This window comes from Ctenopharyngodon idella, chromosome 7 (genome assembly GCF_019924925.1).
Source record: "Ctenopharyngodon idella isolate HZGC_01 chromosome 7, HZGC01, whole genome shotgun sequence".
Lineage (NCBI taxonomy): Eukaryota > Metazoa > Chordata > Actinopteri > Cypriniformes > Xenocyprididae > Ctenopharyngodon > Ctenopharyngodon idella.
Genome location: NC_067226.1, coordinates 13,587,004 through 13,731,182, shown reverse-complemented (window position 1 = coordinate 13,731,182; position 144,179 = coordinate 13,587,004). Strand labels below are relative to the sequence as shown.

Here is a 144,179-nt window from a genome sequence, read left to right as displayed (position 1 = left end):
AATCACTGGTCACTGGTGATTTTGGTTAGACATGTACACATAATCCGTACATATCAAACGATCTGTAATAAAGCAATAGTGACACAATAAAAACTTTTTTACTCACATAAATTTTGTGCCGTTCCTGTCGGATCCAATCTAGAAGGCACAGCATTGTTTTTTGATTGCAGAAATCCAATGCAGCTACTGCGTTTTTCCACAACCTTGCACTGCACAACATTTTGCACTCTTCAAAGGCATGTTTGTCGCTTAGTTGCTCGATCCAGTGTTAGCATCTGTTATTTACATACTACTACTTGTCATGCTGGACTACTGAACTTTAGAGTTTGTGATGTCACCAACCCGGGAAGAAGCTCACTGTAGTCCCTACCAGCCGTTTATTGTAATCCTTAAAAAAGCAATTTCTGTAAAAGAAAATATCTCCCTTTGCATTGAATTTTGAGCGTCGTGACTTTGCAGATGTTGTTTATGCTCAAACAGCAACACACTAACTAAAGTAAAAAAAACAAACAAAAAAAGAGGGTAAAATCATAATCAAGGAGCCCTTTTATTAAAGCATTAAACTACCTTATAAGGACATTTAGAGCATTTCAAACATAGGTCTATCTATATTTATAATAAAATAGACTGTTCCATTCAATTAAATAAATGCAGTTCTGAATAAAGCCAAAAAAGGCAGATGCCCATTTTTTGCTTCAGCAACATTTAGTCTGAGTGACAAAACTACTGATGACGTCTGCAGATGTGGTTAATATGCTAGAAATTGAAAAGTCAATTGGAATTGGGAAAAGTATGCACCATGATAGGATTAGAGATACACAACTGATAGGCTGTGCCTCAAGGATAAGCTCCTCTCAGAGCTGAAAAAGTGTGCGTGATTATTGGTTTTCAGTGATTTTCAGATGGATCCATTTGGTGGTTTTCAGATGGATAGCATGTGACTAAAAACTACTACTGAGAATAAATGAATGTTTGAATTAGATTGGACCCTAAATTTGTTCAAAATAGAAGGCTTAGAATGAATGCTTGTTCAATTGTCTTTGTACTGTATCAAAACGATTTTTCTCTGACGCAATGCAAAGATCACAGCAGTTAATTCAGTCATATGACCCAACACACATTCAACTGCTCTGAGAGAGCACATATTTTATTTAAGCCCCTGATGATTAGGCTCTGACTGTACCAGAGGCTCATTAAAACACCTTTAATGCCTCAGTGTGTCCAGGCCTTTTTTATATAACAAGAGTAGGTGGTCAGTCTAACATGATTTTCCCTTTCAAATCCTCTCTCTTGTTCTGCAGGGGGTCTCTTTGTGGCCCAAATCAGTGTTCTGATTAAACAACTAAGAGTTTAGAGGAGCCTACAGATAAAGAAGCGTCCTATCCATCAGATACTTATTTAGATCTAATCTTTATATAAATGGAGAAAAATGAACCATTTCACCATTTTGCTTATTATATTCTCAGCTGCCCAGCTCTCTCTCGCTTTCTCTTTTTCTCAGAAGTCTCAAAGGAGGGAATGCAGCTGTCTGCCCTTTTGTTCCCTCGCTCAGATGATTTTAGAGAGAGGGAGAGAGTGAGTTGTATTCCCCAGATCTTAGTGACTCAAATATGTGAGATTGACATAAACATGTTCAAATGCTGCTGTCCATATCATGCATGTCTGAACCTGCTGTTTTTTGGTGAAACCCAATTATGTACACACACGTTCTCCAGCTCTCTCCCCCTAACCTGCTTGTTCCATCTTCCAGCTGTTGCTGCTTATTGTGTTTCAACTCTCCATCTGTCACAATATACACTTTGCTCGTAATTCTGGAACACACTTGCATGGACTCCTCTGACAGAATGTCATCATGAGATGAGATTAAATTCTAATATCAATTGTGTCAAATTTTAATTTTGAATTATTATACCCAAACATCTTTCTTTTAATGCTATGTTTGAAGTAGTGAAAATGATATTTAGATGTTCTGTTGGGTTTTAATGTGCATGTATTATGTATTGTACAGTGATGTGTAGTAGTGTTATGGAACGAGGATGTTTTTTAATGCTTTATTTTAACTTTATTTTAATGTACATTAATGTTCCGTTTACACTTAATGTTAACAAAAAAAACAAAAACATTCCTAACAGTTTTTTTTTTTTTTTTATGTTTTTTACATTTTCAGTGTAATTAATGTTTTATTTATTAAAACTAAACATATCATCAAGTTTGTAATTTTAAGTATTTTCATCAAACTTTGACTTTGAAACAGAATATGAATGATTTGGCTATAAATGGAATAGGAAATATCATAAAGCTCCTTTAGGTATTTTTACTGGCCATAAAGAGCATTTCTCCTACTGATTAGCAGCATGACAGAATTCAACACTTCATAAATTTATATTGAAAGTTATAACCGATTTACCACAGTGTGAAAATCCAAAGCTGAGGCAAAGGAACAAGGTGTTGAGTCTGTTATCTACACAGGTGCAAGTCACACAATCTTATTTGTGTTGCCCAAGGTGAGTAAGATGACTTAATTGGACATGGTGAGATGAGACGTCTGGCATTTTGTCCTCTGAGATCATGTGGATGAGTGCGATGCAGCTTGTGATGGAGGAGCAAATACAACTACATATCCTTCAGAGGAAATATTCTCATTGTTTGTGCCTATGTATTTAGCAATTTTCTGGGCTTATTCCCATGTATTTTCTCTAGCCTGAAAGGTGTGTATTTGAGAATTCAGAAGAACTATTGTTGCTTTAAATACTCAGCTATTACTGTGCTTCAAATTACACTGTAAGATCTCTGATGAAAAAACATGTTTGAACATAAGTCTATAAGCTTATTTGTAAGGTTTATAAACTAATTTTGGCCACTAGAGGCCCTCATTGTGTTTCATTTCAGTTTCCCGCCATTGTATCTTGTTATTGCTCTCACCTGTGCCTGGTTTTCTGTGAGTGTATTTAATGCCGAGTTCACGCTGCTTGATTTTAGGCCCGATATTCACTCGACAACAGATTTTGCAAATGCCCGAAAGATGCTATCTGTCTCGCGCGTGACCTTGTGTTATTTCCTTATCACTTTTCGAGTGTGTTTGGTTGAGAAACATAATTTGCAGACAAGACAGAGTTGTCGGCGATTCTTCCTATTGTAAAGTCATGCAATGTGAAACCCTCTGTCACAATCCATCGTGCAATGTGCTCACAGCAGCGACTGAATGCTACCCCAGATAGTCGTGCAGTGTGAAAAGAACAGTGATATGACGACTTTGAAAATCATGCAGTGTGAACTCGGCATAAGTTGCTCTGTTTCTCTTTTTGTTGCTCGGTGTTTGATATGTTGAGACCAACCTCTCCAGTCTTTTGGTAAATCCCTCTTGTGATTTTCTCTGGATTTATTTGCTCTGTTTGATTATCTGACATTTTGTTGTCCTTATTTTTGCCTTGGAAGTTTTCGGATGTTTTTTTTTATTTACCTTTTTGGAAACATCATTTACCCTTTGATGTTTCTAGACCCTCTTTTGGCTTTTTGTATTGACTCCTTGGAACAATTTGGAGTTACAGTTTTGGAATTTATCATTTTTTGTAGAGGGTAAGTTTTGTACAATATGTTAATGTATGTAGCATGTAGAGAAGGGTGTGTTAAAATGTGCCACTTTTTTATTAAAGTGGTTCTCGTGCTTGTGGTGACATTTCTGTAAAATTATATTACAGTCGCTGTGATTTTGCCAAGTAAGACATGTTCCTGGATCAACATATTTTGTTCTCTTTGTGTTCACTGTTATATGTTGGCAAAACCACAAATGCATTACGCACAAGAATCATTGAACACATTAGAAGAAAGAATGACACATCTCCAATGTTTCGTCACTTTAAGTTTGCCAAACATTCTTTGTCTGACATTAAGTTCCTGGGCATCAAAAGGATTTTACCTTACAGAAGAGATTGAGCTAGAGATAACAAATTGTTGCAAAGGGAGGCTTTCTGAAACTTTGAACTCAAGTCTTTATTCCCTGACGCATGCGTGTGATGCTGACGCAGGAGCCGGCCAATAATGAGTCGGCGTTCTGACGTAGAACCTGGAAGTGCTGGACGTAAACAATGTATGAGAATGACAGGGAAGAGAAGATATTGTTGAATAAAGTCATTATTTTTTTTGTTTTTGCGCACAAAAAGTATTCTCGTCGCTTCATAAAATTAAGGTTGAACCACTGCAGTCACGTCACCTGTTTTAACGATGTCTTTAGTACCTTTCTGGACCTTGAAAGTGGTGATTATATTGCTGTCTATGGACGAGTCATATACCTCTCGGATTTCATCAAAAATATCTTAATTTGTGTTCTGAAGATGAATGAAGGTCTTACGGGTGTGGAACGACATGAGGGTGAATAATTATTGACAGAATTTTCATTTTTGGGTGAACTAACCCTTTAATTGCTAATCTTCCAAGAAAAGGGTGAATGTCTGTTGCAAAGTGAGCACTAAAGATAGCAATGTGCTGAAATGTCTGCTTGCTCATGTCTACCTGTTTTTAATTCACATGCACTTTGCACTTTTTGCACAATGCAACTTATAAAATAAAAATGTTTTGCTAGACTTCTTCAGTCTGTATTGAATTCAGTGTGCGGCCAGCAACCTTCTTGCTCGTTTTCAAGTATTCCCTTGGCTCTGCGCACCTGAAATAAAATGATTTCTTGTCTATATGGAGCGAAACAATTTTTTCTAGTTTAATATTGTGACAATAAATTTTGTTAGTTTAAATTTTCCAAATAACCAGAGGTGAAATGTAACGAAATGCATTTACTCTGTATTAATACTTACATTTTAAATTCATACTTAAATACTCAACTCCACTTCCACTCCACTTTTTATGAAAAACTGACTTTTTACACATGGATATTATATTTTGACTTACATATTAGATATTGTTTAAAAAAAATGAACACTATATAATAGAAACACTAAAAATATGGTCTTATAGATCAGGGATAGGCAACGTCAGTCCTGGAAACCTCTGCTGAGTTTAGCTCTGCAGTCATAGAACGGTTTTGCATGTTAAAATATTTTATGGTTTGATTTTTGAGAATGCGAGTTAATTTAATTTATTCTTCCCTCTTTCTGAGAACATCTTAGAGACATGGCAGCCGTTGACTGAGTCAGCGCTGCAAACCTGTTGGTAGACAACACAGTGGAAAGTGGAAATATGCACTCATCCCAGATGATGTCCCACTGGCAGAGGCCTTATCAGGGTCTCAATTGTGGCAGCCCATCCAGGTCCAGCAGCACAACTAGGGTCTCCCTGCTCAGCTCAATAAATGCCTGCATAAAAATGTTTTCTTCCAATCTGTTTTATGGAATGTTAATTTAAAATTGTATTTTTTCTGATCTTAAACATAAGTTATGTTATGTAAATAGTTGTAAAAAGTACTGTAAGTAAACATGTATAGAACAATATATGCATGCGTCGTGCTGCTCACGTGTTCATTGTCGGCCAATACTGAGCCGGTGTTCTGACGTAGAACCTGGAAGTGCTGCACTGCGTTCACTACGACAACAGCGTAGGAGAATGACAGGGAAGAGAAGAAATTGTTGAGTAAATTCATTATTTTTGTTTTGTTTTTGCGCACAAAAAGTATTCAAAACGTATTCTCGTTGCTTCATTAAAATCAAGTTTGAACCACTGTAGTCACATGGACTATTTTAACAATGTCTTGACTCTTTACTACCCTTCTGGGCCTTGAAATTGGTAATTAAATTGCTGTCTATGGAGGAGTCAGACAACTCTCGGATTTCATCAAAAATATCTTAATTTGTGTTCTGAAGATGAACGAAGGTCTTATGGGTTTGGAACAACATGAGGGTGAGTAATTAATGACAGAATTTTCATTTTTGGGTGAACTAACCCTTTAAATGTTAATTATTATGTCTAAAAATAAATAGCAACTGAATTCAATAATTTGGGCTCTGCTGTTAATTGTAACCTTTAATATTATAGTAATGTGCAAGTAAGGGGTCCCTCTATACTTTACAGCATTAGCTAAGAAAATTTTAATTATAGTTGAATATATTTAAACACAGATACACATTTGTTCAAAAGTTTAATAATAATAATAATAATAAAAAGCAATTTTATGTTTACTTTTCTCCCCCCTGCTGTACCGAACCGTGACTTCAGTACCAAGGTACGTACTGAACCGCCATGTCTGTTACAACCCTACCAGCTACACTCCTGGAATACACTTCATATCTGCTTTTACATGTCCACCTAAGAGCATTGAATGGAGGAACAGCTATAAAAATGTGGAAAAATACATAGAATTGTATGTAAACAGAGCCCTACTTAATAATAGTACTGTACAGGGAACCTTCAGAATGGCAGTAACATGGAAAACAATTCAGTGTATTTTATTTGGCACATACACATAGTGTATTGAAACATCCCAGTTTCACAATCTAGATTGAATTGTACTGGTACAAATCATTCTCTTGCATGCAAAATATATGTAGGTGGAAACGAAACACCTTGGATCTCCTCCTGAGTGAAAAATTACAGGATGGAAATTCAGCAGGTGGTTTATGTATTTTGGAAGATTGCTGTTATTTTTACTGAAAGGCACAATGGATGTTTTCAGCATTCCTCTGTTATTTATCCTAACTGAATCTTTGAGCTTTTTTCTAAACAGTATATGAGTGAAAGAACTACAGAAAATTTAGGTGCACAGATCCATCTTGGAGGATGATGAAATATGATAGTGGTTAGTTTTTATTAACTCATCCAAACCAGTGTTACCAAGGGTTTGATTTTGTTTTACTGAAACCAGAAGCATCATGTCCATTCAAACTAAGACATGACAGATTTTTGAGCTTATTTTATAGAACGTCCAAAAACAAAAAAAACTAGACAACAAAAAATATATACATTTTTACCTTTGACAATAAAGTTTAATGATTAGTCTATTGCAGACAAAATATTATTGCAAACCTTGCCTACTCACGAAATTTGGATGGAGGGGAAAAAGTGTGTGAAAGTAAGAAAGACCTTTATATTGTGAAGAGGCGGCTCACCATCTGAGAACACAAATAGCTCAAAATCAAGAGTCTCTCTCTCACACACACACACACACACACACACACACACACACACACACACACACACACACACACACACACACACAAAACTCACAATGCAATTGAATAGCGAAACTCTGATCATGTCCACAAAAAAAAAAAAAACTGAAAAAGCCTGCAATTCACACATACAAATACATGAATGGAAAAATGGCAAGGAAGCGTTTTTTATTTTGCTGGTATCTATGACAACCTCTTGTTATGAATGCTCAGAGAACATAAAGCGTGTGTGTGTGTGTGTGCGTGTGTGTGTGTGTGTGTGTGTGTGTGTGTGAATCAGTATTTGTGTCTTTGGGAGAGTGCTGGACGGTAAAAGAGGCTGATTTAAATTCATGCATCCGAGGAAAGTGTTTGATGTCATTGATTGTAGAGCAATTACAGGTCTTGAGACTTAGTGTGTGTGTACATGTAAGTGAGAGAGAGGGAGAATGAGAAAGACCTCCGCACTAATACTGAGGTCATATCAATCACCTGGTAGGAAATACAGTCCCCAATAAACAAAAAAAAAAAAAAAAAAAGAAAACTACACAAGCACCCAGTTGATAGAGAGAAGTGGATGTACATTAATCCCTAGGGATGGGTATCGTTAAGGTATTAAAGATATTACTCTTGCCGATACTGCTTATCGATCCGGTACTTAACGGTATTCCTATCTTCTTTTTGTTATGTTTTTTTATATATAAAAACGAAACAAATTAAGAACATAATTAGCATTGCTTTATATTCTGAAATGTAAAATAAATATCTATAGCAAAAGAAACAGCAATGTTTGAACAAAACGAATATAAAACATCTATTTGTAAATGTACCGGTGTGCAGTATTTTTTTGTGCTTTATAAACATAAGATAAGATACACTAAGAATAAGAACAAAGAAACAGCACACAAACAAATGGTCAAATAAATGCAATAAATATACAATAAAACAAAGATACAAATGAAGTAAACAGTGCTTTAATTTCAGGAAGGTCTACTAACATTACTTTTCAGGTAATATGGCCTACAAAAGAAATCTAATAAAGTACTCAAATGTAAAATAACACTTTAGTTTTCACTGTATACATTAATAGATTAATACTTAATAAAGCTAAAGTTATTCATTCAAGAGCTGTGAATAATTTTCTCTTTGCCTTCTGTTGTTTGATTCACATTAATGACTCAATCAGTAGGTTTATTAGACTGCTGCCACTTTAAGACCGAATGCAGATCTAATAGGCTAATACACATATTTTCTCCCAAGTCTCATCTATTTACGGCCATTTAAGACATAAACTGTTTAAGTGAATACTCTCCAAGCCAGTTATTTTGACATATTTTTGTGTGTATTTGATCGTTTAGACATGCACACAAAGCCCAGTGTATAATTTGCTTGTCTAGTTGCGGTCCGTTTCGGAGCACACACCGCCTTGAAGTTGGAAACACCGTCTCTTGCACGGATTATTGTGCTTTCCCGCAACAGATTGTGCTTTTAGCAACAGTAGAGACTGCGTTTTACAACAATCACTGATTGTGCTGATTCTGATGTTAAAGAGTCATGAAACCCTAAAACACATTTTTTGAGATATGAACATATGTATAGGCTGCACATCACTGAAAACACTAAAGGTACTCATTAATTTTATTCATAAGTGGAAATTAGTTATTTTTGCATTTTTCAGAGCGATTTCTGTCTTCCGGTTTGAAAAGCAAAGTCGGAGCAAGGTCACGGATTTTGACGTCATTGCGTAATACAGACAAGATCCGGAGTGGTGATTGGCTGCCAGGGCTCCAGTAGGGGCTGGTCGAACGAGCTGATGTCAACCGTTTCTGAGTGCTTCTCTGCATTTATTCATGACAAAAAGCTCATTCAATCCAATCACTGCGCTGTAGTATGCATAAAAAATAATTAAGCATGAGACAGCATTATGTATGAGACAGTATCACTTCTATCACATTTGTCTTCCATCTTGTTTTGTTTTTTTGTTTTTTTGAGACATGTAAGTAAGTGCTCGTAAGTGCTTGTTTCCTCTGTGCGACAACACAAAAGTGATGTTTTTGTGTCCCTGTGGGCTTTTGGGGAGGAACGAATGTACACCGCTGTGAAGGGAAGGAAGTTGCGCTCGATGGAATGCAGCTAGTTTTCAATAGTTTTACCTCAGATATCTTATTTTTATCATCCTTGGAAACCAAAATCGAAATATAATAAATAAAATTAGATTACCACAGGCCTAAAGTGTAACCAAAAAAGTTTTGTTTTCTCCTTCATCTTCACTCATTAAGCAGGGCTTTCATGTTGTGTGCGCTGTAGCTCCACGTGAGAGAGCTCTCTTCTGGATTGCGAATAGCAATAAATGCATCACAGACAAATTGTTTAATATTATCGCATATAGAAATGGCTGGCAAGATAGAATTTGCAAGATAACGTCTATATAGCTATAATAAATGGCAGGCCTACCATAAGAATTAATCCCAATTTTTCCCTCGTTATCTTGAAAAAAAAGGGGGAAAAAATGAGAAAGAAAAAGTTTATAATTTTATGCATTTACATTAATTCATCTGTTAAAACATGCATTATTTGAGCTGTAAAGCTGTTTAAATCATCATTTTTCATTTTATGGTCACACTGTCGTGGCAATTAAGTTGCGAAATTGGATATAAGTTTACACTTAAAAGGTAAGCAAGTCATTTTTTTCACACTAAAATCATGTTAACACACTTATTGTTTATGTCTTGTGGCTATATACTGTTAAAACAGTGGGTATTTTAATGTTTTATAGATTGCCCCCCTTGACTTCTATTGCAAGTGCCTCATTGTAACCCTGTTTTTTTTTGCTTGTTTTGCAATTTTTTGCATTAATAAACATTATGCCACAAATGCTGTCACTTTGCTTGTACTGAACCCAGAATATTATATATATATTAAGTCTTTTAAATTCGGTGATTTGAGAATTATATATGGCAAATATTAGAAACATGTTGTTTGCTCAATTTATCCTTCCTACAATTCAAGAAAATGCATAAAACTTGCATAGATACTGACATTCTTGTATCTGAAAGTTATGTGGTCATAGCTCTTTGTTTGCTTTGGCTGGCTATTGTTTTACAGTGGTACATAGAAAGATACAATCCAAACACTGTGATATCAATCAGGTTTTAATTCATACTCATAGTGGTCAACATTACTATCCGTACAGAAATTGCAGGAATCCACAGATTTCCCATATGGAGTTTTTATGACAATTACTATATATGCTACATCAGGTCAGACAAAAGATGTTGAGTCATTTTAGCACATGCTGTTTTAACATTGTGAATGGACCTGCATGCTGTGGAAAAAGAGAGAATGGGGAAGAGATGATAGAGTGTTAAAAAGGATGACGCTGACAAAAGAACAGAAACCTTTATGTGTATTTGTCTGTGGGTCTGTGTGTATGGTGTGCAATGATGGTGTTATGGGACGTGGCTCGGTGCAAGATCAAAAGGGCGTAACAGCTGCACCTGTTCATACTAGAGCTGTTCTGTCTCCATCTCTTGCTCTTTCTTTCTTTATGTCACACACTCATATAACACGCTTTTTATTTCTGAATACCTTTCCACTGCTTCTTTGTCCCAGTGTCTTCCTGTCAAAATCAGCCTCTCTTCCATATGCCCGCCTGTTGGAGAAAAAAAAAAAAAAGCCTTACTCTGGTGCTGTTATCAATGTTTCAGATGATGTTACTGAAGCTTTATGTTAACATCATTTCTGTCAGCCCTAGCCTATTTCTTTAGGTATTTTTCCAGTAACAAATGCTTTAAACAATTTAAACAGGTTTATTTAGAAAATTAGAAACCTAATATTACCAGTTTTAGTGGTATTACACTAGATGCCTCATTAATGATAACTATGTGCAATATCACTTATATTTGACAATATCCTACATCTTCTTATTCCATTCTCTGTCTATTCTATTCTATTTGTGTACACCGATCAGGCATAACATTACAACCACCTTCTTAAAATTGTGTTAGTCCCCCTTTTGCTGCCAAAACAGCCCTGACCCATCGAGGAATGGACTCCACTATAGACCCCTGAAGGTGTGCTGTGTGTGTGTCTTATTCACATATATCTTTATTTTTTATTATACTATCTGTGTACTGTTGTTGTCTCTGTGTACTGGAAGCTTCTTCTGTCAAATTCCTTGTGTGTGCAAACATACTTAGCAATAAAGCTCTTTCTGATTCGGATTAAACGTTTGGTATTAAATGATGTTCAAAATCATAAAAGCTTATTAATTTTCACAAAACCTGTCCTGAAATGGAAACTCCCTTCTGATTTATTTTATTAATTTTTCAATTACCCCTCTAACATACATTAAATTGAGTCTTTTTTTTAATAACTTCAGTTGATTAAAAAGGAAAACAATCTTCATTCCATTTTTAATCAATTACATGGACCTAATTGATTTTACTTTTATATTGTGATATTATCTATATTACCTAGCAGTTAGTCATTAGAGCAAATATATGGACATCATATATATATATATATATATATATATATATATATATACACACACACACAGTATATATATATATATAACTGATCATGATTTACCTCTCTGCAGAATCCAGTATTCAAACCAACGAGCCTATATTTCTAGATTTTTCTTTGTGAAATTTTAGATTGCAATGATATAATGAGAAAATAACCAATAACCAGTACTAATCAGTAAAGGCACCAACAAACATCCACTGCTAAGTAAGATTAATAACTCGCATGTTTATGTTTGTCACATTTAATTCAAGTACTCATTCATCCATATTAGCCAGTCCAAATATTATCTCATATATTGCATAGCTGTTGTGGCTAAAACAGAACCTATTTATTTTGGATGCACTTTTCTACCAACCCGGGCCCGTCCGCATGGGAGTCGGATGCTCTAACAAGGAGGCTAAAGGCTGCAACCCCTAGTGTCAGTTGCTAGAGCATCTCTTGAGATCAGGAGAATGAGGTTTACACGCACAGCTCTTACTAGCCTACGTCTGTTACACTCACCCCCCTAAACCTCACTCCCATCCGGGTCACGGCACCAATGTAGTCCCCCCAGTTTGTACCTGCCTACTCCAAGCGGGACGCGAACCCCGAGCCCATCCAAATGGGAGTCGGACGCTCTAACAAGGAGGCTAAAGGCTGCAAACACTAGCGTCAGTTACTAGAGCATCTCTTGAGATCAGGGGAATGAGGTTTACACACACAGCTCTTACTAGCCTACGTCTGTTACATTAACACATTTAAACTTTAATTAATTTGATACGAAGAACAGACATGCCATCTAGTTAGACTGAAATTGTTATTAAAAATGTTACCTTGCAAGAAGCTTTGAATCCAAATTGTCTGTGTGCTAATTTGCAGCGAAAAGGAGAAAAAGGGAAAAAGATTATGGAGGACGAAATGGTTGGGGAGACATGGGTCTATATCACCTCTCCGAACTTCCCGCTGCCCTCTCTTATTGACTGTAGGTCATCGCCAATGTCATTTTCAGTCAGAACACATTTCACACAGCAGGATTTTGAATCGCAGAAAGGTCCAGATATTTAGCATGCCAAATATCTCAAGGGCATCGTCGATTCTCTCAGATCGTGTCTTTGATCATTCACACTGTGTAATTGTCACTAGCGTTAATGAGCACCAGTTTACCTCCAATTTCGGGTATTTGTCGGCGATTTCGCAAAATCTGTCGGCAAGTGAAAATCGTGCAGTGTGAACTCAGCATTAGGTAACATGAAAATAAGCGGAGCAGTCTGAAATCTGCTCCAATGGCTCTCAAGTAGAGCGCGCTGCAGTTCCATTTTCACCACAGATTTACAATGGGAAAATTGTGGGGCGCTGCAGAGCTGGGGAGGGCTCTGGCCCCCACTGCCACGCTGAGCATCATAATAGGCTACATGCCTGCCAAAGTCATGCGCTGAATTTTAATATATTATATCATGCTTACTTTATGACTTAAAATATTCTAGAAATCCGAAAATATTTGTTACATCATGCTGAACACATTTACAATTTATCATTGATTCAGTTTATATAGAGATCTATGTTTTGGATGAATATTTTGCCCTTACAGACGAGCCGTGGCTGTCCGAGGATATAGTTACTTGAGATGACTGAGCGAGGATAGGCCTCCCTTTTTTTTCTTTAATATTTATGAATCTCCATCAAAGAAGAAAGCCCTAAGGTCTTACTTTATTTCAAACAGGCGTTCAATTTCTCAGTCACAATGGAATCTCCTTTCCAACATATTCAGCTCTTAAATTAATTGGGTAACTGGAAATTGATTAAAACAGCTTTCTTATTTCATTTATGTAAATACAACAGCCTAATGATTTCAATCATATCAAGCTGTTCAAAGACTGTCATTTTCTATTAGTGCATTTAAGTAATTTATATGAATGCATTGTAAATAGCTATCCCGCCCCATTCTATTGTCTATAAAGGTCGTGATTCTACAACAAGCCTCAATTATTGCCCAAGAGAACTTTAGAAATAATTGCTGTAATTATCTTCAAATGTTATCAATTAGCATCTCTGTTGTTCTTTGCTGAGGAAGCGTTGGGCCATAAAAGGACAGATGTTGCTGCTTGTGGGTCTGTACATTCGTGTTTAAGCAAGAAAGAAAGATTCTATTTGAGGAAGCCTGAAAGTCCAAATCATGTATTACTTAATAACCCCTGAAGAAATTCAACTGACAAGAAAACAGATGAACTGAAAAAAAAAGCCTTAATAGTAGGCTACATATTTTCCCTTTTTCACGGACTCCTCAGTTTGATCAAAGTATAAGCTTTTGTGCTCATGCCCCCTCCTGGCTGATACATGAACTGCAGCCAACCTTCACCTGCCTCCCTCATCAAGGCTATTGTTTGATCAAATCCAAGAGCAGTCATCGTGGAGTCAAAACTTTACACATTTAAATTTTTCAACATTAATTCAAAACAGTCTTTCCTTTCCTCTCCTTCTGATTAAAATGAATTAGCATTGCAAAAACCAATAAACCCTGTAGAGTCACAGAAACAAGTCGCAATGAGATCACAAGATGCATACAGCAGCTTTGTTTTCCACATGCTTTATATAACAGAGTGTTCAGAAGTCATAAAGTCACGTGTGGCTCATTTGTGAGTTTAGGCTTTACTCATCTTTTTGAGAGTCAATTTATTCATACACGGGTTAATAGATTCCAAATCCTAATCGCTGTCTAGTGCCCGACTCATGCCTGTTTGCTCAGCAGGACATTAAAATAATAAACAATATTAATTTGGGACTCTGGTCAGCATACATAATTAAGTAGTGGTATTTATTTATAAAGATAATTGAAGTGTTTTAAGTGCAAAAAAGGTGAACTAATCATGAATTATGTTAAATGGCATTAGCTTTAAAATAAGAAACATGCAGGTGCAATAGGTGATTCTATACAGAAACACTTTTACTGTTTGAAAGTCTCCTCATATCCTGATAGAAATCCCTATGTTAAATGGCCTAAATGTATTTTTATAAATATATATCATCTGTGGAAGGCGTTGGACCAAAACATTCATCCAATTATTATATTCGGTCAGAATTAAATAATAGGCTTGTTCGAGATGAATCGGCGCGGCGCAGACCGATTGCCGTATGACATCAAATTACAGTGAGTGTCACGATCACTGTCTGTTCCTGTCAGTTCCTGGACTCCATTTCCCATAATCCTCCTTGCCAATCACATGCACACTCCACACCAATCACCAGTTGCCACATACAGCTTAGCACACTACCTGGACTATAAAGGACTTACACACACACCACCTCAGGGCGAAGTCTTGATTTGCTGTGGTGATCATTACTGAGCGTTTTCTTGTGGACTGTTTCCTGGTTTCCGTTTGGATTGTTTATTCTTTGTGATTCTCTGCTGCCTGCCCTGAACCTTGCCTGTGTACTGGACTGTGTTTGTTTGCCGCCTGCCCTGATCTCTGCCTGTGACCCGATACTGTTTGTCTGCCGCCTGCCTCGACCATTGCCTGTCCCTGTTTATGTTCCTGCCTTTGCCCCTGTCTACCTGTGTAAATACTGTTCTTAATAAAGCTTGCAAATGGATCCCCGCTCTGCCGACCCATCATTACAGAAGACTTTGCCGACACATGGATCCAGCGGCTTTCCTGAAGAACAATGGCCCGGTAGGAACATTGCACAATTGTTATTAGGACTCACGCAGGGCACACGATCGATAAAGGATTATATCACGGAATATTTGAACATTGCTTATTGGTCAGATCTGCCGGACTGCGTGCTCATAGACTTTTTCTGTGAGGGTGTTAACCAGCCACTTAAAAAACAACTCATTCGTGAGGGACCCCGTTCATCTCTAAGTCAGTTTCTGGATTATGCTTTATTGAATGTGGGCTCTCCCTTTACTGTGGGTGTCGCGGAGGAATGCGACACCTCGTCTGGTCGTGTAATGGCTGCCGCGCCAGATGACACTCACAAAATGGCGGCCACCACTACTACAATGCCAAGTCAAGACCAAGTTAAACTTCCCGAGTCACGTCCCATCTCCACTGATCTTCTAGATCTACATCACGTCTCTGGATCTGTTTGGGAGCGGTGTGGGTTGCGTTCCAGTGTGGCTGATCCACCGCTGACTTCAGCACGAGCGGCTGGCATTCCTAAGCCTCCGCCGGCCGCTTCGCACTCAAGCCCGCTGGCCGCTACGCCCTCAAGCTCGTCGGTTGCGACGCCCTCAAGCTCGTCTGTTGCGACGCCCTCAAGCTCGCCGGTTGCGACGCCCTCAAGCTCGCCGGTTGCGACGCCCTCAAGCACGCCGGTTGCGACGCCCTCAAGCTCGCCGGTTGCGACGCCCTCAAGCTCGCCGGTTGCGACGCCCTCAAGCTCGCCGGTTGCTACGCACTCAAGCTCGCCGGTTGCTACGCACTCAAACTCTCTGGATGCTATGGACAAGATGGCCGCTTTGCCAGTGCCCACGGGCAAGATAGCCACCCATCCAGTGTCTGTGAACATAGGGGTCGTCCCAGCCAGTGAGTCCGCTCCAGAGCCCGCTCCAGCCCGGGAGTCCGCTCCAACCCTGCATGCTCTTCCTGTCAGTCCTGTCATGGCCAAGAGGGCTGTCTTCACCTTCTACGTGTTGGCGGTCCTGCGTGCCTGGAGGTCGCACTCAAGCTCTTTCGACCCTGGACCAGTCTGTCAGCCCGCTGCCGTCCCAGAGCAGCCCGCTGCCGTCCCAGAGCAGCCCGCTGCCGTCCCAGAGCAGCCTGCTCTCCCTGATTCACCCGCGAAGGCCGTCACCAAGCAGCCCGCTCTCCCTGATATGGTCACGGAGCCCCCTTGGTCTGCCCTGCCGGCGCCACCCAAGCTTTCTGCCCTACCGGCGTCGCTTGAGCTCCTTACCCACGAAACCGCCACGGCCTCCGTTGAATTCCCCAAGAACTTTTTTTGGGGGGGCCATATACCTGAGGGTGGGGAGCTTGTGGGTGGGGACCCTGCACGGCCGCGATCATCAGCGGCCTCCGAATTGCTTGAGCTTGCGGGGCCTGACCTACCGTGGCCGCCTAAGCCACCTGACCTGCCGTGGTTGCCCAAGCCACCTGACCTGCCGTGGTTGCCCAAGCCACCTGACCCGCCGTGGTTGCCCAAGCCACCTGACCCGCCGTGGTTGCCCAAGCCACCTGACCCGCCGTGGTTGCCCAAGCCACCTGACCCGCCGTGGGCGCCCAAGCCACCTGACCCGCCGTGGCCTCCCGACACTCCTGACCCACCGTGGCCTCCCGACACTCCTGACCCGCCGTGGCCTCCCGACACTCCTGACCCGCCGTGGCCTCCCGACACTCCTGACCCGCCGTGGCCTCCCGTGGCTCCTGACCCGCCGTGGCCTCCCGACACTCCTGATCCGCCGTGGCTGCCCGTGGCTCCTGACCCGCCGTGGCTGCCCGTGGCACCTGACCCGCCGTGGCTGCCCGTGGCACCTGACCCGCCGTGGCTGCCCGTGGCACCTGACCCGCCGTGGCTGCCCGTGGCACCTGACCCGCCGTGGCTGCCCGAGTTCCTGGACCTGCATTGGAGACCCCGTTCCCGTCTGCCAACAGGTCTCCAATGTACCCACCCCCCCTCCCTATCTGTGCCATTTACGCCACGAGGACGCGCCTTCCGGAAGGGGGGCGTTATGTCACGATCACTGTCTGTTCCTGTCAGTTCCTGGACTCCATTTCCCATAATCCTCCTTGCCAATCACATGCACACTCCACACCAATCACCAGTTGCCACATACAGCTTAGCACACTACCTGGACTATAAAGGACTTACACACACACCACCTCAGGGCGAAGTCTTGATTTGCTGTGGTGATCATTACTGAGCGTTTTCTTGTGGACTGTTTCCTGGTTTCCGTTTGGATTGTTTATTCTTTGTGATTCTCTGCTGCCTGCCCTGAACCTTGCCTGTGTACTGGACTGTGTTTGTTTGCCGCCTGCCCTGATCTCTGCCTGTGACCCGATACTGTTTGTCTGCCGCCTGCCTCGACCATTGCCTGACCTTGTTTATGTTCCTGCCTTTGCCCCTGTCTACCTGTGTAAATACTGTTCTTAATAAAGCTTGCAAATGGATCCCCGCTCTGCCGACCCATCATTACAGTGAGAGTGACTGGAGAGCATTCGACTCCTTATGCTTTTGAATCGCTCTTGCTCTTAACCGATCGGTCTGTGCAGCACCGATGCATCTCAAACAAGCCTAATGTGATATCCTACCTGTCTGTCAATGTACACTTTATTGCCAAAAGTATTGGGACACCCCTCCAAATCATTGAACTCAGGTGTTCCAATCACTTCCATGGCCACAGGTGTATAAAATCAAGCACCTAGGCATGCAGACTGCTTCTACAAACATTTGTGACAGAATGGGTCGCTCTCAGGAGCTCAGTGAATTCAAGCGTGGTACCGTGATAGGTTGCCACCTGTGCAGTAAGTCCATTCGTGAAATTTCCTCACTACTAAATATTCCACGGTCAACTGTTAGTGGTATCATAAAGTGGAAGCAATTGGGAACAACAGCAACAGCCATGAAGTGGTAGGCCACGTAAAATCACAGAGCGGGGTCAGCGCATGCTGAGGTGCACAGTGCGCAGAAGTCGCCAACTTTCTGCAGAGTCAATAGCTACAGACCTCCAAACTTTGTGTGGCCTTCAGATTAGCTCAAGAACAGTGCGTAGAGAGCTTCATGAAATGGGTTTCCATGGCCGAGCAGCTGCATCCAAGCCTTACATCACCAAGTGCAATGCAAAGTGTCAGATGCAGTGGTGTAAAGCACGCCGCCACTGGACTCTAGAGCAGTGGAGACGTGTTCTCTGGAGTGACGAATCACGCTTCTCTGTCTGGCAATCAGTTGCCAGGAGAACGGTACTTGCCTGACTGCATTGTGCCAAGTGTAAAGTTTGGTGGAGTGGGGATTATGGTGTGGGGTTGTTTTTCAGGGGTTGGGCTTGGCCCCTTAGTTCCAGTGAAAGGAACGGAATTTCATGCTCCCAACTTTGTGGGAACAATTTGGGGATGGCCCCTTCCTGTTCCAACATGACTGCGCACCAGTGCATAAAGCAAGGTCCATAAAGACATGGACGAGCGAGTTTGGTGTGGAGGAACTTGACTGGCCTGCACAGAGTCCTGACCTCATCCCGACAGAACACCTTTGGGATGAATTAGAGCGGAGACTGCGAGCCAGGCCTTCTCGCCAACATCACTGCCTGACCTCACAAATGCGCTTCTAGAAGAATGGTCAAAAATTCCCATGAACACACTCCTAAACCTTGTAGAAAGCCTTCCCTGAAGAGTTGAGGCTGTTATAGCTGCAAAGGGTGGGCCAACTCCATATTAAACCCTAAGAGAATTAAGAATGGGATGTCATTAAAGTTCATGTGCACGTAAAGGCAGGCGTCCCAAAACTTCACTGCATCCAATGCTTTGCATTGCACTTGGTGATGTATAAGGCTTGGATGCAGCTGCTCGGCCATGGAAACCCATTCCATGAAGCTCTCTACACACTGTTCTTGAGCTAACCTGAAGGCCACACAAAGTTTGGAGGTCTGTAGCTATTGACTCTGCAGAAAGTTGGTGACTTCTGCGCACTGTGTGCCTCAGCATGCGCTGACCCCGCTCTGTGATTTTACGTGGCCTACCACTTCGTAGCTGAGTTGCTGTTGTTCCCAATTGCTTCCACTTTGTTATGATATCACTAACAGTTAACCGTGGAATATTTAGTAGTGAGGAAGTTTCACAAATGGACTTATTGCACAGATGGCAACCTATCACGGTACCACGTTTGAATTCACTGAGCTCCTGAGAGCGACCCATTCTTTCACAAATGTTTGTAGAAGCAGTCTGCATGCCTAGGTGCTTGATTTTATACACCTGTGGCCATGGAAGTGATTGGAACACCTGAGTTCAATGATTTGGAGGGGTGTCCCAATACTTTTGGCAATATAGTGTATCTGATATCTTATAAAATAATTAGCATCAAACAAACAATATAATTCTTATTCTCAGTAAATAAAGATTACTTATGAAAAGATTGAAAAAATGATTGCATAACCACCAAATAGGTGTAAATTGCCATTAAACAAAAGAAGAAGAATAAAGTAGAATGGCACGCTCTTTCTTAGCAACTGTTTCCATGATGAATCATCGATTCGTCGCTCTGTTGAGAATATCTTGTGTGTTAACCAGGAACATTCTCTGAGTTGGCCGGACGTGTTTTTGGAACCAGCATACCTCGAGTAAGCAAGGTTTGGGTTTATCAACCGAGAGTTCAGGGTATATGTGACGATAAGTTAACTTTGCTTTGAGACTTGAGGTAGTAAAGCGAGACATCCCAGGTGAATAGGGTGAAAAAAATAAGTAACAGATATCACCATACTTCCCCAGTTGATTGATTACATTAAGAATTGCAAACATTTTTTGTATTACAAGTTTTCTGAAATGTTATGTTTAAATATACAAATAAGGTGTTATCTAATTAAAAATACACTAATTTGCATACATTTCTAGAACAAAAATTTGAACATTGAATGATGTCAAGTTCAAAATTCTAATTTAATTTTTTAATAATTTTTTTTTTTTTTTACATATTAGAGTCAAAGGTTTTTACAGAGGGGATTTTGGATATCTCTTTTTATCACATAGTAAAATCTACATAAACGTATTGTTTAGCGTAAAACATGTTGAAGATTAGTAGACAGGCAGTCGATTCATTAAATGATAAGCTGTTTCCTCACAAAAGCAGTTTATTCAGTGTTGTGAAGCCTTTTCTCCATTGACATCCATTCAAAAAAACAAAAAAACAAAAACTGCCTCTGGTCTCCTTTCTTGCATACTGGCAGCCGCAGCATTAGCATTAGTCGTAACGCTTTTTTGGCTAATGGTTGCAGGCTTGCCATCTAGTGGCTTTGGCGTGGCTTTGGACGGCGATTTGCAGGGAGGGTGGGATCATATGCTTACAGTGCTAGCAGGCTAATGTTAGCATTTCCCAGATCACCTACTGCACCTTTAATGAAGAGCAGAAGAACAGCATTATTTTTATAGTAACAGCATTTGATGTCACTAACCTTGCAAACTTTGGCAGATCCTTAGCAATGGTTATAATAACATGGAATATTGTAAACATTTTTTCCCCCAGGCAAATTAATAAAAGCACTGGTGCATTCTCCCAGAAGCTGTGTAAAGCCAGATTAGATCTTATTATATATGAAAAATGGAAGTGTTGTGTGCATCACATGCTAAATTGAGGATACTGTCTGATACATTTGGTTCCATAATTTCCATAACACAGCTTTACTTTTTTCACGATTTTTAAAATATATTAGGGAATGTACAGTGTATACTGCACAGTATGCAATAAACTGTACACTACTGTTCCATTCCAAACACTCTCATTGTTATTATCATGGCATTTAAAGGGGCATTTAAAACCCTAGTTCCAGTCCTGGCCAGATGAGGGAGTGTTGAGCTTTAACTAATCCTTCACTCTAGCAATGCTGTAGAACAGTGTGTTTGACAAATATGGTACATGCCGTTTCAACAGAGGGTCAGACTGAATGACCCAGATCAACTTGGCTCTGTTAATAGCAAGAAAAAAAGAATAGACAGGGATAAAACTTCATAGATGAATGTGAGATAACAAAGAATCTTAAATCTCGACATAAACATCTAACAGCAGCAAACATTATATTCATGGTTGATGTAACAAAACAGAAGTTAGAAAATAATTTAATATCAGGTTGAAAGTAACATGTTTTGATGTTGTGCTCATTTGTTGGAAGACATTTTTACTTTTTGATTTTTTTAGTGTCTTTTCTTGTTGTTGTTGTTATCTGATGACAGAAATAACGCTCCACTAGAACATTTTAGAACAAATATTACATATTAACCAGAGTCTGTGGGAGGTGGCATGATTTAATGCTCCCAGCACACACAAACACAAACTCAGGACTCAATAATCAATGGTATACTGCCTAATTTGCAAGCTGCTGATAAAGCTGTTCATGAATGTTATGTACATTTGATAAATCAGTATATTGCTAAACTCCATGATAAAAAGACAGTAAGTGTTTCACAAATATTATACACAAATATATAACTTTCCCTCTCTCCTCTCTCCTGCCACGCTTTGTCTTGTTGTTAAATTGCACTTCTGTAGAATACCAGTGCCTCACTACAAGCATTTTCAGTGTACAGTTGCCACTTTTGTGCACAAGACAAATAACCTTGAAAAAATGAAAATCAAACAGTCTTGGTAGAGAAGCAAAGGCATAAACAGTGTACTTTATGTACTTTTTAAGGCACTATAACTGCACCTTACGTTTTTATGAATGAGCAATCTTCAAAACATTGCCATGTCTGTCACACACCCACATGTATAGCTGTTTCATGATTGGTTGGCTCAGCCCCAAGGTGCTCTGGCAGTCAGCGGGTTGGCTAACAATACTGAGCCCATACGTCAGGTTGTTTTTCAGAACCTTTGTACTTTAGCAGGAAAATCTGATCATTTAGCACATACTTATTATATAATACATTTATAGTACATTTGCTGTATTTCTAAATGTGCTCTTATGTGTTATTGTTGCTGGAATATTTTGTCTCCAATTAACTTGCAAATGATAACTTGAGCATTCTCCAGCAGCAACAATGGTTATTCAAATAATGAGCTGTTCTCATTAGCAATTTAAATCTTCAAGTACTTGTTTTGTTCTTGTGTTTTTCTCAACAGATTTTTATTTTTTTTTGGTCGGAAGGGATAGAAGAGTGTTGATTCTATAGTGTTGAGTGTTGATTCTATATTACCCAACAAAACCTAAATAAAAATTCCAGTCCCAACTATAATACTGTAAGCAATATTTTGGTAACACTTTACAATAAAGTTCATTTGTTAACATTAGTTAATGTATTAACTAACATGAACTAACCATAAGCAAAAATAAAAAAAATTGTTAACAAAAATCCAGCGGTTCATAGTTTGTTCATGTTACTTCACAGTGCATTAACTAATGTTAATAAATACAACTCTTGATTTTAATAATGTATTAGTAAAGGTTGAAAATAACATTAACAAAGATTAATAAATGCTGTAGAAGTGCAGTTCATTATTAGTTCATGTTAACTAGTTAACTAAGGTTAACCAATGAACCTTATTGTAAAGTGTTACCAATATTTTAGTAATTGTTGAGATTTGCATTTCTCAGTAAAAGCCTTCCTGCTGCAATGATAAATCCTAGCAATAGAAACAACTGAAGGCTTAATTCTTAAAATGGTGAGCTCTAAAGGTGAAGTCAAAATCTAAGTCTAACAGCAAATGAAGATGAGCTACTCTGTATTTATATCTAAAAGGAGGAAAAAATAAGAGTGAGGAGAAAAAATATATAAGCAAAATGCAACACATCAACAAGCATTCACTCAGCAATGTATTGTCAGAAATTCTGTGAAAGAGGATAAAATTGGCCCTTAAGCTTAATCCTGAGTCTCAAAGGATGGATTAGAACATTTCAACCACATAACTTCATGTTGTGTCAGGGGAGGCCATAAGGATGTCTCGCCTGATGAGTCAATTTAAAGGAGCCACTTTAACATTTTCATTATTTTATGCCACTATTCCACCCAGACTTGCTGCTTAATCTCTGCCACGCTTCATCTGGGATTCATTTGATCTGTCATAACATCCGGCTGCTGAAGCGTCTAGAGAGACTGTAAGAGAAAATGAGGAAGGCAGAGATGAATATAAAAGTTTTTGCTTAAATACAGAGAAATAATCAGACAAATGCGAGTTGTTTATATTGCCAATGTGTTTGTACATATACAAGTCCTAATTTATTTTATGTATACATTTTTGGCATGCTCTTTTGTGCTCACTTTCATTTTAGATTTGTAACATAAATAATGATGGATTATTTAAGGAGGATTTACTCACCCATGCCATTCCAAAACCTATGTATTTCTTTCTTCTAGAACACAAAAGATGATATTTTGAAGAATGTTGATAACCAAACAATTTCGGTTCCCATTAACTTTCATTGTATTTTTTGGTTGCCAACATTCTTCAAAATATCTTCTTTTGTGTTCCATAAGGAAGTCAGTCATACAGGTTTGGAACGACATGGGGATGTCCAAATCCTCACATTCATTGTTGAGCACCCTCACTTTCATTTCATACAATCACATGCATCTCTGCCTGTCAGCCATTCCAAGGCTTTTTTCCCTTATTCTCTCTTTATAGAGTACCATGTCCTTCAGCTCATAGGTCAGTACAAGTAAAGACAAAATTTTTGTTTTTGGTTCTGCCAAATTTTGAACATTTTGAATGGCGTCTGTACATTAAAGTGGTTCAGCTGAATTAATTTCAAACATTTGTGGAGAAAATGTAAAATAAAATGTTTGCACAGTGCTGCTCTGTAAGCACTGTGATCACTGTATGAAATCATGTACACGTGGTGTTGAAGGATGAGAAGAGCCTCAGTAATAAGAGGAGGAAGGATGGCCGTAGGGAGTTTCCTGCCTGCCTCATGCTTCTGTACCACCCACTCCCCCTCCTCAGAAAAGCTGTCTCTCCCCAGACGTTATCTCTCTCCCACACATTGCCACACAGATGTTTTGCCACAAAGCACTGCCGAGAGTAAGCCACTATAGGGCAGAATTTCCACATGGTGTATTGTCCTCTGAACCAGACACAAATTAAATCTAGCCTGTAAAAATCTGTGTTTGCATGAGTTATAGCCTGTGCACTGAATGCCGTCTTCAGTTCATGAGGCTAACCAGAAGCTGAAGCTTCTAGAGGACAGAAACAGATGAAAATGTATTCTAAAAAAATGATGAGATGATTGTTTGTAGCCTGTTTGCTAACCTGGGTCACATCATGACTCAAAACTGATTGACTCTTGACTGAGGAAACGGTGTCTGAACTTATTGTGCCCAAAACAATGAAAAATGCTGTATGCCGATTATGGTTTTGCTTGTGTTGACAGATTTCAGCCCTTAGATTTCATAGCAGTGTATTGTGTGCACTGATGTTAAATAATGTGAAACCCCTGTCTATGAAACCTTGCACGTACGAAACTGCATGGCTCATCTGACCTATACAGATTTAGAAAAGACCTTAAAACAGCAGCTCTTCTAGGTTTCTAGGTCATAATGTGCACAAAGAAAAACAAAAAAACAAAAAACAAAGATCTTCAAGTGTGATCCACCTTGGTTCAAAGGATATTTTTTTGTATACACTGAATTTGCATTCAAGCTGAAATACCGTTCTAATTCATATACATTATTATTTAAATCATTAATAACTTTAAAAGTAATGGAATGAAAGAATTTTGGGCAGAATCATATCCTTTGCGCACTTAAATGAAATGACAAATGATCTTATTTTTAATCAGTATGTGTCTTTCCCAAGTATTAATAAATGATAACGAGAGAATACTAAATCTCTGATATCTCTAGAATAACAACTGTCACTAAATATTTAATTACAATATATATATATAAACAATAAAAGAATCACTCCTGATCACTAGTCACTGATTTTCTGTTGTGCTTGCCTGAGGATTTAAAAGAAAGTGTCAACACTTAGAAAAACAATCTGAACATGAAAGATGATTCACTTCAGCAGTAGCTAAAGAGAATTTACATTCAAAAGCTGTGAGTTTTGGTACTTTCACTCGGATAATATGAAGTAAGTTCACAATGGATTTCTGTTAATCTCCCAGCTCAAAATAATTGTTTATTCTTCACTCCTGAACCTTAAAATAGATGATTGTGTGTATGATTTGTCAGAATTATGTTTCAATATGAGCCAGCCCTAGGAGAAAGGCTTCCCCAGCCTACTCTCAGTTCCTCCCAAGGTTCTTCCTCGTCTACTCAAGAACTTACAGATTTTTTGCTGCTTTCGCCTTTGGCACTAAAGCTGTTTGGAACGTTAGGCTATGTATTGTGAAAAGCACTAGACAAATAAACTAATTGAACTGAAAGTTGAATTGGATCTGGCAGTTAATGGTGCTTACTTGCTCAATGAATAGATCTTCAGCACTAGCCATTATAGCATTTGAGACATGTTCCTGGGTGAAGGACAGACTGTTTGCGCTTGATTAACAACGCAGACACAACTAAAATGCTGGCCACACGTCAGTTACGTACATGTTGGTTTGGAAAAGCGTATCTAAGATCATGTTAGCAAAGTTATGCAATCACATGTCCTCGCATGAACGATGAGCCATGTTGAGTAGGCCTATAATTGTTGACAGTTGTTCTTGACAAAGGGCAAACTGACCCATCTTATCTAGTGAGTAATGGTTCCACTCAGGTGACAGGCTGAACTCTGTTCTGAATCAATAAATGTACTAGGAGTACAAGCTTATTTACTATGGGGGAACAGCCCACATCATGACCCGATTCCCTCCTTTCAGTCTCATGGACACCGTCCAACACACACGCATCACGTACTGCACGCTGTCACGTATAACCTACAAATCCTTATTATCTCAAGCGCTCACAGGGCCTGTTCATTCACAAAAAAAGAGTGTTCAGATTCACATAATGCTTTCTTGTCTATAAAGATTAGCCAACAACTTCATTCCTCAACAGGCAGTTTTGTTTTAGCGTAAACAGGTGACTATATCGCTTAAAATTGAAAAACAAGAAAATCTCTCATCAGTGCAGTATTGTTCAGTAAAAAGGATTTGGCCAAGCAAGGTCATTAAACCTTTTACCAATCCAGAAGTTTAAAACTTTGCATGACTCTTTGTCATCACGTTTACACACCCATTCCACCGAACGAACAGCTGACGGCAGTGAACATCAACAACGCGTGTCCGTGAGAGGGAGGTGGCGTGCGTTCGCGTCATATGGCCCGCCAATCTCTGATTGGCCAGCGCGACTCACCAGACATGACCGCGCTTGTTTTCTGCAGAGGAAGCGCGCGTGCAGCAGTATTGTACTGTGGAAAGAAAAAGGCAGCAGCTTATCGCCAAGAGATGATGTGACCAAGCAACACATCTGAAATCATCCTTTGTTAGCCTCGCGTTTTACAAAATAGTTTTAAAAGGCACAGTCGCGTTGGGGTTAAGACGAAGACACTGCCTAAGGATCAAGGTGGGTTTTCATAGCATATACTTCCAGACAACAGTTTGTGTTTAGGGCTATTTAAGTATTTGCAGCGTAACAGCTTGGCTTTCACCATTATTATAACGTTTCTTTGAACGTTTTTTCCTCATTCATAACCTTTTTGGTTCTCACAGTGCCAAATGCCAAGACTAGAGGAACACTGTTGGAGCTGCTCCTGTTCAACCAGTGTAAAGACGAAGGACCTGTCAAGCGCCAGCTGGATTGTTTGTAAAACGGGTGAAATGATGTCCATCATAACCTCAGTGCTGAGCCACGCTTACGGCTCTCTGCACAGCCTCCAGTCAGCTAATTTAATTCGACGGGGGCTTGTATTGTTTATCGTTGGAGTAGTTCTCGCCTTGGTGTTAAACTTACTACAGATCCAGAGAAATGTTACATTGTTCCCAGAAGAAGTGCTGGACACGCTGTTTTCTTCCGCCTGGTGGATTCCCCTCTGCTGTGGCACAGCTGCTGGTAAGTCAGTAACGGTAGGGCTCGAATGTATTGTTTTACATGTGTCGATAGGACAACAATGGTCTGCATTCTGTGGGCCTTTTGATATCGTGTTTACATTACGTAAGAGTCCCTTGACTGGTGGTTGGGGCAGTTTTGTTGACATTAGGCTTTGTCGCTATCGGTTAGTACTGCCCTGGAAACAGCCGGGCATTTGGGTTCATTCTTGGGGTGGTGCTTTTTTATTGGCTGCGCTCAGAACGGGTGAGCTGCGAGGGAGGCACGCCATTGGCTGGTACGCCGAACATGCCACTTAGCCGAAAAGAGAAACACGGAAGTCGTGTGCAACATAAATTAATAAATAATTCGGTCACGCTCGACTCCTCCTCCTGCATTCCTCACAATCCACAAAGTGGTGATGTGGACAGATACACAGTCTACATTCTTTTCAGTAGTAAATGCCCTTTAAAGACGACTATTTGTGAACTTGCACTTTATGTGATTCAATTTAAGTTTAAAACCAAAGTCTATTTATACATTTGGTCAAACAAATTTAAATTTAACAAAATTAACTTTTAAATTGGATTCAGGCATCAAATGTGATTATTTTTCTCCCTTACATTGTTTGAGAATTAGTGTTATTTAAAGCATTGTTTTTTTTTTTCTTTCCTCAGCTGTGGTTGGTCTGTTGTACCCCTGTTTGGATCGCCATCTTGGAGAGCCACACAAGTTTAAACGGGAGTGGGCAAGCGTGATGCGCTGCATTGCTGTCTTTGTGGGCATCAATCACGCCAGTGCTGTATCCTTCCCAGTGCCATTCATGAAACTGTAGCAATTGTGGATATTGAAAACTTTTAAACTGTTTTGAGATTTGAGTTTAAGGCTGGAATACACCACATCACTTTTAAAATCTGATTTTGAAACGGGTTTTAAAACACTCTGCATCATACACTTGCTGACTTTGTAAAGGTTTACTGGGCATCATACACTAAACAACCGATGATCACGCAAAACCATACTTGCAAGTTTCGCTCTAGACACAATAAAACCCCCAAAAATCTAGGCAAAAGTGGTGTACTGTATTCCAGCCTTAAGTCAAAAAGATATGTATTATTACTGTACTTAAACTAAGAGAACAGATTCCTTTAAATACCAGTAAGCACTTGATAAATCTCAAAAAAAATTCGTTAACATTAATCCAAGGAAAGTGCTCACATAGAACTAACTTCTATTTCCTTAACTCAAAGTACCTCACAGAAACTGGACTTTGCCAATAATGTGCAGCTTTCACTAACTCTAGCTGCCCTGTCTCTGGGCCTGTGGTGGACGTTTGACCGTTCCAGGAGTGGCTTTGGTTTAGGGCTGACCACTGCTCTTCTAGCCACTCTCATTGCTCAGCTGCTGGTCTACAATGGCATCTACCAGTAAGTTATGACTGACACATATTGAGAGATTGCAGTGGAAAACATTTTGTCATGTGTCATCTATTACCAAGTAACGGCTGAGTCACAGACTCGCTTCCATATTTAGATTTGCAGTTGTAGAACATGTTCAGTCATCAGATATGATATTTTTGTAAGTGTTTTAATCTGAATACAGTATGTCATTTGTTTTCTAATATATTGGATTTAACAGTTGTTAAAGGTTATTGGCTAGTTGTTTCAGTGCTTTATTCTTTGTTTCTCAGGTATACGTCTCCAGACTTCTTGTATGTACGTTCATGGCTGCCTTGTATATTCTTCTCTGGTGGAGTGACAGTAGGGAATATCGGCCGACAGCTAGCTATGGTAAGAAACATTTCCTCATATTTTCTGCTTCAACCCTTTTTCCTCTTTCATGTTCCATGAAATCGTTCATGTACAGCACCTCTGTTAGATTACTTAAGTATTGTCTTTAGTTTCCTGGAGTGTTTTGTATTAGGCCAGTGTATATGTTTGTCTTATGAAATGAAACTTAAATGGGGCACACCCACAGAAGCAAAAGTGAAACTTCGTATCCTGGAATGGTCCAGCTATTCACAGCACTTAGTTCTTCCCATAACCAGACTTGGATCCAGGTTATCACACACAGAAATTTCAATGTTTTAACATTAACATACAATTTAACATACAACCTTAAGCACTATTAGACAGGATTAGTTTTGTAAACAACATTGGAGATACAGTCGTTAACAAAAGGCCTCTGTGATTTCCTAAACTGATTCAGATGTAGTTAGGATCCAAGTTTTTAACATTTATAAAAGGCGGCACAATGACAAATTTATCTTTGGTTACTGTATTTGATGAAGGTCAGAACTTTATCCGAATGGGATTTCTTTGTGGACCCATGAGTTAGCTGAAGAGTGGTTGGCATTTTGCCTAGTAACTCTTATAGATGTTGTGTTACAGAATAAAAATATATGTTTGATTTGGAAACGTACCTGATCTCAGGGAAAACTAAGGATGTAGACTACTTCATTGTCTTACTGCATTTTCTTACAACAATCCTAAATTAATTAGAAATGTGTAAGGTTAAATGTGTAAAAAAAAAAAAAAAAAAATCTATCAAGTGCAATCCTTTAGAGTGATCATTTTAAGTTTCCAGTGCTGTGTTGACACCCTCACTATCTTGTGCCTGGGCTGAAACATCATGCCTGGACATCTTAATTAGTTGCTGATTGTAGACTGAGGCATGTTTGTGCCATGCCATCCAAGCCTTCTCAGTCAGCTGTGCCTCTTTGTCTTGCTGACATAACCTCGTTCTTTCTCAATAAGAGCGTGAAAGCAGATTACGCTCCTTGTTTTTCATGCTAATGTTCAGAGAGATGGTAAACAAAGTGCTTTACTGGCTCCAAGTGGTGCATTCTACATGTTGTTACTTGGTGTTTTTTGTTTTTGAGTTGGCACCGGCTGATTTTGCTTGACCAATTAGGATTAGTGCTCTCTTCTGGTATTTTTCTCAGCTTTCTTTATGAAGTGGCCAGTTGAGAGATGCAATGGACTCCCATACTTGATGTACCTGAATATACTGAACCAGAACCTTAGTTTCTGTGCATCTCTATTTTGTAGTGATGTCTTCAGCTGACTATTTTCTGAACATAACTCTTGACCAATTAAAATTTATGTATTAGTACTAACACACCACTGAAGCATTTGTGAAGACTGTATTATGATTACCATTTAAACCATATGCACTAAACTAAACACTGTTCGGATGATTAAATATAGCAATATTTAGTTCTTGTAGAGATTGCTCTTCTTAGGAGGCTGGCCAGCTGCCGTGAGGCATGTTGAAAGAGTGTTGACCTATGAGAGGCTATCATATTTTACTGGGCCCCCCACCCACACAAGCCTTGTATAATTTGTGCTTGTCATATATAGTGCATACTAGTTTTGAGGGGCCAAGTGGGCTTTAACAGGACTGGTTCAGCTTTGTGACAAAACCAAAGCACCTTTTTAAATGCACACTGGGGGTGCTGGAACATTTAAATAGTTAGAAAGCAACCCACCTGCTCTGACTAATACTTAACTATATTAATTCAGTTGCTGCATGTATTGCACACTATACAGTCTCTATATTCTATGAAAATAGGGACAGAATGCAAATCAAGCTGTTTTTATTTCTTTGGCTATTCTAGGTGTGCAAACACTATATTTTCTTTACTAACGGACTGTCTGTTTCTCCACAGGGCTCGACTGAGAAGCCTCATAATGATTAAGCGGGTGTCAGAGGTCATGAAATGAGCTTCGAAGAGTGCCAAAAAAGAGGGCGTGCAAACTGAGACTCTATATTGGGTGTCCCTGGTTTCTGTCCAAGTATAACTTCTGCTCTTAATTTTGCTCCTCTTTATAATGATACAAGAAAATAAGAGAGCGGGTTGGTCTGAGCTGGACCGGTGTGCCATGAACAGCACCTTCGAAAAGCCAAAAGAATCCCCTGGCATTCATTGCTTCCATCAGCGTCGTCATTGTTACAGTTCCTTGCAGTAGTGTTACTGGTAAACTTAAGTTTCATTACCAGGTTGCTGGACTGCCAATATAGGACTGTACAAAATCATAGCTAGTTTCACTGAAGGTGAAAATTGGTGAAACTTTGTGTATACAAATGAGTGTGTGTGCTGGTCCTATGGATAAGACCAGGGAAAAAAGGTGGCATGGAAGTTTTTGTGTTTTATTTTGTGCTGAAGAACTGACAGAGAAATCAAAGGGAAAAAATTCAAGACTGTGCGAAATACCTAAAAATATCCAAAGAGGTCTGTGTACTGTCTATATAGGATTTGTTGTAGTTTTATTTTTTAAAACACCTGCAGCACTGCGAGACTCCCATATACAGACTGACCACTTTGAGTGTTACTATGAGTACCAGAAAGGTTTGCCAATCACATTTGTGCCGACTGGTTAGTATAGTATATTGACTGAATTGATCATGTTTTTATCATACTTTGTTGCTAACGCAGACCAAAAGTAAAACTAGAAACATTAGTTATCGCAAAATGCAGTGGCACCTTGAAAATAAGAATCAAACATTAGTTAAAACATTAAGGATGCCTATTTTTATTAATGTAAACTCATAAAATTATTTGAAATGGTGTAATGAAGTCCATTTAAAGGTTTCTAAATCAAAAGATTGAAAGGCCTCGAAGGTTTGCAATCTGTGATTGCCTTTGTATTATAGAATTAAGTGCTTTTGTCACTTCTTCTCCAGTACAGTAATTTTTATTTTATTTTTCTTTGTACTTCATTTATTGTGTATTGCTTATCACCTGTAGCCGCTTCTATAGCTAATATGAGAGGTATCACCGGGCTAGTGTGTAGGTTTGGGGATCTTAGCAAATTAAGTGCAATCACTTTCTTTGAGCCTGGTATTCTTTCATATTTATTACTTTTTACAATGTTAAGGTACCCCAAACAACTCATATGCAGTATAGGAACAAACCAGCAATAAACACATTGTTTTTATGTATATGTGAAGGTGTAGTATGACTGCAAACTCGTTTTTAAAAGAAGTCACGCACAAAAGATAATCTTGCAAATGATACCAATGACCATTTCCACTGTTCTGAAAACAACAACAACCATGTCATGTTGTTCTGTGTCTTTACTAGCAGTAGTAAGTTGGAAAAAAATCATTTTAAGCAAAATGCTGTGTGCTGTATTTTGAGAATGTTAGAAGAAGAACATGAGGGAAATGTTTTAAAACCATGATATAATGTTGCTCTCAGGAGTAACAGGCTCTGTCTGAACCTCTCTGCTTCAGGGAACGAGAGATGTAAAACTGAATGAAAGCTTTATTTAAAGGGGAGCGAGAAATGCAATAATGCGTTTCGAGGAGTGAGTGTGCATGTGTGTCTTTAACACTTTGGTTCATTTATACTGTTTTAGGGTCAATGATGAATGAAATTCAATAAAATTGTGTTGTACAACAATCTTTGAGTTCTTCATTTACTCTCGAGACTTGTGTGCTAATCATAAAAAAAAAAAACATATGTGCATTTTATTCATTAGTACGTCAAACTGTTTAATGTTCCTTCATTGAGTTTTTAACCTGGTTATACATTCAACCATAGACAACAGGCAGAACCAGTTTGTAATATTAAATGTTAAAATAAAACATTTTCTTTTATACAGTATTTTGAGTCATAAATAGTGGTATGGGTTTAAATTGTATAACCTTGTTTTATACAATGTGTAAAATAGCTTTAAAAAAAGAGGCACATAAAGGCTCATTTCTCATCTTCAAAACATCTAGGTCACAAAAAGTCAAACTAAAGTTACCCAATAACTTCTAGCCCAGATGTCTGTTCTTGTTTTAAGAAGTGCATTGAATGTTGCTTTTTGCACTGTTCCTCACAGTCACACCACTGAGCAGAGCAGCTGATTTTATATATGAACCATTACTAATTAGGTATTTATACCAGAATGTTAAGTACCTTTTTTAAATAAAATGTATTGTTTCCATGTATAATATGATTTCTGTCATCAAACTGATTAACATGTCCATATAAATCCTTCTCCCTTCACTATCTCTCTGCTTTCATTCTCTTCTCTTCTGTCTGGACGTCATCTGAGAACTTATTTCCCCTACCCCCTCATCTATTTATACCAGCAATTAGGATTGACTGTACATGTCTATGCCTGTGAATGCACGTACTTGATAATCCTTTACCCACCCTTTCATTTATATTCTGAGATAATCTATTTGCAACTGCAACTTTCACTAAAACATTTTTAAAAAACAGCCATCTATTTCGCATCACTGTTTGACCTACCACATTGTCTTCCTTTCAAAGTCAAGAGCAAACAGAGCTGCCCAACTGCATGTTAAAGAAACGTTTAAAAGGATGAATCCTGACTGCATAGAACGCAATGGCGCTTCATGGCGAAGTGTCCTGAACTTGAAATAACAGTGTGTCAATCTTTTAGCACAGGGTATTCGGTTAAAGTTAACTGGTCTAAGGCTGCGTTTACATTTGGCATTAACATGAGACCTGTATCCAGATCCACATTGAAAGGACGAGTGTAAACGCGCTTCTGATCAGAATATTATTCGATCAGCTTGTCCTGGTCCAGAGGTAGCCTAGTCAAAGGTGCATTGTCATTGGATCTCAGTGTAATGTAAATGCAATCCAGCCATCGTATCTAGGCCTACATTTAGAGGGCGACGTCATATAAATCCCCGCCCTTTTGACAAGAAATTAAACTTATTTGAACATTACAATAAACGTGTCAGTCTTTAAAACAGTTTATTTAGACTTACATGATAACTTGTTTACATCAGTGCGCGTGCCTCTTTGACGCAGCATACAGCCATGTTGTGCATTTTAAATGGTCGATGGGAAAAGTATTCTTAAAATGCATAATAAAAACATGAATAACATGTAATAAAATTATTCACGGTAATTTGAAGTGACCACGATAACAATATTGTGCATGTTCATTATCGTGATATATCGTATTACAGTATACCGGCACGTCTAACTGCAAGCTATAACCTTAAACCCGGATGATGTGACTTGTTTAACATGATCAACCCAGTTATTTTTGTATGAAACTCTGGAAGTATTCCTTCACTTAAACAACTTAATTTGATCTAAGACTGGAGATTGCTTCAGAAAGTAAAATAGCCTGTAAGTGAGTGAAAGCAATGGGACATTGTTAATTTTGTATTATTTTTAGCCTACTCTTAATCTGGTGTCGTATAGCCTACCCTTGTTTAGTTCTAATTAATGATCTTTAATATGTGTGATATGTGTTCTTTTATTTCTTTAATACAAAGGTGTTCAGATTCTGCCGTTTTCTACATATTACACATACAATATAAATGCTTGCGTCAGAATAATGACTTATCATATCTTTTAATCATACAAGATTAATGTTGGGAAACTTAAATTGGTATAATAAGAACTCTATTTGTGATCGATTGTACTTTTATCGAATAAATCACAAAAATTCTGTGCTGTGTGCACTGCCATTGATAGAGGCTAAAGTGAAAGTTTTAGGCTACACTACGAAGCCATTTGAAGCTTCTGCCCTTCAAATGCGCCACAGACCTAATTTAAATATTGCTAAGACTTGCTAAATCTGAACGGATTTCAATCGGATATGCACAAAAAAAAAAAAAAAAAAAAAAAGGATTTGAACTGACTGTCTGAACGTAGCCTTAATGTGAACAAATGTAAACGAGTTGTGTCCTGAATGGCTAATGATCCGATCTGCTTGATCGGATTACGGTGATCGCATGTTAATGCCAAGTGTAAACCCAAACTTTGACTCAGCAGAGGTGCTGCTTGCTCTTGGGAGAGATCCTCATCTGTGGAATCAAAGTTAAATATTTTATAGTTTATTTTAATCTTATGCCAAAACAAAAAACAAAAAACAAACGGGTAAACAACAATAACAAGGATTTATGTATAATTCTTAGACACAGTACAGAATACACATATTCCCTTTCTTCCCAAACATAAAACATCCTTTTGCAAATTGAAAGGGGCTATACACAGAATTCAGAAACTCTTGTTGTTAGCGACACCGGAGGCCGTTAAATGAACTGCAACCAGGATCTTATTGCTTGTGCTCGTGTTCACACCAGATTCGCACCCGTGCACAGAGATGTAATGTACAAGACACTGAAAGCGGTTCAATGCCCCGATATATTCATGGCGAAGTTCTTTTTCGTTCTTCGCTTTGAAGTAAAATCGAGAGAAACGGTATACTGTTAAGTTATACTTCAAGCAAAATCGAAGAGCGAACTGGCGTAATGTCATTTCGAACAAAATCAGGCCCAAACAAAGTTTGTTTAGACCGTATGTGTTACGCGTTTTCCTCTCAACAAAATAAACACACAACAAAAACGACAGCGGTGAGAAAGCATCTGATCATAACGATGTGGATATGTTTGCAGTTTCATGCCGAGAGATAAGGTAATTAAAACTGCACTGTTACAAATGATTATAAAGTATATTTGAGACTATGCTATATAGATCTGGATATGTGAGACTATAGTTTTAACTATTCTCTTTTCTTTGCATGACATTGATTTTACAGTACAGTAAATCAGTCTACATGCTTTCATAGACAACATTGGAAGTTGGGGAAGGTGTTGTTCACACATTAGCAATATAAAAGTGATTAATACATGAAAATTCTTACATATAGCCCCTTTGAAAAAAGAAAAAAAAACTTATTTCAGCAAATTATCAGCATAACATAAAATATTAGTTATAAGTACAGACAACTAAGCCTATACATTATGTATGAATTTAAACATTGCCACATTAAAGAGAAAAAATTACATTCCATCTTTACTACCTTTTCAAACAATCCTCATTCTTTCTAACATATAAAAATAGGCTGATTGAGATGCAATTAGACATCTAATACAACCAGTAGAATGAATGTAAATCACAATGCATTACACAACGGTACAATATAAACGAAGTTGCCAATAAAAGTGAAAAATGTTGCATTGCATTTTGTCTTGCACATACTTGATATTTATTATCCATCCATCCATCAATTCTCCAAACAGCTCTATCCTCAGCAGGGTTGCGGGGATGTCCGCTGGAGCCTATTCCAGCATCTCGGACACCCTGGACAGATGGCTAGTCCTTTTTTTTTTTTTTTTTTTTACACTCTTCAGAAAATTGGTTCCAATTAACGTCAGCAGATGGCAGTATTGTACATTTTTCATTACAGAGGGACCCCTCCTGGTTGCATGAACAGTGCCTGCCCCTATCAAACTTCAACAGTGACAGGCATGTCATTGTGTATATGAGATGACCCTTCACATCTAATACAAAAGCCAGATGTTTCAAAAGTGATTCTGGACCGCTGAAGATGTGGGAATACTTCTTCAGAAGTAATACTTCTTTAATATTCTTTTTTCTTCATTACTCCAATTATATGATTGCAGAAAAAAAAAATTATTGAACATTGATGGAGCAACAGATTTTGTGTGAAAATAATTAATAAAAGTGGTTTGTTTGTTTGTTTGTTTAAAAATCTTATAAATGAATAAGGTGAGCATTTTACCCCATGTGTGGGGTAAAAGCATGGGACAAAAGGCACACATTTTTTATACAAATACTTTAGCTAAAGTAATGTTTTTAATAATGTTTAGTTAATGTAACTTTAGCAAACTTTGTACTATATTTGGTTTATTTTGATAATTCATTTTTGGTAAATATTTAGTTATTAAACTATGTTCATTTTAAAAATACAGAAACAATATTATTTTGAAAAGTAAAGATTCTGAAAGCATTGAATGAGATCCCATTTTAACTTAATATAGCTTTACAGTAGTTACAATAAATATTATTTATTATATAATATGATTATTATCATATTTTTAAATATGATGGTTTCATTATAAATATGGTGTTATTCTCTAAGGTGGACACAATGTTAATTACCATCTGAATCATGTCAACAAATGGAAAAGTCAGCCAGCTATTTATTATCATGTTAATTATTGTGCCTTTCGTCCCAACAGCAGGGGTGCTTTTTACCCCAAATACCATACGTTTACATATTCTTCCGTTATTAGCAATTTTGAGCTTCTCGCGCGTCATTCAGGTTGAGTTTAGCTTTTGTTTATGTTCGCTGATCAGTGTTTATATGTGAGTAAAAGCCTAAATTAAACCTTTTTATTATAAAAAGCGTGAGTCTCTTCAGAAAATTTTGACTAAACCGCTCGATTCATATGGATTCGTTCTGCGAATTATGAACTTTTTGAAGCGTCAAAGTTGCAATTGCGTAGGCTGTCAATGGAGAGACAGAAAGCTCTCAGATTTCATCAAAAAGATCTTCATCTGTGTTCCGAAGATGAACGAAAGTCTTACGGGTACGACATGAGGGTGAGTAGCCTAATTAATGACAGAATTTTCATTTTTGGGTGAACTAAAAGTGCTGAGCTGATTTTTTGCGCCATCTAGTGGTTAAAAAGAGAATAAAGTCAAATGTGCCTTGTACCCCGGTGCGCTTTAGCCCCATTGTACCCTAATGTCATTATTGTGCCCTTGAGCATGACACTTAACCTCCGTTTGCTCTGGAAGACTGTCCCTAAAAAAATGGAAATTTGCGAGTTATTTTCAATAAAAGAACTTATAAAAGTTTTTTTTATACCAGCAGTCCTGTCGGGCAAAGTACAAGCGAAAGATAAAGAACAACAAAATAACAAAACAAATGTTTGTGCATGTTGGTGGATTTTCCACGTGTTTGTATGGAGATGACTTGCAGAGGCTTTAACAGGCGTTGAGGATTTAGATTGCTCTTTGGCCCTGGGTAAGGGCCCCCCCACTGCTCCTCTAATGGAAGATGATTCAGTCGAACGGACGAGAAGACAGAATCGCAATTACCCAGACTTATTGAACTCACCCCTGACATTTCTTTGGCTTCTGACTGAACTAGCTCAGGAGTACAAGAGGATAGGAAAGTGGAGGAGAGATGAAGGGGAGTGGAGGGATAAAAAAAGATAAAGAGAGGGAGAGAAAAGATAGAATAAATTAATGAAAAGACTGAGACACTAAGAAAATATAGATTACACAGAATACACAAGCCTTCTTAAAGGTCTTGCACCTGAAAAGATATAATGCAGCCATATAGAAACATGCACAATTAGACAAAAACAGACCAAATGAATCACCACATTTTTCAACTAACAAAATTATCTTAAATTGGACCACCAGACTGTGAAATAATTTGTGCCTCATTCAACACTGTCACTGAATCTAAGGATTGACGTGTGCATGTTAAGCCACAATGACAATCGCTCTCCATTCTCTCACTCAGCATCTCTCGCTCAGTGTCTCATCGCCGTCTCACTCAATCTTTGAGGGTAGCAAGATAATGAATTGAAGAATTAGACCTAATGGGATACAGACCAGCGACGGTGTTACAGGAGGGTGCAAAAAAAAATTAGAAGAAGAGGAGGAGAAAAAAAAACAAAAAAAACAGAGCACCATTTCAGTCCAAATTGCCCGCGATGCCATTCAAATGCCAGTCTGGCATTTAAACATGTCTCACCCCTCACAACTGACCAGGACTTCCATTCGCCTCAGTCAGTCTGATTCAGCCCTGCCTGTTCTAATTGGTTTATGGATTCCATGGTCGATCACAAGACAAGTTCTCTTGTAAAGGTGGCGGCAATGTGCTTTTCAGTAAGGAGAGTCAAGGTCACAGGATTTATGAGTGTAACAATCAACAACATGGGTGTGACTGTCATTACAACAACATAACCACCTTCCATAACATTTTATTACAATTGATCTAATTTAGGATTCACATATCTAATGCCCAAGGGGTCAGAATTATTATTATATTATTTTTAAATCTTTGGAAGAAACATACTGCAAGTGATCTGCAGGTGTATGAAGAGGGGTGCAGGATGACGATTAGGCCAGTCGTTTATTACCAGGGCACTTTATATTAACAATGTCAAAAAATGAAGATTAAAACTGATATTCTTCAAGCATTGTACAAATGAAAATCAAACACACTTCCCTCTTGTGTGCAGTGGAATGAATTTCACAGTTCTGTGACAGCTGCAGTCAGAAAAGTAAATATCAGGTAGTGGCACGTGAAGCGACTGATCCGCACAAATCCTTTACAGTGCAAATGAAATACACATGGCATTACGGTCTGGGATTAACTGTCTGTTGACTGCCGTTAGGCCTGCCACTATTACAACCTAATCAAGCACATGAAGACACACTCTAATGGTAGGCCTGTGCCGAGAAAAAAAAAAAAAAAAAAAAAAACTGTTGTTCAGGCTTTTTTACTATATGTCTAACTGATAATAATTCAAAAAAATTTAATTGGTTATAATTGCTTTACCTGTATCTACTGTTATTTTAAAAATCTGATAGGGAAAAGACTCTAGACTATACATTTCCAATAGTATTCCACCTTTTCAGAAATCAGTTGCCTGTGCTGTTACTTAACATGTAGAAAGGGAGGAATGTAAAATAATTAATTTATTGCCATTTCCCTATACACATTAGGACTAAAACAATACAATTTCTTTGGTTTTCTTCAAAATACTGCTTTCATTAAATTTTACAGTTTGTTTAATGAAAAAAATCATGTAAAAGACAAAAAAATTTAGCCTGAGGTCAGTGGCCTTCTAATGGCATTCTGCCCTGATAAATGATGTAATCAGATGCCAGAGTTTTTATAAAACTGATAAATAAAAAATTATGCAACCAATATTAATACATATATACATACATATACATTATATATATATATATATATATATATATATATATATATATATACACACACACACACACACACACACACACACACACACACACACACACACACACACAGTCAAATCAAAAATTATTCAGACATTTTTTATATATTTTTAACAGGGGTTCAGGACACTATAGTTCATTTATTTAAGTGAGGATAGCAAAATAAGGTAAACTGTGACATATTATACCCAAAAATTCTTCATACAGTGGACTACCAGTAAAATTGATAAAAATTTGGAACCAAAAATTATTCATACACTTTGACCTGACCATGTTTTGCTAATTGCATAATTAAGATTCATTTTTTCTGACACAGTTTAACTCTGAGATCTTGTCATATTTTATTACCATTTTTTTTTGTTTAAACTATAGTGAATAAACTGTAATAATGAATGAAATGTTCAAGGTCTGAATAAATTTTGGTTTGACTGTGTGTGTGTATATATATATATAAAACATATAAATATATATATATTAAAGAAAGAAAAATACAGGTATATATTATTTTAAATATTAATATATTATTTTTATTTAAATATATTTTAAAGCAATGTAATGTAAATATAGCCTACTGTTAACTTCTTTACCTGTACGTTATTGAACGTCACGTTCATTCGTCATCTTTCATGTGTTATTGAGTAAACTTTAAGCATCAGAAAATTCAATTTAAGTTTATTACAAGTCGAATTTAAACATGATGACTAAAACGATTTGATTTTTCTTCAAAACATTGTGCTCAGATTTCTTCTTTGAATTTTTCTTTGACAAGCGCTGTCAAATTTGAGATTTCAAAGCACAAAGAGGGACAGGCAGCTTATGTACCGGAATATTTTAAAATTGAATGAAGAATACAGAGAAGTGCAAAAACAGGGAAGTGGAGATAAATAGATTATTGTGTGAAAGATGGTGAAATGACGCATTCCTCATCACAAAGCAGGAGAGCAGCTGTGGACGGAGCAGGTTCCGGTCGAGTACAGACGCACAAAAGAGGACTCCAACTTTCTCAGAGGGGCATTGGAAGGGACTCTGGGGTACAAAAAAAAAATACCAAAGCCACACTGAAAATATAGGAGGTAGAAATACATTTTGCATTCAAAACTTTAAACGTAATAGAAAGGAACGTTCTGAGACCTTTGACCGCATATCCCATCAGGTCCATGCCTTACCGTGATTGGCAACTGGTAAAAGGCCTCGTTCAAGGAAGCCCTCTCTTCTCAGCTGTGGTCAAAATAAATATCTCAGAGGTCAGGTTAAAGGTGGGGCACCCGACACATGGAATCAGCCTCTTCTCTATATATACATGCTGAATCTGAAGATATGATTAGTGATGCCACACACGAAGAATATCCAAGCCCATTTTGTGTCCTCATATGCGTAAGTAAAAAGCAAGTCCACAACAAGAATTAGATACAAATGGCATTTGTTTAGACTTTATCATGTCACGTTTCTTTATCCAGCCCCCTTTTTTTAAAAGGCCTACTTGTTTTCGTTAGATATTAATTCACCAAATTATGACCTTTTATGTTGTATGCACTGTGACTGTTGACAGACTGAGCTGGGTGCACCGTGCTCATTATTTATTAGCATGAGCGACACGCTAAAGTGAATTACGCAACAAGTGCACAGTGATGTGGAAGTGCGCAAAGTGTTTAAAGACAAGTGATTATTGCACACGTCACGCGACACACTTGTCGCGAGGGTCGAAAACAATCACAAGCGCGCGAAACAGGTGCCAATGGAATTCGAAGCATCTAAACTCCCGCGAAGAAACCATGATAGCGCCCTGTGACCCACCCAGGGTGTTCAGACATCGGCAAAGGTAACCTATGGCACTCGGACTAAGCGCTGTCAAAAGTAATTTGCTTATTGTTTTTTTTTTAATATAGATTTTTGTGGGTCATGTTCGTATACCCGCTCACTTAACCCTGACGTAGCCACCACGTGGTGTTTAGTAATTGTCACAAGAAAGAAGTCCCAGCAGGTGAAGGGTCCATATACACCTTTACATTTATTCATATTCAGAGAGGGACAAACATCCACTGCGCATATGGAAAAAATGGCAATATTCACTATATCCTAAAAGTAATTGTTTTAATTTCTTTCGCATATTTGCTTTGCTTTGCTTTATAGCCTATCATTTGTCAGTAGACCGGGCGAATCCACTCCTAAGCAACCAAACCTATTAAACAATTTGAGTGACATTTTAAATGTTATAACTTGATTGCATGTATTTTAAGAGGCATTATTAGTGTGATAAAACTTTTAATAATTAGGCTATTGTATTTTACAAATACTGTTATTAACAAATATATGAATGGGAGACGAAATTCTTAAAACGGCATATAGGCTACTGATAATATTTGTATTAGAAAATGTTGTTCTTTTCAAATGAACCCGAAATTAGAACTATAATGGCAGATGCTTTAACGAATTCTGGCCCCACATTGCTGGTATATTTAGGCTAAACACATAAAAGAATTAAGCAAGTATTAAGCATGTTTTGTAATGTTGAGTAATGTTTATTATCATAAGATATACAAATAAATTAAAATTACATTTTAAGTACAATTTTGAAATCATTGATATAAAAAAGTATTTAATCTTGTACCACATCTAACTAAATAACTTAAATGAAACTCAGATTACTTTAGTAGAATAACCCAGAAAATTCAGTAGGCTATTTACAAACATGCTAACTTCGTCTGAGTAAAATGGTAATTAAAAACAAACATTTGAGTAACACTTCCATTAAGGACAACAACTGAACAACATTTAAATGGCACGAAATTAACAAGATGAAATAAATCAGCGATAGTTTATGCATGGATATAGCATTAATTCGTGGATTTCAGTGTTTAACAGAATAAAACACTCTAATAATGCATAATATAATGGCATAAAATACAAAAACAAGAGAATCCATTCATCTAAAACTTATGATTCCAGATCAAACGTGCAGAAATAATATTTATAGAAAGTATCAACAAGCCTTTTCTTTTCATTGTTTTTTTACTTTTCAAAAAAAGTTACTGACATCTGGGTACAAACTAATTTGAAAAAAAGCGTGATGCTTATGAAATATAATGTGGGCTGACATGTCTGAGAGGCACTCTAAATGCGAGTTTTCACGGAGAAAAAAACGCTTGGTATTTGTGAAAGTGAAAATGCACCTGTGGCACTTTCTTGCATTTGAAAAGCCAACCGACATTAGATGCGTCTGAAAATATTTTAAGCAACATTAAATATTTTTACGTTAGTTGAACAAAAGGGTCTACTCAAGCACGTAAAACCGTTTTGTCTCTCCGATTCACTGAAATCTTCAAGGTGGGATGACTGGAGAGAGATACAAGGCTAAAGCTTTGACTGTCAATGAAGCCATTTTTTCCAAAAAAGGGTCTCAAGATGGGAGCAGCATTCAATTAACTTGATCCCATCTAAAGAGCCTTAATTAGGTTTGTGGAGGACGCCACATGCACGGTGGGTCAGGGACAGCAAGACTGTGTCGACTGAAAGGAGACTTATTTACGCCAGGACGATCAGACGCTTTAGAATTAAAAGCATTAAAACCTATCAACTCTATCCTCCCGGCGTTTTCAAAGTGTCCACTCTGCTAGGATCCGGACCCCGACAGTTCCCTGGCTTTGATGGAGGAATCTGGATTTAAAACAAGAAGCACCAGTCATGCATTTAGACCAGTACCCAAAGAGGTATTGGTTTCACTTTTTGGTATTAGATCAAATTATGGATTTAGCCTATTAGCCAATTTAGCCTGTTACTAGGCTAAATAATTTTTTGGCGCAATCACTTAGCCTAAGTCGCATTTTTCTGGTATGGAGATTTTTTAAAACAATATTCGAATCGTAAAATTTAAAGATCTTTACAAATCTTTGGGAGGAAAAGAAATTTGTGTGTAACATCGAAAATAACAACTGTCATCGTGTCATTGCAGATCCTAGAGTGGTGGATGGCTGGATGCTGCCCTGCATGGTGTCAGGACTCATATCGCAGGCGTGCTTTGACTGACCGTGTTAGTATGAGTGTTTGTGTGTCTTTTGAGAGCGAGACAGTGAGAGAGTGAGAGAGTTAAGGGGTGTGTGTTATCCTTTATATCAGGCTGCAAGCTCTATGATCACCAAGGCTCGCAGGAGCACGCACACACACACACACACACACACACACACACACACACACACACCAGCACGTCCATTCACAAATCGAGTCAGCGCGTCAGCACCTATTGTAGTGACTGAACCAGTGGCATACACTGTGCGTTAAAGCTCAAGAGAGCCCAAGGACAACACATCGAGGGTCAAACACTAGGCATTTCTAAACTGAACCGGTAGCCCATAAAACATCTATTCAAATAAAACTCGGCCCAATACGCTGACTCCATCCATCATATAGGGCTATTGATAGGCCAATATGGACTTTATATATTAATATATAGACACTGAGACCATCGGTCTTTTCAAGAGCAAACGGCACATCACTTTCGACATTTTCCTATGGGACACCAGTTGGTGCTACTTTTTTAGATTAAAAAAAGCATATCGAGACTGTTCGGTTGAACACACTTTCAACAAAAAAACGGAAACCACCAGCATTTTAAGTGGTTTATCTGAGATCTGTCTTTCCTCTGAATCTGTGTCCGCGTCTATATATTTATGCATGATATCATAGGCTACACGTATTTCAGATTACCTGCGCCCTTGAAATAGATCCAAAACGTGGCATCGATCACTACTCAACTGACGGGGTGTTGGTTGGAAAAGTGTGATCAATGTTTGCATTGTGCTGCGTGCAAACATAATATTACTAAATACTAAATAGCTTATTCATTTTGCATAACTAAATAAATATTTTTTATTAATATTTAGAAGAATTGCTGTGTTTACCCAATGTGTAAAACTTTAATTATGCTATGGAGGTTGTCTATGTTAAGCTAAATAAGAAAACCTTGTCGTACGTCTATGGAATCATTAAATAAATAAAATAAAAATAGGATAAAAGATGATAACACGACCTAAACTCCTTGTAGCCTCTCTCTATAATGTCACCAAAGCTTACTTTTAACAATTTAAACACACAAAATATATTTGATTTAAAAAAAAAGAAAAGAAAAGAAAGTTATCAATTAACCACAGTCAATAAAATGTCAACCATATTCTCTTCCAAACAAGACTGAACGTGATTCAACCTAATTGACACCAGCTATTCCCTATGCGCTTAGCATTTTCCTTAAGATCATTTAAAAAGCTTTGCTGCCCACTCTTTGAACGTTTCTTAGGTGCAAATCCAATGGAATTCTTCAGAAATATACTGCCTTGAGTAGAAAATATTCAATTTCCTTTAAGTGCTCAAGAAGAGGTATAGAATTGCCAACCAGACCTCACTGTTTTGTCTGGGCATCACGGCGCGGTGAAATGCAAAAGCTCATCAAAACCTTTGATTTTGAGACTATGCATTCTGGAGAACAACATATAGAGAGGAAGCGCACGTGAACACGGCTACAAAGACAACACAAAAGACGGAAAGGCTGATGACATATCAAGGCAAATAAAAACATCAACGTATGGCCTTAATCCTATGCACAGGGTTTGACTAGTGGAGCCAGTGCAGTTATGGCTGCCATATAAAGAACTGGGCCTCTAAATATCCGATATAGATAACGTGATATGAAATATCTGAAACCTGCACGAGCCTGCTTGAAACGGCATCATAATAAATCATATGATGTAGTTGGCTATAATCCAACATAAAATTTTGAATATTCAGGATTTACCTTTGCATAAACAGATGCACTTTGGATTACACTTTTAAGTTTATTATTATTTTGCTGTACAACAGTAAAAGTAGTAAAGCTATGTGCTTACGTCGCTTAACCTGCGTTGTGTTGCTATATGGGAGGGGACGCCTCATACTGGATAAGTGAAATCACAAGATACAGCCTACAGAAGATGATGAACCAGCAGAAGCAGAGGGTAAAGGAGGACACAGAGATGGTTCATTTATAGAATCCCCAATAGCACATCAATGATCCGTTGCACTGTTGTTATATTTTAATTAGTGCTGGCTCACAATCCTTATAAAGGTATGATGCAACTGTTGTGATACGCATGTCTGATAATTAATTTATTCTATGCGCAAAAAAGAAATAATTGCGTAAACTGCAATTCTCGCTTAAGCCAGGGCGAGCGTTTCAGCCTTGGCTGTGGCAAAAGAGAGACAGGGATAGAGGGCAGGCCACGGCGCTTGCGATCTGTCAATCGTTCTATTGTCTTTTACCCACTCCGCGCATGGAGTCTACGGTGAATATCTTGCGGGTGATTAAAAATCTTTGTAAAAGAATGTCTGTCATTAAAGCCAAAGCATCCTTGAAGACCCTTAGATTAGAGCCGTGTCCATTCCACTCTTGAGATGAGCAGCTGTAGTACAACAGGCCAGTGGCTATTGTACCGCTATGGACTATTCAAATGGTTGTTGTCGGGGGATCTTCATCAAGCAACAATAGTTCATCAATATGAATGTAACCAACCACACAGTTTAGTGTATTAATTTATATATATATATATGCTACAATGTTTTGTATAAAAGGAAACAATCATATCATGGAAAATAGAAAATAAGACATGCCTTGTTAGTGGCAAATAATATGCACCAATTTGAAAGGAGATTGCACGGTCTTGGCTCGCCAGAGACACATCATAATGAGAAATGCAATCACAGAAGGCCTCTTGAGAAACCTCTTCAGTTAGAAAAGTCATACTGCACGTTCACTGGGAGAAGCTAGACTAACCATCTTTACTGGCAGCTCCAACATTGTGAAGTCTTTACAAATGTTATACTAAAGATTTAAGAGCCCAAATCTATGCTAACCAAAAGATATTAGGGTCGTTGTTATTGTTGATTTCGACGTGCTATAGAAAGGCTACACAAGGTCACAGTCAATGTAGCCCAATTCTTAGGCTCCATATAGGCGCCATTCATCATAGACATAACGACTCAAGGCTGCGTGACTGAGAATAAAGAGAGATAAAATTAATCCGAATAACAAAGATGAGCGTCATGCATGGATTTGCTGCTCCGTGGTACCTGGAGAGCGCGAGACAGGAACCGTATCAAGGTTTCAGCCATTGCCACAGTGCGTAGGGTCTGGTTAAGGCTCATGAACGAGTGAAAGTTGTTGTACGCTTTCATTTTTGGCGCGACTACGCAGATTAATATACTTAGAAATACCAAGATATGTTTAAAGAGCCAAAGGCATCAGTCCAAAGAAATGAGCATCAAATTATTGCAATAAAAATATGGACTCAAGTCGGGTCGACAGATGAAGAACTCTGTGTGTATCCGTTTTCGTTTACTTTTTTCTGTTTAGTGTTAAATGTATGTTGCGTATAGTGTGTAGGCCTACTCATGATTCTGTAATAAGAATGCCGAAATCTTTATCGCTGTACAGCATGTGAGTTATAGGCTTTATGCTAAAATGTTTCTGAATATTGAAACTTGAATTTCTCGTAGCCTACTGCTCTTCATATAAGTAAATTGTGTATGCATCATACATAAAAAAACCCTGGAATGTTATTATGGTTTGGAAGCATCAAGCACATCATTGCGGAAACGATTACTCTAGTATTGGTTTGACGCATTCTGTGTTACTATAATTACCCATTATATTAATATGTAGATAATACATAATACAATAAAAATAATGCAATAAAATATTTCTCCTGCTAAAAAAAGAAACTTAGCAGTACTCAACAGTATCAATAGTACAAAAAAAAAAATGTTAATCTAAAAAAATCGGATTTTAAAATTGCGGTTTCCTGAGTGGGTTCGGACAGTGAGTTGACGACCAAATCTGAATAATGATACATGCATCAAAAACATGCATAGCAGAAATAATTACACTACAAGTAAACCATTAAGAGAAAAAAAAAAATGTGAAGACCGTGTTCAGTATGCAGGCTGCGTTTTTGGCACTGTCTGAATTTGTATTTTGGTGAAGCACTGTGTCTTTAAAAGTGCAAGGATGAGTGTTGTCTGTTACTCTCGAATCAGGGCCATGTGACTAGCTCTAGTCTATTCTATTGGTCGAAGGCACGTGTCTAGGATACCGGAGTGTAACGTCACTGGGGGCTCGTATTAAAAATAAGAACAAAAATCCGGAGTGAAAGTATTTCAGGAGCAGTTAGGAGCCCCACTTCTCAGAGTAGCCACTGAAGCCTCGATAGTTGCATTGCGCAGAAAACAAATAGCACCAAACTGGAAAGTTACGGTTCATCAACCTTAAACAGAGAACATTCCGTGACTGGAAGGCGTAACTATGTTTTTCCTTTGTGACCACGGTGCGCAAAGGTTTTTTATTATCGCTAAAACTCACTGACAAATTTTCTTGTTCAATTTCGAAATTTTCCTGAAGTGAACAAAGTGGACCGAGTCGCCCGCGGAGTGGGGTGCGACTGCCCGAGTGCGGGAGAGCGATAAAGGGTTAAGGACGGAAAGTGGAAAGTGTGTATCAGCATGGATGAGAATGAGCAGAGCGCAAGAGACGCGGAACAGCGAGGAGCAGCGGACGAGTCCAACAGTGCCATACGACCCCTTCTGCAAGCTCCAGGGAACCTGCAGCTCCCGCACCGAATCACAAACTTCTTCATCGACAACATCCTGCGGCCGGACTTTGGCCGTAAGAAAGAAGCGAACATCACGCGCGATGAGGGCAATCACGGCGCTCGAGAGAATCACAACCCTACGGGTCCTAGCACGGGACAGGTGGGAAGTACTGTACCAACAGAGGGAACTTCCACAACGCATACGAGCAGCGGAGGAAAGAAGGCTGAGATAGAGAGCGAAGAGCCCTTGAAGCCCCGCGGGGAGAATGTGGATCAGTGCCTGGGTTCAGAATCGGATAGTTCACAGAGCAATTCAAACGGACACTCTGGTCAGCCTATGCTGTGGCCCGCTTGGGTTTACTGCACACGCTACTCGGACAGGCCGTCATCAGGTACGTTTTCCTTTATTTTAATGTGCCGGGAAGTCTGTTAAATGTATCCAAAGTACAAGTTCTAATCTATACTGTATTCGATTTTAATCACGTGTATTCCAATTTTAGAGCATTGCAATTCTAAAACAAAACCATTGAGGTGAAATACAAACCGCCAAATGTGTGCAAATATGAACAATTCACTAAAGATATCGGAATAATTAAAATATCACATCTTTTATATTTCTGAACATTTATACTGAAACATTATGATGGGATTTATATAATCAAGCCTAAGTAAAACGACAAAGGTCCAAAAACATCAAAACAGGCTTATAAACGTTCAGAAAAAGTATAAAAGTAGTTTTAACTATATTTTCGTAAATACAGTCATATATATTCTTAATATATTTGAATTGTCTTTTATTTTAATTCCATACCGTTTGCTTGTGGATTGATAATGATGTAGGCTACCTAGTTTTGTTAGGCTATATCGTTTTAAGGAAGGGAAAGAATAGAATGTCAAGATGGCTCAATTTTAATAAAATATAAGTTGGCTAAACAAGTAAAAAAAAAAAAAAAAAAAAAATTACAGAAACGCATTTTTAACGCTGAATGGCATGTACATGAGGTTTTTTGTTTTGTCAAAGATTTTGCCCTGTAAGCCTTCCGTCTTTGTTGATATTTCATTAGCATATTTTTGACAATGGAGCAGGCCTCGCATTTACTATATTCTGCGTAAGCAGCTGCTCATGAGTGTTTGTGCGCAGTAAAGTGTTTCGTAACTTGAATATTTATCTAAAACTGTATTGCTAATATTTCAAAAAAGAAGAAAACATTATGTGCATACTGAATGCTAATTTAATGTAGAGCAAACTCGATCAAGAGTGGTCATTTAGCCTAGTCCGTCGATTTTTGTTTAATATATTAAATGTATGATCTCTCAGTTACAGTTTAAACAAGAGTGAGTGCTGTGGAGTGCTGATTAATAGACTTATTTACGAGAGAGTGTGTTTCATACAGGTCTATCATTTGTATAGCCGAACCTTTTATTTTTGTTGAATGAAATCAATCTATCGCGCCAGTCTTTCGTTTTATTTTCGCGTTGAAAATGTAGCTTCTCCTCGAGTTGTTTTTTTGCATTCAAATATTCAGGAAATTAGTCGGAGCGTTTTCACGGTCGTTAAGCAAATGTTGTGTTTATTTTCTTAGAGAGCTAACACTAGACATTACCAGTTATGATGTCGAATGGGTTAATTTCACGTACGATCGCCATATGACCATACTCATCCCATTTTGATGTCTAAAAAGGCTTTTTTAACCAAGAAATGTCCAATATGGAGCAAGGCGCGAATCCCTCATCAAAATTCTGCTTCATCTCTGAGGTTTCCCGCATTACCTATTAATGTAGCCTCCACTGAGCCTCCACTTAGAGAGAGAAAGAGAGAGAGAGAGAGAGAGAGACAGAGATCCATACTGCTCACACCCTAATGTGACGCAAAATAAATAAATAAATAAAGCCTACGTAAAACAGATTCATAAATTACAACACTTCGTTGAACATGTTTACAGCCCCCTCTCTCCAGAACTTGCATGAACATAAAAACAGATTATAGGTTATTGGGCCTGTTATGCAATTTGTGCTTCGCTCTAAAAAAACGATATGTTATTTCATCCTCACACGCAGGTCCCAGATCTCGTAAACCAAAGAAGAAAAACGCAAGTAAGGAGGACAAACGACCACGCACGGCCTTCACGGCGGAGCAGCTCCAGAGACTCAAGGCCGAGTTCCAGACCAACCGCTACCTGACCGAGCAGCGACGACAAAGTCTGGCGCAGGAACTGGGCCTCAATGAATCTCAGATCAAAATCTGGTTTCAGAATAAGCGAGCCAAAATCAAAAAAGCCAGCGGCACCAAGAACAGTCTGGCATTACACCTGATGGCGCAGGGACTGTACAACCACAGCACCACGTCAAAGGAAGACAAATCAGACAGTGACTAAGACAGAGAAAACGGGGAGGGGTGGAGGTGATGGGTGGGGTGGGGTGGGGTGGAATGGGGAGATGGGGAGGGAGGGGGGTGCGCAAGGTTATATTTACAATGCAATAATTCAAAAGAATAAAAGGGCCAGTTAAATATACCAGCATTACTGACGTTAAATAGAGGCTATAGGCCTATCGAATTATGTCAAAATACATTTATTGAATACAAGTCTCTTATGAAATAATGGTCAAATTATTTCAAAAATAGGCTATATAGGAGCCGTTTTTGCACTTGGCAGAGTGGCTCTCTTGAGAAACAAGTGTTTCTATCGCTCTTCTTTGTCATGCTTGTCACAGAACCAAGCGTTTTCCACTACTAGCGCAACGCGCGTTTATATAGCTACATTTATTAGTTATGTGGAAAAAATGCGAAAACCTTGCTTAAGTCCAAAGAGTCTTTTCTGCTGCATCCAGGCAACTGTGATATCAAATGCATTAGAGTTGTTTTATTTCCACGTTTGTCATATCATTTGGTTTGATGTTTGATACAAAATGGACGCAGCAATCGTCGGAACTCAGCAGGAATTTTATCAAAAAAAGAAAAGAAAAAAACACTACTCTTTTTTTTATTGTAAATAAGTATACCGTCTTAGCCTGGTTAATTTAAAGAGTAAATTGGGGGTGAAAAAAAAAATCGCAAAAACTTCTTTAACAGTGCATTTACATTGTAGGTTATCTGGATAAACTACCATATGACAAAGCCTAACATATAGCTACGAGATAATATTCATAGCCTGGTCAAAACATTTCAACTTGGTGCGCTAAATAAATAAACAAATGTACCGCAGCGTCTTAAATCGCATACATAGTTTTTATAAAAGAGCAATATAATCATCTTTTGTAGCAAAGTATGTTTAATCATTATAATGCTGCCTATAAACGTGTAGCACTGACAATGATTTCGCTTATGCGCACTCTTGACAAAAGCCAGGATAAGCGCCACAACACATCACACAGAAATATAAACAAATATATAAATATACAGCTATATATAAACACACACAACTGTCGAATAAAAAAAATTAAGCAAACCAGCTGTTTACTGTATGACAGATGTTAAAATACTGTTTTAATGTTGAATTCATATTTGTTATGTATTTATATAGATTATATTAAAGAAAAAAAAAAACTTTATCCAATGACCGGTGTTGCTTTTTATGTGAGAGTAGATTTCTAAGGTGTTTAAATTGCTTATTTATATTGCAATAACTTCTTTATGTGAATGAAGCGGTAATGGGGCCTTTGCATGAAAGCTGCAAACTGTCATTTTAGGCATATTCACGTGTGTTTAGAAAAGTTAAAAAGGTATGATCGAGATTTAAGTTGCAGACTGTATCCATATACCAAATTGTGGAATTTTTACTTTTTGAATCTCTTTGTTTTATACCTGAAAAGAGTGTGTGACTATATAGCCACCAAACTTAACACACTTTGCCTTACAAGTTCAAGTGCGAACTTAATAACACAGAACTGTGCCGAATCAGAGAAACAGTATTAATTCAATTGCATATCTATGAATATGGCCTTCTATCTGATATACGACATAATGAATTTACTCATCAGCGAAGATCTATCTATAAAAGCTATGTTGAAAGCTGGAAAAAATAAAAATTATGATAATACAATTTTATTTTGTGTTTACAGGTACTGTTTGTTATATGTGTAAATAATTTGTATCACGTACGTATTAATTGTGTAATTAACTGCCTCCTGAAATCTTGATAAGAATTAAATAAACAATAAGAATAATAATTCTCAATGTCTCTTTACCTTTTTTTTATTATTTGCTTCTTCTATAAAATTTAATAACTATCTCACGCTCCAGTCTTATCTTGCTTTTTGGTTGAAAAGAACGTGCCATCCTCTCATCAAATGGGAGCTGAGCCCAGCGGACATGACGTCACGGCGCTGGCACACAAAGCTTTACCAAATCAGGAGTGAGTCGCTAATGCACCCTCAGCAGTAGCCTAAGGATTGGAGAAGCATTGCAGATGAAGCCTGTATAATAATCACTATCAAACGCATGGCCGTTTGGATGTTTTTCCCATTTGTTTAACTTCTAAGTTCTCTGCATCAGCAAAATTTTGTTGTAACCCTTTACCCTGCCCCATGCACCATGACATGGGACGACAAAGACTGTCATTGCCACAGAGGCGCTGGATGGCTTACAAGTGACTTTATTCCATAACTAGCCTTTAAAATCACTCACAGTATCGATACCAAACAAAATGAAGAGACAAATAATTCTAATAGGCCTATCTGCATGTTTGCTTCCCACTTACTGAAATGCTCACACAAGGAACCTCTGTAGCCCAGAGTTATGCTTATTCATAGCCTTATAAAAATATGCCAGACTTACTTACGTTATTATAGTTATAAAAAAATACGGAACCTGTTAAATTAAGAGCATCTGCCGGACCGAAATAAAGAACAGGACGTTCGGGGAGTCTGGACTCAGAGTGAACCTATTTTTAGCTGGAAAAAAACAAATGATATTCCCAAATAAATTCCCGTATACGCAGATATCAACATGCAAATTAGACTACAGTTATTAGTTGCATTTAGACATGGAACAGAGACAATAATGTTTTTAGATAATGAATACTGCTTTTTAGAAAACACGAACTTTATTAGCCTAATTCCTGCAAAAATATCATAGGAAGAACCACTGCTTTTGACAAAAGCATTAATTAACAGTCATTGTTAACTTTATTGAAAACAACTGCTACGCATTTATTTATTTGTAGCTAATTTTAGTTAATCTTGCAGTGCTAAATTTAAACCGAAAGCAAACATTTCACTTAAATGTGCAATAACAATTAATAGAATCAATTCAAAACCTCACAAATTATAAACTGATTTAAAAAGGTCACAACCATAAACTTTCATTACCCTGGTCACATATCAGCCTTTTAACTCCTGGATTTGATCGAAAGCGTTACGCAAAATAACTGTAAATTAAAAATATATATATCCTTAAGATTTGAAGCCAAAGAAAAAAAAAAAATATTTTTTTTAATGAAATTATGAAAGGTACTTTTTGATCAAATAAAAACATAAAAACAAATACGTTTTGGGGTAAAAGCAAATTCTGGTTAGATGCAAGTTTTATTATTTATACATGTGCAGTAGGCTACAACAAACTTTATACAAACTTTGTAGGCCACCTAGTACAATACCTTGTAATATTAACAGACCAACAAACTTCATACAAACTTTGTAGACCTAATACAATGTTCTAGAACATTAGCAGACCAAAAAATCATTTTATTTTTTACATACAAAATAAAATAAAATCAGAAAATTGGCTTTTAAACCAACAAAGCAAGGTATAACAATGTTGGCCGTGACAAATAAAACTAATGTTTGCAAAGGAGCTGCAGGAGAGACAACAGGACTCAACTCTAAACAACTTTTTAAACATACAAAGATTGTCTTTTTTTAGTAGCAGTTAGGAGAGTCACTCAAAGAGTAACTTGACTTTCTCTAAAAATATGTAAATGATTTTCAGTTAAAAAAAAAAAAAAAAAAAAATCATCTGGTCATAGGCTACCTGTCCTCTGGGGGGAGGTGAAGGGGGGGCACGGACAACTGGCATTTCCCATGCACTGACCTGCTCAATGACAATGCCTCATCTACATTTCTTTTCTAGCACTCCTTGTATGAGGAAGTGATGCCCAATGGTTGAGGGGAGAGGTCCCTGACTGGATTTCTATAGAGCAAAAGTATGTGTGTTTGTGTGTGAGCAAAGTAACGAGATAGACAGACAGAGAGAGGGAGAGAGAGAGATTTAGAAACAGAGAGGGAGAGAAAGAAACCCCAAATGAAGGTCAAAACCTCCTGTCATGGCTGCAGGTGGCTCATTTCCTCTGAACAGTCCCCAATCCTGCCCACACCCCCTTCAGCTCTCGCTTTCTCCACCTTACACCCACATTTAACTCTCTCTCTCTCTGTCTCTCTTTCTCTCTCTCACACACACATAATACACACACACACACACACACACATATATACATATACACACACACATATACATATATATATACATATATATATATATATATATCAGAGGGTATAAGTGTAAATTAGTGTAAATAATGCGCACATAAATAATGCTCAGAAGAGTCTAGGGCAAGGGGCAAGGTAATAATTGTCAGTGATTGTAAACTGTACTCCAAACTTACACTGTTGTCTCAAGATACACATCAAGATTATACACTTCTGGCCATGACTGTTTTATTAATGGCAACGTTCCTACATTTCTAACAAATTTTACAATTTCAATCAAACTTCAACTTTGCCTGATATCATGGCAATTCAGACAAACAACAGAAAAGCCTGAGGTGGAGGGAAAATATCAGAATACGGATGTCTACTCGTCTGCTTTCCATACAAAAGATCCACACACCCTCAACCCCCCCAAACTCCAAACACTCCCACTGTGCTTTTCTGCCCTGAGTTCTCCAAACGCTTCCTATGGACCGCTGAGGAATGCGCCTACGAGGTTCGGAAACGTCATTAAAGGAGTGAGGGATGCAAATGGAGGACAAAAGGGATGACATCAGGCCGATTTCACACCAGGCCCTCGGATGGCCAGACCCAAGCCAGGGTCCTCACTACGCACCGCAGATCAAAAAGACTGCTGCACATACGCAGACCGGTCCGGCAAAGGAACGAAAAGGATGGTAAAGAATGCTAATCCGCAGGACAAATATATTTTAATCTTGTTACAATACAAGTTAATGCTGCAGCTAGTTGATGGGAATGAGTTGAAGAAAAGGGTATTCCATTTTACCTCAACACTAGTGTATCAGTGTTGTTTACAGGTGCACACAGACAACTACTTCTTTAACTCAGAAACTACACAAGTCTGCTTATTTTCACTGAGATCAAGTGGAAGACCATTCAAGTTACCTTGAAATACTTCACAGAACATCACCTGACTAATATGTATCTTGATACTATTCCATAATGAGAGAATATGGTTATAAGTCGGAGTGAGTTACATTGCAACATACTTCTAGAATAATATCATAACTAAACCAATGTAGGACCCTCTTCTTTTACACATTAGAGTTTTCAGAAAGGAACACACACACAAATACACAGGGGTTGGTTTTTCATTTAGGGGAAAGCTCCACTGGTGGTGTCAGTGACCTCTACTGAAACCCCAGCAGGGCTCTGACATGCAAAGGAAATGAGTGTGTGTCTGTGTCTATCTTCTGAGCACCTTGGTAACTCTTGATCTCTCATGTATGGAACTCCGGCAATGGGCTCCTAAGAAGTCAACTCAGAGGACAAAAGGAAGCAGAGGCATTGAAACTCCAGTCTCTTGCTTTTTCTCGCTCTGTCTCGCCCTTAAGTCACACACACACACACATACCACCACCACTACATGGGTTACACTAATTTAAAGAAACCTTAATGAGAAATTTTAATGAGCCTGTAAGGTACAAGTGGCAGTCACTGAGGTTAGAGACTGGCACGTGCACATGATTTCAAAAACATGGTGTGTGACGTGTGAAAAAATGAATATGAACAACTCTGAAGTTTAAAATAACTTCATGGGTGTCATAAAAACAGTACAAATTCTTCAAATTGTATACATATTGAAAAACAATCAAGAATAACGTAATGCTGTTGTATTTCATAAGAATTTCTAGTACACTACTTAAAAAAAATTTACTGACCACAGCACAACTGTTTTTTTAAGCACCAAATTAGCATATTAGAATGATTTCTGAAGGATCATGTGACCCTGGAAACTGGAGTAATGGCTGCTGAAAATTTAGCGTTTCCAGCACAGGAATAAATGAACCTAAATATATATTAAAACAGAAAACGGTTATTTTAAATTGCAATAATATTTCTAAATATTCCTGTTTTTACTCGATTTTTGCTCAAATAAATGCTGCCTTACTACACATAAGACTTTGTGCAAAAAAAAAAATCTTACAGAGTCTGACCATAAATCTTTGAACAGTAGTGTATTTGGATGTGATTTCAGTTCAATATATTGTCTATATACAGCCAAACCAAAAATTATTCAGACATTTTTTATATTTTTGATATTTTTTTACTAGTGGGTGCAGGACACTGTAGTTCCTTTATATAAGTGAGGATAGCAAAAAAAAAAAAAAAGTAAAGTGCATACATATTATACCCAAAAATTCATACAGTGGACTACCAGTAAAATTGATAAAAAAATATGGAACCAAAAATTATTCAGACACTTTGACCTGACCATGTTTTGCTTAAGTGTTATCTGACATAATTAAGATTATTTTTTTCTGACACAGTTTAACTCTGAGATCTTGTCATATTTTATTACCAACTATAGTGAAATAACTAAACTATATTAAATAAACTGTATTAATGAATGAAATGTTCAAGGTGTCTGAATAAATTTCGGTTTGACTGTATATATTGTCATTATATATATATATAAATAAATAAATATATAAATATATTAAATCTGATGTAGATGTGTCCACATTTACTGTAGTGTACTTGCACACCACAGGCCATACTTAAAATCTCACTGAACAACTGAGAGTATTTGGTTGTAGAAGTTTACTGGAGATATATCATTACCTAAATCTAATATAAAGTAAATCAAAAGCTCAAAGGCATCACTGTGGCACTTCGCCTTTGGAAACAAACTGAGTGGTTGACCTTTCCAGAATGGTTACTGTCATCTTTTTAATACAGCACAGCGACTTTTGACCTTATACTGTACGACATTTAGAGACATAATTGGCCGTGACTCCCACTAACTATGAGCAGGACAAAATAACCACTTAAAACATTCTATTCACTTTAAAGGTCTACAAATATTAAGCGAATGATGCGTGTATGCTAGCTACTTCCTGATATGAAAAAAAAACATGTTGGTACATATTTAAACTTAGTTTCAATGCACAAAAAATAAGAAAAAACAAAATGCCTGTAGATTCTTTTTTACAAATACACTTACTCTACAGGCAAAACCAGGACAGTGCGACTAAATTAATTTGTAATTAATCAATTGGAAACATATGTCGTGGTCTCGGGGAAGGCGCTAGATTGGTTTGTGTTTTATTTGTCAAATAGGTCATTTGTAGTGTTAGTTGGAGATGAAGTATCCAAATGTTCTGAAATTATGTGTGGAGTTCCACAGGGTTTCCCTGTTAGGACCAATTTTGTTTTCAATCTACATGCTTCCGCTAGGTGCTGTAATTCGCAAACATAATATAAATTTTCACTGTTATGCAGATGACCTACAGCTATACTTATCATTAAATTCTAAGGTTCTGAATAGTCTGGATGTCCTTCAAGCTTGTTTAACAGATATAAAAAAATTGGATGGCCTCAAACTTTCTGCAGTTAAATACTGAAAAAAACTGAAGTTGTGATCATCAGCCAGAGCTCACGTAAAAATGAGATTGAGCTTGCTCTTAATAGGGTTTTTCAGAATAATAAGCAGGTAGTAAAAAATTTGGGTGTTTATTTTGATTCCAATTTAAATTTTGAGTTTCATGTCAAGAAGTTGGTTCAGTCTTGTTTTTATCAGTTACGAAACATTTCCAAGGTGAGGCGGTTTTTGAATTTTAATGATACAGAGAAGCTTATTCATGCTTTTATTTCTTCCCTGTCTTGATTATCGTAACGCTCTGTTTTCTTTGAACCAATGTACTTTATCGTGTTTACAGTTAGTGCAGAATGCTGCAGCCAGACTACTGACACAAACAAAGTTATTTAATCATATTACACCTGTTTTAGCTTCTTTACATTGGTTACCTGTTTATTTAAGGATTGATTTTAAGATTTTATTGTTGACAGGGAGATGTCTTAGATCTTCTTTTAACAAACTGCTGGCTGTTCCAAGAACGAGATATAAAACCAAAGGAGATAGAGCATTTGCAGTGAGGGCTCCAAAACTATGGAATAGTTTGCCAGTTGATATCAGATCATCTAAATGTGTGTCTGTTTTTAAAAGTCGTTTGAAAACTTACTTGTATAGACGTGCTTTTAGTATTTTGTGATGTTTTTTGTGCTTTTGTGTTGGTGGAGGAGGGGGGTTGATATTTTATATTATATTTTGTTTTTTTGTTTTTATATATTGTGTATTGCTCTTCATTATTGTATATCAATGATTGTGTTTTTACATTGTGTAAAGCACTTTGTGCATTGTAGCATTAAAAGTGCTATATAAATAAAATTTTACTTACTTACTATTTTACTTAATGTGGTGGTAAACTGTGTCCATCTTAAAAAGAAGCTATATTTATGCAGCATATCAAGTAATTATAAAAGTACTGAGAATACAGGTGAAATACTAATTTATCTAAGTTGAGGCTCAATTCTTGATATATTTATTTGGATAATACATAAAGATCATATTTATAAAAATAAAAATGACAAACAGTGGGCTATATATTTAAAGAAGACATTTGTCAAAATAAACAAGCTTAAATAATTAGGTCTGACATTAAGAACACGTCTAACATTTCTTGTATATGTGGATAATTTGTGCAACTTGTCAAAACAACTAGAAGTTATTGTACTATTAACTTAAGCCAGACTGCTAATATTATGGTAATATTTATAATTTGCTGATACAGCTGTATTGATCGTATAAAAGCTGTTCTGTCTTCAGTAATATGACGGAAACAGTGAGAGAAAGAAAGTGAGAGTAGAGAACAGTATTTTATAAAATGTGAGGGAAAGAGTAATGCAGTAAAGAGAGATATACATACAATTAAAAATACTAAAATAATACCTGTATCATCTCTGCAGACACATCATTTCGGTTCCCATTTGCTATCCTGTGACAGACAGACAAATTCACAAAAACAACAACAGTGAGACATATTAATGCAAAATACAAAAAATGTAGGCTTCATATTCAATGACACCATCTGAAAGTACAGCATTCAAGTATAAAGTGTGTAATTTTTAGTCCGACATGCAATGATCTATTCATTTGAACTGTCGAGCTCCATTTTATCAACTCAAGCTGGAAATAGGAAGGGTCACATGTTTTCCACAGAATAACCTTGCCATATTCTCCTAACATGCTCACATACACATTCGGAGAAAGTCAATATCAGAGAGGGCAGAGACAACGTGTCTGCTCCATTATAGTATGGTCAGGGGGAGTAATATTACATCCTTCATGGACCTGCCCTGCCTCTCTCTGGTGTGCTGGCAAAGCCAAGCACAAGACAGGCAAACAAACTGGGTCATTGTTTAGACTGTTTCTTGGTTACAATGATTTAATTAGACACTTTAGTGAGTTAAACTTTGCCCTAGCCATCGAAAATGACATGCTTAAGACTACAAATTTAGAAACACATTGTTATACTGCACATACAATCAGAATACCTTCATAAAAAGCATACTTGAGGAATTAATGGTACAACAAGGCAGGAGAAAAAGCTGCAGAAGATTCTGCAAATGCTCAGGTGTCAACAGTAGAACAGACACCTAAACGTTTTATGTTATTTATTTCTAAATTTCAGTACACTTGACAAGTTCAATCAAAGTCATACTCAAAGAATGGCAGGCTTTGAATGTAAACACCTGAGCAAATGCGCTGGCTATGTTTTCCTCAAGCAATCCAGATTCCCCCACTCTCAATCATCTGCCATGTGGTAGTACAGCAGCGAAAAACCCTGACTACATCCATTCATCACAAATGACATACATATGACAGCATTCATTAAAACATTCATGACGTTTTGACTGCCATGAAATGCATTTACTAAAGCCTCCCCCGTATGAAGGTAAATTACTCCTATTACATTCTTCATGGCTGCGCACAGTGGCGAATAAAGTGTGCAGAGGTGTCTATGCATGAGGATATGGATGATTGAGTTAGAACATCTAGTTCTATTTCTTTTTAGTGGTGAGGAACGTTTCATCTTAACACACAAACCTGGGCACTTTCCAAAACATTGGCATGAGCTGGCGTATAGCGTCAATGCGAAAGGCTTGAGACATTCAGACTGCAAAAAAACACAAGATTCCAGTTCATTTTACCTCAAAAGTGACAAAACATGGGAAAAGGCGAGCGGGGAAGATGGGTGGGGGGTTTGGGGAAATGGAGGGGTGGGTGGAGAATCGGTGTTCTCTTGGCAGCTCACTGCAGCTGCCATTTTCTTGGCTCTGAGTGGCTGGTTAGAGGGCGGGGCAGGAGCAGCCACACAGAGTACGCCATAACAACCCCCACCACTCCGCCTTTACTACAAACCACCTCTAGAACGGCTGTTCCAGGGTCAGATTTATCTAATCCAGTCAGAATCACACCTGACAGGACACTCGACGATCACAGACTCTAGATCTGTTGAGTAAACTGCTGCATGATGGCAGAGCAGCAGTAGCTGTGCAGGCACAGGAACAACAACAGCGGCACTTCCTGCACTTTCACTGAGCAAACTATGCCTACAGCCATTCATAATGAAAGGAAAACCACTGCGTACACACAACATTCATACCAGCATTTCAGAAATATTTTGAAAATGCAATATTCCTGTGACCAAATTTTTCACCTGTCATCAGGTTTTGTGTATCTAGCTCCCAAAAGACACAATCATCATATTTTACCAGAGACCTTGACTCAGCATAATACAAGAAAGTAAGGACAATGATGTAGTTTTAAGATTCGGTACATTCCACCTTAAGTGTAATAAATATATTTTTCACAGTTAACAACAATACTGGAAATAACAGTAGAGTTAGATTTACATCCGCTACCATATATTTGTCTACATATAATGCATTTGATATGATATTTTTGTAAAGATCATTTAAATCTTTACCTTAAACTGAAATACTGCTCGACTGTTTTTATAATCAACACCAAACGCACAGAAATGCAATAATAATCAATAGTAATATCGTTAATTCGGTTAAAAAAATACTTACAGAAAATGTGACGTCTCACAATGTGGATAAAAGGATCATTTTGTTCTGACTTGTGACGCAAACATGTCAATAAAATTTCACTGGAAATGATCCCAGATTAAAAGTTTACAAGAAAAACTGAATACTTCTACAACTGTAAAACTACGATGCAATTATTTGCCTTAGTTAATCTCTAAAAATAATAAATAAAAGAGAGAGAGAGAGAGAGAGAGAGAGAGAGGGTAGAAACACTACATCAACAACATGAAAAAGGTCGTCACATTATCCATTTGTTAACAGCAGAGTCTAGACAGGTCAAGGTGCATTATGTTCCTTCCTAAACGCCCCGTCTCAATATCTCCAGGTCCCTCACATGATTCTCTTTGGAAGGAGGGGTCAGCAGTGGCCAAGTGCAGGCTAATCAGGGCAGAGGGTAGTGTGACCCCCCAGTGTCTCCACTTGGCTAATCAAAGCCCCCAGTGCTGGGTGTCAGGCTCTGGGCTGCAGAGGGCAACGGGGACAAAGATGATGGGGAGGGGGGAGTTGTGTCCACTCTCCTTTGTCTCCATTCAGAGACAGAGACAAGCTTCACACAGATGACATTAGGGCCGGGTTCTTTTACTAAGGATGCCCCTGATTTCGGAACGAACATACAGACAGACGGACAGACAGGCAGACACACACTTACATATAAACACACACACACACACACACACACACATGCACACACACAATGCTACTTTCACACCCCTACACCATCTGGGGCCTTCATATCCCAAAAGGGCTGAGGAGGGAAACCAGGGTTTAGCACACCTCCTCTTTTCTCCCTCCCTCCCTTCCTCCTTCCTTCCATCGTCTCTTCTTCATTACGTGGGGACTGTTTAAACAGACAGCCAGGACAGACATGGCAAACATACTGAAAAGCTTCTCAAAATCCTCATGCAAATCACAAGCCAATCTGTAGAGAGAGACAGAGGCATTTTGGGTTTGGGTGGAAATAATTAACTCTCTTTTCTATGCTATTTCCACCAGACACATGAGTCTGCAAGGCCTGTGCTGTGGAGGGTACTGTCCAAGTCTTCTCTGCTAAAAATAGTTTTATTAACTTACCATATCGCATGGAGGAAGATTATCATTATTTTTTTACCTCGCGGAACAGCAGAGCTGAATTACTCTGATGTTAAACTGAGAGTGTGCCGACAAAAGTCAAATCATTTTTTTAACACCTTAAACAAAATCTATTGTGGTATAAAAAAAAACTGGCCGAATTTATCACAATACTTTTCATGTTTACTATGGCACACAAAATGCAAACAGTCTCTGAATTAATGTACCAAACAAAACAAGAATAAGTTGTTTTGTGCTTAAATTAAATATCACCATTATGTTCTTGTGCATGTAAACTGTTTCTATGTAAACTGAAAAACAAAACAAAAAAAAAAACAATTTTGATGCTTTAAAGCAAATAATAGTGATTTTTAATAAAAGTGTTTGTCTGTGTTTTTCGAACTTGAATATAAAACAGGCATTATTGATGCTACAATGTCTATTCTATTGAATAGTGTCCAGTTAAGCAGGAGAAATATAATAATATAACATAACATAACGCAATTAGTGTTTAAAATAAAACCACACAAAAAAAGAATAAAACTGTACACTGATACAAATTGAGCTCAAATATGTTGTTCTTGGTTTATCAAACCATAAAAAAATTAAACACATATTGTGCACAACGCATGACTTCTTACACTGAAGTTGACTGTGCAGTACAGCTGATTGAAAGTTGCTGCCATTTTTTACCAACATGTCAAAAGTCTGTCAAGTCAATTACATTACCTCTTTTGAAGTATAAAAAAACATTACAGAGTTTGATGGACATCCACACAGCTGGAAGGCCAAAGTCAGCATGTGTTTTCTTACTGCATATTTGCCTGAAGCACCCAGTTAATGAAAGTCTGCGGCAGCATCTTTATTAAAGCGGCATGAGCGGAGAGGGAAAACGACTAGAGAACATGAAGAGAAGAAATGTACTAAAAATGTACACAATCTTTTCTGTGTGCTGACTGACATAAGATTTTAAAAAAGAATCTCAGGCCGAAGTATTAATTGTATTTGACTTTGAGTTGCACATTTCAGTTTCTATAGGCACATACTGCAATAAACAAAACAGTCTTTCATTCATGCTTTCTATGCGGCCATTAAAAAGAAGGATTTTGATTGGCTGCAGAGTATTGCATCATTTCAAGGGCGGTGTCAAATCCTCTTCTCTTCCTGAGTTTTAGAAACTTATATCACATTATATCATGTATTGCTGACGTAAAATGAACCCAAAGTATGTTGGAAATTGACATTTATTAATAATTTTAATGAATAATAATTAAACAATGAACATTTATTAAATTGCATATTAATAAATGTTCACCTTTTGATTATTATTGTTGCCTCTAGTAATTATGTGTCTGATATTTAATTCCCAGCCTATTTTGGGTTCATTCTAAGCCAGCCATATAGGAATTTTTTAAATAAAACTGCCCAGCACGTTGGGCAAACATTTATCCCAATCACTGGGTTAAAACAACCCAATCACTGGGTTTGTCCATTTTCAACCCAACTTGGGTTGTTTTTAACCCAGCATTTTTTAGAGTGCATGAGAGATTGTGTAGAATTTCACAATGTGTTGTAGATCACTGACCTGGAACAATAAGTAAAGAAAAGTCACTATATAAGTTGTGTCTTCCCAGACATTTTTGCAACAAAAGTAAACAAAACATTGTTACACATATTCTGGGCATTTATTGTTGTTGTTATTTATTGTAATTGTTATCATGTTTGATAAATCACTCAACCCCTTATTCACTGTGATGCTTACAGTGATAATTTAAGTGTTTGTATACAAACCAATTAGATTTAACATTCAATCTTATGGTTATTTAGTACTGACTCTTTGTAAATTTTACAGAATTAGTTAAGTTTTTTTTTTACTTGAGAAAATTTGCCATGTACTGTACCGGATATATATATCCAAATTAATCGATACTGAATTGAAATCAAATCGCAACCTTGTGAATTGAAATCTAATCGAAGCATGAAATTTGTGTCAATAGTGATTAACTGGTTGGACAATGTAGATACCACTGACAGTGATAAATATGGGTGGTAAAAGATACTGCATTATTAGCATTATCTCCAATAAAAGTTTTAGCTGTAGTTTTTATTTTTTCATAGAAACTGTAAGTTAATATTTTTTCTTCCATAACACGTTCGATTTTTGCCATGGATTGCTTTCTCTGTGGCTTGTAAAGTAATGCAAAAAAAAAAAAAAAAAAAAAATTTTCACTCATTAAATAATTTCTGTACATAATTAAAACATACACACTGATTTCAAAGTCATCAGAATCACCTAAAAAGTATATCAGAAATAATGTTGAAGTAAAAGAGATGCATTTTCCTTGATGCTTGGAGTTGAGACAGCTTGTTATGGAGGACTGCTTGTTATAGATTTATCAGCAAATGAGTGGCTACATTTCGGTGGCATTCTGTGGGAAAACATTTCTGTGTTGTGGCCAATGGTCTAAATTAATTGTGCAAATTATTTTGTGAGGCATGCACTGCTCTCAGCACAATCACACACCTATGAAACATTGTGTTCTGGTTTGTGAAAACTCATTAAATAAAACATAACAGTGCACTGGCATAGGTCATAAATTTGCCTTCTTGTTTTTTTTTTTCCCTTGTAATTTCAGTTAAGAGAACATCTTACTGATTTAGCCTTCTACTATAATCTTTTTATAGTCAATCAAAACTGTACTCAAACTTTCACCTCAGCATTTAGGATTTTTAATGAAGCTCAATTTCAACCCACACTTCCTGTTACAAAATTCAGAATAATAAAGACAGACTTCCAGCTTACTGCAGAGAACATCTAAACGTATTATATTTTGTTTTAAAAATACTGGCAGCTAAGATAAAATGCTTAGTGTTCTTTTCCTGATGCTCTCAATACTTCATGGAGCTTCAGCTGGAACAGGTTGTTCTTCATGAACTTTCTGTAGCAACTAGAGACCAATTATGAGCAGACAACTGCATTTCTAAAAATAACAGAAATGATAATGAAACTATTTGCACTGAAGTTGACAGAAATACAAGTAATGACAATTTAGGAGCAAATGTGCTTAACTGTTGTGAAAATAATGTTACAATGCAATGCAAACAATTTTTTTTTTCATGTTTTGCGAATGGTTCATTTTGTTTATGCAAAATGTTTTTTATTTTTATTTATTTATTTTTTTTAATTTGACCATAAACACGTTTTCGCGAGATTCACCTATGCGTAGTTGATGTCCATGTGCTTGTCAACATCAATACTTTAGGTTAAAATTTATATTGTATGTTAAAAAGAAAATGGATATCTTAAGTCTTTTAACGATTCACCTTTTCTTAGGTCTGTCACCATTTTTAAACACCTCTTTGCCTTCACAAGTTAATTTCAAATGGTCCTGCAGTCTGACAAAGGACCAGTATAAATATTTAATTGTAGTCTCTCATTACGAGGTCAAAAAGCAGCATATATGAAATAACAGAATTAGCAAAATGCTGCTTTAAAAACATTTCATTTCACATAGTATATGAAATTTCAACTTACCAAAAGGATTTTTTCAACTTCCTTAATTCATCAGCACAGAGTAGCTGCAAGAGTCTTAGCAGGAATATTTCATTAAAAAAAATAAATAAAAAGAAGTAATTTCTGTCATCGTCTGCTCACCCTTATGTCAAGGGGGAGTCCAGACAGGAGACCTAAATTTGATTAGCCACCCCAGGTGCCATCCCAATATTCTAAACTGTCATTGGCTATCCCCAAAGTAAGAGATGGAACCATCAATACAATTTTAGATAGCGTACTTAGTTTGAATCGCAGCAGTTCTATACTGGTAGCTTTGATTATTTAATGGTTGATCATTGAATTTACTCAAAACGCAAGAGTAAAAAGCATATTATACCTAAAATTATTATTGTTATCATCATCATTAACATAATGAGGGAGGTTGGGTTATGCTTCATGCCCCCCTGAAAGTGTCTGTGCCCCTCATAGGACACAGAAAGAAAAAAAAACAAAGAAAAAAATAAATAAATAAATAAAAATAAAACAAAGAGCGAGATGATATTTCATTTAAATACTACTTAAGGGATGATGGAATAAACAAATCTTCTTTCTACCTTTCCTTCAAGACAGCTTAGGAAACATGCAATAAAAATAAAAAGTGAAACATAAATAACCATGCATATAACAGAAAATGTTTGCAACGAGAAAAGGAAGCAAAATGCATCTGAAAATGATTGTTTTTCAGTTCCACAAAAGCCTAAACAATATGGGCTAATGGAAACAAAATAGCAAAGATTTTAAAATTCACCCAGGGTGGACGTGCAACTACCTCATTTTGCACACAAAGAAAAAGATTGTACAGAATGTAACATAAGTGTTACAAACTACTATTACGGTGGGAAGTTGACACTGAAAATGATTAATTTAGCAGACCATCCACTTTCATCGTATGGAAATGAGCAGCTTGGACATAATGCTAAATATTTCCTTTTACATTCCACAAAAGAAAAAAAAAAAAAAAAAACATTTTGGAACAACATGAAGGTGTGTTGAAGTTTCATTGTTAAGTGAACTACTGAAGTCCTCTATACAAACTGCTAAACGGTAACTACCATGCAGCATCTAAAATATATTCAATTTTATTATGTCTTTCTTTGCACTTTTCACAATTGTTATATTTAAACGAACATGGCAACTTTTTTCTAAATATTACTTGGGCTTCTTGAAGTTATTGTTATAAAATCTAACTTTTCCTGAGGAGATACTAAAACCAGCACAGGTTCATGAATACAGAGTAAGGTCAGCAGCAGTTTATTCCCTGTGTGCCACGATACACCAACATTAGCCAGACTCAAACTGTTGAGTTTCATTCTGCTGGCCTTGTTATAAGAGAAATGCTGTCAACTCTGAATACATTGCTGATTCACTCTCACCTGAACAACACCAGCATAACACAACACAGCATGACTAATCACCGAATATCTAACCCTCCTTCCAAAAGACATCCATGATAACATGTCCACAAAAACATATCAGTCTACTTCCCCTATTAAGCTAGTGAATATATAAAAATGACAGACAGAGAGGCAGTCAGAAAGAGAGAGAGAGAGAGAGATAGAAAGAGGGAGAGGTCATCACTAATGAGGGAAGCAGGTGACCCCTGCAATTCAACAGTGATCCTATCAGCTTCCTCTGTGTTGCAGGGGTTAATCCCCTTTAGGCACTAATTGATAGGAGATAACATGATACTATTGCCAAGGCCCTTTTGGTGTAACCCCTGCACTCTCACACATTGAGTGTCAGTGGGAGATCAGACGTGAAATTGATATTTGGGATGTTTGTGTGCTTAAGCGCAGCTCTTTCTTATCGAAGAGTTGCAGTGTTCATTTGGTGTTTACGTCACAGACACTTTGCTAGGATTAACCACTTGGCCTTTAATCACTGTGACCAGTTCATTTGGTTTTCAACCCATCAACACATGCTTTAGCAGTCCGGCATCGAAATGAAATTTACCCCGTAACTGTTAATGAGTCTGAACGCTTTGACTGTTTGGCGAGCCTCAGCACCTGACAGAATAAAAAAAAAAGGGGTGGGTCGAGGTTAAATCTGAGTATCACCTCTTGAGATCAATTGAAACATGGCTTAGGAAAAATATACAAGCACAGCTGAAGACAGAAAAGAGAAGGCCAATATCAAAAGACCAAACGAAGATGCTCTTTAACAGCATACTGTTTGCATATAAAGCAATATTTGACATATCTACAGTCACACCAACGAGAAGAGCAGTAAAGATTGTATTTATCAGTGACTTTATGTCAAAAAGTGGCATACAGGCACTCATCTGCATCTTTCTGACCGATTAAAAGGCCATTAAGTGATCAGCAGCTGTGAAAAAGAAAAAGTGAGAGAGAGAGAGAGAGAGAGAGAGAGAGAGAGAGAGAGAGAGAGAGAGAGAGAGAGAGAGAGAGAGAGAGAGAGAGAGAGATTATAGATGATATTTCATTAAAATACTATTCCTTTAGGCATGATGGAATGAACAAACATTCTTTCTACCTCTCCTTCAAAACTTGCATATATAACAAAAAATAAATAAAAAGTGAAACATAATAAATCACATCATGCATACAACTTGCAACGAGAAAAGGAAGCAAATCTGAAAATAACTGCGTTCCACAAAAGCCTGAAAAATGTTATTTAATATTAAGCGTTTGACTCATAGGCCGATCGAAACATCCAAACAAAATAGCACAGATTTTGAAATTCACTCAGGGCGAACAATGTGTAATATGATGCACTAGCAAATAGCATCAGCAACTTTGAAAAGCCATTGAATGGAAATAAAAGTATATACAAGGACACAGCACTTTAAAAATGTTCATACCCAACACTCAGTTTTTGGCCTTACATGCTGTTAACAGAAAGCTAGCTGAGGCAGTAAAATATAAAGGACTCACCAATCATATGTGCAGGAATTCATGAACTGAACTAAATGAACTTCCCTTAGCGATGATTGGCATTTCAGCTGTCATAGCCTTGAATCAGTTATGCTTGCTCTGACTAGCGATTATTGAATCGCAAGTTTACTATCCGGCTCAAATAAATATGAATGCTCAATGAAAGGACTGACATGATGGCAATCGTCAAGACAAATATTTAGCAAAAAACGGTGACAAAAAATAATTTACAGACCCCAATTTTGAACAGCTTTGTTCTAACATGTGCAAAAACATTTTAGGTATAAAAGAATTCATGTAAATACAGGAAAATCTCTTAAAATATAAATCCCTAAGTACTCCTAAATATTAAAAAGTAATATATATATATATATATAGTTAAAGAAACAGTTCATGGTGCTATTATTTTCAGAGCAGACAATTATGCAGATAAAACATTATATACAAACATGGATCATATAAAGAACTAATAAATAACCTGAAATCTTCATGTAAATTACAAACATACATAACGTTTTAGCCTCATCACTAATATGTTAGGAACAACTTGCATATTTTCAAACCTCTTGTAAACAACATTGTAGAATTTCTACAACACTGAAAGTCATTCTTTTTTCCTCCCACTGTTCTTACCATTTCCAGTCTTCCCGCACAGTACTAAAATGGCTATACTCTGTGTTATACAATCACTGTACGTTATTACATAATGTGTACATTACATCTTCTCAAAAGTTTACACGTTAAACTTTCATTATACATTAGCACACAAGCATACACCTGGCAAATGTAAATCACCCCTTTTTATAATTTGTATTACAAATGTTATTATTAAACTTTAAATTCTGTTGTATACTGTACTCTCGTAAATATACTGTTTTAAGCTTTACCAATAATCATGGAAAAACCCTCATAAGTCTCACATTTCAAAGCTTTTCCAGTTAGGAGCAAGATTTCAGGGCCAGTGGGTCACTCAAGAGGCCGAATCTTCCAGAACATTGTGCACCTCAGATACTGAAGATACAGGATACTGAAGGCCTCAGACACTAAGCCGCAAACCCACCCTCCAACACACACGCACACACACACTGTCACTAGCACCTTTGTGGCTTTATACACACTCTAGTTTTCAAACCAGACTCGCTCATATCATCGTTGTATCACATGAATCTATGAAATATTTTTATCAAATACAAATAGACAGTTATCATTTAAAGGACATTTTTATTGCAATAACAACAATAAGAATAACACTACTTACACAAATAATTCAATCTTCATGAATACAAGACAACATCAACTTATCAAAGCCATTTAAAATAAATTTATTACATTTATTTAACGTTAATAATAACACTGTATTAACACGAATCGGCAAAATGATATTTCTAACAGACACTACACTTTTCAAAACGCATTCCTTTTTCCTAGATTTATTTACTTCAGTGAACGTTTACAACAAAATGTGCACATATTTTTATTTGTGCTATTTACAACAGAAATACTGATATATAATAAAAAATAATCTTCAGAGATACTAACGATAGGGATACAGATAGGGTACATTAAACACAATATTCAACGAGAATGAAGGAAGAATTTTAAATACATGCTGTATAATGTAAAGGGCACAATCCAAGGACTACTTTTGCTTAAAATATTGTTAAATCCTGCTAAAGTAACGTGTGATTTAATACATTTTAGAGACATAGTATCTGTCTAATGTGCAACCCAGGGGTTAAAAAAATCTAAACATGCCTGTGTAATATACAATGAAATAAGACAAATAACATTTCACAGCGGATTAGAGCACATCATCATTTACCAGTGAAATCCTGAGAGCCTGAAGGCACCATTTTATTTGGATATTTGTAACTAACTAACGAACAAACAATATCACTTCCAGAAATGCATTTAAAAATCAGATCAAAAAATCTGTGTGAGTGGCAAAATAAATAAATAAAAAGATCTTTATGTATGTCATCATAGTTATGCGGAAGGTCGAAAATAGAGCCATAAAAAAAGCACATTTGCTTCAATTTGAGAAAAATTTACAATCTCATATAAACAATAAATGCAAACGAGGCAAATTCCGGGTAAACGTATCACATTCGTTTAACAAACGAACATCGAAAGACAAAACATAGCTAAATATTGCAGGCGATGCCTCAAGTCTGAACTGATTCACGCTGCAAATTCTGGTACTTTGGAAAGGGTATCCATCTTCCTCTGCAAAACTCCTCCCTAAAATGGAGGCAGCTGTCCTAATACATCCAATGTCTCGCTCCAGCACTTGGGTAAAGCTTTGAGAAGAGTCAGACGTTACACTGCCATCAGCACGAGGACATGAGTAAAAGGAAGAAAGCAAGTAAGCCAGCACAGCCACCAAAAAGAGAGAGGCTCTAGGTTTTGGCTGCCTGCCAGTGATCCCTTTAAAATGCCATTGTGGCTTTGATATTGAATATATGCAAGCAATGCAGGAGAGTGAGATCCTTGTTCTTTCACACACAAAATACATCAACTCGCTCCACAAGAGCTACAGAGAGACCCGGGGGGCGCTGTTGGACACTGCAATAAAAATGGCTGCCATCTTCATTTTGTGAGATATTATTTCTCAAAAAAGAAGGATCTCTGCAGCTTTTTAATCATACATATTGTGTCACAAAAATTATTATTGTAAATAATCTCCTTGTAAACTTCACATTTAAACTCTATGCCAGACTGTTTGTACAGTATTTTTTTTTTTTTTTACCTGTCCATTAATCAACCTGTCTAATCACTGTGTTCAATGAAGAAATCAGTTAGAAATTCATATGAGAAGTGAGTACTGGAAATGATTGGTGTGCCAAGGTGAAAGTGCGATTACTCAGCAACATTTCAAACGTCGCATCCGACAAAGAAAAACAGAGACTCATTTCAGTTAGCATTAGTCTCTCTGATGCACACTCATCAGCCTGCAGGCTTTCAAAATCGCACCTTTGCACACATCTCTGCATTCCTGCCGTTCCACCTCTCTCTCCATGACATGCCCAAATGTGCTTCACAGAGTACTGGGTGGGAAATGCCCTTTTAAACCTACCGTCAGCATGGGAGCACAACTCCAGAACACCGGAATCACCTTCACTAAGTGTAGCTGAATCCTCCTGCCTATAAAGAAAGCCCAAACACAAAGAATTAAAATTAATAAAAGTAATTATATATATACATATAATATATATATAGAAACTGTCCTAATTACTTTTGCATTTCTTTACACATACTGTCACAATTAAATAACAAATTTTTATTCCATATTTATTTTAAAATAATTTAATTAGAATTTTTATCATGTTCAATAAACATGAAATCATATATCAGATGGCCTTTTTATATCATTGTGCAAGCATAAAACATCTGATAATACTTAAAATACATATAATAGTTGAATAGGAATGTAAATTCATCAACAGGTTGTTGATGTGCACAACAATTTTTCATTTTCAAAAACATTAAAACAAAACATTTTAAGGTCCCGTGAGCTAAACCAACACGTTTACACTTACACACAGCTTGAAACATGACATGGAGCACTGAGGTTGGACACTGATAGGCCTGTAAGGTGAACGGATATTCAGAAGTGTGCAGCAGCACATTTATAACAAATATTACAATAATGAAAACCTCGAGGCAAGTAAAAAAAAAAAAGCTGCTCAAATTGTCAGAAACTATCTGTCCATTAGTTTGTGCTGTAGGCAACAAAAATACTTAACCAACAGAAAACAGATTTCTTTAAGCGTCTCATAGTGAGCCACACCTATTCTAAATTGACCATGTGCCTCAAAATTTTATATACTCCACTTAAAAAAAATCCAAAATAGCTAGTAGATACCCATAACAAAAAAGCGTATTTGCACAGTTAACATTACTTTGATTAAAATAGAAGTAATTCAGTTCTTAATTTCATTAGTCTTTTGCCTAAATACTGCAAAATGCAAAAATCTAAATAAACTTGCATGTGTGATATTTTAGCAAATTATATTTAACATAAAAGAAACTTTCACAATACAGCATGTATAAAAATTTTGCAATTTTTTACTTTGCTTTCTGTTAATCGCTACGTTAGTTATCACAAAATAAGATTCTTAAAATTCTAAACATATTTTCACGCGTCATAAAGCATTTTCATTTTAATCATTATGTCATACACAAACATAACTTATAAAACCTATATGCCATCTACCACTACAACAATTACAAAATTTCTCAGCATAACCTTGTGTAACCTTGAAAGATTATTACTTTTTTTACTTACATATATATATGTATATATATATATACACATATACATACATATATATATATATATAAAACTTATTTTATTTTTTATTTGTTATTTCGTTGTGCTTAGATAATATAATTCATTATAATTACATATATACATCAGTAAAGGGAAGACAAGGATTTTTAAGTATACATTTACGTCTATTCAATTATTGTAACTTGTCGTCACAATAATATTTGCTTAGATGTTGTTTTTGATTGCACAACCCATCTGGACCAGGGCATGATACCATCCTGTGAGTGCAGACACTGAGACACTTTACATGCACTCAAAACATGATATAAAGGAGGGACCACTATATCGACCAATGTATATCCTTGCACCTCCTGTGAAGCAGCCATCTTGTTTTGCATATGACTGAAAAGCTGAGTCCTATGACTGCTTATTTTATAACAATATCAAAGAGAGATGTCTCTGTCTGCTTTAAAACTATGAATGCACGAGCATGCAAAGCCAAGCCGCAAGGGCAACAGATTAATAGTGCCTTTTCAAATTTGGACTAATATGAACATAAAATCAGTCAAAAAGGATGATTTAGAACAGTTAAAGAGGAAGAAAACAGACCTATTGTAACACTCAAAAATCTTCAGACCGATACATGTAAAGTTAGGTGAAGAAATGACAAATCTGTAAGACAGCATGGTAGCATGTTACTAAATCTCAAATGTTTTGGTCTGCACGCCACAGATGAATCCTGACACAGTGCACTGGGTGCACTGCATTTTGATCAACATTCATGATTCTGATCATGATAAAGACAATATAATACTGTATCTTTTAAATACAGCAAGGAAATATAACAAAAATATGATGCATTTGTTCATCATTTACCGATGAACAAATGCAGTTTTTTAAACACACGTTGACCTTTTGTGGTAGGGCATGTTGTCACATTAATGGTCATTGTGATGTACCCCAAACATTATTATTAACAAAATTAAAACAATTATAAAACACATGAGAATTTGAATGTTAACATAAAAAAATGTTAAACCATTGTTCTGATCAACAAATATTACAATTTATAAATTTGTAATATTTTCCAAATGTAACAACACGCCCCAATATAAAAGGGGCAACTTGCCCCAACTTAACATCTATGAAACATGATAAAAATAAAACATGCTTTTCCTGAGGTAAAAAAAAGTCAACCTTTTTTCTTAAATAGCTACTTTTATGTTAATAATTATTTGTCTGAATTTATGGCAGTATTCTGTTCAATTCACCCAACTGTTCAAAAATATGACTATACTGGGAATTTAAAATTCACTAAAATGACTGTAATACAAGTTTTGAACTAGGTGTTTGAAAACAACATTAAAAAAGAGAGAAACCAAATTTGTGTAATAGCCTATAACTCCTGACTTTGCTCCAAATAGCCACCGTCTTTCCCTGTATTTTTGTCGGGTGGAAAAAGTCAACGAGTTGTATTTTATTTGGGGTCTTATGATCAATTTTAATTTAAAAAAGGCTAAGTTACAGCATTAGTTAACTTAATGTGTTAATATATTAGCTATTGGGGAACGAACCATTTATGGACGATACCATCCAAGCGCGCAACAGACCTGTACTGAGTACTGACACCAGTTGCGAGCTGTGACCGGAGATATTATGACTTGAAAACAAGTTAGCGCCGTCGCATGATTACACTGAAACACGTAAGGAGCTTTTGGCGTTTATTTATTTATTTTTTGGTAGCAGTTTTGCCAAATGCCTTTGAAGTCTACGTAGTCTAGGCTACTGTCGCTAGACTAACCAGCTGTTTACCTTAAAATCCAACGTTTTTGCACTAGGAAAACAGTCTAAACGCTAATCCATGATTAATTACAACGCGGTCATCCACCGCATGCGGAAACTTAACGCACAAAGACGGGCCTTAAATTGCGGGTAAACAACAAACGACTTGGCGCATAGGTACATGCTCTTTACCGTGCTGTACACACTCCAGACACGCTGATATTCACACTACAGCAGACTGTTTTGGCATCACGAGTTCATGGGGTTAATGAGAAACCGTGCTCACGTGAGCACAGGTGCGTCATCTGTCTGAAGAGATGATCGCGATAAACTCTTTCTTCATCCCGCCGAACGACATGCGGTAACATGTAATCACATTAAATGACCACCCTGCATCCGATCAGCGGTTTACATGCGTCGTCTTGTTTGCTATGATTAAACATCGCACACAGTTAAGTAATATATTCATGAACAACACAATCACCATAACAACGGCAGACTGTATTAGACAAAAAGATTTGCGCCCCACCACGATCATCTTACCTGTGAATTAATGAACTGTCTGTCTGGTGAAAAACATGGAATAAAACTTTGAAATGCGCTACAATAGAATCTAGTTTTTAAGCTACGAAATGACTACAGTGTTGGATGATTATAAAATTCCGCTCTGTCTCCCTTTGTTTTTCTAATGACTATGAGCGAGACTCTGGATAAACTCCATCACCATTTTTATCAGTTTCAGACAGACTCCAGACACTCTGGCCACTTACGTGTCGTGCACTGTCTGCGCAGCGCGTTCACGAGCGTCGGCGCGCCACAGACTGACAAGCACCAGACCAATGGCGTCCCGAATTTGAGCATGATATCCAATAACAACAGCCCAAAAATGATAACCTCTGAATGACTCCCCGGATGGATGCAGAGAGAAAATAATCTTTAGGAAACGCAGTCAAAGAAATATGATTGGAGGTAAGGATGAATCAGGTTTATCATGCAGACATTGCTCTTTCTCACATGGATGTAAACTCTTGAGTCGTATGAGAAAAGCAAACGGCATAATAATTTGTTACTCTGCACGCGACCGTATAGCTTTAAATAATTTCCTGCATTACATTAACAAAGGATAACAAGTTTTAAAAAATAGTGGATTGTTGATATGCATCCAGTATGTATAGGTATGAATTATATTAAATGAACCCATAAAATAAAAATATAAATGGTTTATAATAACAGTATAGTAGGACGTAATCATTTCATAATATAATACAAAATAGCTTTTATGATTAATAAAGTGCTTTGGTTTGATTTCTAGTTCTTACGCCAATTCACAGCAATTGGTAATAATATAGCTATAACATTAAGCAGATGTTTATTGTTGTTTATTAAACACTTTATTCTTTAATCTTAATAGACTGATAAAAAAACTGCTTAACATTTAAAACCATTGAAACACTGTTTTTCACTATATTTGCTAGTTTCAGTATATTTTTAGTATATTCCAAAAAAAAGTTGGATCAAATTGAACATTTTTCTTTCTATTTCTGTTTCTTTATAGACTATGAAAGAGTAATTCATGTCTTTAATATACACTCAGTGAGAGAGACTCATAACTCACAAATTTGGTAGAATAATCTGTACCATTTTTGTTTATTCTTCCCAACCTCCAGCTAGTAGGCTACATTTGAATAATTAATTTGACATGAATAGCCTGCCTTAAAAACATGTACAAACATTATTGGTACATATGTCAGAAATGTATAATACTCTTGTCAGAGTGTTTTGGACTGTTGGCAACAAAAACCTGATTCTGCCGCTGCCAAGGTTCTTTGGGAAATAAATAAAATCATTATGAAAAATTAATTCCCACTTTACTGGAACAATTTAGTTTATTAAATGTCAGTTACTATAAATACACCTACTTGCACAACATATTTTTACACATAAATTGCAACGATCCTTTCTTAAGTGTTCTATACATGACCTCAGAGAGGTTTTTATTTTATGTTAAATGAAATGAAGAGATGTTAAAATATCTTTATGAAAGTGGGCCGTTTATGCTTGATTGTACTGTGCTCAATGGGTTTACACTTTCAGAGCATATCAATGGTCTTTAATTAAAGGGACACTATTTCACTAAATGATCAAATAGTTTTGGTTGATGCAGGGTGTGGCCACACCTCATATGTGGACTGCCTCATGGTGAAAGGTAGAAAATCTTTTGACAAAATTTTAATTTCTAACTTATAAGGTTGCTAAATGTAAACAAATATTATTGTAACAGTTCCTGTTTTGTTTGTTACTACGGTTAACAAAGAATAAGTGTTTAAAAATGTGTTAGTTTTCTTGTAGTGTTTAAATATTGCTGGCCCACTTTGGCTTAATGTGTTAAATAAAGTGGGATTCAGGTAAAGTGGGCGACCTTTAACCTTCAGTAATTATACCTACTCAAATTCATTAAATAAATGGACATTCACTGGTTATTTTATAGGTGACATGTATAATCTATACTTTTTTAGAAAACAGAAATGAGTGTGCAGTTATAAAATGCAAGTCAGAGGAAGAAAGGAAAAAGAGAACAGAAAGAAAGACGAAGCATGAAGTTCAATCTATGGGGTGAAGAAAGGAGGAGAGGAGCAAAATGTAGATGTAGAACATAAAGCTTTAAAATATGGACACCATTAAAGTTCATTTAAAGTGTTTAGAGAAAAAAGACAGAAAAAAGTTTTACAATATGATTACCATTTTAAATGTTCCTCTTACTATATTTTTGTTAGTTCATTTACATCAATATTCTGATTTCTAAATACTCTGATATTAAGATTTCTTCAAATTTAATGTCAAGTTCTTTTAGTTGTTTTGAATTTTACACATGAATTGAGTGAATTTATTAATTTTACTCATTGGGTTTGGGGTTGAATATGTTTGTTTGATAATATCTGTTTATAAACCATGTGTTTTAATTAAAATACAGCATCATTTTTGATAAATCAGGGAAAGCCCGCTTTACTTGAAAAGAAATTTGTCTGGAGTGCATGATCTGAAATTGTTTACTGGTAGGCTATATTGCAAATAACACATTATATGAACTCTATTCAAATTGAAATATAATAGCTGGACCTTAAATTTAACAAAGGTATAAGAAAAGAAAAAACATCTAGGTATCTAAATTACTTGTTTAACAAAAAGTGCATTCACCCTGTATTAGCTACAAGTAAGTAAGTAAAGTTTTATTTATATAGCACCTTTTAAAAAATAGTGTTTACAAAGTGCTTTACAGAATAGAAATACACAGAGAAGAAAAAAACACACATACACATATAGAAATAAGATAATAAATTGAATAGAAATAAGATCATAAAATTAACCAAAAATAAAATCACATAATAGAAATAAGATAATAAAATACAACAATAAAATGAATCAAGGAAAGGCCCTAGTGAACAAATGTGTTTTGAGATACTTTTTAAAAGTGCACAGTGAGTCGATGGCTCGTAGCTTGTCAGGAAGAGTTCAATAGCTTGGAACCGAAATGACTAAAGGCTGACTCGCCAATTTTTAGCCGTATCTTAGGCACAACCAACAAATTATTATTTGATGTTCGGGGTAATCTTGCTTGAGTATATTTATTCAACAAATTAGAAAGGTATATTGAGGCAGTTCACTGAAGCCATTCAAAAACTAGTAACAGAAGGATCTTGAATTCAATTCTGATGATACAAGCAGCCAGTGAAGGGATCTGAGTGTTGAACTAATGTGATTTCTAGTTTTAGACCGAGTTAGCATTTGTGCAGCTGCATTCTGAACTCTTTGTATGTGTTTAATAGAGCTCTTTGGTAAGCCAGCAAAAACGCTATTGCAGTAGTCAAGTAGACGTAACAAATGCATGAACAAGTTTCTCATTGTCAAAGGAGAGAGAATGTCACACACTTTGGAGATGTTTCTGAGGTGATAATATGCTGTTTTAGTAACAATGCTAATATGTTTTTTTAAAACTGAGTTCACTGTCAAACATGATTCCTAAGTTCTTGGCCTGATTACTGGCTTTTAGTGATAGTGAGTCAAGATGTGGAGCAATAGATGTTCTCCACGCGTCATTACCGGTAACACATCTGTCTTATCTTTGTTTAGCTGTAGAAAGGTCTGGGACATCCACAATTTTATACTCTCTATATGCAGTCCAGTAGTGTGGAAATTGAATTGTGGGCATTTGGTGCAAGTGAAAGTTGTGTGTACAACATCCAAAATAACTGCAATAACCACTATCCAATAAGAAGTAAGAAAAATAGGCTATTTGCATCTGCTACTATTTGCTACTGGTATCCTATATGACATGATCATGTCACCTCAAGGTTTACTGTGTCTAAAACTGAGACTACAATCTTCACCCTGACCCTTTAAACGCCCATCAACAATAAGCAAAGCATTAAGGCAGAATTTTAAGGGATGTATTTCCGAATAAAGCAATTAATGTAAATAGCTCTATACAAATACAATTGAATTGGTTTGTGTCACGGCAAATTATAGTATTTTAACCTTCAATTTAATTGTAATATACGTTAAAACTAAATGCGTCAGGCTAGTCTGTACCGTTGGCACTTCCCTCCTTGCAGTTTCATACCCATGATGCAGCGCGGCTCAGTCCGGTCGCCATGATTCTTGTGCAGATGTTTTCAGAGCTCAGACTGAGGAGATTTCACGCTAAGCTAACGGCCTGAAGCGCTGCACTAAAACCAGTTTCAATGCACTCATCGACGTTATAGAGATACCAGAGTCTCCAAGATAACATACAGTCTTGGGTTATGGCGACCAATACCGGGGGTATGATATATATGTAATATTATTTTACAATTAGTTTAGCTCCCAGCTAGCGGTAACGAGCTAGCTGCTTTTGTTCCATAATTTGCTGAGCTTCTAAGATCTGCTGTTGGTTTAATTAAGCATAGTTTACTTTTATGCCACCACTGTCTGTTAGGCTGTTTTTATTTCTATGGTGTGTCATATCGATGGTCGTGAGTCATGAGCAGACGTGCATTTACGTATTTCTATTCATTTGAGGTTGCTAACTAGCTAGCTGAAGAGGTGCAATGAATGTGTTTCCTGTGTGTTTTTATGTAAAAATGCAACGGATAACTAATGCTTTGACAGTGATTTTGATGTTTATATGGAGGATGAAGAATTGTTCGTGTATAGTACAATAATGTTGGGTCTGACTCGGAATGAGTTACGTAAGCATCTCTAGCGCTGTCTCGACAGACAGCATGACTGTTGTTTTAACCGTGTCAGAAACAAATTATGTGTTTTGAGAAAATCTCGTATTAAATCCCACCTGGACTGTTTTTGTCACTGTTTCCATTTTAAACATAGGCGTGGTTGTATATCAATTGTGTATTGTAGAGATTTAGAGATTTAAGTTCATGTTGTTTTTCTATCAAAGTAGTGATCTTCTCAACTTGTTATACAATACACCACCACTGCCATCTGCACAGATGCAGATCCGAAATTAATGCTATCTAGGGCTGCACGATATTGAAAAAAATTGATATTGCAATATTTTGTTTTTCTGTGATATGAAAATTTCACCAGATGACTTGAATAGCTCTATTTGGAGAGAATTAATGAGGTGATTTTGTAGAGGAGTGAATCTGCATAGAAAATAATAAACAAATTTCAAGCATTTGATAGGCCTAAATACAATAGAACAAAGATACAAATTAAATAAACAGTGCTTTATGTTTTTCAGGTAATCCTAACAGTATTAAGGTATAGAAATTGAATAATCAAATGTAAAATAACACTGCGTAGTCTTCACTGTATAAATTAAATATAATTAATTTTTGTTAAAGCTACAAAAGTGATTTTCTCTTTGTATTTTGCTGTTTGATTAACATTAATGACACGGACAGCAGTGGATATTTTAGGCTGCTGCCACTTTAAGAGCGAAAGAGAACAGAATTTGGTGTCCGCATGCTGTCTGTGCAGAGTGCGAGGTACTAAATGAGTTTTCTTTCACATTTTCTTTTGCTTGAATTGCTTAAAATCGCTTGAATGTTTAAACTGACAGGACCTAAAACGTGTGCAAAAGATAAACTTTCTCTCTGTGATGGTTAACTTTGCAATTAATCTGAGAATGATTTTCAAATTGTGGTGCCTGGTCTGTATGGATCACAGATCAACTACGATCCACTTGACATCGCACATCCTGTGACATGACTATCATGGATGCGCACCTTGCGACATCGATGTGAAAACAATTTTTCATGTAGCACTAATGCTGTCTGGTTCAATAATTGAGCAGTGGAAAATGTGGTACTTTAAAAGTCACCATGAAATCAAAATGTACTATTCTTAATTTTTCTACACACGAGATCACAGCAGTAGCTAACAACTATGTTCCAACAATCTAATCAATTCCCAATGTAAAAAATCATGTCCCGCCCTATATTTTTTCATGTTTTAGAAGCTCTTGATATACATGTCACAATAGGAAAGAGAAGACTATTGCGACTTTCGTTTCATGCTGACTTTAAAGCAGTTACTCAATGAACATAAATATGCTGTAAATTGTTTTCTCAGATCGTTACTGGATAAATAATAGTTGAGTAGCTTAGAACATAAATAACCCAAGAACTGCACTTGATACGATCTTGTAGTGGCTTCTTCCAAATAACATCGGTACTGGTTACGTTTTGAAATGTTTTTTTTTTTTCTGGAATATTGAGCTGATTATCTGATAAAGTTGTTACTACTATTTAATAACAATAAGTGAAAGTTATCCCCAAAATAAAAATTCTGTCATCATTTATTCACTCTCATGTCGTTTCAAACTAGTATGACCCACTTTCTTCTGTGGAACATAAAAGAAGATATTTTAAGAAATGTCTTTTGTGTTTAACCATATAATGGAAGTTAATGGTCACAAAGTGTTTGGTTCCAAACATTCTTATATATATATATATATATATATATATATATATATATATAATTTATTTTGTGTGTGTTCTGCAGAAGAAAGTAAGTCATACTGGTTTGGAGCAACAAGAGGGCGAATAAATGATCACAGAATTTTAATTTTATGTATATGATAATGAAAGTTCCCTTGTCTGTATGTAGATGATGACTTTGATGAATACGATAAGCCTGGTGCTGAAAGGTCAAGAAGACGGAGAGGAGAAGATGATGATGACTTGGAGAGGTAAGTCTTAATCACTGTCCCCTTATGGCTCAGTTTTGCTCTGCACATTTCATTTCTCTAATAGGCAGAATGAAAAAGAGATGGGTAAAAAGAGAATCGGTTTCCTAGAAACACTTATAGCATTCCAGCATTAACCTTTCATGTCATTCAAAATGAATCACAAAAGCATATACAGGGGTTGGCTAATTAAAAACTGAAACACTGGCCAATTTAGTGATGGAGTTTTTACTAGGGGTGTAACAATATGTCGATTAAATGTGTGACATGTAAAAAAAAAAAAATTAGAGGCACTTTTGTTTTCACACTCTCCACATTTTCATGCAATGTCATTTTATGCATTATCGCCAACACGTGCATTCACCTTTTAGAGCTCGTGAAAGATGATCAGGAGTCGGGTCAGTTGCTGTCACTGTCCGATCGGGTGCTGAATCATCACTAAAGTTTATCAGTTGCTCATGTTTAAAGCCTTGCAGAAATAACACGAAAGAGAAACACGCACACACAGAATGCCCCATCGCAGACAGTGCACAAATAGGCCACTGAATTGAGTCTTCTTTTACTTATTTTTGTGCTTCAATAGACTTCATCTTGCTAGAGTTTATGGCTATTTCTAAATCATGTTACTTTCTACTGGGTGTCTGTTACATCACAACACTGGAGTAGAGAGCACTATGAATTGTTCTTCACGCACTCAGTAATTGAAATTTAAAACTGTTAAAGGGTAAGGCTCAATAAACTGTTGCATAGATCTAATACACCACGTATCAATATCTTTGTAAAATGTAACTTGTGTAAAATAAGCACATAATATCATATCACCACTAGGACAAACCACATCCAACAGGAGTAACTATCAATGCAAGAGGAAGCTGTCCGAAAGGGATGTCCAGGTACTAACCCGGACTGTATCCAAAAACATAAAACCACAGCTGCTCAACTCGCATGCAGAATTAAATGTGCACCTTAACTCTCCTGTTTCCACTAAAACAGTCAATATTCATGGTCAGGCTGCTATAGTCAAACCTTTGGTCACTCGTTCCAATGGCAAATGTCTCATGGTGTCTCAATGCTTCAATGGTGCCAGCAGTGCAAATCTTGGGCTGTAGACAATGTGAAACATGTATTGTTGTCTGATGAGTCCACCTTCACTGTCTTTCCCACATCCGTGAGAGTTTTGGTGTGGAGAAGCCCCAAAGAGGCTTAACATCCAGACTGTTGCGTGCCCAGAGTGAAGCACGGGGTGGATCAATGATGGTTTGGGCTGCAATATCATGGCATTCCCTAATGTGCTTGATGGGCGCGTCACTGCCAAGGACTACCGAACCATTCTGGAGGACCATGTGCACCTAATGGTTCAAACATTGTACGCTGAAGGAGGTGCCGTGCATCAGCGTGATAATTCACCAATACACACAGCAAGACTTGTGTCAGAATGGTTTGATGAACATGAAAGTGAAGTTGAACATCTTCCATGGCCTGCACTGTCACCAGATCTGAATATTATTGAGCCTCTTTGGGGCATTTTAGGGGAGCGAGTCAGGAAATGTTTTCATCCACCAGCATCACATAGTGACCTGGCCAATGTTCTGGAAGTAGAATGGCTCAAAATCCCTCTGACCACTGTGAAGGACTTGTATCTGTCATTCCCAAGATGAATTGATGCTGTATTGGCTGCAAAGGAGTCCCTACACCATACTACTAAATTATTGTGGTTTTAGTTTCATTGTCCAACCTCTGTATACATAGACTTCATTGGTTGCTGTTGGGTGTGGTGTATGGTAGGCAAATGAAGTTGTTGCTTTAATATCTTGCATTGCTTTGCTGAAATCAGGTATGTATTTTTATTTAATCAATTTTGATCAATTCACAGTGATTTGGAAGAGGGAGACTTACTTGAAGAAGATTGGCTGTCATCAAAAAAGGTAAAGTGAAATTTTCATCATTGCTAGTTTCTCTCCTCTCTACACTATATCGTATAATTCTCTGTTCTTACTTTGTTGTTATAGCAGAAAGCATAGCCTTTGTTTTTCAGTTGCTGACCTAAGCATTTTTTAACTCATAGGAATACAGAAATAATTTCCAGCAGGTGTACTTCATGTCCAAAATTTAAAAGGCATTATATGTAACAATCTCACCAAAAATCAAGTAGATTAAACAAGGAATTTTTTTATTTTTTTTGTCCACCCTTAGAACCCCTCAGAGCTGTCAGATGAGGAGCTAAACGATGACCTTTTGCAAAGTGATGAAGAGGACCAAAATGCGAGGTACTCCAACAATAGTCTCAAATAAAATCCTTCATTTTATTGGTTTTACAGATATGTAGTGTTGTCAAAAGTACAGACTTTGTAAAAATTGTAAAAATGTGATGATCCCAGCATTTCCCCCTAGCATTTTAAGCGTTGTTGACCGGATTCTTAAACACCTCTGATTGGCTATTGTGTTCACGCGCTCAACAGATATGTCTGTGATTGGCTACAATGATCAACGCTTCAATAACATATTGTAAATAGACATCTTTGACATCTTTTGATATTTAAAATATCTAATGTAATGAACTCCGGTGTAATGAACTCACACCTTGAATGGAAACATTTATTTAATAACTCGCTGTCAATCGTTGTAAAACTTCACTGTTTTATGGACACCGCCATGTTTGATACTGTCTCTATGGTTACCACTATGGTTAGTTAGAATGCGATTGTGACTTCAGCTGTTTGATCATATAGATGAATGAACAAAACATTTCAGGATTCATACTTGTAAGCAAATGCTACTGTATATCCCAAAAAGTGACTGTGAACGCAGTCATAGTGAACACCTTTCCTAATTGGGCCTACACTGCATAAACCATATCTATTGTCATAAATATTTTGAACTAAGTGATCTAATTGATCTAATTTGAACTAAGGTCTAATCCTGGCTTAATCTAAGCCCTGTTTGTGAAACCAGGCCTTAAATTGGCAAAGTGTTTGATTTAAAACATGTTTGTAAAAAGAAACAGGCCAATGTAACATTAAGCTGATCTTCTAAACTGATAAAAAGAAGTTTATTTTAAGTCATGACAGTTGAAGCCACCACTTACTAAATCTGTTCTGATGTTTTTTATTAAGATGAATGATGGAATAGTCTGCAGTATAGTCCAAAATAGCCTATATTACAAGTTTTTCTTTTTATGATTGTTGCATAGAAAAATGTCAGCTTACAATATATAATATAGAATGTGCCACTACCTATGCTGTTCACTTTTCAATTTTGGGGTCAAAATGGTCTTCACCCCATAATTTATGCAAAGCTTCAGTGCTCTAAAATCAATAGAGCAGTTCATCCATAACATTATTAAAGATGACATTGAACTAACTTTGACACCTTCTGCTTTAATCAAATGGCTTTCTTTTTTTCTTTTTTTTCAAAAAAAAAAAAAAGTTTTTTTAATAACAATTTTAGGTGACACGCTTCAATTCAGTCTCTAATCTGGTTATTGTGGTAACTCAAGGGCACTTGTAATGAAAAAGCAAAATGAAAATCTACAAATGCATTACTTTTTTGTCCAGTGCTTAACACATTTGTCTTTGTGTCTGTGATCCAGTGGTCAGGCTGTGAGTTTAAATGCAACACTGGGTCTGGGCACCTCTGGTCACCTTCAAGATGAAGACCCTGATGAAGGTGGATATACTGATAATGCTTATGAAGAGACAGAGGGGTGCCAAGCGGGATTCTCTCAGGCTGGGGAGTATGAGGCAGATGAGTACCAAGGAGAGGAGGAAGGGTTGGAATACACAGGAGACCAGAATTGTGATGAATATCAAGATGAAGTTCTGGACCTACAGATCGACGAGCCACTGGATGACGAATTTCAAGTAAGTAACGCTTTCTCTTGCTATCTCTATTGCTTACACTCTCCATAATCCCCCACCACATTTCCTCCACGTCTTCAGCCTGACAACTCATGCTTTGTAACCCTCAGGCCTCAAGGTTTTGTTCAGGGTGAGACTCTTTTCACAGTCTTTGTTCAGCAGATGTCCTGCCAATCCATGCTGGCTAATGGGTAGAGCTCCCAGACAGGATCTGATAAAGTTGGCTGTAGGTGAAAAGATTATTGACCTTCTTTAAAGTGGTCTTTAGCAAGCATGACACAGGGGCATGATTGATGAGTTGTGTCCTTTCTGTACATGTTTATTTATTTATTTGCTGAGATCTTAAAGAGACACTTCACCCAAAAATGAGAAGTCATCATTGACTCGCCACGCATGACGTTCCAAACCCATATGTTCATAAATCGTTCAGATCCGTTTTTAAACTCCTACTGTTTTTAAAAGTTTTTAAAATCGTACTTAAACGATCAATTCCTTTATTAATCAGACATCAAAAAAGTTAGTAAGATGTAATAAGGAAAAACAAAGCAGTACATATTCTTAATTCAAACCCAAGTGATAGTGTCTTCAGAAGACTGGACGCTGTCCGACCAGATTAGATAGAGGTCAATAGATTGGCCCAATCTATTAAACATGGGTCTGGGACACCTGATAACGTATAAGTCAGATTAAGTTTTTTTTTTTTTTTTATAAAGGAATCTTTTACAAGTTCTTCTTCTATTCTAAGATAAATGCAAGGGGAATCTTAGTTTTTGCTTTTTTGAGGTTTGGAGGCTGGGATATTCGCCTTAATTTATGTTTTGTTTTGTATTGAAGAAAGAAGTGCAAAAAAACAAACAACACTCACTTGAATGTGTAGTAGAAACTGACTTGGAAAAGTATTTTGCTGTGAATACAAAGGTGAAAAGCTACCTTTGCCAGCTTTTTTGCTCTCCTGAAAAATATTGCCATTGCTTAAATTCAGCTTTAAATTCTGTTTTCTTTGACCACATGATATCTCTGTTTACAAGGTCGCTTAGCTGCTGGGGCTTAGCATCTTTGTGTTTACTGTTATCCAGAGTTAATGTGTGGAACGGTTTAAAGGATTAAGCATTTTCCCTGTAAGTGGTCAGTTCATGTGCTGTGTGCAGGATACGTGTCATAGTCATTTTGGTCTGTCTGTCTGACTTTCTATGTTATGCTTAGTATAGAGTTCTTCAGATTTGCCTTCTGTCACCCAGCAATTCTTTGTCCTTTTGTATAGAACATTTGCTTATAGTGAATTTCTCTTAGATCATACCACAGTTTTAAATATCACTTGTATTTGATTGAAATAAACGAACACCTTAGGAAAAATGTAGTTGTTTCCAAGCAGGATATTATTTTCTTTTACATGATAGACATTGATGTCTTGCCTTTAATCTGAAGGAGACGTCATAACCCAATGCATAAGTTTTTCTCTCTCTCTTTTGTAGAGATGCTACAGGTGAATAGGCCAACTTTGCCAAGCTATTTTTTGTGTTTTTATTAATGTAGTATTTTTTTTGGTTGAGATTTTTTAGCAAATTGAGATTTTTTTTTTTTTTTTTTTTTGCCAAAAATGCAGAAAACACCCATTTTGATCACATTTATTTGTGTTTACTGGTATATGTACTGGGGGTATAACTTCAAATTACTCACGGTTTGGTTTGTATCATGGTTTTAGGGTCTCGGTTTCGGTACAGTTCAGTATGTGCTATGTTCAGGAAAAATAAGGACTACTGTCAAATAAAAGTAAAGAAAGCACAAATAAATACAATAGAGCAAAGGTACAAATAAAATAAACAATTTTTAATAAAATAATTTAATAAAACATTTTCAGGTAGCTCTAACTGGTACAGAAACTGAATAAAGTAATAAATGTCAAATAACTGCATATAATCTTCACTGTATAAATTAAAGATGAATCCTTATTAAAGTAACAGAAGTTATTTAGTCAAGAGCATTGAGTGATTTCTTTGTCTTTTGTTGTTTGATTTAACAATTATAACACAGACAGCAGTAGGTATATTAGGCTGCTGTCACTTTAAGACAATGCATGGATACATTGTCTTTCTTGACTGTTTGTTTTTTGTTTTTGTTTTTAAAAAACAAGAACAGTTACACTTCTAGTATGTACAAATGTTCAATGATTTTTATTTATTTATTCCAAAATTTTTATTTCAGTGTTCAGGGACTTGAATGAAATAGACCAGAACCTAGAAAATGTTTGAACTGTGGTCATGGAGTATCAGGGTTAGTCACTTTACACAAAGACACAGAGAATGATAAAATCCTGCAGGAGTCAAGGCTCATCAGACTGCTCCTTTTGTTCTATCTTTCATTGACCTTTAATGCAGGACAGATGTCGTTGATCATTCTGCCTGTCCAGGTGATCGCTTGATCACCGGTGTCCAGGACTTTGCTGACAGGTGCACACAGGGCTTGCCCTCACATCAGTTTCCTTATATTTCTGTACATTATTATAAAGTCTTATTGTTACTGCTGAGATCTGGATTCACTGTAGAAAAATGCCCTGAAGATTTTTGTAATAGAAGCATACAGCACACGTTTTCTCAAGGATATGACTAAAAAACACTGTCTCTTCAAATATAAGCTTGTTTGAGCACTGTTGACTTTCCATAGCAGTGAAATTTATGTTGTCCAAAGATATCATAAAAGGTGCCCTGCAAGAATAATTGCTATTGAATCATGTGCTAGTGCCTGAAAGGGAAAAGTTAGTCGCTGTAATATATGTATATGGCTATAAGTAAGAAATGCTGCTTTTTGTTATTTGTTACTTACATGTTAGAACAGTGAAGAAGAGTGGGTGGGTGTCCTTAACGAAAATAATCAAAAATAATCAGCTGTTAAGTTTTTAATAAATGCAACAACAGCTCCTCAAACATTAAAATAATAGCATTAACAACTACGGCCAGATTTGACTTGCAACATAATAATATCTTGTATTACATGTTCAAAAATAAAGTATTGACCAAAATGTTTTATAAAATGATAAACCTAATATTCATTTAAAATGTTTTTAAGAAACAGGATGAGTCAAAATGATTATTTAATCAGCTCAATTAATAATTTTAGACACCTTATTATCCGAATTTGAATCAGAATTGTTTTAGAATGCACATTAGCTTATTTTCCATTAACTTGTTAAAATTTACATAGAGATTCACAAACAAAAAATGCAGACAGGCTGAATGAAAATGTAAATCCATTCTCTGTCAGTAGGTGGTGCTTTTGTAAGAGCAGAAATAGAGCTGTTTCACCAGTAACCCCATAAACAAAGCGCTTATAAACACTACGCGTTACACAGACGGACGATGAAAAGAAAATGCCATCAAAACGTTTCTCAAGGCAGTCAGTTCCCTTCAGAGATACATTCATAGAATTCATTTATACTTTAATTCATATAATTTCCCTCAGAACTCAGTTGTAAAACCTCTCACTTCTTTCCGCCATTTTTTTTTTCCAAACAAAACCTACACTGGATGCTGTATCTGCGTGAGTGGTTACTTTGCTTAATACTGGACAATATTTACCGTGAGTTTTTCAGATCCTGGCAATCAAATACGGGTTTAATGATGATTAAAATATTAAACTGTAATACATAGTGGTTTATTGTCAAACTGGTAACCATAACCCTCAAACTACAGTGAGCTTGGCGACCCCTCTTAAATCTTTTACCCTAGTGGGGGTCGCGACCCCCAGGTTGTTTTAGTGCTCGTTTTAGTGCTAAAATGCTTTGTGAAATACTCTTAGAGCAAAAATTTTGGAGTCCTAAATTTAGGACTGACACACCCATTATTTTTAAGAGTTTCTCCTAAATCAGCAAGTTAGAAGCTACTTTTAGCCTTAAGATGTTTTGTGAATACAGCCCCTGATTTTGAGGGAGGCCCAGAATTATTATATGTATCGTGTATAGTGACTATGTATTGTGTGTAGTTCACCCAAAATGAAAATTACTGTGTCAGAAAAAGTTCTAGTTTACAGAGTTTTAGTGTCGGTACTACGTTAAACTACTTTATGTAAAGTTGAATATAATGTATAGTAATGCAGTGGGGGAATATTTGTGGGTCCTGATAATGCCAAATGTCTTATGTTACCAGTAAAAAGTGGCCTACATTATTTTAAATATATCTAGTCAGTGACAGAGTGCAAACATATTCATCTAAAATAAATCTGTTTCAGAATCATGAATATTTTTATTCTGGTGTCATTGTCCTATGCATTGGGTTACCAGCACCAAATCCAAGCATATTCATTTCCACCCCCAATGTAATACCAAATTTAGCATTTTAATCAACAGTGCATTTTTGTTAACCTTTTACCATATGTCTTGGAGTATTGCAATAATATATTGTGAGTTCAGTATTGTGATATTTATCGAATTGTGACTTGAGGGTATCGTTACTTATCAGGTAATTGCGCTAGACGGACGTGCAGCACAGTACAGCAGGAGTCAGATTCACGTGAGTAAGGAGAGATGACTGACAAGACGATGGCGGAGTATTTGGTGCACAACAGATTATGAGTGTCATTGACAAATATCTTATCTGGTAAAGATCTTGATAAGAACTTGGTCAGTACCAGTGTTCCCTAATTAAAAAGCGAGTGCGCAAAGTATGATTCAAATATACTATGTTATCGGTAATACCAATGTTGTCGCATGTTATACTGGTGTGAAAATTTCCTCACTGTAACATCCCTAGGCTTCAGATATTGTATTGAATGGCTTTTGACTCAAAAAGTTTAAGAACCACTGCTTTTGACCAAACAGTAAATTCATCTTTGGTTTTAAATTTTTTGTCCTGCCTGTTTACATTAACGTAAAGCGTAACTGACTATTTAGATCAGTACCTTGTCATGACAGACGTTTTGACTAAGTTTTGAAATGCATTTGATAGAGTGCACTGTGCAGGTACCTAATCACATCAGTAATACATATGTTGTTAGTTACATTATTGTATACTAGATGTTTTACCAGTGTTGTGACGACACAATTTCCCTGAGGGGATGGAATTCCAAGGTACTGGTACAATGAGGTAATATTTAATTTGTAAAGTATTTAGTTCAATACAATATTCAAAAACAGGCTATACAGCATGTATTTCAAAATTTTCAGATTCCCACAGCCAAAGTAAAATCTCAATTTAAAGAGTGAAATGTGGACTTCAGCAGAGGGAAATGGGCTAGAGGACCTGTAGGCTATAACAGGAGAACAGAAACAGAATCTGTAGGTATAGCAGGGAATGGAGACAGGAGGTTCAGCAGGGTAGTCAACAGAAGCCGTGTGCGCCCATCTCTCCGGATGCTTTTGTACATTCTGTGCTCGAGCGTGTGTGAGAATTTGCTCAAAATCAGATGATGATATTTTCCCTGTCAGTGAGCTGTGTGTGTGTTGGAGCTTTCTTTGTGTCTGTTTGTGTGTGTGTGTGTGTGTGTGTGTGTGTGTGTGTGTGTAAAGACAACAGTCAATGATATTTTCACCACCACTGAGCCGTGTGCGTGTTTATCTCCCATTCTCTGTGTATCATGTCAAACATTTACATCTCATTGAATTTCAAATATCAGCAGGAATGGTAATAGGGCATAGTAATGAGACTGGGCTCCCACTGTTATGCTAATTTAGGAAGACTCCCCTTCAGCGCCCCCTTCCCTCCCCTCCCCAACTTCAGAGTGCTGCACTGGGCCTTTCTGGCCTCTCAGATGTGGCATTAACATTTTCATTCAGAAGTGATTTTGCTTCATTCTAATATTTTATCTTCATCAGTGTCGTTTTTGGCATTTAACAGGTTCTGGTAGTGCCGACCTACGACACGCTCCGGAACAGGTGTTTCAAATAATGCATGATATACAAGAGATCAGTTTAGCCCAGATGTTCAAGTCATGCGTGAATTTCCATTGAACGGAGTAAATATTTGTTTGTTCTTCGCAGGTGGATGAATACCCGACTGAGTATAGCGAAGAGCAGACTGACCAACAGGAAGTTGCTGAGGAGGAGCATGAAGATGAAACTGAGGAGCAGGACAGCTCTCAGGTCACAGAATTAGAGGAGGTAAAGAATGGCTGCTTCAAATGGTATTTGCTCTTTCATGGAAATCCTTAAAATCACATGGTGTGAGTCTGATGATTTATGTGTGCTGTATGCTTCAGGTGGAGAATGAAAACGATCCAGAAGCTGAGCCAGAGCAGGATGCAAATGTAAAGGAGGAGTCTGATGAGGAAGAGGAAGATGTCGAAGAATCTAGACGTCTGCGATTTAAGACAGAGCGGAAAGATGACACAGTGGTCAGGCTGTCTGATGCTGCCAGTAAAAGAAGGAACATCCCAGAAACATTAGGTTAGGAATTAACATGAAACACCTTTTGTACTGTTACAGGTTTAGAAATCTCATATGGTTTCGTTTTGAGTCACCTGACTGTCATTTTAGATTCTACAGTTCAATCATTTGAGAGTAAAAATTGTGTATTTTTATGATTTGGCTGCACCGGTGTGCGTGACTAGTTGTCCATTTGATTAGGTCATCAAGACCCATCCCCAAACATAACTATGTCTTCCTTTAAGTCGGTAAGGCAAACCTACTGGATTAACATGACATAACAATTAATATCCATGAGCAAAGCCTACCTAGTTATACAGTCTTACCAAAATATTTTTGTTCATCAGATGTTTGTAAGGTTGAAGGCTATTGATGTTTGATGTCAGGTTAACTGAAAATATTAACTTGACAGGAGTTATCTGATGTCTCTTTGTATATCTTGTGTTCCTGAAAGAATTTTTAATTGTTTTTTGTTTGTTTTATATTGTGACGGTACCATTCCAGACTTAAGTTAAAGTACATTTGGGACAGTTTTTAAAAAAAAGTTTTAACTTGAGGTCCCAAGTGCTTATAAACAAAAATCTTATTTTAATAAAATTATTTTATTATCATTATCTTATTTATGAGCAGTATATAAAAAAGGGCTAAATTGATCCTCCAAAAGAACTTTTGAAAGATAGTTTAGATGAGTTGTTTTAAACCATGAATTGCTTCATTTGTTAGTATACAGTGAATCTGTATTTTTGCTTTGTCTTTCCATTAAGAGCTCTCTGAGGAAGCTAAAGCAGACCTGCAGGAGTTTGAGGAAAAGGAGCGTCAGAGGAAGCAGGGCCGTTTTGGAGGACGAGGGAGAGGGGGGCCAAGAACAGATGGAGGGAGGGGAGGAATGGCAGGTAGAGGTGGGATCAGAGGAAGAGGAGGAGGAGGAGGACGAGGAGTCGGTGGAAGAGGCGATTTTCCTCTATTTGGAATGGGAGGTTTCCGTGGTGATGGAGGTCAAGGGAGAATAAATGAGCAAAGGCCTCCATTGATGCAAGTGAATTTGGGAATGCAGGTAAGAAACTGACGGGTCTCTGAAATGGCACAAAATACGAATGCTTCTACTGAACCTGTTCATCAAGTCATGTACACACAATATTGGATAGGACACTCAAAACTCGCATACAAATTTTTACTATTAGGAGAAAATTCCTTAAAGTGTTCATCTTGTCAGAATCCACTGTGCATTGAACATATTTTGCTGGACTGTAATACTTCTACTCCTTTGAGAAACTTGTTTTATTTTGTTGATACTTTTGTTTTGTTTTAGTTTTATTTTGTTGAAGGTTTTTAACGAAGTATATCCAAATTTAGTCTTAAAGGGTTAGTTCACCCAAAAATGACATTTCTGTCATTAATTACTCACCCTCATGTCGTTCCAAACCGTAAGACCTTTGTTCATCTTCGGAACACAAATTAAGATATTTTTGATGAAATCCAAAGGGTTCTGAACCACACATAGGCAGCAACGTCACTGCACCTTTTAAGGTCCAGTAAGGTAGTAAAGACATCGTTAAAATAGTCAATGTGACTACAGTGGTTCAACCTTAATGTTATGAAGCAACGAGAATACTTTTTGTGAGCAAAAACAAAACAAAAATAATGACTTTATTCAACAATTTCTTCTCTTCCCTGTCATTCTCCTACGCTGTTGACGTAGTGAATGCAATGCAGCGCTTCCGTGTTCTATGTCAGAACGCCGGCTCAGTATTGGCAGAGGTTGTACACGTGAGCACCACAATGCATGCGTGTGATGCTGACGCAGGAGCCGGCCAATAATGAGTCGGCATTCTGACGTAGAACACGGAAGCCCTGCATTGCATTCACTTTGTAATTAATGACAGAAATTTTTTGGGTGAACTAACCCTTTAAGGGTTTTAGAAAAATGAATCTTAAGCATCTTATTTAGTTTTATTTTTGAATAACTAAACCTGGCTCTCACCATGAACATAGCCATAGAAGCTGGCATGGTGTTAAAAAAGGAAAGTAAATGAAAACAAAACTGAACCTGTTCTGATGACATTAATAAAAATTTGTGATATGACAGCTTAAATTAGATTTTAGCGATGCACCAATGGACCCTTTTCACATTTATGGGTCATAATAATAATAATAATAATAATAATATTTGGGTGTTCTACATTTAACTTATCTTTACAAGAACCAAATGTAGACCAGCAGTTGAACCAAATGAATAGAACTAGTTCACAATAAATAGGACTCTAGTTTTGATTTCTGGAACCTAGTCCATTTGAATATTACTTGGTAAGGCTGCATATCTCAGCTACAATGCTATCAAGCACCGCCCAAGTTCGTCTGAATTTAAAGTATATTTGGAAGGCAGTCTTCCTTTCACCTCCTTCATTCAGCTCATTTTGAAGGATGCATCAAGTGTATCCTTTGTTTTTGGAGATGACGGCATACGTTGTATTTTGTTTTGGTGTAAATTCATCACTAAATGTTATGTAAAATAATGTAAGCTAGGAGAGACCAGACCACAGACGTTTGTTATTCACTGTATTGCATTAATAGAAAGCCAGTTAATATAAAGATTTTTAATACAAAGTATTTTTCTAAAATTAAGTTTTAATAGTATTTTTGTGCTCTGACCATGGGGGCGGAACATTTGTGATGTCATTCTAGCATTAATTCTGAGGAGGACTCTAGACTACAAGCCTCCGACCAGTCATTTTCGCCGTCATCACACGGGTGTTGATAGGTGTGCTTAAAGGGTTTTCAGGTGGTGCTTAAAGGGTTAGTTCACCCAAAAATGAAGATAATGTAATTTATTACTAACCCTCATGCCGTTCCACACCCGTAAGACCTTTGTTAATCTTCGGAACGCAAATTAAGATATTTTTGTTAAAATCCGATGGCTCAGTGAGGCCTCCATAGCCAGCAATGACATTTCCTCTTTCAAGATCCATTAATGTACTAAAAACATATTTAAATCAGTTCATGTGAGTACAGTGGTTCAATATTAATATTATAAAGCGGCGAGAATATTTTTGGTGCACCAAAAAAACAAAATAACGACTTACATAGTGATGGCCAATTTCAAAACACTGCTTCATGAAGCTTTGGAGCGTTATGAATCAGCGTGTCGAATCATGATTCGGATTAGAGGTCTGCATTCCCGCGGTTCTCCTGCGGGAACCGCGGGACCTGATAAGATTTCTAGCTGTGCGGGATTAAATTTTGACTGAAAGGCGGATTGCGGTCGGTAACTATAGTGTACTTTAGGCGGGAGCGGGCGGTCTGACAATAACCTGGTCGCTCCCGAGATGCTTTGACATCAGCGCATCTGTGCTTGAACTTGAAGTGAACAAAACTTTCTGCAGTGGTGGCGTTCACACAGTCACCAGTTCCCTGTCCTGAGAAACCTGGCAAGATATGTTCTTTGCATTGGAGGTCTGCGCAAGTGCACCTTCAGAGAACATTTAACCTTTGTGATCGGATTTCGAAGGAGAGATATTCTGAAACGGTCATCTGTCAGCGTCATTCTGTTCTTGCGTGGATGTAAAAAAAGATTTCATTTTGCAGTATAGCTAGTAAGCCAACAGTTTTCGTTTATAATTTTGGCTTAGCCTATAGTTTTGAGGGACATGTTGTAGGCTATTTAATTTAGCCTATTTTTCTCTGTGATATTTAGCCTATTATTCTTTGTGACATTTTTTTTCAGCATCATAGACAAATAACAAATACAAATCTTGTATATGCAACATTTTATATTTGTTATCCCCAATCACTCTTTCTTTAGGGGAAGTTTAAACGCGAGATTCTGGAAACGATCTTTAGCGGGACCCGTCGGGTCGGGAAGAAAATCACTATATGCGGATAGCGGGTGAACACAGAGTGAATTTTAGGCGGGAGCGAGTGCGTGCGGAACAGAACCATTGCGGGAGCGGGACGAAAAAAAACAGTCCCGCGCAGACCTCTAATTCGGATTGCGTGTTTTTAGTACATTAATAGATCTTGAGAGAGAAAATGTCATTGCTGGCTATGCAGGCTTCACTGAGCCATCGGATTTCAACAAAAATATCTTAATTTGCGTTCCGAAGATTATCGAAGGTCTTACGGGTGTGGAGCGGCATGAGGGTGAGTAATAAATGACATTATTTTCATTTTTGGGTGAGCTAACCCTTCAATAAACTGGTAAACTTTTATATCTGTAAATCAACTCCGATGAACTGTAATAAAGTGCTCTCACCTTCATTACTGCCATATCCAGTATCACTCTGGAGACTGTAAGCTGGATCACAAACAGTAGTGATCTATCCTTGAGTAACAACTTTTTAGCACAACCTCTGTTTTGTATTGTCCCTTTGTATTGACATTCGTTCACAAAGCAGTCCGGTGTGAAATGATTCGTGCAGATATAAACGAATTTCGGTAGAGTTGAGGGAGCATTTTCTTCGAAAACAAAATTAATCCACCTCATCTTCAGCGGCTCAGATTTCGGGAGTAAATGGAGAGAGCTATGTGGATTAATCCATCCAGCTACAGAACACCTAAAACGCTTGGGAGACATTCTCGTCAGTGCAGCAATGGCGGACTGTACAACTCACTGTGAATTCGCTCAGGGCGGTTCTATGTTAAAACGGAAGTGTCTGTCAACATTCGTGGGCAGGGCCTGTGGCTAAAGTGATGTCACATTGCCAGGAACTTCAGAGAACAACAGTTGGACACTTTAGTAGTGACACAGCTATTCTGTGTGCAAACACAAATTTTAACTTGATGGTGAGGCAGACCTCTTGGAATTGATTTGTTCCTTTTGAGGCTATTGAAGATTTTTGAGGCTATTGAAGAAGTTTTAGATGATGGTGCGTTGACTTGTGTCTTGTCTCACCCTTGTGGACTGGAGTCAGTTTGCTTTTCAGTAAAAGTCAATTATCACTGTTCTCACTCCCCCTCTTATCCATGTTGATATATGGATTATGGCAAATAACTTGGCGGGAGTCCATTGAGGAAGCATTACACCAAATTAAATTTGTACTTTGCTGAAGGATTTAGCTTCCTGCGCTTATTTTATTATTAAATATCTGTCGAGGGTGTAATCCCTTTGCGCTTGAGCTGTTCGTTCGAACGTTCATGCTGCACCTTTTTCTTTTTTTTTTTTTAAAGCTGATTTTCTTTTATGGAGAAGGAAAGCCTTTTCAGGCTTTTGACACAACTTGTCATTCCTCGACATTGATGTGTTCTTTTACGTTATGCTTCAGACAGTGGCATATAGTGCACTGCCGTAATGATTTAATTGAATTCCCCTCCACTCCTGTCTATGAGTTGTCATTTAAAGTACAAGTTGTCTTCATCTAATGATGAGTTAATAAATATAGTGTGCTTACATGTGCAAGCCTTTCTGAAATAGACTGCAATACATAATCTGTAAGTTTGGGGAGTCAATCCTTCACTTATCATTTGAAAAATGCTGTCCTTTAGTATAAATCAACAAGGACGCAGAGGCACAGTCTATGTTTTTTGAGGGAGTACTTTAGCATTTTGTATTCCTCTTAAACTCTTCATTTAATTCAGATTCAGTCACATGGCTCTTATGATTGATTACTTGATTAAAGGGGTCATCTTGAGACCCAAGGTCACAACACTACAAGATAATGATTTTTGGGGGGGTGAAAGAGAGAAGGCTTACGTTATTGATTGATGGTCTCTCTGTTTCGCTCTTTTTTTTCTTTTTTTTTTAAACAGCAGCTCAGAATGACGACTCCGCTCCAGCATCACCACCATCAGTCACGTCTGCCTGGTGTGAGGGGTGGTGGAGGTCCTGGGCTATTCCCAGATCCGGGCGCCCCAATTCCTCAGCAGCCGCTGCAGCTGTTGATGCCACACCTGGCCCACCGTTCCCCAGGGCCCAGAACACAACACGACACACACGGACTGCGCTTGTTGAGCTCACCGCCGCGGCACTCAAACGCACATCCCAACCAACACCAGCAGCATCAACAGCACCACCCCAAGAACATTCACATTAACCCACACTTCAGAGGACCCTCCTCCTCACCTGTGCAAGGTACGACCCCAGAGACAAAACCAGCAACCTGATATTCATATATTTGGGTGGTTGGAAGCTGTTTTGAGCATCTGCTGTAAGATGTGTTTAACATTGTAAAGTACTTATTCCATGTTCATTTTTAGGCTTTGCACTTTTGGCTTATGCTTACTCAAATTTTCACTCTGGTCCTTTTAAAAGACCCCCCACCCCACCTCTTTGGTATGGCCTTCACTCTGTAGGCAGCCCATCAGCATTAAACCATCTTTCTGAATTGCACACATCTGCGGAGGTGAAATGATTCACAGTGAAATTACTCCTTTTGACTGTCAGTTTATCTCATTAGGTGGCCCAGTCTGCTCGAGAGAGAGATGCACAGTTTAATCAGCAGAACAGCCCTCTCTCTGTGACCAGCTGTGACAAACCATGGTTTAGACACAGCAAGAAGAGACTTTTATGGAGTCTGTGTTATGCCGCCCCACTCTCTCGTTCTGCATCCCTTTTTCTGTCTCTCTGACTTGTGCTTTTTCTATTTCCATTTTAATCTCAGTTCCCTCAATGCCTCCTGTGCAGAACCAACCGAGGCCTAACATTGCTCCACAGAGACTCCCGGTAAGTAACCTCACATTGCTTTAAGTTAGAATTAAGTGATTTTGCTCTGCATAAAACTGCAGTGTGTTACGGTCGAGATATCATGGTATTTCCTGAATTTGACTGGCCCGTAGTCACAGAAACCAACATTTGTCTTGCTATGTGGAAGGCATGTCTCTAAAAATGTCCTCATATGTTGGGAAGATCTTCCAACTGAAATTGAAATGGAGACCGTGAAAACACAGAACAGATGTAAAAGCCCTATACTGCCTGTAAGGATGCAGAGGAGCCATCAGGCAGCTGCCCGTGCTGTGGCTAAAGTGATTACTGCTGAGGAGACCATCTTCCTCCCCCCCCCAGTTCTCTTCTCTGTCCTCACTGATATAAATACTTTGGTTTTCCCTTACCATTGCGGTCAAAAAGATGCATAATTCAGTGTTTCAGTATGGCAAATGGCAGTTAGAGGAGTGCTGTGCAGTGTTACATGCCACATTTTCATCTGTTTTAAAGATTTTTCAATCAAGACTACATATTATTTATGCATTTAAAAATTAATATTACACCACTGGACCATTCAACTACAAAAAAAGAATATAATGATCAGTTACATCACCTAAAATATACACTTTAAAATTTATAAAAATTTGAACCTAAATTCTTGGTGAGGGAAAAGGAAAGTTATTTCTGTTAGTAGTGTCTGTTATTTGTCAACTATTCATGTACTGCGACCCCTAGTTTGGGGACACTGTGGACACTTAAAAGGGTTGGTCATCCCTAATCTTGCTGAATATGAAAGAAGTTCCACACACACATTCATGACACATTTCCAGCTGTCTGTCTCCCATAGCCAGTCTGGTACAGACAGGACACCATTTAAAATGCCAATGGCATTTTGCAGGGAGCAGCGTCCATTAGCCCTCTGGGCACCTGATTATCATACATTACCATACGATCACATCTCATCTTACAATAGGCTGATCCACAATTTCTCGATGAATATTTACTACTGCAGAGTTTTTGAATATTAATCTCCATGCTACATATTTATATTGCATGTTATGTTTGATGCTGGTCATAGCAGAAAAATCATAAAACTGTTTAGTATTTATTTATTTTTTTTTTTTGGTAATCAAGCCCATAGCTCGGCTTCATTTTGCAAGTTAGTAGAAGTTTAAAGTTTCATTGTCTTTTGTAAGTAACATTTATTGCATTATAAGACATTATTCTAGTTATAATATCCTATTATAGCACCAGCAAGGAGGGTTTTTGTATATATAAAACATTTTTATAGAAACCACTTGTAGAGATGGTTATACAGTCAAACCAGAATTTATTCAACACCTTGAACATTTCATTCATTATTACAGTTTATTCACTATAGTTTAAAAAAATGGTAATAAAATATGATGAGATCTCAGAGTTAAACTGTGTCAGAAAAAGATTAATTTTAATTATGCCAGATAACACTTAAGTAAAACACGGTCAGGTCAAAGTGTCTGAATAGTTTTTGTTCCCAAATTTTTATCAATTTTACTGGTAGTCCACTGTATGAAGAATTTTCGGGTAAATGAAACTATAGAGTCCTGCACCCACTAGTAAAAAAAAAATTATATCTAGTGTCTGAATAATTTTTGGTTTGACTGTGTGTATGTATGTGTGTGTGTGTGTGTATGTATGTGTATATATATATATATATAATATATATACCTGAACGCTGAACAGCAGAAATTAAGAATTTGCTGGGTGTATTTTAAGACACTTGAGGCGTGTCTCCAAAATGCAGCAGCCCATGTTTGGCATTTGCCTTTCCTATTCCCTCTGTATCTCCCAGGCAGATCATAACTGGTTACATATTGAACAGATCCATGGGTATTTACGAAAGATTAGCCCCCCAAAAGGACATGCTCCTTTTATCAAACGAATGCAAACTTGCAAAGGTATTGTGAATGTACTTAAGCTCCCATTGTGTTACAGGAGCTGACCTTTTGAATAGAGCAATGAAGTCCACAATAACAATGTGATTCTCTCTCGCTCCCTCCTGGCCATTGCTTAGCTAAGCTGCCTGATTGACTTTCTGTTAAGCAACTTGGCTGGCCTCGGTGACACTCACTGGCCAACTGAAGATCAGAGCTGAAAACGTGGATTAAAAGTTTGATTGCATCTTAAGTCATTTATAATGAGTAAAGAGGTGCTAAGCATCACAATTTGCTGGAGTGTGGCCCCTTTGAATGAAGGCTAATTTCTTAAGAGCGAAGGATATTTTCAAAGAATAAAGGAGAGGGGATTCGCATTCAACTCCAGGATTAGTAAGGATCATTATCTTTCTTTCCTCTGGAAAGGTAGAGAGGGGATTTTGAGTTTTATGAGCAATGGGTTAGGTAAGCACTGAGAACGGATAAAGATTTTTAATTCAAGGGTGTATGCAAATTGCATTCTTTCTGGAAATCTTTTCTAAGATTTCTCAATGGTATAGGCTGATGTTTTTGATCTTAATATGAAGAATTATGTTTTAAAAAGAAGGTAAGCAGCACAAATAAGAAGCTTTTTGGCTTTGAAATTCATGTGTCAACAGTAATGATTTTTATGTTGGAATAATCATGTTTTTAATTTTGCTGTTCTCTGTCCTTCTCCAGGCTCCTCCTGATTTTCAGCAGCATCTCCAAGGGAATTTTGGCCCACCTCAGCGGCCTTTGCCCTCCCAGGAGCAATGGAGAGGACCACCACCACATCACCAGGATCAAGAGCACTTCTTCACTGGTGGTAAGGTCAAATAAATGTGGTCACACTGTTGCCTGCATAGACTATACCTGCATTGTCTTATCTGTTTTGACTTTTGTTTCCCCATCCATTTGTTTGCTTAGCAACTGAAGCGTGTGACATCAGCAATGTCAGAATTGATGCTGCATGTTTCTGGCTTCTCCTCACATTATCTCTTTTCTTCTTTTCTTATTTCTAGAACCACGTTTTTCAGGCCAGCACATGTTTGACCAGCCAGGCCCTGCCCCCCTCATGAATAACAGTGTTTCGGGTCAAGGCCCTCCATCTTTCCCCCCACAAGGGGGGCTCGGAGGTCCTGGATTTGGTCCTCTGGGGCTCGGGCAGAACCAAGGGCCTCAGGGAGGAGGTGTTTTCCAGAGAGAGCCCCTTCGGCCGGGTATGGCCCCACAGCATGCTGGCCCTCCAGGACCCCCTGGTCCCCGTGCCTTTGTGGGTCACAGACAGCCCTTCTCGCCCCAGCAGCAGGGCCCCCCCTTTAGCCCCCAACACATGTCGTTTGGTATGCAGGTACGCCAGAGAGTAAGTTGGTTTACCAGAAATCTGCATGGCCTTGCTGGCGTGATGAACATTATATTACATGTTAATTTACAGCATGGCATGGAACTAGCATGAAAAATATTATTCTGAGTTTTCGGTGTTCATTTATTTTACTTTTTTTCTGTATTCACAAATTTATGATGTGTTAAAGTCTCAGTCCTGGAATTTAGTTCAGGAAGTATGTCAGCTATACACTACAATTCAAAATTTTGGGGTCGGCAAACTTTTGAAGTCTCTTATACTCAACATGGCTGCATTTATTTGATCAACAATACATTAAGACAGTAATAGTTATTTTAAACTGTAATATTTTATACAGTCTTTTCTATTTGAATATATTTTAAAATGTCATTTAGTCCTGTGATGGCGAAGCTGAATTTTCAGCATCATTACTCCAGCCTTTAGTGTCACATGATCCTTTAGAAATCATTCTAATGTGCTGATTTGCTGCTCAAGAAACATTTCAAAATGTTATCAATGTTATCAACATATGTGCTGCGTAATATTTATAATTATTTATGATCATTTTTTTCAGGATCCTTTGAATATAAAGATCAAATTACAGCATTTATTTGACATAGAAATCTTTTGTATGATTATCAATGTCTTTAATGTCGCTTCTGATCAATGTAATGCATCCTTACTGAATAAAAGTATTAATTTCTATTGAAATGTACATGGCTCATACCTAAGGTGTTTTAGTTTGGTTCACAATCAGTTATTGTAAGCCATACATGATTTATACATAAGTACATAGATGCTAGTTTGAAATGTAGGTGTTGTGTAGTGGTCGACTGAGCGAAGAGAAAATGCTGTCTTCAATCCAAGCAGCAGACAAGACTGCCCCCTTGTGTTAGCACTGTTTGTCAGTTCTTGGTTATTTGAGGTCACTGGGTTAGTTGTTACACATTAGATGTCTATCTCTCTTCATGAAAATAGAATCATACTGTTTGATGATTGAAATCGTGAAATGTCCTTAAACAATTACTAAATAAACTGCAAAATGTTACGTTTTGTAATGCATTTATTTCATGCGCGAGGTCACGCCACCATCTGCGGGACGCCGTTAGCATGTTTCAGATGCGAGTAAAACATCAGCATTGAAACCGTGTTACTCACCAGTTGCCCCAGTTCCTTTTTTGGTCTTTAGCTGATCACATGCCTGTTTTATGCACATTTGATTATAGGTTTAACTCTGGCTGTATTCTTGTTTTTACGGTATTCAGGGTCTATTGCAGCAGCCCCTGCTCCATGATCCTTCACTATCCCATCAGCCTTTACACCAGCAGCAGCACCAGCAACATAGACAGGACTTGCCCCCACAGGGCCTGCCTCCACCCCAACACCAACAGCACCACCACCACCACCCAAGGGACCACCATCCCATGGTGCACCTCTCCCAGCCACATTTCCGCCAGTCGATTCAAAGTAGCCATAGACAGATGCAGTCCCGACCACAGGGCAACCAGCAACGAAACAACCATGCCAGGCCCAGAATGGTAAGCCGTTCAAATGTATATTTGTTGCAGTAAACAAGATGTTAAGAGCAATACTGATTAGAAATATATTCATTTGTGCAAGTCTGCTCACTAGGTTTTGAAGCAGAACTGGTATTAGTGATTTTCAGTCTTGGCAATACTTCTATGAATATCAAGACATTTATCTGACCTCCTCCTCTTCTTCAGACGCCTCCTCCACTGCAGCAGATTCCTCCTCAACGCAACAGCAACCTTCGTGAGCTGCCCATCGCATCTAGCAACAATAATAACCGCCCGTCAGTGCCTAGTGGACAAGCAAAGCCAGTTACCAGGGCAACGCAGAATGTTAGGCAAGGGCAGGCTGCTCGTTCTGGACCAGCAGGAAGGGGAGGACCTGTGGCACAAGGGCAGGGCTCTGCCAGAGTAATGCAGCAGCCCAATGTTCCTGAGATGAAGAAAGAGAGTCCAGCTGCACAGTCAAGCACCACTCCAGAGGTAATATTGCATAGCATGACTGTATACACACCTCTCATTTGGGGGAGGGGTTAACGTTCAGTATGTTTTCTGCCTGTAGACTTTTGCAGTGGGAACTATTTAAAATGCTGGATATTTTCAATTTGAACAGCATTTTTATAATGCAGTAACCTCATTAGTTAGTTTATGCGTAGCATAGTCCTATTACTGTTGTGTTTAATGGGCTCTCCTTATTGTGACTGTTCTTGTACTGATATCTTCAGTAAAAGCTTTGTTTTTACCTATAATCCAAAATCAGTACAGATTAAATTGTGCATTTTTTTTTTTTTTTTTTAATGAAAGTGGATCTTAAACGTCTTGTATGTTTTTTTTGTTTTGTTTTTTTTGTTTTTTTTTTATAACCTGAATTTTGCCTTGAAAATAGCCATGGTTTTTAGCCAAACAAAAGCAGTTCAATCTTTTCAGTAACTTTAATCTGACTAAAATCGGTCAGTTATTTTTTCTTTCTTTTTTTTCTTTTTCTTTTTTTGAAGTCAGGCTAATAGATCTAGATAATGCAATTGCAGCTAAACTTTGTCCAGCATGTATACATGTTAGTCGGACTACAGTTTGTCTTGGTGTTGTGCATGTTCACCAAAAAAGGTGACATAGAACCTTAGTCTGCTTATCCTGAATTTATATTTGTCTTTGTTTAGGACCCAGATGAAGATGAGGAGACACGTCAGTACAGACTGAAGATTGAGGAACAGAAGCGTCTGCGAGAAGAGATCCTCAAGCGCAAAGAGCAGCGCAGGCAGATGCAGGCTGGTGAGCGCAAAAGACAACTGATGGAACGAATCAGTGGCCAGACCCCAAACCAGACCCCAAACCAGACCCCACAAACACAGAACCCCACACAAACCTCTGCAGCCCAACCCCCGCAGCCGGTCCCTTCACTGATCTCCAACGGAACCCCCCAGAACCCTCCATCAGGTCTTAGTTCCCCTCGTCCGAATGTGAAGGCTCGTCTGCAGAACACTAAACCTCAGGCACAGGCTTCAGGCTGGTCTGGGCCACAGAAGCCGCAGAACCCTGGTCCTGATGCCAACCAGCAGGGCCAGTGGCAACCACAGCAGAAGATGACCATAACCCCACAAAGCACTCAAAGACAAGGTGCTGTTCAGACCAGCCCATTAGAAGGGCATGGCCTGGGTCAGCCTCAGCCCGGTGGAAAGAGAACAGTAATGCAAAGGACAAACAGCATAGAATCACCACAGGTTCCACACAAAGTGCGACTAGTTAAGCTTCTGGGAGAGGTGAGTGAATTTGTTACCTGTTTAAACTCTAGATGTGATCTTTAAAGTTCATATGCCACAGATTTTTTTTTTTTTTTGATTCCTTCTCTTTTTGTCTTTATCCTTTGGTGGTTTTCTTGAAGTAGTTGTCACCAGAGCTCTTGATAGAATAAATCGAAGACCTTGTCTCAAAGACAAGTAGGATTTCCAATTACTCTAAAAGTCACGGAGTCTACTTTTTCGACCACTAAAGTTTTTAGAGGTAAAAACTGTTTAAAGTATAAAGCGAATTTCTCTTTTTGAAAGAATCAATACCAAAAGTGGTCTCCATGCTGTGATTTGTGACACCACACTTAATTGACAGAACACTTCTACCTTTTAAGCCCATAAATGGCACCATCCTGGCGTCATTAAAGTGAGCTGCTTGGCATTTACGCCTTTACTTTGAGTGACAACCGACCCAGACATTGTAAAGGTTTGTGTCTTCTTTAAGTCAAGGTGCTATTGTATGAGCCAAGTCGAGAAAGACCTAATAGAAGTTTGTCGAGGGTTTCAGCTACCCTTTTGCATTAGTCTAGAGTTTGAGGTGGTTATGTACAAATCTGACAGGACATTTATGCATCTCAACCAAGAAAAGGAGGACCCAAGAATGATTTATGGGCTCTAAGAGATGATTTGCTGTGTTGAATGAAGAGAAAACATCCTTTTCCAGTCTCCTGCCTGAAGCAAAGCTAAATATCTCCTTTGAGTGCTGGATCTCTGTGGATGAAGATAACTATGTGTCAACTTGGTTAATAGAAAGCTACACACAGCTATCTGAAATGCTGTGGCTCTGACTGACAAAGAGGAAAAGGGGGAGGGGTGTCAGACTGAGAGAAGCTGATCCTCTAGGTGCTTCTCTTCTTCTGCTGTCAACCTCAGCTGCCTGACAATGTTATCTCTCTTTCTTGTTCTCCCTTCTAACTTGTGCTCTCTCTGTGTTACTCTCTTCATCTATCTCGTCTCGCCTCTCGCTTTATCCATCCATCAGCTCATCATTGAAGTGTGTTAGAATAGGTGTCAGTCCGGGGACATCTGCAATTAATCTTCCTCGTCTATGTTGATATCGGTGTAATAATACCTGCGAGAGTCTGGGAGAAAGAGAGATGGCGGTTTGGGCGGATTTGTATTTTTCCCAGCTTAGCCGTACAGATAAGAGCAAATTAAATTTTCATCAGGAAGAATACAAAGCCTGCGTCGCACAAAAGCAGCATGGGGGATGGAGGTGACGGGGTGGGTGGGGGAGGAGGAGGTGCTTGTCAAGTGTCGTCACCCCGCCCCGGTGTATTGCAGCGGAGCATCTGATAGATGTAATCTTAAGGTGTGGATTTTGTATTGAGTTAGATTAATCCATTAACCCCCTCAGATGGAGACAGACAGAATAGAGATAATGCACATATTTTAGAAAAAGACAGATGGGAAAAAAAGGATGAGCGTAGCATGTATGGCAATTATGTCTTTGTTGTAGACTGAAGGAATGTGTCTATAGGGAGCATATTAATATTTTACCAGGCTGAATATATGCGGTATTGTTGTCAGATAAGGAATACATGCTGATGTTTGTTTCTCTTTGTTGTGGTCAATAATACATTTAGCGATACACCGATATTGGCATCGCTATCGTGGCCGATACAGCTCATGTACAGAATGTAAAGTTTCAATCAGTATAGCAAAAAGTGTTCATGAAAAACATTGCCTACCTGTATAGTGAGTTTACATCATTTTAGTACTTAAAATGTCATGTGATTACTGTACAGCTTCACTGGAGCATATCTAACTATTCCATAAATGAAAGAATAACACAGTAGACAGAGGTGGGTAGGTGTACAATAAACATTCAGATTTTAGTTTTTCTAATAAAGTGTTTGTTTGTTTATTTATCCATGTCTTTTTAGATAACTGGTATCAATCTCAGACAAAATAATTTGCCAGGTCTACTTAGGTAAATGGAAACCCTACTTAAAGATGTTGTTCCACATTATTAAGTAAGTTCTCATGCAATATGGGGACGAAGAAAGATCTTTCTGAAGATAAAAAGCATGAAATGGTGCAATGTTGTGCAAAAGGCATGAAAACAACTAATATTGTGTGAAAACTGAATGCAGTTAATTGAACTATCATAAGATTTGTGAGTGATTGAGAGCACAGCAGAACTCGGTCAGATAAAGGCTTATTAAGGAAAGTTTCTGTCAAACAAGTTTATTGTATTAAAAGGGCAGCTGTAAAAAAAAGCCAGTGTTGAGCAGCAAACAGGTATTTGAAGCTGCTGGTGTCTCTGGAGTCTTGAGAACCTCTCCATGCAGGCTGGCAGTTGTGTGTAAAATTGCATTTTAGCCACCACTAACCAAACCTCACAAAGAGAAACATTTACAGTGGGTGTAGAAATACATGTCAAACTGTTTTATTGCTGTGGTGTTTTTTGCGGCATGGAATAGTGCATAATGCATTGTATTTCAGAAGGCACTATCCTTCTTTTTACCATATCTGAAAATGGCCCGTTATGAACTCCACATATCTTGAAGTCATTTTGACACCATCAGAGACCCTAAAGGGACCTTCCATCTCACTTCCCAATATTCCAGCCCAAATCATCACCCGCCAGCTCCCTGCTGACATCACAGTTTTTTTTGGAACGTGGTGGCCATTCACCAACCATCCAGAAATCCATCCATTTAGACCATCTATTGTAGTACGGCATTCGTCAGTGAATAAAACTATTTAAAAATGAGTCTTTATGTATTTCTACTTTTTCTCTTTGTGAGGTTTGGTTAGTGGTGGCTGAAATGCATCTTTACACACAACTGCCAGCATGCATGGAGAGGTTCTCAAGACTCCAAAGACACCAGCAGCTTCAAATACCTGTTTGCTGCTCAACACTGGCTTTTTTATAGCTGCCCTTTTAATACAATTAATTTTTTTGACAGGAACTATCATTAATAAGCCTTTATCTGACCGAGTTCTGCTGTGCTCTCAATCACTCACAAATCTTATGATAATTTGATAATCTCCATTCAGTTTTCACACAATATTAGTTGTTTTCATGCCTTTTGCACAACATTGCACCATTTCATGCTTTTCATCTTCAGAAAGATCTTTCTTCCTCCCCATATTGCATGAGAACTGTGACTTGCTTAATAATGTGGAACAACCTCTAAGTAGGGTTTCCATTTACCTAAGTAGACCTGGCAAATTATTTTGTCTGAGATTGATACCAGTTATCTAAAAAGACATGGCTAAATAAACAAACAAACACTTTCTTAGAAAAACTAAAATCTGAATGTTTATTGTACTGAAATCCTACTGATATGTCACTTGCATAATAATTTGGAACACTGTGTGTGTGTGTGTGTGTGTGTGTATGTGTATATATATATATATATATATATATATATATATATATATATATATATATATATATATATATATATATATATATATATATATATATACACAATATATACACACAGCACAGCATAAATGAGTACACCCCCTCTGAACAAATACAAACGATGTATTTTCTATATGATCACTAATACAATTCATGGAAAGATGACAAACCTAAACTGTATTAAACATATACATAATAATAACTGAGAAATATATGTCATTAATAGCCATAAAATAAGTAAATTAGCCAATTTCGTTAAAATTAAGGATTGCAGAAATGAGTACACCCTAGATTTAATTCAACAAATGTACAATATTCTAGCACTTAGTATGCCCTCCATAATTTTGAATATACTGCTCTGACCCTTCTTGGCACAGAGTGTACAAGTTCATGACAAATTGTCACATCTGTCCTGTTTAACTCCTGGATAATGAGCTCCTTAAATGCCCTGATCTTTAATGGAGAGTGTTGCTCAACTCGTCTCTACAGAATCCCCCACAGGTGCTCAAGAGTGTTAAGACTGAGTGCAATACATGTCCACAGAAGGTTTTTCACCTTGGGAGAATGCATATCCTCATTGTCATGTTGAAAAAATGCCCAACAATGCAGGGAATGAGGAAAGGGTAACATCTTCAGGTTTTAAGTTTGTGTATAAAATTACACAGTGGTGTGGAAATTCATGACCGCATTGATAAAGCACAACTCCCTCACACCTTCAGCACTCATACATCCCTTTATAAGAGCTTTACTACCACTGAACTTTACTGTGGGAATTGGCACTTCTCACTGTACTCCTCCTCTAGCAACACCATAACATTTTGGATGCTGTTAGATCCAAAATGATTGATTTGGTCTCATGAGACCAGAGTATTGATTCCCAGAATCTATATTTTGTAAATATGGGCTTTGGAAATGACTAACTGACTTTATTATGCTTTGGCTACAGTAGGTAGTTCCAGTGAGAACAACAACCATGCATGTCATTTCTGCAGGCTGCATCTTACTCTGTGAGATAAACAGTCACTCTTTTCATAGCTTTTGCTGGCTCTGAGACACTCGCTTGGTATTTCTCCTGCTCTTCACTAAATGAAAGCTTAAAATGAAGGCCTGATTATTTCAGGGGCCTTGTCACAAGTCCATTGTTTTTGAATTTCTGTGTCACTTTTGCTATATTTTCACACTTGAAACAATGATTTGGTAATCCTCTTGTACCACTGTCCTCTTTTGTGCTAAGAAATAAGTCTCCTAACAGTTCTCTTCCAATTGGTTCCACTGTTGTCAGCATTAAGTCTGAGAATGATTCAGTGGGCTATATAACACTTTTAATTGTCAAGAAATTACTTCTCTTTAAATGTTTTGGTTCAATATACTTACCTGTTGATCAAACATTGCCTTAAACTTAAACTAGAAAATTTTTTGTATGTTTTATTTAGTAACTTTTAGGAGGGTGTACTCATTTTTGCTACGCAACATTTTATCACCTTGATAAGAAAATCTTATTTTCCTGAATAATTTTGACATGCTTCTTTGGTAACTGATTAAGCAGACTTGCTGGAACATTATATCTCTAAAGAACCCTAACATGTCTTCTAAGTAATTTAATAATTGCTGACTTTCAGAAGTTTCAGAGGGGGTGTACTCATTTATGCTGTGCACTACGTATGTATGTATATGTGTGTGTGTGTGTGTGTGTGTGTGTATATATATATATATATATATATATATATATATATATATATATATATATATATATATATATATATATATAATATATAACCAGGGCTCTCAAGTCTCACACATTCACCGTGAGACGCATGCATTTCAACCAGTTCACACGCTTACATGCCACACCTTGTATTTCTCACGCTGAGAAGTAAGTGATAACTTGTCCCGCTATACAGTTAATGGACGAGGCTATTATACGTCGTGCATTCGGAACTATTATAAGCACCAAGTTCCCGTACCAGCGAAATGGACCAATTATCTGCGCAATATGACTGAACCCCTGTTTATGTAATTGTGCATGTGTGTCCCGCGAATGACTGTTAACTCTGCACGCGTTCTCCATCGCGCTGTGATAAAATTTGTGCAGCAGCTAAATTTCTATTTGTGCTGGTCAATTATGAACAATATGTAAAATTAAACTGCTAGCAAAAACTTGAGAGAACTGGGTGGGGCCGAGGGGCTGCTGCTGCAAATATTTGAGTGGCTCCTCCCCTAACAGATGTAATCTCACTCCAAACTTTTGATAAAACTTGAGAGCCCTGTATATAACAATACAATAGCATGTTATTATTGAGATATTTAAATAATTATTATCATAATTACATATCTTTGAAACAAACACAAAAGAGACAAGCATTATTTCTGGCATCTGTAGCCCGAATATCATTGCATGTCCTTTGCTCTGTATAATAATAACGTATAGACGTACATTTACATTTGAAAGAAGAAAGAGAGAACTCTTTACATGTGCTCGCGCTCATAACCGCTGAACATCTGAACACAAACAATGTTCAAATGCATATTGACAGATCTTCTTCTGTTTGTTCTCCAGAATGTAATCAAATTTCTGCAGGTGTGTGTTAACTGTGTCTATGCAAAGGCGTTAATTTTCAAGATGGACAGGTCGCTGCCACTGGTGACTAAAGATTCCCACCCCTACAAATTCATCTCTTCCCTGTCATTCTCCTACGCTGTTTACTTTGTATAGACAGTGCAGCGCTTCTGTGTTCTTCGTCAGAACGCCGACTCAGGCCCTATCCCACATGGCACACTTCATATGCACTTTTGGTATTGTGGACTTAAATTGTGCAGTCTCTGACAGGTCCTCATCCATGGCATTTATGCTCAGAGATGCAGTCATCACTGTTCTGGAAGATATTTTATGAATTCAGCTTCACTGTATCCTCTGAAACTGATCACCGTATCTTCCCAAATTCAGACCACATCACATCATGAAATGGTTTTGTCGCTTTTTCAGTTATTCTTGTGCCAGCTTAAAATGATTTTACATTTGTGTACATTTTGTGAACTCTAAAGGTCCATTCACACCAAGAACTATAACTGTAAAGATAACTATAACGATAACTATATTTGCGTCCACACCAACGAACGATAACAGTCTGTTGATTCTAAGCTTGTGCACTGTGGTTTCAAAGTGGACAACACGTCATTGAACATGTTTTTGCTGTTCTTGTTGCACTTACATGGCTTTAACCAGCAGATGTCCTCAGCATGCTATGTTTCGAGGGAATCTAGCTAGTGTAATCGATCTAACATAACAGGTTAGATCGATAGTCAGTCGATAGTTTAGCTGAGGTAGTCAGTATAGTGGAATAAAAACTACACTGCAACTTCAATGGAGGTAAGACAATGTTGTCAACTAGCGCTGGGTCCCTGAGGTAATTTTGTTAGACCATTTGCTAGCCTGGCATAATGATTTCATCTCTGTTAATACTTCTCACCATTTATTCTGAGGGTATGACTGATTGTTTTACATATATCATTTTCCTTTAAATTATCCTTGAAAAGGAGGTTTGACTTGTCAAACAGTGGATTTTTCTGGATTGATCAACTTCTCTGCAATGTCTTCTGCCATTTTAAATGGATGAGCCCTTAAATTTGAATGGATTCTGATTGGCTTTGTCAGTGTTTTGTTGTTCAACGCCTGGGGGAAAAAAACGTTCTGAAAGTGATCCCAACGATATTGTTTCTCTATATTTTTATCGTTCTAGCTGTGGTGTGGACTCTGCTATTCTTTTATAACAATTTTTATAACATTATCTTTATAGTTATTGGTTTTGGTGTTAACGGGCCTTAAGGCCTGGCGTTGTATAAATTATTACTTTTGATATAAGTGGTTTAACCTTGAACATTTGTGATAGTCAAACTTTAGCTGTTGGTGATTTTGTTTGTGGGTTGTAAGATGTATCTGCTCTGTATTCTGTAGGCAGATGCCGGTCCCAACACTGGTCCTCCACAGCAACAGCAACAGCCAATTGGTCGGCCTGCCCACCAACAGAGACTTGGTCCCATCAGGAAAGTTACCATGGCAACTGGTGGTGTACAAAATCAACAACAGGCTGGCCGTGGCATGGCAAACCAAACGAGCCGGGTATGACATTGAATCTAGATTACTCTCATAAGCCCTTAATTGGACAGGTGCACAATGCTATTTTGCACAGTTGGCACTAAGCCTTGATACTAATGGTGCTTTCAAGTCATGTCTGAATGAATGTATTTATGATGTTCTTTAAGCCACGGCTTTCTAAGTTGGGGACATCTGAATTAAAGCATTATGGTAGAAGCTAATTGCTGTTGGTCATAATAAGCTGTAATTGTGAATTGTTTGTATGCACCTTGTATACTGTTGATAAATTATAAAATGTGCTAGAAAGTTATTTGCTTAAGTGGTTTATGAGTAATCAGATCAAATTCCCCATCTCCCATCATCCATTGTGGCAACACAAGAATGATAAAATACACTATTTTTCAAAAGTTTAGGGTCCGTAAGATTTTGTTGTTGTTGAAATTAATGCTTTTATTCAACAAAAATGCATTAAATTGATCAAAAATGACAGTAAATGAATTTATATTGTTACAAAAGATATAAATAAAAAAAATGCTGTTCTTTTAAACTTTCTATTCATCAAAGATTACTGGAAAAATAAAAATGTATCACCGTTTCCATAAATACTGACCTTGAACCATTGATAATAGTAAGAAATGTTTCTTGAGCAGCAGATCAGCATATGAGAATGATATCTGAAGGATCATGGCACTGAAGACTGGAGTAATTACTGCTGAAAATTCAGCTTTGCCATCACAGGAATAAATCACATTTTAAAATATATTCAAATAGAAAACAGCTATTTTAAAGTCCCTGTGAACTGGAAGTTGCAATTGACATTACTTCAGTGTTGTGACGTATTTCCAAGTGAAACGGGATATTGAACAGAGGGCAGAGTTTTATTTTAGTGCACCTCCTTTTCATCCGTCGCTCAGTTTCAACCCAAGCCTTCAAACTGACGTCATCAGAGAAGTTACGCCATTCCAGAGTGGAAGAAATTTTTCAGATTTTGATTAAAGATTACTACAACAAACAATTTTATTTTTTTCCTGTTTTAACTTGCATGGATTAATTGTTCACCACAAGACTAGCAATGTGTGCTAACAAAGTAAATATGGTCAATTTTGATTTCAAGACGACTTTAAGCTGTAATTTTATTTTTCATCAAATAACGCATCGTTATGTTGCATTAGAACTAAAAAGCTTTCCTGTCTTCAGCCAGGTTTCCATCCAAGGATTTTTTGCGAAAAAAGGTTTAGCGCTTTAAAATGTTTAGCAATATAGCTGATGGAAATGCCATTTGTCGATAAAATTTCTCAAATGTCGACACAATCTTTGTCCGTTTATTTTTAGCTAATAAAATCTACATCGATAGTTCAAATGTCATAAAAATGAGTTTGGAAACACTTTTTGTTGAGAAAAGGGTCTTTAACGCAAATAAATGTGCAGTCACATGACAGAATTAGCCTATACATGCAGCGCCCACGCGTTCGTGTGTTGCTCCCGTTAAATCACCATTTCTCCGTAGTTCAAAGGTGCATCACAAGGATGAGGAAAATACTGTCTTAAATCTTGGCAGCTCGACAAACATAAGCGGGGTGGCTGTTAAATTAAGGAAGGCTGATGGAGTTTTCAACGCTGACTTAAACAAAGGTGAAATAAAATACAGAACTTGTTCATGAGTCTGTTTCGATTTAATGATCAGAAACGGTTCTAGGGTACATGGCAAATGAAAATCACAAACATGACACTTGACAATAATTTTATAAGTGCAATTTATTAATATAGAATTTGATCTCAAATAAATTAGGAAAATAAAGTAGTTGACTCCAAAAAGCTCTAATAAAATTTTAGAAATGTTATGTGAGAATACGCCTCAGGAAGCTAATGCAGACAAAAAGGGTAAAAATACACAAAATGTTTTAGTACACAGCTCCATCTGTCTCTGGAAGAAGAAAATCAATAGCGATTTGATGTTTTTGATGGGTTTGATGTTGTTGAACTATGAAACGAGAATGAACAACTTTTTTTTGCTTAGAATGATCTTTTGTTTTGAATGTGTTCTCGGCCGTGTCAAACCGTGACTGCATGTTCAAGGCATTAAAGACTGTTGCAATAAGCAAAGACTCAATATTTCACTGTACCAGTGTTTTTATGGACCCTAACATTTTTTGCATACTGGACAATTGAGCTACTCTGTGTCCAAACCTGCGCTTCGTCAAATAAAGGCAGTTAAGTCCTGTCAAATGAGCTCTTTCACTTCGCCGTCGTCGTCTTATATTTCCTATTTAATAACATTAGATGTGAAAATACGCAGTAGGCTCCTGGCGAATTTCAATTGTTTCATTCCTCTACAAATTTGATACAAATTTGCGATATACGCAAAATTATGTATGGACTCTGCTCGAGTAGATTTTTTTAGCAATATAACAAAACTTATGCAACTGCATTTTTTAGGGACGATGTCATTACGCACACCATTTTATCGGTAAAAGGCCAACTGGATGGAAACATCCTGGAGACAGCAAATTTCGCAAAAAAGATTTTTGTGCATATTTGCTTTGTCCATAACAAAACAGCACAAAAACTAGATGGAAACTTGGCTTTTGTCATGTAGGAAATTTTCTAGTGCATCCATTTTATTCAGACCAAAATCACTTGCAAAATCATGTTGTAATTCTATGTGTATTTTCTTTTTTTCATGGGTTCGTGTAGTGCTGTCCAGAATATACAATCCACATCTGCACTCTTTGTTAGTGTTCATTTCCTCCTTTTCCCCATCATGAAGAGCTGCTCTAAGTGGTACTCTTCCTCATGCTTCAGCTCTAGTAAAGACGGCATATTTGGTTTCCTGCTATGGCTCAGCTGTGTCACAGCTTCTCCCAGGGGACTGGTAGCTGTTTTGGAAGAGAGCAGGAGCAGTAATGATATGGAACAGAGTGCCAGGTGTGATGATATTGACAGGCTGAAGCAGGAGAGATGAAGATCCCTTGGCCTTTTCCACACGCTGCCGTCTCTGTACAGTAGTCCATTCTCAGGGGACAAATACAGTGCTAACGTGTGTCAGTCAGTCACAGCAGAGCGCCTTCCTGCACAGCCGCTCACGCTGTCTCAGTCAGACTGTCTTGCTGCATCTGCCCGAGCTCTCATGTTGAGTCAGATATTCGAAACACTTGCTGCTGTTTACTGATATAACCGTGGCCTTGTAAATCACTCACTCACTCACAGACCCAGTGTCTCGCTTGGAGCAAAAGTGAATTGTATACTCAGTAAGTGGTGAGAGAGCATGTAGCTCATAACATTGGGAACCCATAAGGGAGTTTTCAGCGTGTCTGCTGCGCTTAGTCGGGTCCAGAGCCAACCTGGGCCTTTTGATGCCTTGCTTTCATTTGAAAAGATGGATGAAATGCCTTTGCATTGTACTGACTGGAATATTTTATCATAACCAATTCTGAACCAAATTTGAACAGATTTCAATTTTTATACATTTAAATATACATTCAGCATCACAATATATCAACACATACATTAAATATTTTATATATAATTATGTACACTACCATTCAAAAGTCGTAAGATTTTGTTTTTAAAATAAATACTTTTTTTTTTTTTTTTTTTTTTTCTCCCCAGAAAGAACTCATTAAATGGATCAAAGGTGCCCATAAAAAAACGTAGTGTTACAAAAGATTTTGATATCAACTAAATGGTTCTCTTTCTATTCATCAAAAAATCTTGAAAAAATGTATCACGCTTTCCACAGAAATACTAAGTAGCACAACAGTTTTCAACATTGATAATCAGAAATGTTTCTTGAGCAGAAAATCAGCATATCAGAATGATTTCTGAAGTATCACGTGACACTGAAGACTGGAGTAATGATGCTGAAAATTCAGCTTTGCCATTGCAGGAATACATTTTAAAGTATATTAAATTAGAAAGCCGTTATTTTAAAATGTAATATTACAGTATCACCTTTTTTACTGTATTTTTGATCAAATAAATGCAGCTTAGGTGAGACTTTTGTAACGTTAGCCTTATCTGTCTTTAGTCTGCGCCCAGCATAGAGCTTTACTCAAGGCCAAAGAGCTCAGCTTCAGTCTCAACAGACCACAACATTTTCATTCACCAGGTTTTGTCACATGGCCTCTAGCAAACTCCAGGCGTGACTTAATGATGGCCTTTTTCAGAAGTCTCTTCCCGCTAGCTGCTTCACGCTTAATCACTAAAGTGCTGAAGAGATTGGTGGACTGTCTCTCCTATTTCAGACACAAAGCACTTTGTCTTGATGTTGCAACTGACTTCTAGGCCACAAATATGGTTTATTTAACCAGCAGCACTAATAACAATGAACAAATGGATTCACTAAGGAAGTTTAGCTATATTTTCTGTAGCCTTGATTATTTAATAACTGTTAAATCATCAAGGCTACAGAAAATTAGTTCATATAGTTTATCTTTCTTTTTTAAACCATTTGTTAATATGTTTGAACGATGGAAGTCTAACAGTGCCTCTGAAAATATAAATATTAAATGTGTATGAATTATAATGTCTGTTTTTAAGAGCAATTACAGGATTGTATTTCTGCTGAACCACTGTACAGGCAGAGAGAATAAAAATAGCTAATGGATATAACCATGAATTAAACAACAAAGATTCCACAATTTCATAATCATCCCTAGTTCCAGCATTGCATTAAAGCACTGGCTTCTTCTGTGACAGTCTCCTCTTCTCCTCTCCTCTTTTATTGATATCATTATGGTTGTTAGCTGGTAATGTGTACTGTTAATTGTTCTTTCCGTTTTTATTTAAATTCCCCTTCCTGATGTCCACAGTTAGTAGTTCGGGGCCGAGGACGTGGCCGTGGTGGGGGGCGTATGATGCAGCAGAACCCAAGAGCTCAGGACTGTAAGCCCAGCACTGTCTGCATTGAGGGTTTATCCACCACCACAACCACCAAACAGCTCATGAACCTTCTCAACTCCATTGGCCCTGTTGAGGTAAGGCCACATTAACTTTCTGTTGTGCACTTTTAAAAAACGTACATCTATCTTTTTTTTTTTTTTTTTTTAATGGGTCAAGCAAAGGGGTGGATACTGTGTGTTACTTGCTATATCATTATTACAATGCCTTTAGCATACAACACAAAATTGGTGACAGCACCACCTGCTGGGCAAAGAGCATAAAACATCTTGGTCTACAGTGATGCTTCTTTGCACCAAATATTTCAGAGGGGCTTCTTTTGGCTGTTTTTTCCCCAAGAATATTTATTATGTATTTACAGAATGTATTATTAAGTGTCAATTTAATCTGTTAACTGTTTTAAAGACCATAATATCTTTAGAACAAATATTTTCTTATCTTCCAGCAAGGAAAGTGAAACATATTGAAGTGTGAGTTATAAATGGTATTAGGAGTAGCACATAGTAAACCCAGGATCTCATCAACATAACAGTGTTCAACCAGCTGTTGTTTGAAACTTGTCAATACTGCCTTGCAGCCTTTATCAATAAAATAGCTTTGCTACTGAAAAGCTACTTCAAAACAGCAACGTTAAAAATTTGTAGCTGAGAAATATGAAGTGATTAAACTCAGAGCTTCACCATTAGTAGTGATGCTAGAGAGACTATTAGTAGCCACTGCACAGATGCAGGTAATTCACATATGCACTATCTCTCTCTCTCTCTCTCTCTCTCTCTCTCTCTCTCTCTCTCTTCATTCCTCCCTAATTGATTCTCACTAACGAAAGTTTACCTTTTATCTGTCCAGTAACTTTTTTGCGCTGCAGATGTCAGTAACATCATTAACTTGTCCGTTCTGGCAGTGCCTTGATACAAGTGAGATAATCCACGACTAGATGGTTCTTTGCCTCCAACATTAAATTATCCCTCGCATACACTTGCATATAAAAGCAAATGATGTTTGCCTCAACTTGAGAGAAGATTTGCTTCCTGACAAGACAATGAACCCAAGAATAAACTGTTTTCTGGGTAGAGTGGTCTCCTAAAAATATTGCAGCAGCGCCATCTAGCTGTGTGCATTCTGTGATGCGCACAAGTATGACTTTTTTTTTTTTTTTTTTTTCCCTGCTCTTGAGGTGTATCACCCACTGTTGCAGTGTAAAGAAACTGAGGTCATCTCTTAAAGAAAGTGTAGATGAACATTTATATAATAGAACCTACTGCTAATGTGTCATTTGTGTGATTCTTTTATAGATGTTTACGATGTTGCCTGAGCAGCGGAAGGCCATTGCCAAGTTTGTGAACCCAGAACATGCAGCGAGCTTTCAGCACAGCTTTCACAGGTAAGCTTTTGAATTCATCTTAAACTTAATTGTGCTTTTGTTAATGCACAATGCATGAATATTGTTGACATTTTATGGATAATTTGATTTTGGGACTTTTTTCACAATTAATTTTTTTTTTTTATAAAGGTAAAAAAGAGCTAATATATTTATAAATGTCTTTTGCGAATAAGATTTTGATTCGATTCCTATGGACCTTTTCATGTCTGGTCCACATTAATAACCCTAAAAACTTGACAAAAGTGTCTAAATCAAGGTTATCCAATCCTGCTCCTGGAGGACCGCTGTCCTGCAGAGTTCAGCTGCAACTCCAAATTAAACACACCTGAACCAGCTAATCAATGTCTTAGGGGCTGTTTACACAACACCATTTTCAACTAAAAATGGAAAACATTTTATGCGTTTTGGCCGTTAATTTACATGACAACAGTGTTTTGGTGGCCTGAAAACACAAACTTTTGAAAACAGGTTTCAAAGTGGAAGTTTTTGAAAAGGATACCATTAACATTTCTGTGTAAACTGCAAAAATGCGAATCTGTGAAAACCGTGATGGCATGCACATACGTATTATCCACCTTATTTTTCGACGTGTTTTTCTGTGAATGTGCGAGACAATTTATTAGCCGCTATAGGGAAACAATGAGAAGAATATCAAAGTGCAGTAAACTGTAAAAATAAGGTGGATAGGCATGTGCGAGGCGAGTGCTCTGTAAAAGAATGCGTATATGCACAGGTGCGTAGTCTTTCTTTACAAACTGACATCGCCAACTACTTGTCTGGCATGCGTAATACAGCGTTTTTAGTCATTTGCATGGATCCGTGTGAACCGGGATAGTTTTGATAACGTTGTCATCTGTACAAAGAAAAAACTTTTCCATTTTAGTACCTTGTTGTCATGTAAACGTACCCTTACTAGGCATACTAGAAACTTCCAGGCAGGTGTGTTGAGGCAAGTTGGAGCTAAACTCTGCAGGACAGTGGCTCTCCAGGACTGAGTTTGGATAGCCCTGGTCTAAATGCCATTATGAAATATTGAATCTCAGAAGTCTCTTCACATATGGTGTGAATAGGCCATTACTTCTGGGAAGTGAAAAAAAAAAAAATGTAATACAGCTTTAGACCAAAAGTTACATTAATATGTTGGTGTGTTGGTGATATTTGCTGAAGCAGATCAGAGTTGTATGCCTAATGGTTTGTGTAGCTGAAGGGCAAATGAAATGTGCCGAAATGCAGCATTCAGCAAGTATTACTCATCATAACTGTAACAAAGAACAAGAGCTCTACTGTGACTCTACTGACTGTCATGTTTTGATGGAGATGCCTCAGATTGGCTTGCCTTTAAGTGTGAGTGTCTCATTTCAGTCACATGTTCCCTTGATTACATAGGCACATGATAGATTTGTCTCACATCGATGTTTCCATTATTGATGGCTGAGGAACAAGTCAGTTCAACAGAAGAGAAGACGAGAAGTGAACAAGAGCAGCACGTCTTTTTCTGAAAGACGGACGCACAATCAGGAGGCTAAAGCTTTGGAAGCACTGTGGAAAGTACTGTCAACAAACTCAAGCCACATGCATGAAAGAATTCGAAACAAAGAGCCAAACACTAGCTGTGTCCTGCTGGATATGGCACAGCATTAGAACTCATGTTGTGAATGACTTGAATGGCATGAAGTCTTGCTCTCCTTTCTGTACATTCATTTATATAAGGAAATCAGTAGTGGTCTAAACCAGCAGGTGAAAAGAAACAGAGGTATGAAACCAAGTCATTTTTATGACACTTGATAATAGTTGCTCCCATCCTGTAGCTCTTAAGACAAATCTTTAGAACAATTCTTTTCAATGGCTGTTTTTTTTGGTCAATTAGGAATTCTTGATTTATTTTGAAATTTCCTTAGTCATTGACTTGAACTAAGTGTTAAATGGGTGCTTTGGCCTCACTGAAAAAATGTTCTGTATGCTGCAGTTGTTTTTTCACCTGTAGAGGGCAGCAGAGCTCTTTGTGTTGGGCCATCGCTCAGGGTATGTTGTGGACATCAGAGGTGCTGTTAAGGAGCTTCAGGGGCATTTTTGGGTTGAGGTTTTTTCTGGTTGAATATTTTTGGAAGCCACTGTGAGATTGCTAATGTCTCTTTTTTTGTGCATTTGTCCATGACTATTTATGATCTTAAGTTTATTCATTGTCCCTTTCACTATTATAATTGTACTGCAGTTGAGTTTTGTTCTGCAGAGCTGGAGTGGTGGTTCATGACGTGTGTCTTTGCGACCTGAAGATAGCTGACAAACTATTTGACAATAAATGGCTTTTATACTTAGATTTTAAGTTTTGGTGCTGGAGTTGCATATTTAGGTTTTTAATTGTTGTTAGAAGTGGCTCCTAAGAAAGTATTAAAAGCATTCAGAAAGCCCCCCCTTGGTAATGCTCCTTTTAATGTGTTCAGTTCTCATTCCTCAGAGTTTAGCACATATTGTGTGTGGAAGAGGATGACTGAATCAGTGGCCATGTGATGATTTGTTAGGATTTTATTGCAGGTTATGATGACGGTGTGGGTTGTCTAGAGCAGTGGTTCTCAAACCTGCCCTGAAGTACCACCATCCCTGCACATTTTGTATGTCTCCCTCATCTATCACACCTGATTCAACTCATGAACTCATTAGTAGAGACTAGAAGACCTGAAATGGGTGTGTCAGATATAGGGAGACATACAAATTGTGCAGGGCTGGTGGTACTTCAGGACAAATTTGAGAACCTCGTCTACAGCACTGGAATCTTTTGTGAATTTTGTTCACAAAAACAACTTGAGGTCATTGGTTTGTGAAGGGAGATATTTTGAACTATTTCTAATGGTTGTATGGATATAGCTTCAGCTCAGTTAATTGTTTTGAAGTTGGTCAGACAGGGGAATACAGGTTACTAGCTGAATTGAGAAGTTATGGGATAGGGATTGGTCAACATCAGCTGCCGGGTACTCTTCCAAAACCATTCATCTTCATTTTCTGCTTTATTTTCCGATTTATTTTATGTGTTGTTACCCATGAAGACTTAGAATTTTGAAAGATGGAGTTTTTTTGCAAAAATTCTCATGTGTTGTCAGTCTCCAGTGAATAAATTATTATCCCTGGTTTTTATAGCTTCAATCATGAGTATTTCTCATCTGAAATTGTCATAGTCATTATTATTTGTATTAATAACAATAATTATAATACTAGTCCATCAGTACTGTTTAAGTATAGTGCTTGGTAAAGTCTAATTTGTACAGCTTAAACGAAACTGTCACAGTATGGCCCCAGAACTGCTCTTTGGTCTAGTGCGTTATCTTGTTCATATTTTGATTGATTGTTAATTTAATCCCATTATAAGCTATGTATGTAGCAAAAACAGTCTTGTTATAGTATCTAAATAACTATTTTAGATAATATAACAGTATAACAAAATCCCTGTTATCCATTTTATTAAGTATAATATAAAATTAATGTTTGTAGTTATTAACTCATCTAGGTCTACAATTTCATAGGATTTGGGGGCAACTATTATCAGTGGTCACTTTCTTGTATATAATGGAGAAAAAAAAAGTGTATGAATCTGTCAAGTCTGTTGTTTTCTCATCTTGAAATCTTTCCATGTTTGAAAATACCTACTTGTATGTGACAGGTGAATTTCTTTTCTCAGTTTGTTTTTATATATCAACATAAAAAGTATCCCTTGGTCATTTTACAACAATTTTGTTATTGCAGAACTTAGAGCTTATTATTTGAGGATATTTTAAAGATGAAAAATAAAAGATGGTCACATATATACCATGTAAATACGGGTATGTGAAGCCAACTGTCTTTATCACCATTAACTGTTGTCTGATGTTGTTTTGTGTTTGAAGATTCCCTCTTGCATCCTAAAAGAAGTGTTATATTATTCTGAACACAACATACCCGCTTTCCTAATTTCCTCCATCCTCCCGAATGTTTCTGTTGCCAAATGTAGAAATTGATTTTAGGGGAAAAGATTTTATTTCTAATTAAGGTTCAACAATTTATCTAAAGTCGGGTGAATTGAAACATCTGAGGTGTTTTGTGTGTTATGGTGCTACTGCTCTCACTGTGTCCAAGACTTTGGGCCATTGTCTGTCAGGTTCATTTGTAAAGCTGCTACCCTTCAGCACCCACTTGCTTTAAAATGCATTTGTAATTTATAATATAATAGTTGGGCATGATTAATTCTAGTGCCCTCTTTGTCTATATGTTTGTATTAATAATTTGCATTGTAAGTTTCCAGGAATCCCATAAATACATATATTGGGTAAGATTGTGAATAATGTTATAAAATTGAAACACATGGATCCTTTTGAATAAGATTTTTTGATTTATTTTGTTTTTGTTAACTTTGAGTTTTGTAGACATGCTCTGTTTAAAATTGGTATAGGGCACAGATTTGTTTATTTATTGGTTTGAATGTATTTATATGAAAGAGTGAATCCTATGGATTTAAAAGGTTTCAACTAGTCTGAGAAACATTTCTTTATATATTTTTAATTATAAGTCTTATAAGACATATGTATAAACTGTCTTGTAAGAGAGAAAATGGATTCATATTGAACCTTTTAGTAACTTCATTGTAAGTGTAGAGTAACTTGGGGAAAATGTCCCTTTTCAGACTGTAATCACACATGTGACAAGTTTAAGTTTAAGAGATTGACTTATTGGTATATTTTTGGCAGAGATTTTAGCCACACTATATAGTCCTAAATAATGGAATTGGTATTTTGTGTCAAAATTAGTAGGCTAAAGTTTACTCTCTTTTTTTTTTTTGATATGTTTCTGTTTTATATTTTGGTTTCTTTATTTCTGTCAATCGCAAGTGGCTGGCACACTCCCCATGTTTTTATTTTATTAGTATTAGTATATATATATTTTTTTTTTTTTTTTTTTCATGGATCCTGCTGCAGTTGAACAATTGGCCAGTTTATAAAAATACCAGGATGGCCTATCGATTCAAGATTAGGGCATCTAGGCCTGGTTTCACAGACAGGGCTTAGATTAAGCCAGGAGAAGGCTTTAGTTCAATTGGAACGCTTAAGTAGCTTTTATAAATGTGCCTTAGAGAAAAAACATCTTGAGAAAAAACAGTGGCATTGACTTTTTTTTAAGATATTTCAGTGCAAGTTGCTTTCAGTTAAGACAGCTCAAACATGCATTTTAGTCCAAGACTTGGCTTAAGCCTTGTCTATGAAACCAGGCATTAGATTACTTGCATTTCTTATAATGGTAGTCAGCTCTAAGACCAACAATATGGCATGTTTTTACTCACCGTTTTATCTGTCAAACACGATACACTGCTTCCTGTTGGCAGCGGTGTGATTATTTGTCACTTGTAATTAAACCATTTTTTTCTCTTTTCCAGGACAGAGCTTCCAGGAGCACAGAAAAGAGGGTTTTTCATAAAAAAAAAAAATGCTCTTGTAGCCCCTTTACATTCTAAGATGGCATTGGTTTTCAAAAGGAATCATTACTGTAGGACAATTTATGTTGCAGCTCTATAAAAAGGACATTTTTTGTCGTTTTATTTCGTTTCAGTTTTTTGGTATTTGACATTGCTTGTAGTAATACTGATAATGCTTTATGGCTGACAGGGTGAAATTCTGTGTAACGGTTATAAACATTTGTGTTGGAGTCATTCTGTGGCACGATTGAGAGATTCTTACATATGTACTTTAAAATGAGTGTGACCTGAAGAGATTGTGTTTTGAGAATGTCGTATGTTTTCACGCTAGCTAGCTATTGCCCTGAACAGGATGATGCCATAAAACTGGCAGATTGATTTTGAATTTAGTCTTGTTTAGCGCTCTTGATCTGATGCCGAATTCATTTTAGCTTGGCTGTACTATCAGGTTGATGTTTTAGAAGTAAACTTTTAAAGGGATAGTTTGCCTAAAAATGAAAATTCTGTCATCATTTACTCTCCCTCAAGTTGTTCCAAACCTGTATAAATTTCTTTGTTCTGCTGAACACAAAACAAAGATATTTGGAAGAATGTTTGTAACCAAGGAGATCTTGGTTACAAACATTCTTCCAAATATCTTCCATTGTGTACAGCAGAACAAAGAAATTTATACAGGTTTGGAACAACTTGAGGGAGAGTAAATGATGACAGAATTTTCATTTTTAGGTGAACTATCCCTTTAACTGCTTAGTTTTCGTGCCTTTTTGCTAGATTTGAGCCTTGTTTGTCAGCTTTAGTGTAATGATTGAAGGTAGAGCGTGCATAGCTGATATCTTCCCATACCGGCATCCAGCTGCAGCGCTCCTGAATTCTGGTCTCCAAGACCTGAACTGTGTGCGTCAAATAAAGGAGACCTCCATGCTGATTGAGAACCAGCAGAAACGTTCTGTATAGACTCTGGTGTTTACTTTTCTGCCTTGGTGATAGTGTGAGAAAAATAAGTTTATCAAGCAGTAAAATCTTAATCGTTATTATAATGAAAATACGTTTATATCGAATTCCTTCTTAAAATCATTCAAGTGCAGGTCCTCGCTTCATGAAAGGAACATTGCTTTTGAAAACCTCTGCAAATCTAAAATAATGTGTAACAAAAGAAAAATGGAAATATTAAACTAATATGAAAAACCCTCCTTTTGGTTTCAGTTGTAAATAATGTTGTGTCTGTCTACAGTAGAGCTGCGTCCAGATGATGCTAACTTGTCTTAATTTCTCAACAGGTGCTCTTCAGTTTAAGTGGTACCAGATTTCTCTTCTTGTATCTTTCTCTCTCTTTCTTGCTCTCTCTTTAACTAGAGTTTTTCATTCTCCTTCTCTCTTTCTCTCACTCCACTTTTCATCTGGGGCTGAAGCTTGATGGGAAGGCTGTTGTTGATCTCACTGTGGTGTTGTGTGAACATAATCCTTCTGTATTAAAGCAGGGGGACCTTGCGTCTGGATTTCCTTTCTGTATTAGCCTACGTCCGTGGAAGTTTTGCGTCTCTGGGACCACACCCTACTGAGTTCCAAAGTTCAAAAACTTGCACAAAGCCCAAGAATGATCTGTACACTCTTGCCAGCTGTACACACGTTTTGTGTTTTTGGATGAAAAGAAAACATTACTTGGAAATCATTATTGTATGGGGGAAGTGATTTATGCTGCTTTGATCACCGTTTTGTTGTCCTTCAGTCTTGTATTAATGAAACGGTTTTGATGTATTTGAAAAGTGTACACCAGACTGTCCTACATGTTGAATTCTGAAGAATATAAATGGTGTTTGTTTAGTAACCTTTTATGGAGCTTGTCAGGTGGAAACCAATAATATGCCTTGACTGTACTTATGAATAATTACTTGAAATAAATCCTTTTCCTGGATTTTATCTTCTGTGTTGCCTCCGTTCTTGTTATTGAGTGATAAATGAATGGCTTTTGATAGTCGTCTTGCATCTGCCTTCTGAGAGTATTAGAGCCTGTTTGAGCCTACAGAAATATCACCATCTTACAGATTGTTTTTTAAAAGTAATCATTATGCCACAATAAGCAGTGTGGGCCACACCAAACTGTCACAAGCTGTAGTCTCTCCAGTAGCCTAGGTGTTTTAACTTCTCTGGAAACTGTACTTTTGGAGAAGTGATTGTCACTTGGGTAAATATTTGTGCAATTAAAATGAGTGATTGGAATTTAACGATAGGCAACCTTTATTTCATTCACACCTCACAACAGTTGCCAGTCCATTTTTGTTTGCAATTGCCAGCAAGCGTTTGTTGAAACAGTTGCTCTCTCGGCAGACACAAGGCCCCTCTGAAGGATTAGTTGGTTTTATTTACCTGCTCCGAGGAATGCTTTCGCCCAGTCGCTTTTGTGTCTGTGTAAATGCTCAAGGTCAGGGCTGAGAGTGAGCCTCACCAACAGCTCTAAAAAGCAGCAAAACCTGCAGCACAATGAAGTCTTCTTAAGAATTGGTAGTGGAATTTCTATTCGTGTTGCAACAGAGTTCAAAAGCTCAAACTTCCATTCACTCACTAGTTAACTCCCTTCAAAGTGTCCATGCACACACATGCACACATCCATCATAAAAAAATTACAAAAAAAAAAATATATATAGTTGTATAATTAGTTCTTTGTTGGTGGTGCAACACAGAGATAGTGAAGACACTAACCTGTAGCCATCTTTCATATTTTCTGATCCTTCTAGAAAGTGCAGTCTGAATTTGCACATCAGTCAGGCAAGAACATTCACTTCAAACTTCAGTACTATTCTCAACACCAAGTTTATCAGCTGAGCTCACATTGGCTCTGTGCCTGTTCCTCTCATTGATAATATTGTTCAGCAGAGAGAATGATATCATAATGTGGGAGGTGCTTGCGAAAGTTTTACCATTTTGATTTTGTGAGGATGATATTTGACCATTCAGCTTTACAAAACAGCACTATTCCACTCTGCTATGGATGTGATCAGCTTTTGTCATTTCTTATGTCTATACTGCCTGATCGTGTAAATTGGTTTGGGGCTCATTATTTGCCTGTCTTTTCCTTACTTGAATGTAGAAGTCGCATATCACATCTCAGACTTAACCAAAGGAAACATCTCAGAGATCCTTAGAGTTTGGGTTTACCTTAACCGCGAGTTAAACTTATGCATCGTTTATGAGATTTGAAGTGGATGGCTTCCTCACTTCCTCTCATTGCACCTGGTGCACCACCTGTTTCAGTCCAGTGATTAAAAATCCCTATTACATGAAGACTGGAAAAGTGTGTTAATGTGTCTAATCGTTTAATGTAGCCTGTTTGATCCCGTCACATATTTTTGATAATTCTCATGGCGGTGAGTAAAAGCCACACTAAAGACCTCGACAGAAATCACCAAAGAGCCGATCTAATAGGTAAGGCTATTTCCGGTAAATATGTTGGTATGTTTAAAGCACACAAACATTGGGCTTTTTAATCTGCGTGAGAGATTTCCAAATGTTTATGCTAAGGACTATTCTGTTCATATTTAACATGGGACCACAACTTTTCGCAAGCATACAAAATCCAGATCAAAGACTTCTTCGCGTCTCACCGATAGCCGCTTTCAACTGTACGATTTAACTTCATTTCGCATTTCCACACGTTGGTTTGAATGGACTTCTTGTTTCTTCCACTCGAGCTTTATGCAAACTGAATAACACGATTTACCTGGGGGGGGAAACTGGAAACCTATTATGCATCTTTGGTCAACTCTATCAGAAAACGTATTTTATTGTGAAATAAAACATTTTGTATTTAATTATCTGCATTAGGACAACCTAAGCTATCGTGTTTTTTTATGTGCTATGTCTACGTGACAGCAATTAACATGATTAGCCCAGTTAATATTTTAATAAACTGCCGCCGAAAGGGGATTTAAGCAACAGCAATAACAATGAAATATTTATGAGAGTTAATAATATCAATAACAACAATATTTTGAAATCTTCTGATGATTAAAATGATAGGACAAGATGTTTAATTTGTGCATCATCAAAGAATATTCATGAAACAAAAACATAGCAACGATCAGTTTGAATATTTTCTTTATCTCATTCATTTATAATAAACATATAAATAATAAATTCTATACATTTCCTGACACCTTGCCTCAATGAAAGGTAGGTTAACTGGTATGGCCACTCAATCATATGCTATCCAAACTGTGCATCAGCTGCATTTTATTTCTATAAAACTATTTACCTATTACAAAATATGAAAAGAAAAATACATTTTAGTAAATGTACAGTAGTTACTTATTAATTTGTTTAACGAAAATCTTTGTTCTTTACTGTGGGACTATTATCGTTACTGAATTGTCAGAATGTGCATTTCGTATTTTCTTAAAGAAATACAAGAAACAATGAAACCAGAGAAGAGTGAACAATATGTCTGTCCCACTCTGACAACCAAAGCAATGACAAAATAATAGAGAATTCTAAAAGAGATAACAGCACAAGACTGCAAAGACTCTGCACCTATTTAAATTAAAATATATTCTCGTATCTTACACTATTTCAAATAACGAAAAGTGATTAGGTAACGATCGGTCAAAATCTAATGTACAATTCTGTGTATAAAAATATAATTTCTGGAGCCCCACGGCGTTTGCTTGCCCCTAAAATATAACAGTCATTTGCACATATGCACAGAATGTTACAGCCTGTCATGAAAGTTTCTTTCTTTTTTCTTACATTATCGTTTTTTCTTTTTTTTTTTTTCCTGTTTACATGAGATATACAAAAATAGATTCTGCACCGCTGGATGATCATTCGAATCCGTTTGTGTGCCACCAGCCTGAGTTCACGCGAGAATAAATTATGCAAAGAAAACTTTTAAGGCTCCATTTATTCTTTGAAAATGACATTTTTTTTTTAAAAGTCATTGTAATAAATATCCCAACTCCGCTCGGGGCCTTTGTCTCTTTCTCTCTCACTCTCGCTCTCTCTTTCTCTCTTGTTCTAACATTGTCTTATATCCTACATTAGTGTGATTTCTCTTGCTTAATTTCCATATAAAGGTTTTCAGCTTGAGTTTACTGACATCCCCAAAGGATGAAGCATGTGGCTGTCCAAAAGCCACGTTCCCATTTGATAGAGGAGCTTGGAGTACCAGTGGACTCCCTCCTGTTGTAAAGTCGCACTGGACTGACTGATGAAGTTTTTGGGGAACAGGACTGATGACACGTCATAATAGAGCCTGACGGGCGCGAAGGCCAAATGCGCGAGACCTTGGTCCTCTATTACGGCGTAACAGGACGCCAGTATTCTGTCGACCACAATGGTTCCATGAGCAGTCACTGGTGCGAACGAGCCCTGGTGCTCCTCCGTGTATATCCGTTCCACGATGACAGATTTAAGTTGACCGCTATCATCAACAACCATCACCTTTTGTCCGGCCCTGACACTGCTGGCAAACGCGGCGGTCATGGTGTGGAGATCATCCGTTGAGTTGTCGAGGACAAAAAGGAGATGAGCAGCGGTGAGGGTGATCTTTTCAACGGGTTCTTTCGTTTCTATGACGTAAAAGATACGTCGCGTCGCGGAGTCTCGGTCTGTGAACATGATGAAGTCGCTGTACACGAGGTTCCCGGCGCTGTCCGCCGCCAGCACCTTGTCGCCGGGGTTCAGGTCCTTCACGGCCTTTTGCCCTCCGTCTTTGAGCGTGACCAGAGCCGAACCTGGGAAACACCCTCCAGATTTTGCAGCAACCGAATTTTCTGTCGAGATAAATAGCAATGAGTGAATAAACATGGGACGCCTTTTATGCAGCATATCAAAAAGTTACATAATTACGCTCTAATATTAGACCTATACTTTGAGTTATGACGAGGTAAAAAAAATAAAAATAAATAAAAGCTCGAAAAACATGCACGTAAACTATATCAGCCCCAAAGTCGCCTCACGTAAGAAAAAGTCTGAATAAACAAAAGAAAACGTGGCAACGGGAATTAGGCTGTAAATCGAAAGCTTTTCCAAAAAAAAAAGTCTTTGTGTGAGACGGAGGAAAGAGCCTGGACTGCTCTAATTAAAAACCAATAAAGCCCGGACATTGTCATTCTAATGCAGCTTGTGTACAGAGCACTCTTGGAAAAGGACACTTCTGCCTTTCCTTGCGCCTCTTTCATATTTGCTCAGGTGCAGAAACTTCTATGTGACAATTCACACTTATAGAATGAGAAAACCCCAAGCAGGCTACCTATTTACTCAGCCCAGACACTTTCCAAGGCTCTAATGGTGTAGATTTGAATGTAAATTAGAAATGCTAGCGGTAGTCAATCAATGCCCTCTTCTTCTTTCCCTTTCATTTTTTAAACTATCATGCTCTCCGTTGTCAAGCTTAATGACAATAATTCGGGCCTTGTGGGATCTCTTCACATTCCGATCTCTTGGGTCGGTAAACAGAGCTATAGAATGGACTTTTCGTCTAATCCTCTCATAAGATTCTGGGGCATGAAATAAGATGGTGACAACTGAGAAACAGATTTGGGCGAGCGAGTTCGACTTGGCTCTGTAATGTATTTGTAAATGTGTTTAGAATTTAAATTATAAGATTTGGTGAAAGCCTGTAAGGCGTTTGCCAATGTGTTCCAGCTAAATGATCTTCGATCAATGATAAACTTATTACACTACAAAATAAATATATAAATAAAAGATTCCTGATAAGAAATAGGTCTACGTTTTATTTGCGCAAGTGATGTCACAAACTTCGTCGTATTTTTTTTTTTTTTTTTTTTAATCTTATTTTTAGCGTGCGTGTTTGATTTGATATGTCTTCATTTGCAGTGTGCAGCCTATTCTGTTGCAGTGAGTGATCTTGTGATGACTTGATAAGCGCTTCCTTCAAAGAGACAGAGTGGGGCGATGTAAGATCAGATATTATATTGGCTGCAAAGTCTTTCTGTGTTAGTCATTTTAACTCAGTGTAAAGGGAAAGATTTAAAAGATCGTATTGAGGAATGGCCTTGAAACTATTTGTAGACTTTGCCTATCACTTGGTGATTATTCAAAATAACTAAAATACACATTAGATTTATTAATTAGAAATATATATATATATTTTTTTTGCCAGAAGTTATTTTATGATTACAGTTATAATTTAGACTCCCAGTAATACATTTTGTTGTTGTTGTTGTTTTGCTGTATCAGAATTTAAGGGCAGTTTATCTTTTTAAACCAGCTTTTTTTGACATGAAATGGAGTGTGAAGCATTGTGCTCGTCACTTATTTATTTTGCAGTTCCAATCACCCTGCCATGGTCTTACCTGCTTTGACAGAGCAATGGATGTGGGCTTTGGACTCATAATAGACCCAGTCAAATCCAGCTTCTACAGCTAACCGAGAGAGTGTCCCATATTTACTCTTGTCTCGATCAGAGGTGGTGATATCAACAGCTCTTCCCTCGTAGTGGAGTGATTCTTCAAAATGGTGACCGTCCTCATCCCAGCCCTCTGTCACACGCAACTTAACCCCCGGCCACTGGTTCATTACAGAGATGGCCAATGAGTTCAGCTTGTCTTTGCATCTCTAATAGAAAGACAGAGGGAGAACGGGAAGAGAGCTGATTTTTAATTCTTCCATTCATTGATCCATGTTGCCATTCGCATTTAAAAAAAAAAAAAACACACACAATAAATAATGCTCTTAATCTCCCGAATGATAGTAAATGATAGCTTACATGAAAGCTATTTACATCTCCTTAAAGAAACTGACAGTTTTAATTTATTTAAAGACTTGGGTTTGATAGACTGGTTCATATCTTATTGTAACAGTCAGTCAGACAGTCAGTTCTAAACAACCTTTTCAAGGATCAAAGCTCTTCCAGACATCATTAACTTACAATAACTCTCCCAATCAATACATCCAGACAAATAAGTTGACTGTATATATGAGATACGAAACCTGTATTTACACTAGAAATAATTCAGCCTTGCATGCAAGGCTATTCTGCTCAAAGAGCTCAATGAAAAATTGATAAGTTATTGCATTCGCTTCACTGATCTAAAACATATAGATCCAACTAGGGAAAGGTGTGACTGCATCAAGGCCTCTTCTGCTTAAAAGGCCAGAATACATACAATGGTAACTTGAGATTAGAAGGCAAAATATACTGAAAAGTGATGTTTCAGTTAGTTATTTGTGTTTTTTATTATTATAACCTTAAGGTTTAGAGCAAGTTGGTCTCGCTAAGGTGCAGGTACAAGCTATGGAATATCAGGCCATGTTTGGGTGGTGCACCCACTAACCTTTCCCGGGACCTTGTGTTGGGATGCTTGGCCTTCTCCAGGACAACTCTTCCCAACGCTTAACCAATATGTCAAATAAAACACCACAAAAGACTCTTTCACTGCGTCCAAGAGGAGAAGCAACTACTCATTATTCTTGCAGCACAGGTTTGCTCAAGGGACGTGATGTGATTGCTTAACCGACGGTCTTTCAGAGGTTATATAAAATCTATTCAAAATATGCTTGCAAATTGTGACACTAAGCCAAATTAATACCTGTAATAATTCACACACATACCCTCCTAGCTTTGACTCGCTCGCTCCCTCTTTCTCTCCCCCCTTCACAAGCACACACACACCATCCGTAGCCTATAACATCCACATAAATTTCTGTACCAGACTACTACCGTCCCACTTTCTACTCATTCGCTTGACCCTCTAATTTTTATGTCTGCACTGAAGGCCACATACACCTTATTACACTGGATTATATTTCATCATACATTAAAAAAAATGAAGTATAGTAAACTATAAAACATACAATATTTCTGTTCACTCCATTATGTCTCCTTGTCTATTATACAAACTGTATCATCTATCAAACCACAAAATACTTGTGCTTTGTAGATGCATCCTCTTATATGCAGCTACATTAATCATTTTCTTAATGAGATACTGACACATCTGTGGACTGAATGAAAAATGACAGACTGGTACTTTATCCAAACAGAAAAAAAAAAAAGATTCCCTGTAAGTAGTGATTTTAACTTTACTGATTTTAATCTGCTGCATATTAGCTCTGTACAGCACTCGAATGAGAGAGGAAAATACAAACAAGGGACCAAATGATACAACCTAGCATATTCTGAGCAAAACTGCCGGGGATTCAAGACCCGTGAAGCCTAAACTCTTTATTAATTCATTGGGTCGTGTGCCGCAAATCAAGCCAAATTCTGTTCAGCCACCATGAAGCGCAGCGGGAACCCCCTGTGCCGCCGCTTTGTGCTCCACACGAGGTTTGTTCAACAAGCCGCCTGGTCACAGTCAGCTACTAATCTCCTCCCAAAATGAACTGTTTTAGAGGAAACACTTATCAGCTACCTGTCAGAGCAAACAGCCTTCTGGATGCCCTCGCACTTGCGCCTAATTTCGTGAGCAGCACCGTTAAGTCCAATTCACCACACAGCGTGTTCAACCAACAAACCATCTCTTACACTCGGATGCGCTTCTCCAAAACATTTGCTAACAGGACACCTTGTTAACTCCCTTTGAAAAGCTGAGACGTCCATTTGAAGTTACAAGATTGCAAGGGTAACTTTTCAATTTTAATAGCAGTGTGTGTGCCCGCGGGTCATCACACACTTATAATCACATTCACCTTAAGTAGAGTTTGATATACATCTGAGAAAACCACACCAGACAAGGGTTTCATCTTTTTTAAGGACCAGAAAAAGGGAGACTTTATAATGCACCTGCGCGGCGCGTGTAAATTCACTTTGGTTGACATTAGCAATGCTTCAGCAAACCTCGTCCATGAGATAACAAGCAGTCATGACTTAGACTTTGAACCGAACAGAGGAACGTCCAAAATAACCTAATAAAATATTATACTCAGGGTAATCACTTTGTAAATTACACGGATGCAGACCTCCTCAGTATGCTTTGTATAGCAAATATATTTTCGATGCATTACTAAGCAGCAATGTTATTCTTCCTTTGCATTGGCAAAGGGTCAGAAGTTCAAATGATCCCAGCTAATGCGACGAGAGTGGAAAGCCATGTTGGGGACAGACAGCCTATTCCCGAAGCTGTCTGACTTTTTTCAGAGGCCCACCTTTCTTTTCAAAAAATAAATCAATAAAAAATAAAGAATAAAATGTAATGTTAAACGTTATGTACAACTCGGACAAATAAAACTTTATATCATTTTTGAGCAACACACAACTCTAGCATTAACCATAAAATAAATAGATCTAAGTCAGCTTAACAGTTTAGCGCATTTAACTGATCTAACCATTTAATAAAAATAATAGCGCATATTGCAATTAAAATAATGTTGTAGGCTACTAGTCTACTCCTGGGGTGTACCACATAAAACTTATTTCAGCTTGCATGTGCATTGCTTGATTTTGCTTATATATCGGTCAGTTGTAAAACAAATAGGCTATAGATTATGTCGCATGTGGCGTAAAATAATTGTCAGAAAACGAGCAAACTCCTGCATAATATCGAAAGAAGAGGGGTGAAGACAGATAGGCCATTGTGTCTGATTCTAATCTGCCACTAAGTGGTACCGTCCTGGCCCATTAATAAGCAGAAACAAATTTAAGAGCATCCTTTGAGAAATGTCAATATTTTCATGCCCTGATAAGCAGCCGCTGCGAGCGGGTGGGCTGCGGTCTGACTAAGCGATCCCACGAACATGTACGCTTAATTTCGTTCTATATTTAGCTGTCATGAGACTGACATATTATGACCAGCACAGTCCCTTCAGATCAGGTGCCGTATCTAGCAGGATACCCACATTTTCTAAAATGCGCCTGATGTATCTCAGCGATGACAAATATAGGAAGAGAGAGGCGCATACACATTTCAACCCAACCTTCCACAATGAGGGTGAGCAAGGAGGCAACCAGCCGGTCCTCTCCTGATGGCATTTCTCTCGCACAGCTTCATTAGATAGAGCCGTGCCGTAAGACTATTTCTCAATCCTTGCACGAACTGTACTTTCTTAAGCTCTGACTTCAAACAAGCACCGGTGCGATTTGTGAACGGAAAGGAATTACCTGTGTCATGAGTCTGTCCGCGCCTGTGTTCTCCTCATCCTTAAAGATAATGTCGGGATTGTAATTTGGAATAAGTTCTTTAAATCTCTCCGAATTGCGCGTTATCTTGCCCTCGTATCTACCGCTGGCCCCTAAGGTCTTCTCCGCGACATTAGGTATGAACTGCTTGTAGGCGAGAGGTGTCAGCTTCTTCCGATGTCTTCTTGTGCCGTAGCCTCTGCCTGGACCGCAGGCCAGTCCGGACACCACCAAGGACAGACTGAGAAGAGACACCAGCAGCACTCTCGTCATAAGCCGCATTTTGCCGCACGGTGAATCTCGCTGCGGTGTTCTAGAGCGCCCTGCGCGGTCTGTCTAGCAGGATTTCTCGTTCTCCTTGCGCGGATCTCCGGCGATGTCCTTGCCGTCTCCTTAGTTCACGCGTGTCCCTCAGCGCCAAGCCCTACCGTGACAGGTGCGGAAATGTGAGTCTGATAACGCATCGGAGGTTTGCGGCGTGGATGTGAGAGGTAAGACTGACCCCGAAATCGCAACGTTAGTTTGAAGCCACAGCCACTTATGCGAGAAGCCTCTTTACTCCTATGTATTATAGCTGCGATCTGAGGTAGGGAGGGACCTGATTGGCTCGACGGGACGAACCCTTCTGATGTTATCCCACAAAACGGACGCGCAAAAACCTTTAAAGAAGGTGGGTTTCAGGGGAGGGACACGGTGAGATGTGAACGCATCAGTTTTCCGCGCTGCTGCTGTCTGTGAGGCTGCGACATGCATGTGTGCTCAGTTTTTTACTGGGATGTAAATGCTCCATCCGTATGTGACCTGCTAATGGACCATTTTTTGTTAGAGTCATTTGGTCTGTATTTATGTTACTGCTTAAGGTGCATGTAAGGGCGAATTAATTATGCGACTTTCAAAACTTCATTTATCACAAGTGAAGGCTGTGCGTGTGCACATTAATCTGATTAATCATAGAATAATCACAAACAAAGCGATTCAAACTACAAAGACTGCCAAAATACAAACGTACATTTTAATTTAAATGTAAATTCTTTATTCTTTTTATCTCTTTAATCACATAATTATCAGGTTGATCACTTGTTGTCCCATTAACCTCTAACCTGAAAAAGCTGAACTTTACAGAAGTAGACTTTGTGCATTGTCAGTAATATCAGCCTCAGATTTTGCTGTCATTTTTAAACTTTTTAAGTGAAAGGATCAATTTCTGAACAATTTACAGGATTTCTCTTTCTTTGAAATATTGTCCAAAAGACTATTTCCAAACTGAAAAGCAAGGAATGTTTTGGTTAATTTAGGATACCATTAATTATTCCTCCATATTCCACTGGTGCAAGAGAGTAGGAGACAGAGATTAAGTTGGCTCTTCAGCCCAACACAGCTTATTTGAGATATTGGAAAGGGCTCTTCCTGTGCACACAAATGCTAAGCTGTCTGTTTGGGAGAAAGATCAGCCTGCAAAAACCCTGTCACCCCTTAAAGTCCACTTCAGTGACAGATTAAGCCATGGTAACCACTGTGTTCCCTGGCCCATAGCAGCGGGTAAGGTATGTGTTTCATTGTCTTATTTTCTCTTGTTTTCACACATTTTCCAGACTACTCTATCAAAGATGGTGGCTGCTTTTCTTGTGAAATACATTAAGAAAAGTAGGACCCCTGCTGAAGGTTTTGTTCAAATAAGCATGACACCAATGATTTGTTGTCCCATCTGTTTTAGTTTTGAGGTGTGCACTTTTTTTGACTGCCTAAATTTCACAAATACCATTAAATAATGATGATATGTGAAGAGTAAAACAATTAGTTAACATGCAACCCACAGGAAAAGTATCTATTTGTCTTTCCCCCAAACAACTATTTTTTGTCACACTTTTTTATATTTAGCTTTATTGGAGATTGTTTCATGGTCAATTTATACAATTATACATTATATTAATCCTCAATGTGAAGGCAGTATGAACATCTCAGAATGCTGAGAGCAAATCGAGCAGGTAAGCTCTTCGAAAACAAATTTATATGCTCTAAATACGCAACTGAAAGAGAGGCAGTTCAATTGATGCTCCTACTTCCATCAAACAGTCACATAGAAGTTATTTTATGTCCTATTTATGACCACCTGGCCACAGAGGTCTAACAGGAATGAACTGTAAAGACTGTAGTATGGTTTTATATATGCTCCCACACTATGATGAACATGTTATGAACTGTAACTTGTTTTATATGAAGTGGTTGGCAATAATCTGATATTTTACCTTCAGTGTATTAGAAAGTTAATGAATCAGTGGGAATGACTGCAAGAAAAAAGTACAGAGGAGAAACAGTCATCCGCATGCTGTAGTGGAGCGTGATTTTCCTGCTCCTTCCATCTATCTCTAGCTGTCTAAGTACAATTACATCTTGGCAATTGCATTCATCAGCAATTATGAGATCACTAATATTGACTTCCTTAACCAAACTGCAGCAATTCTATGGGAGCAGACAGTAGACATCATAGGTCATTCAGGTATGTGTAGCATGAATAAGCCCTACAAACAAACACAATGTCGTGTAATTCTGGGACTCATACAAGATCATGTGCCGCCCCAATTGACTAATCCTTTGAGAATGACCCTAAGCAGTCAGTGTACAGCGAAACAGTCTTAAGGACAAGCATTCTGTGGAGGAACACTTAGCCTCGATTTCGAGCAGCTCTTTGTGTTGTTGTGGACTGCAGGGAGTGGAACGTGGGGAATTTCACAATCACGTACCTGAGGTTCCAGCTCAGCTCCGACTTGGAGTGTGTAAAGAGTTTTTTATTTGCCTCGCTCAGCCGCTCCCTCTACTTAAACACAGTCCCAGTCCTCTCAAGGCCAAGGCAAGACAGCCAAGCCCCAGGTCAACCCAACACAGCGGGAGGGAGAAGAGAGTCTTAGAGATGCGCAAATACATGCTTTTTTCAATTCGAACAGAGATTTAGGGGGCAAAGGGTGAGCACTAAGAGTAATTCAGAAACCCAAGACAGAAGGGAAAAAAAAGTATTTTTGCATGTTATCAATGGCATTTTCTTATTGACTTATCACATTCCACTCCGTGCCATGATAAAGACAAATTCCTCAGTGGAAGCTGAGAAAACCAATTTACTCGCCATCATATATTACTAATAATGATTATGAATGGTAGCATGATTAAACTTTTTGTTGTTTCTCAATACTATACGTGGTTCCATATTTACTTATAACATTTAACACTCTAAAAAACTCCAGCAAAGATATGTCAAAGACTCGATACTGTAGAATGGTGATGGACAGCAGAGGAAAATGCAGTAACACGCAAATAAGTGAGCACATGAGAGTAAACCATCTGCTGCAGCATGCTTTGTTCGATTGCCATTTGACCTGAGGACACAGATAGTATCTATTTAATGAACTTGGGGTGCTTGTGGCCTGTGCCATATTACCTAGAGCAACAGTAATTCCTCTGGAAATTTAGTCAACGTTCAACACGGCTGACCACAGTAACCAATGAGAAGTGAAAGCGTCATTAAACACCCTCTCAAATGCTAGTGGCCATACGAGACACCATCACACCATGAAAAGTATTTTCTTTCTAGAAACATTCCACAAGAATAGTGAACAGTGATTTCAAAACATTCCCACACTTAGTAGTCTACTGGACAGGTTCCAGGATGTTGCTCACTGAACAACATTTCAGCCGATATTTTTTATATTGATCATAAAATTAATTGTTAACTACATGTGTCGGCACGCTTCAGCTTCTGAGTTGACAGATAAGAATTAGTTTTAAAATAAGCATTGAAAAGTCATCAAAGATCAGGAGTGGAGCAAAATTATCCCACAGACTACTGCTGCTGGAAAAGAGAGAGAGTGCAGCAGTTCTTCATCACAGCCTTGGATAATGACCTCATTCCGGTCGCCAGAGTTTTGCGATCGAGGGCAGCATGATTGTACAAGAAAGAAGCAAAGCCTAAGATGAGGAGAAGAGCAAAACATGAAAATAAAGACATGAATATTAAGCACAGGGTAAACTGTGAGAATTATGTGGAAAGATGAATTGATGCTGTGACCAATTACTTGATATTGCAGAATCCTCCCATCTCTCAAGTCTCAAGACACACCACTTCAAGAGTCTTCTGACCCAGATGAATTCTATCTAGCACTATATCAGCATTATATTTAAATCATTGTAGAAGTTACCTTTTTTGTAAACCCCTGCAAAGGTTGTCATTTATTATATTGCTCTCTGGAACACCTGATTCTATTATTTATTTCTATATATATATATATATATATATATATATATATTATTACCACTAATTGACTTTTGTCCCAGGCAACCAGTTTGCTACAGAGCTGTGCTATTATTTTAGTTTTATAGTTTATAGGTAGTTTTATATTTTAGGTAGTTTTATATTTACACCCCAATCAGTCACTGCATATATAAGCACACACCTCAGTCACACTCATTGTCTGGTCTCAATGCGGACTATGGACTTCACACTTGCGAATGACTTACCTGCATTTCTTACCTCCACCGCCTTTGTCTCCATCGCTCCTTGTGATCTTCTCCTGCGCTCCTCAGAAGATCCCTTCCACATCATCACCTGTCTCCATTACGCTTCACTCCCACACTCACCTGGAAACCACTTACCATTGGCAACTGAGGTGTTTGCACTTCATCATTCACATGTCATTACAGTCACAATCTCCCATCACAACCTGCAAAAATAAAGGACATTGTTATTTCACTCAGTTAACCTATCAAACTTGCATTATCGTCATTTCTGCTCACCTGTTGTGTCACTGCTCTACTGCTGGAGCATAAAACCTGTTAACCGTTATCTGTGCTTCTCTTCCTTGAGTGTACCTACTTGTACCAGAAGACCAGACTAAATAACACAGCAGCATGAGCACACCTAACCCAGAAACTTTCGAGGAGATTGTGAACTCTGCCGAGTATTAACCATGCCAAGCACCACCACACCAGTTGCTGCTCCATTCACCACTACTTCTCCTACGGTCCTTTCCAGTCCCATGGTCAATCCAGCGCCCTACTCTGGTTCGGCGGAGGACTCCAGTGTTTTTTTCTTCAATGCTTCCTGGCCCTGGAGATGCAGCTACATCGATTTCCAACGGAATGCGCCAAAGTGTCCTTCATTATTTCCCTGTTGGTGGGGTGAGTGCTCCAATGGGCCGAGACGATCTGGCAGCAAAATGGACCAGTTACCCAGTCACTCGACACTTTTACAGCCCATTTCCAAGAAGTCTTTGGAAAACCTGTTGGTGATTCCTCAGTGGGTGAGCAATCTATTAATGATTATGCTTGCAGCCGCTAGTGGACGGAATGAGCGTTTACTCCTCACCACCTACCTACAATCTGCGGCTGCAACTTGCTGCACATGATGATGGCATTGGCCTTGAGAAATTCAGAGTCGCTCATCGTGTGCAGGGATGTATGGAACACTGACAGGATCAGCAGTCCTCATACCAACCTCGTCAACCAGAGTATGTCAGCTCTCCAGAAGCAGTCACGGAGCCTATGCAAGTCAAAACCACCTGACTTTCTCCAGCTGAACAGCAGAGATGGCTGACCCAGGGTCTGTGCCTGTACTGTGGAGCTAGGGGGTATGTTATCTCAACACGTCCTATTGAGAGTTGTTAACAGTCCCACAATTAGTTCTTGAGTTGTATGCCTTACTGCTTCTGGGTCAGCCAGCAATAACAGGTATGCCGCTCAGCCGGGAACGTGTGTGCTACAGTTTTGGCCCCCTCTATCTACAAATTGGTCTGCTCCACACAGAATCCATCTACTTCCTTGTTCTGGAGAAATCCACTGCTGACATAATCATAGGGCGCCCCTGGTTCATCAAATATCATCCAGTGCTCTCCTGGTCAACGGGCGAGGTCATGGGGTGGGGGTGGTGGGGTGATTGATGCTTCCCAGACTACTTCCCTGAACTCCCTCTTTTGACATCACCCCTAATCAAGAACCTTCCTCTGCACTCCACATCCATAGAAAGCCCTATACAGCAACAGTCAGTTGACATCCCAGCCTGCTACACCCCCTTCAGAGATGTGTTCTGCCCAAAATTAGCCTCCCAGCTACCACCTCATAGACCATGGGACTGTGCCACAGACCTCATACTGGGTGAGCCATGGCAAGATATACCCACTCTCCATCCCTGAACAGAATGCCATGGAGGAGTATATCCAGGAGGCTCTCCAGGAAGGATATATTCGCCCTTCAACATCCCCTAAAGTTTCTTCTTCGTGGCCAAGAAGGACGGAGACTTGAGGCCTTGCATAGTCTACCGGGCACTCAACAAAATAACCATAAAATTCTGTTATCCACTTCCCCTTGTCTCTACTGTCTTGGAACAGCTACACAACGCAACCATCTTTACCAAGCTGGTCCTTCGGGTGCATACAACCTCATTGGGATACGTGAGGGGGACGAATGGAAAACAGCTTTTGTGAATACCTACAGGACACTATGAATACTGCGTGATGCTGTATGGCCTGGTCAGTGCCCCCTACGTATTCCAGGATTTCATGCACAAGGTGCTCCAGGAGTACCTCCACCAGTTTGTACTAGTCTACCTTGACATCTTGGTGTATTCCCGGACCATGGCCAAACATCGGCAGCATGTCTCGGAGGTCCTTCAACGCTTGCGTGAGTTCCACCTATTCCTCAAAGCTGAGAAATGTCTCTTCCATCAGTCCTCTGTCAAGTTCCTTGATTATGACATCAGTAAAGACAGCTTCAAGATGGATGGTAACTGCTATCATGACTGGCCCATACCCACCACTGTAAAAGAGCTCCAGCGTTTCCTTGGATTTGCACATTTCTATTGTCGATTCATCCATAAATTCAGCTCCATAACCTATCCTCTCACAAATCTTCTGAAAGGCAAACCCAAGTCTCTGTCGTGGACTCCAGCTGCCACCTTAGCCATGCAAAATCTGAAGGAAGTATTCACCGGCGCACTGCTCCTCATCCACCCGACCCCAACAAGCCTTTCATTTTGACCCCAACAAGCCTTCACCAAATTATATCGCCTGGGCACCAAGAATACTAAGGCTGACGCCCTCTCTTGTCTTCATGCTCTCAAAGATTTTTATTAGGTCCTCAGAGCCCGTAGTTCCCTCTAGCCTCATCGTCAGCCCTATCCAGTGGTCCCTGGACATACAACTAGCTCAGGATTGTGCCTCTGAACTAGTTCCGCCAGGGTGTTCACAGAACCCAAAGAATCCCTCTGATAACATCCGTTCATTCCTCAGTGGGCACTGGCCACCCAGGGGCCAGCCAAACTCTCTCACTGTTTAAAGGTTGCTTCTGGTGGTCAAGCATGGCACAAGACATCAGAAAGTTTGTGCAAGGATGTCAAGACTGCACCATCTCAAAGACTTCACGTCACTTACCAGCTGGCAAGCTCCTTCCACTGCCTGTTCCGTGTTGCCCCTGGTCACATCTAGGAGTGGACTTTGTCACCAACCTACCTCCCTCTGACGGTAATGCCTGCATTCTTGTTATTGTAGACAGATTTTCTAAAGCCTGCCAGTTGGTGTCCCTCAAGAGCTTGCCCACTGCCATGGAAATGGAAGAGTTGATGTTTAATCATGTCTTTCGTAATTTTGGTCTCCCTGAAGATATCGTTTCAGACCGTGGGCCACAGTTCATCTCCCATGTCTGGAAATCATTCTTCACCCTCCTAGGTGTGACCATGAGCCTTTCCTCTGAATACCATGCACAGACGAATGGGCAGATGGAGAGGAAAATCCAGGAGATCGGACTCTCCCAGCACCACGTAGAAGAGGTTGGCCTCCAGGGTCCTTTGCCCTTAGAAGCAGGCAGTGGAGGGTGG

The 144,179-nt window shown here is 37.8% G+C and overlaps 4 protein-coding genes and 1 long non-coding RNA gene across 8 annotated transcripts; 3 read left to right on the top strand and 2 right to left on the bottom strand.

Moving 5' to 3' along the window:
• The first annotated feature begins 26,500 nt into the window (after positions 1-26,500).
• insig1 (insulin induced gene 1) lies at positions 26,501-32,591 on the top strand. The gene is made up of 6 exons (XM_051899341.1): positions 26,501-26,722; positions 26,869-27,208; positions 27,862-27,986; positions 28,445-28,611; positions 28,875-28,974; positions 30,855-32,591. The coding sequence occupies exons 2-6, from the start codon at positions 26,875-26,877 to the stop codon at positions 30,882-30,884; spliced, it is 756 nt and encodes a 251-aa protein (XP_051755301.1). The 5' UTR covers positions 26,501-26,722; positions 26,869-26,874; the 3' UTR covers positions 30,885-32,591.
• Positions 32,592-42,465: 9,874 nt separating this feature from the next.
• On the bottom strand, positions 42,466-76,406 carry LOC127515551 (uncharacterized). 2 transcript variants are annotated; one of them, XR_007930841.1, is made up of 4 exons: positions 76,214-76,406; positions 72,465-72,532; positions 59,709-59,754; positions 42,466-43,577 (listed from the first exon to the last, which is right to left on the bottom strand). It is a non-coding gene; the product is annotated as an uncharacterized LOC127515551 (long non-coding RNA). The 2 variants fall into 2 exon arrangements; XR_007930840.1 differs by lacking the exon at positions 76,214-76,406 and adding an exon at positions 75,987-76,207.
• On the top strand, positions 47,349-52,701 carry en2a (engrailed homeobox 2a). The gene is made up of 2 exons (XM_051899340.1): positions 47,349-48,924; positions 50,591-52,701. The coding sequence occupies exons 1-2, from the start codon at positions 48,444-48,446 to the stop codon at positions 50,905-50,907; spliced, it is 798 nt and encodes a 265-aa protein (XP_051755300.1). The 5' UTR covers positions 47,349-48,443; the 3' UTR covers positions 50,908-52,701.
• A 3,664-nt stretch (positions 76,407-80,070) lies between the features above and the next one.
• rbm33a (RNA binding motif protein 33a) lies at positions 80,071-124,938 on the top strand. 3 transcript variants are annotated; one of them, XM_051899350.1, is made up of 19 exons: positions 80,071-80,261; positions 82,554-82,635; positions 84,506-84,557; positions 84,826-84,899; positions 86,222-86,492; positions 92,458-92,577; positions 92,676-92,862; positions 93,606-93,895; positions 98,587-98,905; positions 99,435-99,496; positions 102,109-102,235; positions 102,432-102,772; positions 104,017-104,289; positions 104,476-104,763; positions 105,438-106,037; positions 113,396-113,560; positions 118,348-118,512; positions 119,728-119,816; positions 121,203-124,938. In XM_051899350.1, the coding sequence occupies exons 1-19, from the start codon at positions 80,243-80,245 to the stop codon at positions 121,249-121,251; spliced, it is 3,573 nt and encodes a 1,190-aa protein (XP_051755310.1). In that variant the 5' UTR covers positions 80,071-80,242; the 3' UTR covers positions 121,252-124,938. The 3 variants fall into 3 exon arrangements, with proteins under 3 accessions (XP_051755310.1, XP_051755311.1, XP_051755309.1); XM_051899351.1 differs by having other exon boundaries at positions 98,584-98,905; positions 102,432-102,760; XM_051899349.1 differs by having other exon boundaries at positions 98,584-98,905.
• Positions 124,939-129,325: 4,387 nt separating this feature from the next.
• Positions 129,326-137,972, bottom strand: shha (sonic hedgehog signaling molecule a). Its single transcript, XM_051901532.1, has 3 exons — positions 136,307-137,972; positions 132,561-132,822; positions 129,326-131,015 (listed from the first exon to the last, which is right to left on the bottom strand). Exons 1-3 carry the CDS (start codon positions 136,604-136,606, stop codon positions 130,321-130,323), a joined length of 1,257 nt encoding a protein of 418 aa, XP_051757492.1. The 5' UTR covers positions 136,607-137,972; the 3' UTR covers positions 129,326-130,320.
• Positions 137,973-144,179: the final 6,207 nt, after the last annotated feature.

Bases quoted from the DNA above. Each gene is read 5' to 3' on its own strand.
- insig1 (XM_051899341.1), top strand. From the start codon at position 26,875: ATGCCAAGACTAGAGGAACACTGTTGGAGCTGCTCCTGTTCAACCAGT. The intron at 27,987-28,444 runs GTATCCTTCCCA...AGTACCTCACAG, and splicing joins GCATCAATCACGCCAGTGCT to AAACTGGACTTTGCCAATAA. The intron at 28,975-30,854 runs GTAAGAAACATT...GTTTCTCCACAG, and splicing joins TCGGCCGACAGCTAGCTATG to GGCTCGACTGAGAAGCCTCA.
- en2a (XM_051899340.1), top strand. From the start codon at position 48,444: ATGGATGAGAATGAGCAGAGCGCAAGAGACGCGGAACAGCGAGGAGCA. The intron at 48,925-50,590 runs GTACGTTTTCCT...CCTCACACGCAG, and splicing joins CTCGGACAGGCCGTCATCAG to GTCCCAGATCTCGTAAACCA.
- rbm33a (XM_051899349.1), top strand. The intron at 84,558-84,825 runs GTAAAGTGAAAT...GTCCACCCTTAG, and splicing joins ATTGGCTGTCATCAAAAAAG to AACCCCTCAGAGCTGTCAGA. The intron at 92,578-92,675 runs GTAAAGAATGGC...TGTATGCTTCAG, and splicing joins AGGTCACAGAATTAGAGGAG to GTGGAGAATGAAAACGATCC.
- shha (XM_051901532.1), bottom strand. From the start codon at position 136,606: ATGCGGCTTATGACGAGAGTGCTGCTGGTGTCTCTTCTCAGTCTGTCC. The intron at 132,823-136,306 runs GTAATTCCTTTC...TCTTTCTATTAG, and splicing joins CGGACAGACTCATGACACAG to AGATGCAAAGACAAGCTGAA. The intron at 131,016-132,560 runs GTAAGACCATGG...TTATCTCGACAG, and splicing joins CCATTGCTCTGTCAAAGCAG to AAAATTCGGTTGCTGCAAAA.